This window comes from Acartia tonsa, chromosome 10 (assembly GCF_053477335.1).
Source record: "Acartia tonsa isolate MP-2025a chromosome 10, ASM5347733v1, whole genome shotgun sequence".
NCBI classification, from domain to species: domain Eukaryota; kingdom Metazoa; phylum Arthropoda; class Copepoda; order Calanoida; family Acartiidae; genus Acartia; species Acartia tonsa.
Genome location: NC_137269.1, coordinates 6,710,519 through 6,854,697, shown reverse-complemented (window position 1 = coordinate 6,854,697; position 144,179 = coordinate 6,710,519). Strand labels below are relative to the sequence as shown.

The 144,179-nt window shown below is 32.3% G+C and overlaps 2 protein-coding genes across 5 annotated transcripts; one reads left to right on the top strand and one right to left on the bottom strand.

The window, feature by feature from the left end:
• Positions 1 to 50,329: 50,329 nt before the first annotated feature.
• Positions 50,330 to 97,532, top strand: LOC145330283 (uncharacterized). 4 transcript variants are annotated; one of them, XM_080174919.1, is made up of 13 exons: positions 50,330 to 50,431; positions 51,693 to 51,860; positions 52,290 to 52,381; positions 52,856 to 52,905; positions 54,298 to 54,329; positions 54,424 to 54,464; positions 62,845 to 62,908; positions 63,836 to 63,936; positions 64,515 to 64,608; positions 93,123 to 93,196; positions 95,068 to 95,134; positions 95,858 to 95,917; positions 96,552 to 97,531. In XM_080174919.1, the coding sequence occupies exons 1-13, from the start codon at positions 50,386 to 50,388 to the stop codon at positions 96,587 to 96,589; spliced, it is 927 nt and encodes a 308-aa protein (XP_080031045.1). In that variant the 5' UTR covers positions 50,330 to 50,385; the 3' UTR covers positions 96,590 to 97,531. The 4 variants fall into 4 exon arrangements, with proteins under 4 accessions (XP_080031045.1, XP_080031046.1, XP_080031047.1 ...); XM_080174920.1 differs by lacking the exon at positions 54,298 to 54,329 and having other exon boundaries at positions 54,392 to 54,464; positions 96,552 to 97,532; XM_080174921.1 differs by lacking the exons at positions 63,836 to 63,936; positions 64,515 to 64,608.
• A 10,906-nt stretch (positions 97,533 to 108,438) lies between these two features.
• Positions 108,439 to 142,289, bottom strand: LOC145330282 (carbohydrate sulfotransferase 9-like). Its single transcript, XM_080174918.1, has 19 exons — positions 142,189 to 142,289; positions 137,979 to 138,027; positions 137,063 to 137,163; positions 136,482 to 136,572; positions 135,539 to 135,611; positions 135,031 to 135,094; positions 134,002 to 134,078; positions 132,955 to 133,021; positions 131,987 to 132,026; positions 131,348 to 131,384; positions 118,094 to 118,152; positions 116,606 to 116,679; positions 115,824 to 115,876; positions 115,221 to 115,258; positions 114,305 to 114,396; positions 113,430 to 113,542; positions 111,742 to 111,834; positions 108,864 to 108,915; positions 108,439 to 108,656 (listed from the first exon to the last, which is right to left on the bottom strand). The coding sequence occupies exons 1-19, from the start codon at positions 142,267 to 142,269 to the stop codon at positions 108,585 to 108,587; spliced, it is 1,326 nt and encodes a 441-aa protein (XP_080031044.1). The 5' UTR covers positions 142,270 to 142,289; the 3' UTR covers positions 108,439 to 108,584.
• Positions 142,290 to 144,179: the final 1,890 nt, after the last annotated feature.

The window sequence follows — 144,179 nt, the reverse complement described above, 5'->3', positions numbered from 1 at the left end:
AACATTCCTTTGCGAGAAGCAATCTCTAAAGAAAAACTTTTAGAATAAATTTGCTTTATCAATGAAATGCTAAAGTTGCTGTCTGCATCATCTTTAAAGGAAAATATATAAAAGTTTATTTATTTATTTAGGTGCACCTCAGCTCAGGACTATTCATTATGTTATTAAATATAGAAAATGTAAAAGTAATTTTTAGGAGGATTTATTTGTCCAATGTTGATTTCTCAGGGAGGTTGGTAGTAACATCCCCAGAAATAGTTATAAATCTTCTCTGGACCTATAAAAAGCTTCACTGTCAAAGGGAACCATACTGATCCAGAGGTTAGCTAGATCTTAAGCTACACACACAGACAGACATAAGTTTTACTTACAGTTAACTTTATGAAAGCCAATTTATTACAAATATAAAATGCGTTGAAAATGAAATGTATAAAATTGAATATTTGTACCTTGTTAAAAGCGAAGCTTTTCTATACTTAGGGTTCTGTCCGTACATCTGGAACGGATAGCTTTTTTAGTTAATTTAGGCATTTTAGAATTATTCCATCAATTTCAAACTTTGCATGGTAATTCTTGTAGTAGTAAGGTACAATTTAGAAAGTGTAGCAATTCTATAATCATTACCAGAATGTCTGTAAGTCCATTTTAATCATGTTGATTTATAACTTTTTTTAACAAGTAATTTTTATGTGATAAAATTATCTGATTGATCTGATTTTTGGAATACTGATTTGTAGGACAACAAATTACAATGTTATAAGCAAAGGATCTCTATAATCAATACCTAAAAACGTAAGTATGTCCTTAAACATTATCCTGTATTTAAGCAGTTTTTCAACAAATTTACTTACAATTTTGATTCAACATTTATACATTTATGTTCTGTTTTTTTAAGTTCTGAACAACCATAAATGTTAATTTTTGTTTGTCCTACTGTTTCAGAGCTTTGCTTTTATAGATGTTGTCATCCTTGTTTTAAATTAAACTATGATGACAAAGCAACAATGTATAAAGTACAAGCTTGCAGTAAAATAATTTAAAATTTCACATTTCATTCAATTTTAAATCAAATCTATGTTTAGAACATGTGTTTTAGTACACTTTTGGACATGTTGTTCAGAGGTTAAACTGTGAATTAAGATAGTAAGAGTTGGTAAAGCCCTCACCTAAAACCAGGCATCAAATACAATATAAAGATAATACTTCTGCACATAAAGTTCATACAATGAATGGACTGAAATGTCTTTTTGGAACCAATAAGTGTCCAAACTTAATTTTAAGTACACAGTTTTGCAATCTTTCAGAAAATCTAAAAAATGTAGATATTTGTCTGATATGATTATAATTACTTTAATGATGAAGCTTTTTATGAAAAAAAAACATAATATTTAAGTTTAGAATAACAACTTTAACAACAATAACAGTTTAAACCATTTAAATCTCAGGGATAAGACAATAGACAATTACGCTAAAAAATCTCTTCTGTTCATTCATAGTTTGTATGATCCCAAGAAGTAAAAGACACTAAAGTTTTTAAGCCAACGAATGAAATAACATGTTTATGCAACTTTGTGAACCAGTAAAATTTACAGTCCAGTGTGCCCTTCCTCCATGGTTAAATTATACTGAATGCAAAACCATACACCCAACTGTTTTATGACAGAATGCACAACACTTTCTATGAAGTCACAACTTTCCACCTTCATAAAATAATCTTAAGTACCTACCAACATAAAAGAAAATATATTGCTTGAGCGCAGAGAAAGTATCCTTTTCTGGGTAATTTTGTGTAAATTATGGATGATATAAAATGTATAAAATGCCCCCGGGGACACAATGTGACAAACTTGAAAGAAAGAGAATAGAACAATACGGCGGAAACTGTTCAAGTTCAATGGCCAGAAATTGGCACCAAGTGTGTGGGGGTGTGTTTGGTGTGTGTGTGTGTGTGTGTGTGTGTGTGTTTGACCGTGTTTATGTGTGGTTAGACTATTCTTAGCATATAATATGCAATAGTGTGACAGTTTAATCACTGGTTATATGTTATCGATCTCAAGACATAAAGATTGTACTTTGATAACATAACATTAAGTAAACCCACGACCATGGCAATGTGCTCGTGAAGGTTCGAATCTCGACTCAATATCGCACCATATGTAAAGACATTAAAAAGACGTTCCCTTTACTGATATGTTAGACGCACGACATTAATAAACAGAATATAGGGAATGCCTTGGTCCTAACCAAACGCAACTAATAACAATGCACAGTTAGGACTTCCACCAGACAAGGGTTGTGTAATCAAAGAGTTGGTTGTCTGATACCAACAGAATTGTTAGTTGTCTAATACCAACAAAAGGAGATATATGGCTCCCCTTCAAAGAAAAAACGTTATCTTTTTTGCTCCCCTTTTGTTATCCTTGGTTGTTGGACTCGACGTTAAAGTGTCATGCATAGCCTGCATGAGTTAATTTATTAGTTAAATCTAACATCAAGTGGTTTAACCCAGCTTATACCAATAACGAAATTAGTTCGGAAAAAAATCACAAAACCTATACATGTTTTTCAGCTGTCATTGGGGGGCAACACATTGTAAAATTGACGACCTCTCCATTTGCCCCCCTAAATATTATTTTAGATTTTTTGCGCTTGTTGGTTATACCTTATACCTGGGTTTAACCTGTAAATTGTCTACTCAAAATCAGAGCACAAGAGTCGCACCTGCGTCCAATTTTGTTATTGTGGCTGAATTTAAATTTGATGCCTGTATATGATAGGGGCTTAGTAGGGCTGAGAATTTTAGAACTTCTTCATCATCGCGCGGTTCGTCGCGGCCGCGACGTAAAATTGTGATTAAATCTTTCAATTAATTTATGCATGTTATAATTATCCTAACGATTTTAAACATAATTTTTGGTGTTTAGTCACAATATTTCATATAATATAATTGTCCAATTTACATGATTTTTGGATGATGTTAAAAGACCAACATCTTTATCATTATGTCCATTATAAAGTATGTCCATATATAGCATCCTGTATTCAAGTAACTTTAGGATAGATTATTACGAAATGTTTGTTTACACTAAAATATTGTTATATACTAAATGTGTGTGTTACTTTTTATTTGTCAATGTTAATTTGTCTGGCTTTCTGATTTGTTAAGCCTCGGTTTTATGGATTTGGTCATCCTTGTTTTTCATAACTTGCCCCAAACTTATGAACAAAGCCCCTTGTAGCTTGGGCCAAACGTTCTAGCTTTACTAGGGATAAGGAACCAGGGTTCTGCCAAATAATTCAAAGTAGAGGTTTTTTCTACCAATTTTCTTTCCCTTCTATTTCACGGTACCCCTTTAATTACCCTGGATTAATTTTACCCAAAGTTTACTCCGACAAAATATATAGATTTGCGTTTATTTCAAAAAGATGAATAATACTTCTAATTTTGGGTAATGTAAAAAAACTCGATAGGGTGGTGATTTAACTTGTTTAACAGAGGTGGAAGGGGGGGGGGGGGTAGGGATAAAGAGTAAAATAGTAAAAATTAGTTCCCTCCTTTTTTACTCTGGGCAGGGTAATTACCCCAACTAGATTAATTTTAAAATTTTCCTGATTTTAAAACCCAAGGGCTTCCTTAAAGCAACAAAATCTTTTGAGGGTTTCTGAGGTCTCCCACTCCCCTTTAAGTTAATTTATAGTTCTTTTATCCTTTTCTTTGTTATTCCAGTGTAAGAAATTATTATACATGTATTTATGGTATGAGGATATTGGGTTATAAAAAGTTTAGTATTATTTAATACCTTCAGGATATTTATATAATGTAAAAGAAGAAAAAAGGCTTTCACAGAAAAATGCAATTTGTAATATTATGTAACATTTCTTTTGCACATTAAAATTATAGAAAAATATATCTAACTGCTGAACCAATATGGTTCTCCTTTACAATGTGGCTTCTCAAAGCTTCTGGGAAAGTTTATAACTATTTTTGGGGTGGTTCAGCCACTCTCCTAAGAGAAATCGCTTAGAGAAAAATCCCTCCCCCCTAAAAAATATTGCTTTTTCTTTTTAAAATTAAAATGATTTATTATGATAAATTAAATAATTGTAAGATCATCTATATCAAGAGCTTCTACCATCTGCAATTTAAAACGAAAAAAAAAACATTCCATATATTCACTATATTCATAACATATTGTTGCTGCGCTTATTATATTGTGAACAAATTTGTTCTTGTGTAAAATATGTAATATGTGCATTATATGATGTAAATGCATGGTTTCTACATGCTATAATACTATTTCTTGGCAACCACTGTATTGAGAACAAGGATGACAACATCCATAAGTATCACAAATGGTTTCTACATGCTATAATACTGTTTCTTGGCAACCACTGTATCAACAACAAGGATGACAACATCCATAAGTATCACAAATGGTTTCTACATGCTATAATACTATTTCTTGGCAACCACTGTATTGAGAACAAGGATGACAACATCCATAAGTATCACAAATTGTTTCTACATCCTATAATACTATTTCTTGGCAACCACTGCACTGTATCAAGAAAAAGGATGACAACATCCATAAGTATCATATCACAAAAATCATGGAATGAACAAACGTACAAAATTAGTCATAGAGTAGATATTGAATTTTGATTATACACAAAAAAACTCAAAGATTTTCACTAAACCATTAAAAAATATTTTTTTTGTCTTCTTAAGCACATCCAAGGGTAATTTCTTCAGGAGAGTAAAGGTATTCTCCCCCAAAATAGTTATATACCCTCCCCCCCTTTAGAGTTAGACCTGTACATAGATTCACTGTAAAGGAAACCATGGCAGGCCAGCTGTTGGCGAGATTTTAAGGTACAGACACACAGAAGAGGTTACTTTCATCGGGTATATTCACTATTGTGGCAACGCCCCTTAAGGGGCATTTTTTCGTATTTTCACAGTAGCCTTTCACTTATGTCTAGCCCAAGCGGGGGCCAAACCTGCGGGCCAATCACCTAACCCAATATTTATAACCTAACCTAACCTAAAATTATCTATCAAAAGCCATTATGAAAATACGACGAATCGCCCATAAAGGAGCATTGCCACGAAGGGGCTACACCTCTTATCGAAGGATATTACCTTCATATTATTGGAATAATAAATGCACACTAATATTTGTCAGGGATAAGGGATGGGAAACGTAGGAAAATATTATTTCAGGCCTATTTCAAGCCTAGGCCTATTTCTAGCCTAATAAACCAGTTTTGGGATGACGCAGTAGTTCGTTATAAAAGCTAATGAAAAAGCTGTGTGTGTGTGTGTAGATAAAGTATAGAATCAAATTCAGGTAGCTAGTTTAAAGTAATAAACATAACTTTTTATAAACCTATATATTAATGGCTTTTGTTAAAATGAAGTTTTTTCTCTCCCAAAATTTTTTTATCTTTTACTTTGGTAATTTGAACTGTCAGAAAGCTATCGTTGGGTTTCCCTCAGACAGATTTTAGTTTGTATTATTTGCATTTTTATTAATGAGTAAAAATTTTATTTGAAAATTTCATTGCTAATTAAAATTCAAAATAAATAAATAAATATGCACTTGGGTAACATTCTATCAAGTTCTTTGGAAACTATAATGTAATGATATATCTGTACTGTGTTGTATTGTACAAATATTAGGATAAAGGTGTTGTATCAATTCCGTATTAAATTTTTAAAATTCAAAATACAACATCTAATTTATAAACTACCAAATGAAAATTCGTAGCTACCTTCTTTCCAAAAAAAATAATCCCGTTATTTTTGTTTTTTCTATATGGCCCTTTTTTAATGTTTAACTCTAAGCAGATTTAATAATTAAACTAATGTGATCTAACACCATTTATATTTATTTTATCGTAGCAGACGAAATCATTATTTTTTCTATAATTGTCTGCTTCTAAAATTTTCGCCAATTGGTGATTGGTTGATACAAAACAAGCCCAAATCACAGAACACTATTGGTTTAGAGCGGTAGCCAATATGAGCCGTCCGCCAGTAAGGTCATTAAATTAGGCAAATGGTAAAAGTTGCATGATCCCTTTCAAAACCAGGCCGAGACCTAATTTATTGCCAGGTTTCCTATCCCTTATCCCTGATATTTGTTTACAAAACTGGTCCCTTGTCTCTGACGTAAAGATGCACTGGTCTGCCAAATCCTAAACACTAATTGGGGCTGGCTATATTGGACAATATTCTCCAGGGAAAAAATCCACAAATAACATTTGTGCCTTTATTACAGCTTTATTAACCACTTTGACTTTGCATATATTTGTCAGGTTGTTACATGACAAAGGGAAAAGTAGGTTGCGGGTAAAATATGTAAGTATGTGTATTCCTTATCGAAAAAAAAAATTTAAGTTAAAAAAAAGCTTAAAAAAATATATAAAAACATCAAATGCTTCGCCAATGTCAAACTGACAATAATAACAAAATTGACAATTATAAAAAAAAATAGTGGAAAGAGTTTCAAAAATTACAAATAATGCCAATTATTTTAAAGATATCCATTTTTAAAAACATTATTTGATTGTCCATGGTAATTCTATGTATAATATGTTAAAAATTAATTTTTGTCAGCTTGATATTAGCAAAGCTTTCATTGAATTTTTCAAGTTTTATTAGCAATTTTCAGGTATCATTAACCTAAATTTTTTTTGTCTATTGTTCTTTTCAATAAGGAATACACATATTTAGTCAACATTATCGTTCTACAACTGTTTTAACTGTTTTTAAGCCCTAAAACAACACCTTTACAGATTTTACTTGCAACCTACTTTTCCCTTTATGTAGAAATTCTCAGAACCAATGAGCATCTACTATTAGGACGCTGCTTGTATGATATATGCTTCTTAAGACTTTTTGTGCATTTTTGGGAGGGAGAAATTCACCACAATAATCAATGATCATCCTCCCCTCACTCAATATATGTTGTATACTATCGGCTGCGCCCATAGCATAAATAACTTTTTTTTCAAAGGTTTGATAAGGGGACAGAAAATAGCCTAAAACCATCCTATGGCCTATATCTACAAATGGTACCTTTGTGATTGTAAGCTTAATCGGTTCTGTAGTTATTGCAATCTTAAGATTCTGACGAAGACAAAGAAAGTCGCTCAAGGAATCAGTATGTGATGTCATAAAAATGAGGGATTATCCATCTCTTTTTTAGGATTTTCTTTCCCACTCCTCCTCACCTCCTCCCTCATTTTTATGACGTCAGAATTTTTTTTGGGTGACTTTCTTCGTCTTCGATTCTGACTAAAAACTTACTATTTTATATAACAGGATTGTTTTTTGTTCTTTTTAAAATCAACTTAGAATAGTTATTTCTTTCATCGTATTATAAACGGCTTTCCGCGGATATAGAATGTACAATTATAAGATTAAAACCAGTTTTTTTAGCCCCTAGGTGCCGTAGGCACGGGCTGAAAAGCTGGAGATATAATACGATGCTAGACATAGTTTTTTCGTATGGATGAAAACCGGTTCCTATCCACCGGATTCGAATGAATACGAGAAAGAATATTTTCTGGCAAATAATAGAATGAACACAACATTTATTAGCATGCCATATATTTACTTGCAGCATTGAGTAGCAGCTGAGGGTGGCTGCGGCTTTTTAGGTGGCTACGTATGAGGGCAAATATGGCTGGTTGCGGCTGAGGTTGGCTAAACTAAAATTTTGATGGCTGCGGATGAGAGTGGCTGCGGCTATCGGCGGCTGATTCTTCCTCCAAGTTGCTATAAATAATGCTAATCTTCATAAGAGGTAGTTATGTTTATCATAATTGGGGAGGGTAGTTCAATTAATTTATCGTCCATTGTCTTATCCTTTAAAATTTCTGTAAAAGATAGAAATTGTTCAAGCAGTTATTAAGATTTCAAACTTTAGTTCAACATACAGACTGTTTATTATAATTGGGGGTGGGTAGATCAATTAATTTATCGTCCATTGTCTTATCACCCACAAACATTAAAACCCCTCATCTTACCCCCCTCAAAAAAGCTTGGGCGTCCTTGTTCAGTACAGATAATTCTTTGATAATGTTAGTTCCTCTCGCAGTGAATATATCGGTCATGGAAATATGCCAAAAAGTTGAAGGAATTATTTTTGTCATGGAATATAGTGATTGGTTAGTGAGAAGAATATAAAACAAGGATGACAACATCCATAAAAGCGAAGCACTGAAACGGTAGAACAAACGGACATTAACACTTTTATAATATCAGAACTGAATAATCAGAATATAAATGTATAAGAATCGAAGCAAAATTGTAAGTAAAATTTTTGAAAAACTGCTTGATACAAAATAATGTTTATGGACATACTTACAACTTTAGGATTTGATTATAGAGTTGCTTCGCTTATAAAATTGTACTTTGTTGTCCCAGGAATTAGTATACCAAAAATCAGATCAATCGGATTATTAGATCACATAAAAATTAGTTGTTAAAAAAGTAAAAAAAATCAACATGTTTAAAATGGACGTACGGACATTCTGGTAATGATTATAGAGTTGCTACCTAACTACTACAGGAATCACCGTGCAAAGTTTGAAATCAATAGGACAATTCTAACATGCCTAAATTAACGAAAAAGCTATCCGTTACGGACGGACGGACGGACGTACGGACGGACCGACCCTAATTATAGAAAAGCTTCGTTTTTAAATATGCATTATTAATGATAAAAATCTATTAAATTCATATTAGGTTACATGCTTTAAATTTTCTATTTTATTTTAGATATATTTTCTTTTCATTCTTTATGATTTGACAACACTTTGACATCAATAAAACGTTTGAGTATAAAAAGTCACAATGATAGGTAAATTAGTGTTGGGCCATATAAAGGATATCCAGCCGATTTCTAATGCCGGATATCCGGTATCCGGACGGATATTGAAAAAGGTCCGATATTCGGCAAATTACTGGTTATCCGGAAATCTGTATCCGGATATCTGGTATCCGGCTGGATATTGAAAATGGCCAAATATCCGAATATCCGGCGCAACCCTAAAACAAATAACTAAGAATTTCTCATTTCTTTCAAGTTGTAGGATGTAGGATATTCACCTTATTTCCGATTAGTTATTTTCCGATTTAGTTTTCGTTTTTAGGATCAAATTCCTAATTCGAGTTAATTTGTTTTAGACAGAACTTGGCAGTCGTGCATCAGTCGTCGGTAAGCCTCATGGAAATCAACCGGCCATGATTTAAAAATCAGATGGAAGTCTAAACCTGTCCCAAAAGTGACAACCCCTCTATTTTTTCAAGTCATTCTAACGCGCAGCTGCCGAGCTCTGATTTTAGGATTAGAAAAATCATCCCTTCCGTGTAGATTAAGTGAGTCATGTGAAGGAAACGAAGTTGCGGGTTTCGTCATATTTTCACAGTAGCTTTTCTCCTATTTCTAGCCCCTGCGTGAGAGGGGGGGGGGGGGCTCTAAGCCTGCGGAACCCGCAACTTCGTTTCTTTCACATAACATTAACTTCCTAGCTTAACTTAACCCGCAACCGTGGCTTAACACGTAGCGCATCCGCTCGTCGTCGGGAAGGTAATAGGTTCGAATCTGGGTCCGACACTGCGTCATAACTAAAGACGTTAAAAATGGTTCCCACTGCTACTATGTCAGATGCGCGACGTAAATAGGTAGAGTAGGGGGAATGCCTTGGCCCAAAACAGATAATGCACAGTTAGGACAAAGGTCGTGCATCACAGAGAGTTGGTGGTCTGATGGATGTTACTTCACATAATATCCTTGGGTGTTTGGACATAGAAGGGTGCGTATCAGTCACCCTTAGTCTTCCTGGATTGCTGGAACAGGACCTGGACCTGGACAGTATATCAAGTCGAAAAAGTCCTTGACTGCAATCCCGCCCGTACGAGGTAATCAAAGGTAAAAACTTCCTAGCTTTTAGTTTTTACAATATTCTGAAAATTGTTCTAAGGAAATAAAAAAGATTACCTTGTTGTCCTACTAATAATTATTACAAAAATTTAGATAAATAGGACAAATATATCATAAAAAGAATGTTTCAAATGAACGTACGGTCTTTCTGGTAACAATTATAGAGCTTAGGGAATCATCATACATAAATTAACGATAAGAATTTTTCGTTATGTTCGGACGAATGGACGTACAGCCGGACGGAAGGACCTAATTGTACAAAAGCTTCGCTTTGCAAAATCACCCAAAACGTCTTTGTAATGTATATAAGGTCAAGGGAAATATGAGACACGTTTAATTAAGGAAAACCAATGTACTATGTCAATTCTTTTTGTTACAGCCTAAACATTAACATACTAACTTTTATTATATTCTGTTCATTGTACTTTGCTTCAGTAGCGCAGCTACTTAAAAATATCTGGAACTACTGCAGTTCACGGTAAAATATTGCTGGTAACGAATACTGCCAAAAATCTATGAATTTTAATAGCTGCTAGCTGCCAAACGGCTGAACGTACATATCATGCACGCACACTGTTTTAAGCGGCATAAGAAGGCCTACAAATAATCTGGAATAGCCATAAATCAAAAATGCATAAATATCTCACAGTGCAGAGAAATGCACGAAAAAGGCCTATTTTACGCGTTTTTTCTCCAGTGAAGCTTTCCCTGTGCATCATTGAATCTTGGCTATTCCAGATTATTTGTAGGCCTTCTGGTAAAATGGTGTGCGGGTATGATCTGTAGTTCAGCCGTTTGGCAGCTAGCAGCCTATAAAATTCATAGATTTTTGGAAATATTTGTTACCAGCAATATTTTACCGTGAACTGCAGTAGATCCAAATATCTTTAAGAACGTACGTATGGGCGTACAGGCGATAATCTTTAAAAAGCTTCGCTTTAATGAATATAAAATATATAAACACACTTATTGTTTGAGCTGAAACTCCACATGTATTTTGTTTCTAATTGTTCTAGGAATCTTGATTTTAAGTTTCAAATAAATAGGAATATATAATGAATTATACTCAATACACATCTTAATCAACATTTTAACGTATCAATAATAACTATTGAGTTGCTACGCCTCATAAATTATATCTTATTGTTAATTTGAAACTGATTGGACAACTCTAACATGTTTAAATTCACACATAGGACTACTGGTGCTGCTAACCATAGAGAATTACCCTAAAAAATAAATCTTCAATGTTAAAAAGAAAGCAGAGTACAAATAAACTTGTATGGTATCTGAACTGAATAATCAGAATTTAAAAGTATTAGAGTCGAAGCAAAATTGTAAGTAAATTTGTTGAAAAAACTGCTTGAAGCAGGATAATGTTTATGGACATACTTACATTTTTGGACTTGATTATAGAGTTGCTTCGCTTATAATATTGTTAGTTGTTGTTCCAGGAATCAATATACCAAAACTCAGATCAAACGGATAATTAGAACACTTGAAAATTTGTTGTTAAAAAAGTAGAAAATCAACATTTTTAAAATGGACGTACGGACATTCTGGTAATGATTATTGAGTTTCTACGCCTTTTAAATCGTGCCCAACTACTACAGGAATCATCATGCAAAGTTTGAAATCGATAGGACAATTCTAACATGCCTAAATTAACGAATAAAAGCTATCAATCTCGGACGGACGGACGTACGAACGTACGTACGGACGGACCGACCCTAATTATAGAAAAGCTTCGCTTTTAAAAATGTACTTTTCATTGTTGTAAAAAGCACAAGTAATCAGTAATCAGCAAGTCTGCATGATTACAGGCTTCAAAGGACACTCCAAATTACTATTTTATTTCAAAATATTAATAATAATAATTAAAATATTAAAAAGATAGTTCAGAGGCAAAAATAGTTATAAACATGATATAGGAAAGCAAATGACCTAAACAATTTAAAAGCTGATGGTTTTAATAGATCATTAAGATTTTTTGCTACGCCTTTAGATGCCTCTAAAGGCACTTAAAGGGGAGGGGGGGTATAACCATCCTATCACAAAATATTAAAAACCTTCCCAAGACCTATTAGAAGCTACATTGTAAAGGAGAACAATATCAGTTAAAGGTTTAAAGAGTCACCAAATCTAGAGTCACCCTTTATACTATTGCAGGTGGTCTACTAGATATATTTGGTTTATGCTAGTCTTTTCAAAAGCGAAGATATTCTATAATTTGGGTTTATTCGACCCTACGTAACTGTTAGCTCTTTTCATTGATTAGTCATGTTAGAATTGTCCTTCCGTTTCAAACTTAGCATAATGATCTTATAACAGTTATGTACGACTCAGAAAGCATATCAACTTTATAAGTTTTACAATTCTATCTATAACTTCAAAGTAATAATATGATTATCAAGTTTTGACACTCTACAAGTTCTGCCGTTTGATTTTAGAGCTCCAATTTTATGGGTGTTTACATCCTTGTTTTCTTAAAGTGATTTTACTCTAAAGCTAACATATGCTAATCTGGCTTTTCAAGTATGAGATTGCTATAAAAATGTAGCAAGGATTGAATTTGTTTTTTATTTGCTACAAGCAACGTGACTGAATCCTTTGGTGTCATCAAAATATCAAGATATGGATATCATTGTATTTTGTATTTGTTGCAAACTGATTATAAGAGTTTAATTTTGGTTCAATCTTTGATATTTATCTTTGCAGTTTTCTCACTTACTGTTTCTTTTTTGGTTGAAATAACATATTCTTTTATCTATTACTAGCGCCTTCGCCTCTAGAGGCCTTTACTCGAATACCCCCCTCACAAATTTAATTTAATTTAATCTATTTCTTTTTTTTGGGGGGGGGGGGGGTAGGGGTTAGTTTTTTCTAGGAGTATTTCTCTTGGGTGATAAATTCTCCCAAATATTTGTAAACTTGTGAGATAGATAAAAATCCTGTTACTATTACATACAGATTTATGTACTATTTCAATTAAATTCTTCCTTTTTGCTGGCCACCCCTCTGAGATTAAGCTAAGCCAATTAGAAGAGGTCATAGGATTGAATTATAATTTGGCCTATCTGCAAACAAACACCATGAAACAAGTAGATATATATTTATATCCAAAACTTTGGGTGTTAGTGTAATAAACAATGCCCAATGCCCCCTCCCTCCCTGGTATAAAAAGGGAGAATTTGGAATTGAATTTGAAGAAATTACTAGAGACTAGCTTAACGAAAATATTTGGGTGAGAAATCAGCCACGTGACATCATAAAAATGAGGGATTATCCACCTCTTTTCCTACTCCTCCTCCCATCTCCCTCATTTTCATGACGTCACGTGTCTGAGTTTTCATTACGTGACGTCATAAAAATGAGAGATTATTTTTCTCTTGCCTACTTCTCCTCTCATCTCCCTCATTTTTATGACGTCATGTATCTGATTTTTGAGTGACTTTCTCCCCCTATGAAAATTTAAACAATAGGGTGGCTTGTGTTTGGTTCACTGGTTGATTAAAAGGACTCAACCCTCTGACTGCTAATGAGAGTAGGTGCACAATTCGAATTTTCTGCAGAAAAACAAAAAATCTGCAACGAGTATGTGGAGAGTTTGTTTGATAGTTAATTATGCCAATAATTCTACCTTACATTTTACTTCCAACCCTTACAAACGTTTATCATACTACTGTCATGTCTTTTTTCACAATTACAGTCGGCTGATAATGTTAATTAGCATTCAGGAGAATTATTTTTAGATAAATCGCATCATAATTTTTAAAAAACCCTAGTCTTTAAAAGCCAAGCCAAAAAGTTTCCTAAATATATTTGCAGCCTTGAAGAAAAATTCGCTCATGTTTTGTAAATGGATATATTATTACTTAAATCTTACCACAGATTTGCATCTAATGAAGTTAAACATGCAGCAGGCTAAATAACGATTCCACTCTTTTACCCCCTTTAACCTATCCCCTCCCTTCCTACTGGATCAGTGAACTGACCAATAAATGACAAGAGAAATAGCAACCTAAGTATACCTCAATTTTTCCCCTGTCATAATATCCACGTATATTCTACATCAATTGTTTAGCAAATAAATTGGGGCGTGAAGAATGAGGAGAGGAGGGAGGGGTATATACTATACATACGATAAAAATGTACTTGTTGAAAATTTTAAAAGTAACATTTATTATTCCTACAGCTCTGAGTATGTAAAAACAAGTAATAAATAACTTACATAAGCAATGCAAAATCTTAAATTCTTCTTAAATTGTTGCGAAGATATTTTTGTATAAAAATGTTTCTTCTGACTTATTTTTTGGTTTCCTACATTTTTGACTCAATATTTTTGGACGATTTTTTGTGATTTTGAAAGAATAATCAGATCAAAAGGAAATCCTAGTATATTTAATTCATAATTTAATTAATACTAGCGGCTGCGAACCTAGCATCTAATGGCTCAGTTTTTAAAATGGAAAGTTAGATGGGGACAGAAAAATTGGCATAAAACCATTCCAAGGATAAAATCTAAAGATAGAATAGTCTAAACCACTCTTAGACCTATGTGAAGCTCTTCTAAATGGTAAAACTCAATCATAGCAGTAGTTATTGAGATCTTAAGCAAAAAATCCTTACTATTTTATATGATGTGATCATATTTTCTCATTTCCATTAATTTAAAGGGGGTAAGTTTAAAGCCAAAGGACTGGTAAAATAATCAACAAAGAATACTATTTAGCTATTCAAAATTGTGTAAAGGCCTGATTCTAAAAAATATATACTGTCTGTACATCTGGATTCTGATTTTCTGGAAAAGTTTCTACAGGTTCTGGCAAAAAAAACAAACTACATTTTCAGGGATAAGACAAAATTATGTTTATACCAAATCACGCATTTGTATTGGTTTAAAAGTTTGGACCAAAGATTTTACCTAATAAATAAAACTCTCAAAACTTTGGGTACCAGTATAATTTACAGTCGCCAACCTAAATATATACGTTTAATGGAATTTTATGATTTTGTCATTATAAGAAGTAAAGTTATTATATGTTAGAGGCTAGGAATATTACTTAGTTATAATTGGAATAAAAAAATATATATTCATTCTAAACAATTATGTATATTTAGTAAGCTATATAAGTTGGAAAGAATTTTAATGTGTATAATAGATTTGAAATCTGCATAAAAATTTAAGGATTTTTTTATAAAATTCGTTTTTATATAATTCTTTATCTAAAAGCGCAAATACAATTGAGGTTAATTAATTTTGACATCCGTGATAGGTGGATTGAAAACTACCTGAGCTCTAATTGGTTGAATGATGTACAACACTTCTCCAATCAGAGCGCAGATTGTTTTCAATCCACCAATCACAGATGTCAAAAGTAATTAACTTAAATTATATTTGCGCTTTTAGATAAAAAATTATACAAAAAAAACGAATTTTATAAAAAATCCTTTAAGTTTTATGCAGATTTCAAATCTATTATTCACATTAAAAATTCTTTCCAACATATATAGCTTACCAATTAGGTTATAATATAGGATTACATGTATAATCATATTCATTATTTTATATATTTTCATTGTTATATTTATTAATTGGTTTCTATTTCAACATACAGATATTATTATTCTAGTTTTTGATCAGAAGCAAAGCTTTTCTGTAAGTAATGCATATACATTACAACGACAGTGTTAATGTTAAAGAAAACAGTAAAAGTGTCTGACTATGACGTCAGAAAAAATTAACAATTAACCAATGAGAAGCCAGTATTCACAATGGTACAATATATAGCGGCCTCTCATTGGTTAATTGTTAATTTTTTCTGACGTCATAGTCAGACACTTTTACTGTTTTCAATGTTAAAAAACGGATAAACGGACGTACCTACAATGACATAATTTAATGATTGATCAACCACAGATAATCATAATCTGTCTTTCTGTCTGTACGGAAGGATCTCGCTAACCGCGGAATCGATATGGTCCTCCAATGTAGCTTCTAAAAGGTTTATAACGTTTGTTCAATGGGGTACCACATCCGAAGATAAATCGCACCTAGAAAAAAATAATTCCAAACTCCCCCCCCCCCCAAAAAAAAAATTGCTATTTCTTTTAAAACTATAATTTAAATTGGGTGGGGGGGGGGAGCAGATTTCCCCCCCCCCTTCCTCTTGTAAAAAGCTCCTTGAAGCCTCGAAAGGCGTAGTTGCTCATACAAAATTATATTTTAGGCAGTTTGACTTTTAAAAAGTGTTTGATTTATAACAAATCCTAAAATTAACATTTTTTTTATTTATATTTTTTCTGAATATTTTTTAACACAATAAAGCTATTGTAAGTGTCAGTCTAACTGCCCCAGTTTTAGTCAGCTGCTGGTATCGGCGATCGGCGTATTTAGGAAATCCTCCCCAAGCCCGTTCAGGATATAAGTTGTTAAAACCCCTGCAGGGGGTACAATTTTTTAACACACATTTCTTACTTTTACTTATAATTTAGTCTATTAGGATTTAAAATGCAAAGACATATATTATTTTTAACTCTTATTTTATACAACTTAATTGGAACTGATGATCTATTTAATAGTGAAACAATTGTCTTCCATAAATAAAATGTTAAAAAACTAACCCGTGTTTATATATATAAATTTAATATTGGTTCCAGTACAAACGCAGGAGTGCTAAAATATTAATTTAATCACGTTTTTCTATTCAGGTTAGGTTAGGTTAAGATATGAATATACAAATAAGTCCCCCACAGGGGTTAGGAATTTAAGAAACCTAAAAAATGGTTTGAAATAGGTTAGGTTAGGGACGCTTGGGACTCCTGCGTTTGTCCTAGGACCTTAATATTTCATGTAAGATAAGCTTAAATTTAAAAATTAGAAGACATTTAAAGTTTGCTGGAGACCTGGAGGATCAGTACCTAAAGGATCACAACTGGAACTTGGAATTGCCTTGCATATCTGTATTTGAACTATTATAGTATATTTTAGAATTTTAGTTAAAAAATTTTTAAAAAAAATTCTTCTTTCACACAAGTAATAGTTAAAATCTTGTTTATTACAATTGAATTTTTGAAGCTTTATATTGATACTAGCGGCTCCGCCCTTAGAAGCCTCTAGGAACACTTAAGGTAGGAGGATGAAAAATCGACCTCATCTCATTTTAAATTTGAGTTTCAAAAGAGTAAAACAACATTTTTTTGGGGAGGGGGGAGGGGGGTGAATACACCCTCCCCAAAAATAGTTTAAAACCTTCCCAGGACCTTCATAAGAAGCTTCATTGTAAAGGAGAACAATGTCGGTTCAGCGGTTAGCGAGATCCTTCAGGACAGACAAAAAACGCTTACTAATTTATTAAATAGGGACACTTTAGGAGGAGGGAGTCGAATTTGATAACCCAATTTCTTATTTTAGATTTTTAAAAAAATTTTTTAAAATATTTAGGGGGTGGAATTTTTTTTTTTTGGGGGGGGGGTATTTTTTATTTTTGGGGAGTTGGGGGTGTCTAACCCCCCAAGAATATAGTTATAAACCTTCCTGGGACATATGAGAAGCTACCCTGTTAAGGAGAATCCGATCGGTTCAGCGGTTAGCGAGATCCTTCGGTACAGACACACAGACAGACAAACATCCTGTTACTTTAGTATAAGGATTTACAAGATTTTATCTGTAATTTATGATCTCCATAATGAAAGGAGCGCAGCCTCTTGTTTATTATAACGTTCAAAATTATAGAGTAGTTTTGAATCCAAAATAAAAATTTTGGTGACATGCTATTTCAAGGGCTAGAAAGTTATTTATAATGCAGCAATGATTTGCAATTTCTAAAATTATAGCAAAACACATTTTAAATTTAACATACGTATATAAAGTATTTTTTTTTGTCTGTAGCGAAGGATCTCGCTAACCGCTGAACCGAATGGTTCTTCTTTCAATTTTTAATTTCTTATCCGCGGAAGTGTTTTTACTAAGATGTTATACAAATAAATATAAATATTCCCAAAATTAATAAGATCATGTGTTTGCAAATAAAAAGACATAAACTATTTAAATTTTTTTCTTTCGGACAAACAAATATACTTCAATTGCAGAAAATAAAAAAAGATAGTCTGAAATTTCAACCATATGAACTATTGTCAATTACTAAAACTTTTTACAGACTCTATATAAACAAGGATGATAACATCAATTAAAGTATAATGTAATGAAAACGGTATTATCCTCTTAGAAATATTTTTTTTAATTTCGAAAATTTTTATACCCCCCCCCCCCCCCCCCACCGCTAACTAAACTATGAACTCTGGCCGCGACGTTTAACCCCCTTGCCTACCTAGCCGCAGCGCTTGGCTTCCTAGCCACCCTAACCGCAGCGCTCGGCCCACTAGCCATTAAAACTGTCAAGCTGAATTACAGACAAAGTGTGAAATAGTATATAATTCTTAGTTATGAACATCTTCACAAAAATGTGTGGACAGTCATCTTTAACAGCAGCCAAGAAATCCCCTATATCTTTTACAGATCCACATTATAATAGTCGGACGGATGGACAAAGTAAGTTTTATTGTAATTTTGAAAAAGATTTCAAACATCTATATTTAACAGCAGACTAGAAAATCATGTTTGTCCAGGACAAAGCATAAAGACACACGTACAACATATTTATAGATCAGCTTTGCAGCTGATTAGGTCTAGTAAATATACACACATATTGAGTTGACGATAGATAGATAGATATATAGATATATAGATAGACAGATAGAATGGGAACAAGATAATAACGTCATCATTACACCAAAACCGCGGAGCAAATAATGTTTCCACACTATAGCTAAATTTATTTATCTTTAAACAGCCATAATTTGATTTAGGCTAACACCTTGCATATCTGAAATTTAAGACCCGCTCTTTTAATCTATGAGTATAAATGTAGCTAAATTTTAATTATAATTTCTAATATGTGATATTGTCTATTTTGTATGAGCACCGATGAATGTCCTGGTGGATTCTGTCCAGCAGTGATCCATCCGTTTGCCAGCTTTCCAGCGACCGTTCACATGTTCTTCCAATCATTATGGAATTCACATATTACAGCCAAAAAGCGATTTAAAAAGAAGAGTAATAATTGCTAATTATTTATTGATCATACATTTTACTGTTACTTATTAATTGAGTGGTGTTTGGATAAAATATTTTACCTTTCTGTGTCATATCTAATCCACATTTATGTACCTACTGCTTCTACGTCACATTTGATATAGCGCTTTCCCCCTTTATTTTTACAATCTAATCCCCCCCCCCATAATTTAATTTATTTCAAAATAAGAGGGGAGGTTGGTTTCTATGGGAAACTGCCGATGACAAAGAATCATAATCTGTTTTGAGTGTACCAAAGGATCTCGCTAACCGGTGAACTGATATGGTTCTCCTTTAATATGTGGCTTCTCATAGATCCTGAGAAGGAACTATTTTTTGGGGAGGGTACCACCAGTTTTGAATAATTTAGCATGGCATTATAAGATAATAATTTTCAACAAAATCTTAGAGATGTAATTGTCCCAATTAAAATTTTAATTTGAAATTTACTGGAGTGCTAAAGTCCCCTTCTTTATACTTGATTTAGAAATTTATTTTGGTCAACATGGCACCCTCTTCAGTCTATTTCAGTTTTGCTGGGTGTAAAATATAAAATTTTAACTTTATTGCTTTTACTCCATATAAAATGAGAATATACGGGAGTATATATATGAAAAAGAGAAAAAAATTATGGAATAGAGAGTAAAAGCAAGAGAGAGAGAGAGAGAGAGAGAGAGAAAGATAGAGTTAGAGATAGAAAGAGAGAGAGAGAGAGAGAGAGAGAGAGAGAGAGAGAGAGAGAGAGAGAAAGAGAGAAAGAGAGAGTTAGAGATGGAAAGATATATACATAGAGAGAAAGAGACATATGAGAACGGAGTTTTGTCATAAATGTTAAAAATAATAATTTTATTTGCAATTTTGGTCAAATTATTTTGGTATTTTTACATCAGTATACAGCTAAAAATATTGATGGTTTTAATAAAAGTGGTCATGATGAAATGATATCAACATAAAGACAGTATATAACACTCTAACTGCTTACCCTTTTTAAACAGGGAAGTTAAAAAGTGGATTTTTATTAAAAAAGTCTGTTTCAACTAGCACAATAAAAAATCTATCCCACAAATACAAAAATCATTCATAGCGTAATGGACGGACAGGTGAACAAAGTGATTTAAAGAATAGACGTTCATTGTTAAAACTATAATAAAGTGACAGGATGTTTGTCTATCTGTCTGTTTGGTTGTACCAAAGCATCTCGCTAACTTCTGGACCTATAAGGTTCTCCTTTACAGAGATCTTCTCAAACGTTTATAACTATTTTAGGGGAGGGGTTCAGCACCCTCCCTAGAGAAAATTAACCCCCCACCAAAATTTTTTTATTTTATTTTTAAAAACTAAAACTGAAAATGGGGGAGGGGGCTATCGACTACAATTCCCCTCTCCTAAAGTGCCCATACAGGCCTCTAGGGGCGCAGCCGCTAGTTCTAAATGATTCTTTGATTTAATAAAATGTTTGTGGACTTATGGGAAAGTGTGAGAAAGAAAAAGGGAATCTTCACATAAAAATTAGCTGTTATCTTATCTCTTACCTAATTTTTTCTCACTACATGACAGTTGCTTGTAAGTTTGTCTGAGATAACAAAATTTTTTGTTGCATCATTGTTCTTGTTATTCTGCTTGATTGCAAGAACACTGGATGGAGACAGATATATGCCTACACATACATACATACATAGTACATACATACATGGTTATCTCTCTCTATATATATTACTCTTTTCTTCCCTTATCCCACCAACCCCCCTGACTTAAGAATATTACCCTTCTCTTTATATGTTGATTTAGGCCTGAGTTAACACTCCCCATAACTCAAACATTAACTCCATCCCTTTTTTTAATATGTTTAAGGCCCGAAAAGCCCAACTCTTTTCTCAAAATTCAAACTCTTATTTAGTTGCTTTTAGGCCTCTTGTAAAAAAACTTACTATTGGGATGCTGTGAGTATTGGTGCAAAAAATATGGCGTAACAAAAAAAATTAGCCAATGAGAGTCCACTATAAATTTTACCATTGGTCAATAACGGCCTCTCATTGGCTATTTTTTTTTGTTACGTCATATTTTTTGCACCAATACTCACAGCATCTACTATTGGATATAGAATTTTTGTGAACATTTTATCTTTTAGTATTAAACATAAAAAAATATTTTTATAGTAAGTATTTAAAATTATTTAAATTTCAAATAATTGAACTAAACCTTAGATAGCGTTTTAACTATCTTATGTTTTTATCTAATCTTGTCATATATCTTATTTGTAAGTGTTTCTCAAATAAAAAATACATAATATAACTATTCTTAGGGGTTTTAATCATAATAAAGTCTTAATGTTTTGATATTGTTACTGAGCGTTATATTAATGTACTGCGAATAAAACACTATAAATATAAGATTAGATTATTTTTATTTAATAAAATATCAATTGACTAAGATCAGATATACAGCTTATACTTATATACTTTCTTAGCTATGATATTGTAATGCACTGATAGACCCTAATTGTAGAGTACCCTTATTAGTATTAATACTTTACTTTTCATCATAGACATGATTTTTTTCTTTCTTGTTTCTAAAAGTATTTTAAGAAAATATAAATGGATTTATTTTACTTTTCTACTTTACCTTCAGGATAGAAATAGACAAAAAATATTTGAAAAAAGATCGGAAAAAAAATAATTAAAATCAAGAATCTTAGGTATAGAATTAGCAAAATTCTGATTTATTTGAATAGAAGCTCTTAAGATGAAATTTAATTTGATTTCTCGTATTCATTCGAATCCGGTGGATAGGAACCGGTTCTCATCCATACGAAAAATCTATGTCTAGCATCGTACTATATCCAGCTTTCTACGAATATAAAAATGTACAATCATAAGATTAAAACCAGTTTTTTTACATTCTTTATCCGCGGACAGACATTTATAATACGATGCGAGAAATAACTATTATTTTAAAATTCTATTGCCCTCTTGTAAGGGTGGTAGGGTATATAATACTTCAAATCATAACGGCACTAAAAAGTCACGATTGGTTGGGTGGTACAAACTAATTTATAGAAAAGGTATTGGTGGTGAATATCCTATTTTGTCTTATCCTTTAAATAGCATCTACCTACACCCTTATAAACCTTTAGGGGCATTTAAGGTAAAGGGAGGGGTTCAAAGCTCTTACCTCATTTTCAATTTAAGGTGTTTTATTGGGGGGGGGGGGGGGGGGGGAGGAATTCTTTTCTCTTGGGAGGGTTAAGATTCCTTCCCCGAAAATAGTTATAAACATTCCGTTGACCTTAAAGAAGCTTCAGTGGTTAGCGAGATCCTTTGCTGCAGACAAAAAAATCTTACTACTTTATATAATAGGATGTTAATGCTCTTTGCTTACTTAAATGTTTTAGGCTTCAAAAGGCAGAAACTAGTCTTTATTGATTTCGAGGGAAAGAATCATCATTTTATTGTCCATAACTTGCGATGCCAAAGCTTGAAGTAAATGTTGGTAAAATCTGAATAACTAGATTAAATCACATGATAGTGACGAGGCATTATTTCAACTTTGGAGTTCTTCGACAAGAATAATAATATCCAATATCACAAATTGATTCTGTTAAGCCAGTAAGCTTATAAACTACACTATAGAAGTTTAAGGGCGGTGTTATAGTTGTGTTCTTCAAACTTTGACTTCTAATTTAAACCTTCCCCCCCCCCCCCTTAAATTTTTTAAAACATTCATTAGATTATCCCTCTCAAACTTTTTAAACCCTAGTTTTACCCCCTCAATTTAAAAGCTTAGACATCCTTCCACAAACTACAGGGTCATTCAAGAGAAATGATTTTAAAAAAACTTAATTGTGCATAGAAAATAAAACAATTATGTAAAATCCTTTATATATTTGGAAAACCTATTCTGGGATATTTATGTTTTAAATATTTAAAAATGATTATTTCAACAAATTATGCCCTAAAAACCGGTTTTTTCAAAGGCCTTTATTTTCTAAGATTTATGGATTTAAAGGGTGTGCAAAAAATACACACAACTTAAAAATTCAAATTGCGCGGCTTGTGTTAATAGTAGAAAAATGTTATGCATATCGTTAGATTCGTCATAAGCTCTAGTTTTTGAATATATAAGTACCGTTTTTGTGCTATTTGTAGTTTAGGAGCTACGTTGAAAAATGTAAGAAAAAAATTAAAAGTTTTTAGTAATTGGAACATTTTATCACGTAGCTCCTATACCACACGTAAACCACAGGAATGATTTTTATATATTAAAAAACTAGAGCTTATGACGATTCTAACGATATGCATATCATTTTTCTATTATTAACACAAGCTGCACAATTTGAATTGCAAAAAGGTGCGCATTTTTTACAACCTTTAAATTAGTAAATCTTCAAAAAAAGACCTTTGGAAAAACAGGTTTTTGGGGCATAATTTGTTGAAATAATCATTTTTAAATATTTGAAACTTAAATGTCCCAGAATAGGCTTTCCAAATATATAAAGGATTTTACATAATTGTTTTATTTTCTATGCATAATTAAGTTTCTAAAAAACTCATTTCTCTTGAATGACCCTCTATAAAATTTATGAAGTTGAAGGGTAAATTTTGAGAGTATGTAAATGAAGAGGAGAAAATCAAATTGATATGAAAAATGGGGGGGGGGGGGGGGGTTGACATTGTTTAAGGAGGTTATATACACCATTCTTCACCCTTCTATAACACGAGTAAAACTTTGGTTATAGTACTTTTCGTGGCAACGCCTCTTAACGGGCGTTTCGTCCTATTTTTACAGTAGCCTCTCCCCTATTTCTAGCTCCTGCGGGGCGCTATAACCTTGTGGGGCAATCACCTAACCCAACATGACCTAACCTAACCAAAAAAAACTATCAAAAGCTACTGTGAATATACGACAAAGTGCCCCTTAAGAGGCTTTCTCACAAAAGGGACTATACCCAAATCTTTTTAATGATATCTAATCCAATTTTGAAATACCGTAAAACTTGTAGAGAAGCAACGCACCTAAATCTTGGATGTAAAGTAAGTCTAAAGGTTTACTGCTCAATATCAAACAAATTTGTCCCATATCTTTTACATAGATACAGACAGGTTTTCGGCTATTTTTTCTTCTATCTAAATCACTCAAAACTATTTGTAGACCAACGAACCAGTTATCTTTTTGAAGAATAAACTTTAAGCCCCTGTGGGGGTCTAAAATCCAGCAGGATAATATTCATATTGTCTACTTTCCAAGCGGGACCCTGTTAACTTTACTTAACATAACCAACAAAAAGCATTGAAAATAGATTTCTTTGCTTTTGGTTCAAATGCTCTATGAGAGATTACCCCATATATATATGCTATTTGTAAAAAAAAATTGTTTAAAAGATATAAAAATTCATCCCAATCCTGCTTATATACTGTATATTGTAATTGCAATAGGAAAAACTAAAATTGAATAATCATTCACATCCACCGTAATAGATGTCTAATATAGGTGGATATTATGACAGGAGAAAAATTGTCGTCAATTTAGGTTGCAATATTCCCTCGCGATTAGTGGTTTGGCCGTTTATCCAGTAGGAGCGGAGGGGATGTGGAAGATGATAATTTAGCCCGCTACAGAGTTTACATTATTATAGATTAGAACATGAAAATATAGTATACGATCCAAGTAATAAAAACTCCATTTCCACCTTAAATTGCTACACATTTCATGATTTGAATCACTGTCAGCGTATACCTTACCCTGTCTCATATATTTGGTTCTAAACATAAAGAAGTTGTCCGCGAGTTTTATTAAAAATAGTATGTAGAACAATATCCATAAGTAGAGAAGTTTATATGAAAACTTGCGGTTTCGCCCCTAGCCTCTAGGGGCTTTGCCCCATGAGGTAGTTAAAAAAGAAATAAAAAATAAAAAGAATATCTGGTGCTCCGAACCATACTCCCCCCCCCCCCCAATTTTTTATTTTTTTTAGGGGGGGGGGGCATTTCATTTTTTGGGGGGTTGGGGGTGTCCCACCCCCCAAAAATAGCTTAAAACCACCACAGGACCAATAGGTATAGAGTAAAATCCGATCGGTTCAGCGGTTACCCAGATCTTAAGGGACAGACGGACGGACGGACAGACATCAAGCTACTTTGTATTGTAGATATGAACAGAACGTTTAGTTAAACGATGGCAGGAATTAATATATCCTGTTTTATAAAGTAGTAAGGTTGTTTTTTGCCTGAAGCTTAAGAACTTAATTAAACTGATTGTGTTCTCTATTTTAGAAAAGCTTCACATAGGTTCAGTGAGGGTTTTAGGCTATTTCATTTTTAGATTTAAGTCTTTGGATGGTTTAAAGCTATTTTTCTAGCCCCTTTGTACCCCTTTGAATGCTAGAATTCTAAATGCTAGGGACGCAGCTACTAAAAATTCATAGCATTTTTAAAATTCTTTGTTTTGTATTTTCAGAGTAAATATAGTGTCAATTCCTACCTACTCTGACATTATGCCTTAGTTATATAGTAGCTACGCTTCAAATATAATATATAACATTTCTGATTATAAATATCTTTTCGATAAAATTACTTTTGACGTTTCTCTAATATCATAATAGAAAATATTCGCTCAGTAGCGCAGCTAACCTAAAACTGAAGTACATTTCTTTACTTGATATTAAAAAATATTTCTTATGTATATTTTAATAATCTGAAAACATTAATACCTTATTATTAACTACCGGCTACGCCCCCTAGAGGCCTCTAGTGGCACTTTAAATGTTTGGTTTAAAAAAAATAATGCTATACCTTGCAATGTTTCGAAGGAGCCTCTATCAATATTCTACGATTCTGCAATGTTACGTAGGAGTCTCTATACGAGAGAAATTTTTTTTTGATTTAATGTGATTTCTCTTTGGAGGGTGGTGGTACCCACCCCAAAATAGTTAAAAACCTTCCCGGGAACTATGAGAAGATACCCTGTTAAGGAGAACCCGATCGGTTCAGCGGTTAGCGAGATCCTTCGGTACAGACACACAGACACTCACAAAGACATCCTGTTACTTTAGTTTAAGGATTATTATTTTACTTTCCTGTTCCTTTTTCATGAGAATAAGCTATGCTTTCATTAACCTTTAAATGTAGCTAGGGATAAAACAGTAGCTCTTAAATTGATATACATCCCCAATGATGATACACAAAATTACCCCTTCTGCACATTTACAATTAGTGGTGGAAACGGTTGGACACTCAACTTAATGAACCAATTGATAAAATTTAATAAAAGCCCTAAAGTAGATCATCTAACAAATGAGAAAAGTATTATAAAACTTTGGGGACTAGTGTAGTAAATAGCCCATTGTCCCCTCCCTCCACGCATTTATCCCAAAAATTTGTCAATCAACATATAGGCGTATCATTCCTAGGATATCAACTGTTGTTCTGAAGTCTAGATGACATTAATTATAAAATCTAATAATCGATATAATATTACTTGGATGTTGCACCAAATTTCCATGTACTCTGATAAAGTGGTGCTTACAGCTGGCTAAAATAACAATAAACCCCACCCACCCACCTAACACATTACTTGGATGTTGCACCAGATTTCCATGTACTGTGATAAAGTGATGCTCACAGCTGGCTAAAATAACAATAAACCCCACCTACCCTCCTAACACATTCATCCACCCTCTCCTTACTGAATGAACTACTGACCAATAAATGAGGTCCATATTAGCAAAATAAATTGTTGACAAACTTGTCCTTGTCAATATATCCAAGAATATCCTATATCCATTATTTAGGCGTTTCCTTTTTAAGTTGTCAACTGTTATTCTGAAGTCTAAGTGACATTAATTATATAATCTAATTTGCGATGGTGGATTTTTTTTGCTCAGATAAGATCTTAAAAATTTGAATATTGGATAATAAAAACTATGGAAAACCTTAATTTAAGTGAATTTTATTTTTAGAAACGCTTTATAAGAAAGTTTTTCTGTACATTAGGCAAAATAAATTCTAAATGTACATAGATTCTCTAAACATTTAGGCATAATTTAATAATATGTCTCACTTCTCATTTTATCTATAATTAAGAATAATGTCTGTCTGTTTGATTGTTTGTTTGTAACGAAGGATCTCGCTAACCGCTGAATCGATCGGGTTCTCCTTAACATGGTAGCTTCTCATAGGTCCCGGGAAGGTTTATGACTATGGGGGTCGGTACCACCAACCTCCCCAGAGAAATCGACAAAAATAAAAAAAAACTACGGACATTTTTTTGCAATTAGCTAAAAACAAAACTAACATCATCTATCGGCGGAAAAAAATATTTTTGATAATTATCTGATTTTAAAATAGATTGAAAAGAAACAATTTCACGTGTCCCTAGAGGCCTCTAGGGGCCTAACCGCTAGTATACAATATTGTAGTTATTATAGATACATACAATAGTTTTGTTTGTAACTTATGTATAGTATCATCCTTGGTCGAATTGTCCTTAAACTATCGGAAAATGTAAATATTTGACATTTTCATATATACCAAAATGTTTATAAATAACTTTATTATCAACGAGTCTATTCTAAAAAGTATTTCTGCTCGTAATGTTACAATTAGCCTATCGATTTCAAACTCTGCATGGTAATTCCTGTATATTAGTAAGGTACGATTTAGAAAGCGTAGCAACCATAAAATGACAGCACTACTTAGTACTTATGGACATAGAGTTGTTATAAATAGTAGCTTGAAATAGTTTAGGATAGTACAATAACCAAAACATAGCATAAAACCTTCCCAGGACCAATGTAAAGCATTCTTAAGAATTGTAGACCGATTGCATTAGAGATGTAAGAATTATTTGATTATCATTTATATGTTATACTTAAAAATATACATTAACCAATTAAAATATCTATAATACAAAGTAGAACGATGTCTGTCTGTCCGTCTGAAGCTTGAGACCTCGGTAACCTCTGAACCGAATGGGCTCTACTCTTGAGGGATTATACCTACTGGTCCTGTGGTGATTTTAAGCTAATTTCTTGGAGGGGCGGGACACCCCCCCCCCCCAACAAAAAAATTATTAAAAGATTGAAAAGAAAGCGTTATAAATTTATGGTTCGTAGCACCAAAATATGTTTTTTTTTATAAATATGTTCGAAATAAGTGGTTGCATCTCCAATTTTCTATTAAATTACCCTTGGGGAAAAAGCCCCTAGAGGCTAGGGGCGAAGCCGCTAGTTTATATTCAAAGTACTGAAAACATTCTAAAAAGTGCGTACATTCTTTTTTTTCTCTTTTCCCATAAATGCTGACTTTACAACTTATAAAGAAATATATAAATAGCACATTTTCTTACACAATTTCTTAGTAGGGGGAGAAAGTCACTTAAAAATCATCCACGTGACGTCATAGAAATGAGGGATTATCCATCTCTTTCATCCCCACTTCTCCTTACATCACCCTTATTTTTATGACGTCACGTCGATGATTTTGGAGTGACTTTCTCCCCCTACAATTTCTCATATTCATATTAAGAGTGACAGTATCCATAAAAGCACAATTTTCGATAAAAAAAACGGAAAAAAAACCTTCTTTAAAAATTATATATGTAGAAGTAGAATTTATGATTTTTAAAACTGAATTTTAAGAAGCCTGTAACACATTTAAAATGTAAATAGATGCATTCATATTCAGATTCTACGCTTACGGCACCATGCCTAATCTTACAAAGAATCATATAAAAAAACATAATTACCTGTAAAAATGTTTATAGATATTTTAATATTGTACCTTGTTGTCACAAGAATATTAACAGAATCTTGAAGATCTAGAAGAATTTTCTAGTGTGTTCATTGTATAAAGCAATAATTTGCCACTATTTTTGGTGATTGTATTTTACCCAGCCTATTCCAACAATAAAAGCAATAGGAACCATGTTTAACGTCCTTTTACAGTTTTAACGTCATTATACTGGCCTACCATTGTTCAATTAAAATGTATACTAGCCTCTCATTGGTAATTTAGTCTGTGTATTTGCCTATCATTGGTCATTTGTATTGTATGACGTCCTTATTTAGGCACTATAAAGAGTTTCACGTCCTATATATCCCAGGCATAAAGCGGTTGTGCTATCCTTAACGCAGTACTCTTCTTAATAATATATGATAGTATCTCTAAAACGTTTTTTTTGAGGAAAAATTGTAAAATTTTCACAATAAGTGCAAAAGTAATAGTCATATAATTAAATTAATGTCCTTTTCCGGTTTGTAAAAACTACTCAAAATGCATTGCAATGTATCTTATTATTTTAATTATATCAAAGCTCGACAGCCGCGCGTCAGCCGCCTTAAGCCTCAGTGAAATTAACCTTTTATCATTTTGAAAATTAGCCGGAAGTATAAACCTTACCCAAATATGACAATCCCTAGTTTCAAGGCATCCAATCGGGTTTAAATTTGAGGCTTAGTTACGGCTGACGCGCGGCTGCTGTGTATAAATTGTTAAATCCGTTAAAGCACCACTAGCGTATAATTGAATCCGTCTGTCTGCTCAGATCATCAGAAAATTGTGGCTATTTTTTGTGATGATTCTTCTAATCAATTAATTTTGACTCCATAATTATCTGTTATTTGGGAGATATGAAAAGTGGCATGTGTGACTTCATAAAAATACGCCTTAAATGGGAGGATGAGAGAAGTAGTGGGAAAGGAAACACCCCCCCCCCCCCAAAAAAAAAAGAGATTTATTTAGACGTATTTTTTTACTTTACACATGGCAGTTTCTGTATCTCTGTTTATTTTTTTTTGCTTTTGTAGTACTTGTTAATTATGTATATTTTTATCCTTGTATTTATAACAGCTGACTTGACATAAAGTAAAAATACCTCTACTAGAAGCTGTTATTAGATTAATAATATTGCTTACTTTCTTTTATTTAACAAATAATTATAAAATATAAAAGGATGATAACATCCTTAAGTATCTCTTTTAACATTTAAAATATAAAGTTCTTTACATCTATCAATATCAGCCGAAAAATTCAACTTCAATCATAGGCAATGTGACTCCAATCTTTAATAGTAGGTGAGAAATTAAATAAATTAAAAATGAACCTATTAATAGTGTCTAACTTTTTATCTTTGTGACGTAACAAAAATCAAAGGATGAGAGGGGAGGTGGGAAAGGAAACCCCTAAAAAAGAGATGGATTTTTGTTACGTCACAAAGATAAAAAGTTAGACACTATTACTATTTTCTTAAAAATGCAGTAAGGTACTTAGAATAGCTAAAACATTGTGCTATATAGTTATGTAAATCACAAACGGTGACGCGCACAGGGTTTTTTCCAGAGGGGTGCGCACCCGATATTTTTTACACTTCCCTTTAAAAAACGATTGGGGGGGAGGGGGTGGGTAGAAGTTTGTAAAGGAGGGTTTTTATGAGTGTTGGGGTTAATGCCTGGGGGGAGAGGTTTATCCACTAACCCTATTCATTTTGCCAGTGAGGTAGTCAGCAAATGAAAATGCATAAAAGTTTTTAATCCTAATCATAATAATAGTCGGAAATACTTATAGAGTAGCACTAAAGCAAAATTAGAATAAAGCTTCGTCAAATTGCAGGATAAAGTTTGTCAGAACCAGGGAAAAGGGAGGGTGATTCTGACAAACAATTCTAAAGGAAAATTTCCCCCCTTCTCATTTTCCTCCCCTTCTTACCCACCCCTAGGGGAAAAAACAAGTTAAACTCCAATCTTACTACACAAAGTTTCGTGATTTATGTCCACATTTTAATAGAGTTGAATGTTAGAATCTTTATTGGAATTTAGACATTACAGGTATCATCATGCAAAGTCTAAAATAGATAGGACAATTCTAACATGCCTAATTTAACGAAAAGAGTAATCCGTTACTGACGGGCGGACGGACGTGTGGACCGACTCTTATTGTAGATCGGCATCACTGAAAATAATAAAAAACTTTCATAGAAAAGCTAATATAATTTGTCTTCTTGGTCCCCTCTTTATGTTTGGTTGTAATTCGAGGCCACCAGTCAACTCATATGTTTTTACAATAAAGTTAATTTTATAAATTTGCAATCTATAAAGTAGTTGTATGTACGTGTGTAAGTCCTTTAAGATCTTGAAAACGGCTGAGTTAATTGTTTCACTAGATTTGATATTTGATATCTCATATTGATTACATATAAACTCTTTTTGAACCAAAAAAACATATTTTATTTTCTATTGTAGATTAGGTTAGGTTAAGTACCTGTCAATAGAGACATTACCCTGTAGGAAATGTGCACCGCAGGGTTAGAACCACTTAGTATACAGGGTATAGACTCCCCCCCCCCAAAAAAAAAAAAATATAATTAATAGGATAGTCATACTGAAAAATCATGTGTAGACAATGGTCCACGAATATAAAAATCCTAAAAGAAAAAAAACAATATCCGCGGAAAGCTGTCTATAAAACGATGCGATAAATAACTATTCTTGGCTGTTTTGTGTGACGAAAAATCTTGCCTCATGATTTGGCTTGAAACTAGGTTATACAGTGTATATACAAACATATATACATACACTTTCATACTTCATATATGGACAAACATATCACCAGGGATATAAAGGGATAAGATAATGGCGAATAAATTGATGTACATCCCCAATAATGATACACAAAATTACCCCTTCCGTATATCAAAAAGATTGGACAATAAACATAATAAATCAACCAATCAAAATTCTATGGAAGTCCCCTAAAATTTTTAAGCCAACTATAAGAAAACGTTAATATGAAACTTTGGGGAATGGTGAAATAAACAGTTCATTGGCTCCTCCCTCCCTGTATAATTACATACATATCTTTTATTATTAGCAGCGCAGCATTGCTATTCTAAAGCATGTCTGTCTGTATTTACGTTAATATCAAAGTAAGTAATACAAGTTGTATTAACAATAACATTAAAAAAAGACCAAAATTTTTTTTCTTCTAGCTTTATCTTAAGCATGTGTATGGGGGATCACCCCCCTTGAAATCGAAATTAGTAATGCCTCCCTTTTTACTTCTTTTGTCCCCTAAGAAATACACCCTCCTGGCAAAAGCCTATGTACGCTACAAAATACGATTGGGTTTAAAATATTGCCACGGTCGGAGCGGTCATGCGTCTTGCGTCATATTGGCAGGGTGACGCAAATTACAGATCTCGTTTTTCGCTGATTTTTCTTCATAAGATAAAAGCGATGCATGCAAGATTATTTAATTCGCTATAATATGAAGATAATTTTTATTCAAATCGGGAAATCTGGGATCGGAAATTTGCGTGACCCTTCTTAACGGCACTTTGGGGCTAAAAAAAACTAGTTTTAATCTTATAATTGTACATTCTATATCCGCAAAAAGCCGTTTATAATACGATGCGAGAAAAAACTATTTTGTTTATCCCAGTGCAGTGTAAGTGTAGAAGCTGAAAGGGGGTTGATTGATTGTAGACACAAACCATCCTACCACTGCAAGTTTAGCTGCTTTAATATGTGGTTGTGTATGTAATTGTCCGTCTGTATTTCTGTCTTTTATGATAGCCTGGCCCCATTTTTCTAAGAAATTTAACTTTTTTCACTTATTCCAATAAGTCTCTATTTAGAAATTATCCCGTAAAAGAAAAAGAAAAGGATATAGAATATACGTGGATATTATAACAGGGGAAAAAAAATTGGCATCAATTTAGGTTGCTAACATGGACCTCATTTATTGGTCAGTTCGTGTATTCATTAGGAGGTGAGGTGTCTGGGTTAAAGAGGGTAGTGGGTATCGTTTTATTAAGCCAGCTACAAGTTTTTACATGATTAGGGTATATGATTATCTCTAGCTGGAGTAAGCTCCAAGTTATAATAAATACATTGAAATGGGGTATTCCTGTCCAGTTTTTTGTTTAGGAATGAATATTTCTTACCCGAGGGAATAAATGATGGACCGATATTCTCATTCTCATTTAAACAAAAACTCATTTTTATGCTAGTAAAATGTAGTTTAATTTTGGTTTTTAAATTTCATTTATTTCCCTGGTATAATTTTTCTTTCTTTTAGTAATTAATAAAAATTCTAAAATATTCCAAAAAAAATTTAAAAATCTTCTAAAAATGATACCAGAGCTGGATCTTTAAATCATTTCAATGGTGATCTAAACCACCCCGCGCGAAATTTCAGCCAATCACAGCGGCGTATTTTAAAAATGCGCCGCTGTGATTGGCTGAAATTTCGCGCGGGGTGGTTTAAATCACCATTGAAATGATTTAAAGATCCAGCTCCGGGAAATAAATGAATATTCACATCCACTATTTAAGGGGTCGTTTATATGGGAATGTACATGTATATTTTTACCTAACAGATAAGATATAGATACAATGTACTTTGTTGTTTGTTATTCAATATTTGTTATAGTCATATTTCATGTGTGATGCCATTTGGTGCATTGCATGTTTGCTTGTATGTTGCTGTGTGTATGCTATTTGTGTTTGACTGTGTTTTGGGAGTAAAATGGTGCAGTAGATAAGATTTCAAATTTACTAGAATTTATCAGTTTATCAGAATGTAAAATAACCTCACATCAAAATATTTCATTATTTTTTCCCAACATTTAACAAAGCTACTATGACCAAAAAATAATCAAGTTCTTGATGATAAAAAGAACCGACTACCTTTTTTTTATTAAATATAAATATTAAATAATTATATTCATGTAATATTTAAAGTTAAAAGTATACTCTTACTGTCTCCCTTATCTAAAAAATATGGTAGTTAAATTCTTAATTTTGGGACAGATTTTATTATTGGTTAGAGGCTAATGTTTAAATTAGTCAAATTTATGATTGTTTGTATGCAGTGGAGTGGAGGCTGTAAATGTTAAGACAAAAAAAATCAGAAAAACAATTGGAAAAAAATATATATATATTACATACATATATGTATATAAAGGGTTGAATCCCGTGTGGGATGAATTCCGTGGTTTGAGTTCCAGGTGGGCTGGATACCATGGGTTGAATCCAATGGGGGCTGAATTGTGTGGGCTGAGTCTTGTATGGACTGAATTCTATGGGTTGAATCCATTGTGGTTTGAATTCTGTTGGGTTGAATCCCGCTGGGCTGAATTCCATGGGTTGAATCCCACGTGGGCTGAATTCCAATGGAACAGATAATGACATAACAACTAATTAAAATTACTCCCAATATGATAACCCATATGTGACTAAATATAAACAAAAATATTTTAACAGCTAGAAACTTATTTTTTATTTTGACAAATTATTGTATCTGACTGATCATCTATGGTAAAAAATCTATTAGATATTCTAATTATCAGCTGGAAGTCTTTTCCTGAATGATTACTTTCTATTTGTACTTCCAAATAAAAATTAGATCAATGTCATCTTTTGTTGTCTGATATCCAATAAGAAATAATCATATAGTTAATTAACAAATAAGAATAAAATTATTACTATTTTTCTAATTTATTTTTATGATATTGAATTTTTTGAAAGAAATAATAACCAAATGATATTAATCATTGATAGTTCAGGTTTTTAAGCATTTATTTTCATTGCTAAATTATTTTTAATTTTTAAAATTATAGAACGAAAGAAACTAATATGCTGTATTTCATACATTATTGTAACTTTTACCTCAACAAGTATTTCCTAACATGTAAATGTATTATCCTCTTCTCTGATTAGATAATTTCTTGTTGTTTTATGGCTTATTGTGGTAGACAACTTAATATGTGGTTCCCTGCCAAATTTTGAGACTCAGCACATAACACCAGGGAGTAAGGGAGGGGACAATGGGCAATTAATTCAATTTAAGAGTTTTTGCTGAAAAGCAATAAAAACCAGGTTTATCCAGAAAATTTGATCAAAATTGTAAAGGAATCATGGTAATATAATATAAATTAGTTCTAAGAAAAAAATTATTTACTTGAAAAATCGTGTTTAGAACTTTGTCAACCCTTCTCGTATATTTTTAACTGACACCTAAATTCAAGGGGTTCTTAGATTGTTTAATACATAAATATCACAGTAGAGTTTCTATTCATGAAATGACATTTTCTTGGGAAAAATATTTGTTAAACCAGCCATCTAATACAAATTTTTCTGTCTGCTATATTCAAAACTAACTCAGTTAGTTAGCGGGGCATTGTTGTGCTAGTACCCAAAGTCAGTCAGAAACTGCTGAATTCTTGCACATTCCCTTTAAGCCAGTACCCAAAGTCTGAGACTCTTAAAAATTGAATATTCGATCCATTGTCCCCTCCCTTACTCCCTGACATAACACACATTGGATGCTGGGGTAAGATTTGGAAATATTAAAAATATCTATGTAATCTGACATTCTATTTTTAAGAATTTTACACATGTTCTATCTAGAAATTAGTATGATTCTACATATTTTATTTTATCGAATGGAATGTATGTAGAAACTTTTTGGTACGCTTACAAACTTTTTTATTAGAAGAGTGGAAATGTATAAGAGTTAAAAAGTATTTGTTAAAATTTGTCTTTTGTACCTTTTTTTGGGGTAATATTTAGGCTTTTTTATGTTTTAATAAATATGCACCATTCAATAATCCCTTTAAGTTGGGTAGTAGGCAAGGAAGCTTTTTTTTTGGGGGGGGGGAGGGGGGGGGGGTAAAAATTTTAATAGTTTGGGATAAAAGGGATACATAAACAACAAATTTCAGGAGTTTCAAAGTTTTTTTGGGGGGGAGTGAGGTAATCACACCTTTACCCTACCCCCTTTATGTACCTGGAAGTAGGTGGTTGGGTCTCTAGAATCAATTTCTCTTGTTATTGTTTAAACACTCTTTCCAAAATTGGAGAAAAAACATTCAATAGGATCACATAAAGCTTCTGTGCTTTTGAGAACTGAATTGGTTAGCACTAAGCAAGAATGTTTTTGTTACTAACAGAGATTTATACTGCCTATTTCATATGAGGGTATAAGTTAGTTGAGAAGATACATGGGACATGATGAGATAAAAAAAATAAGGCCAGCCAAAACAAATTAACAATAAAATTACACGTGTAAAGAATCATTTTCTCTATATAGCATTTTTTAGGATAAGATAACAATACAAATTTTTTTATTAAGGACTGGCCAATTATCTAACCTACATAGATTAAGTGAAAATGCTAAAAATAAAAATGTTCATTTATTTGCTCTTTAGACAATACTTGTAATCAATTGTTTTGTTAAAGTCAAACATACAATTATTTATCATTTGATGAAACATTGAGCAGTAAAAGCTCAAATTTTATATTCTTAAAATAATATTATAACAGGACTTATATATTTGTTTGAAAACCATATGTATTAAAAAATTCTAGTTTCTGTTGTTTATTTTGAAAAAAAACAAAATAATATGAAATTGTTGTATAATGATTTAGGTAGCAATGATATAAATCATTTATTTAGATGATTCTATTACACTTCATGGTGAAATGTTCCTGGGATTAATTACCTACAAAAATCGATAAATTATAAAGGCTGCTAGCTACTATTTTGATAACAAGGATGACAACATCCATAAAAGCGAAGCACTGAAACGGTAGGACAAACGGACATTAACACTTGTATAGTGTCAGAACTAAATAATCAGAATATAAATGTATAAGAATCGGAGAAAAATTGTAAGTAAATTTGTTGAAAAACTGCTTGATAGAGGATAATGTTTATGGACATACTTACATTTTTAGGACTTGATTATAGAGTTGCTTTGCTTATAACATTATACTTTGTTGTTCCACGAATCAACATACCAAAAATCAGATCAATCGGATGATTGATCACATAAAAATGTTTAAAATGAATGTATGGACATTCTTGTTATGATTATAGAGTTGCTACGCTTTCTAAATCGTACCTAACTACTAAAGGAATCACCATGCAAAGTTTGAAATTGATAAGACAATTCTAACATGCCTAAATTAATGAAAAAAGCTTTCCGTTTGTGACGGACGGACGGACGGACCGACCCTAATTATAGAAAAGCTTCGCTTTTAAAATCATGAGGTCACACAGAATATAACTAAAGAGTGTCCTTTGAAGTATGGGAACGCGAGTATAGATTTTTACAAGATACTTTACATACCCACTCACAACACACACAAAAAAATGTATAAATAACAAGAACAAAGTTTTCCTTGGTAGTGTCTCTGATAAAGTAAGCTCATTTTATTTAGATTATGTCATATTAAAAATAAACATTTGGGTATAGTCCCTTTTCACAGTAGATTTTTTCCTATTTCTGGCCCCCTATCTAACCCTGCGGGGCCAATTGCTTAACCCTGTGGGGCAATCACCTAACCTAATCTAACCTAACCTAACCTAAATAAACCTATAAAAAGGCATTTTAAAAATACAACAAATCGCCCCTTAAGGGGCGTTGCCACGAAAGGGATTATTCCCAAATATTTTAGGAAAAAAGGAAAATAAGAGAGTTCAGAAATGAATTTAAGGAGGTATTTGAATGAATTACTGAATGCCACATAAAATCTTTTAAAACCCATACATTTTAAGGAAAATTGGTTACTTTCCGATGACTTTCGGAATATTCTACTTGTAAAGTAGTCGTAATATCTACAAAAAAATATATATAAACACACAAATACACACAGACAAATTTGTGGGCAACCGCGCCCGCCTACCAAATTAGAAAAGTAAGTCTGCGGTAGATAGGCACACTATGATTATATATATGATAAGTTGAAAGTATGTTTCGTAGATTCTTGGGAATATTTTTTTTTAAAATGATACGATATCTTTTGTCTTGCTTTAGAAATAAATTTACACATTGTATAAATTCCAAAATTGTTTCTACTTTTTTTTCATCTACACTTTTTCTATTAATTTTCAATAAAACATACTGGGTTATTAAAAATATGTAACATATATTGAGCAATTTTAGAGTAATTAAAACAAAATAAAGAAATGAAGTAAGAAAATCATTTTTATGTAAAAAAAACTCGGTGCTTTAACTCAGACCTTTCTTTATTCCCCCTTATCATAAAAAAAATTTTCTTTTTTTTCTTTTTCTGGCATTAATACTGCCTTAAACTTTATATACTTGCAGTACAGTGTGATAGGATGAGTAAAAAAGTTGGAGAAACATTATTTTTCTTGCTACCACATTTCTATGTGTACACTTAGGATACTTATAATGTATACGTTTTTATGTTAGCAGAATTTTTATACTAAAAATGCATCTAATATTAAACTTTTCTAGAAAAAAATCAATTGAAAACTCAGATAATCTTATTGTGTTTAAAGTAGTAAGGTTTTTATTGTCTGAAGCATAAAAGTTCAATAACTACTGAATTGATTAAGCTCTCCTTAATAGGGAAGCTGAACATAGGTCTCGTGATAGTTTTAGGCTATTTTTCTCTGTCCTAGATGATTAGGGCGCAGCTTCTAGTTACACACAGGGTGATTTAAAAAAAAATGAGTTTTCCGATTTTCTGATACAACCAATAGGAATATGGAAAAAAGAAACAATTATAGGTTCTTGTTCTCTATAAAAAGATACATTAAACTTAGAAAAGGTGTTTTCATTCTCTAAAAAATAACGGCGCATTTTAGATGGGGATAGTTTTTAACTTTAAAATAAACCAATGTACCTAATTGTCCTGATTTCATGAAGGAATAAGAATAGTTATTTCTTTCATCGTATTATAAACAGCTTATATATAATGAATAGAATGTACAATTATTATATTAAAACCAGTTTTTTAGCCCTGAGGTGCCGGAGGCACCGGCTAAAAAAACTGGTTTTAATCTTATGATTGTACATTTCTATATTCGTAGAAAACTGGATATAATACGATGCTAGACATAGTTTTTTCGTATGGATGAGAACCGGTTCCTATCCACCGGATTCGAATGAAAACGAGAAAATATTTGAAAATGTGAAAAATTTTGTATATTGGAATATTTGAAGTTGTTGAATTCAAACTGTCGCTTACATTCTGGAATCAGGAATAGAAGACAGGGAGATAATAGTTATTTATCGCATCGTATTATAGACAGCTATCCGCCCATAGTAAAATAAAAAAAATATAAGATTAAGTATAGTTTACCCAGAGGTGCCGAATGGCTGGGCTAACAAAACGAGGAACTATATTATGATTTTTATATCATTATTCGTAGAAAATTTACTGTGTGTAAATTGGAAGTAAGTTATTTTAAGAAAAGCCGGTATCTTTGCAAAGTAACTCAAAATCAGTCATGTGACGTCATAAAAATGGGGGATTACCTCCCTTTTTTAGGGGATTTCTTTCCCACTTCATCTTCCTCATTTTTATGATGTCACATGGCTGATTTTGAGACACTTTGAAAAGTTAAGAAAAGCCGTTTTAGAGATTCTACTTTACTCCTGCTCGAAGCAGCAATCTTTTATTGAAATCTTTTTTACAAATTAACATAAAATCATTAAAAGAAATATAAAAAAATATACTTATAAATAAAGTCTGCTTTGCAATACTTTCATTTGCAAAATAATTTGCAAACTAATTTGCATTTTCACCACTTTAGCGGAAGTTATGCCACACCTAGAAAATAATTTAGATAAAGATTATTTTTCAAAGCACACACATTTTCCTTAATGGTTTTCCTCTTATTAATTAATGTATATGGTTTATTATCATTGGCTAGTATACATATTAAGATATGGTCATTAATATTAGCTTATTAACGACGGGTTCTTTTGTTTAGGATAGGTTATGTATTTGTTAAAAGAGCTCCAAATTAAAGCCCCCTCAGGTGTTTTTTTATTTCTCAAATTAGATATTTGAAATAAAAATACAAACATTTAAAGTGCCACTAGAGGCCTCTAGTATATATAAGCCGCTAGTATATATATATGTATATATATCCTTATAATAAAGTAACAGGATGTTTGTCTGTGTGTTTGTCTGTGTATTTGTCTGTGTATTTGTATATTTGTACCGAAGGATCTCACTAACCAATTAACAGGGTAGCTTCTCATAGGTCTCGGGAAGGTTTATAACTATTTTGGGGTTGGGTACCACCACCCTCCCATGAGAAATCACAAATAAATTCGATTTTTTTTGCGTAGAGACTTGAACGCAACATAGACAATTTTTTCTCAAATTAGATTTTTGAAATAAAAATACAAACATTTAAAGTGCCACTAGAGGCCTCTAGGGGCAAAGCCGCTAGTATATATATAAACTAGCGACTACTCCCCTAGAAGCATCTAGGGGCACTTAAGGTAGGAGGGGGACCTCATCCCATTTAAAATTTGAAATTTAAAAAGTAAAAATATTTTTTTGGGGGGGGGAAGGGGGTAAAGACACCCTCCCCAAAATAGTTTAAAACCTTCCCAGGACATATAAGAAACTTCACTGTAAAGGAGAACAATATAGGTTCAGCGGTTAGCGAGATCCTTCGGGACAGACAAAAAAGCTTACTACTTTATATAATAGGATATTGCAAAATATTTTGTTGAGATATCTATGTCTAGCTATCTCATAGATATAATAAATCTTGCTGAAAATAATCAGGGACTCAAAGGGATAAGACAATGGCCGATAAATTGATGTACGTCCCAAATAATGTTACACAAATTACTTATTTTGCAGGTTACAATTAGTAATTGATCTAAAGAATCAACCAATCAAAATTCAATAAAAGTCCTCAAAGTTGATAGGCCAGCGAATAAGATGACATTGTTAACTTTTGGGACTAGTGTAATAAACAGCCCAATGTTCCCTTCCTCTCTGGAAAATAATAGGTTGTATCCCCGGGCTCGGCAGTATCAGCCGTGTAATCAGGCTCGGTATGAAGCAGCCTTGTATCTGGGCTCGGCAGGGGCAGCCGCAGAGGTTTGCAGCCAACATTCTAATTTCAGTAGGTTCGCTCATGGAGTAAAGGGAAACTAGTCCCAAAAGTTTTATGTTAATGATTTCTTAATTGTAGGCTAAACTACTTTAGGGTGGGGTCTTTCATTGAATTTTGATTGGTTGGTTCATTAAGTTGAGTGTTGAAACGTTTCAACCTGTATATATAACCTACAGAAGGGGTAATTTTGTGTATCATCATTAGGGATGGACACCAATTTATCGTCATTTCGTTTGGTTGGTTCATTAAGTTGAATGTCGAAAGTTTTAACATGTATATATAATCTACAGAAGTGGTAATTTTGTGTATCATCATTGGGGATGTGTACACCAATTTATCGTCTATCAAACCAAGTTGCATACCAAAACGGATAGACAACCATCCTATCATTTTATTTTTCTAAATAAGTTATTATTGTCTGTATTGTAAGAATATAAAAGTTTAAAGTATCCAGGATATAAACCAATCAATTTCTTATAATCTATAATATATTAGCAGCAGTGGGATGCATATGGTTTTGTCTGGGGGTACTTCTGTTGTCAAGTCAATTAATACTCTTCTCCTTTCCCCCTCCTCCCTCTATTAAACCCGTTTGCCCTTTTCCAGAGTGTAAATTATCGCTTAATTATGATAGAGATATGTTTTTGGTGATTTGGCTTTTCCCTAAATCTTTGTAAAACAGCTAGAATAGCTATTTTCAGATGTGCTGAATTTTAATTTCCAAATGTGTACGCAGTTTAAACGGTGTTTCCTCATCCTATCTCAATATTTCCTACTAGCCAAAAAAAGCTTCAAACTTCCAAAATAAATAAAACTTTAAAAACTTTAAATTTTGAATGTATAAATCGTTTATACGTTCAAAATTTTGAAACTTTGAAGCTTTTTTAGCTAGTAGTAAATTTTGAGATAGGATGAGGAAACACCACGACTGCGTACACATTTAGAAATTAAAATTCAGCACATCTATTTTCAAATACTTTATACATTGTTTTTATATAAAAGTAAAAGGATTTATGTCTGCTTGTTTGCCTGTCTGTACCGAATGATCTTGCTAACCTTTGAACCGATATTTTATTGTGTATATTCCTAGAAAGGTTCATTACTATTTTGGGGAGGGAACCACCATCCTCCATAATGAAATAGCCCCTAAAAATTATTCCTTATTTTTTAAAACTAAAAATGAAAGTAGGGGGTTTGACTTTTACACCTCAGTATGTGCTCCTAGAGGCCTCAAGGGGGCGTAGCCGCTTGTATAGAATAGAATAATTGATTGACTTTATCAACATGCAATAAACTATAAATATGTAATATTCTGAACATATCAATAATCATTTTTACATAATATTTATAACAAGGATGACAACACCAATGCGTAGCTAAGTACTAAATTAAAAGCAACTTTATTTTAATTTTCAAGACGGACATTTCAGAATGTCTAGAACAGGCTGACGCGGTCCCTTTCGATTGGGACCCCCACGGTGAAATTTGGTATGGGACCGCGTGAAGCAAGCGTCAGCAAATTGTAAAAATATATGAGTATAGAAAGCATTAACAAATTATTATTATAATTAAGATAATAATTTTATTATACCATAATAATAATATTAAATATAATATGATAATGATTATTTCAATCTAATAATAATAAGGTAATTGATAAAATAATTAAAATAATAAATATAATATTATTTTAATAAATATGTTATTGTTTAATAATTATTATAATATTAAAGTTATTGAGTACTAATTATATTACAAAACAATTATAATAATATGTTTGCTAATTCTAATATTGAATATAATAAGGTAATTATAATATTGTATGATATTTATATTATTAAATAATCATTATAATAATATGATTGCAAATCATAATATTGTATAATATTTATATTATAAAATAATTAATGTAACATTATAATTGCTAATTATATTATTAATATAATCATAAAATAAATGAAACAACATTATAAATAATTATAATAATATTAAAATTGCTATTTATAATATTGAAAGTAAAAAGATAATTATTTTTGTAATCTCATATTAATATTGTAAATGATATGGTAATTCAAAAAATTAATAATATTATTTTTATGAATATTAAAATAGAAAATAATTAAAATAACATTATTAATAATTTTAATAATATTATAATTGCTAATTAAAGTTAAATATAATAACAGGTATATCAGAGGAAAATAGTTTAAAAAGAACCTACCTTTAATTGAATTAAATGTAATTACAATTATAATATTATTATGAAAATTATGTTATTGTATGATAATTATATTACAAACATTACTATTAACATAATAATTGCTAATTATGATATTGAAAGTAATAAGATAACTATTTTTGTAATCTAATATTGTAAATGATATTTATAATATAAATATTATTATTTATATGAATATTAAGTTATAAAATAATTGGAGTAATTGAAATACCATTATAAATATTTATTATAATATTGTATGATAATTAGATTATAGAATAATTATAATAATATTATTAGTGCTAATTATATAATTAATGTAATCTTTAAAATATAAAATTATTAAAATATCATATTAAAATAATTATTATTATTTATTATATATTATAATTGTAAATTATAGTATAGTATCATAATTATGATATAAAATTGCTAAATATATTAATAATATAATTATTAAATAATAAAATAATCAAAATAATATCATAGATAACTATAATAATATTATAATTGCTAATTATAGAAACTTTTAAGATAATCGATTGATTTGTAAAGGGTAATATAATGTGATTGTTGATTATAGCATTATGATTGAAATGTATCATTGATATCTATTGTATTGCAAAAAAATAAGATAATTATAATCAAACTATAAAAGTTAGGTATTATAATAATAATTAAAATGTAATAATATTTAGTAATTGATTTGTAACAGGTAAGATAAAATGATGGATAATTATAATATTGTAAATTACAAATGATAGTGATGACTATATAATGATAATAAGGTAATAATAAGTATTTGGTTATTTAATTAAATTAATAAACAGATAATGGTAATAATTAGCAATTGATTTTGAGTTGTAGTTGGTGGATTACTAATTGGTTAGATAATATAATTGATAACTGTAGTTATTATACCTGTTACCAGAGATGGAAAGGTAGAGAGTGTACTAAAACTGAAGTTACCTCTGATCCTAAATACCCCCCTGCAAGAAACAAGTTTGGATGAAATAATTTTTTTGGAGCCTGCGGCTTAAAAAATTATTTCATCCAAACTTGTTTCTTGCGGGGGGTAAATACATTTCGGGGGGTGGTGTAATAATAGTAGTTGTTATATTTACAGAGAGAGTGTACTAAAACTGAAGTTACCTCTGATCCTAAATACCCCCCTGCAAGAAACAAGTTTGGATGAAATAATTTTTTTGGAGCCTTCGGCTTAAAAAATTAGTAGTTATTATACCTGTTACCAGAGATGGAAAGGTAGAGAGTGTACTAAAACTGAAGTTACCTCTGATCCTAAATACCCCCTGCAAGAAACAAGTTTGGATGAAATAATTTTTTAAGCCGTAGGCTCCAAAAAAAACTTGTTTCTTGCGTGGGGTAAATACATTTCAGGGGGTGGTGTAATAATAGTAGTTGTTATAATTTACAGAAAAAATTTATAATTTCTTAGAACCCCACCCCACTTTAAGGGGCTGTTGCCGAAAAAAATCACATCAGAGGGGAGCAATTTTTTTACGTCCCCAAAACCGGCATTGCCCGCCAGTTTCAGAGATATCCCGGTCAGGCCTTTCGGCCAGCTGGTTCGGCCGTGGTCGGCCGCCAAAAGTACGGCAAAATTGGTGTTTTTTGACGGTTTTTTGCCGATTTTGACCCAGGCCGCTTTGGACGGCCGTCCCGGCCAGGGTAATTGGGGGAAAAAAATTGTGCAAAATAGCAATAAAGGCCAATAACCCATAAAATCCAGGGGTATGTGTCCCAAGCCGGTCGGCCGCACGGTCTGGCCGCACCAGCCCGCCGAAAATCCGCAAAAACAGCGATTTTTGACGATTTTCGCGACCTTTGACGGCCGCTGCCGGCCAAACGGCTGGGCTGACCGCCTCCAGCCGCACATCTGCTGAACCGGCTAGGGATGGACTACAAAAAACTTGGAATACACGTGGCTGCGCCACAAACACACGCTGCGCTACGCGCGAAAAACCTGTCAAAAAATGACCATTTTTAGGATGCGCCAACTTTGCCGCCTATTTAGGGCCGGAAGGCGGCCGGCAATTGCCTCCGGCAACACTAAATGATAGTTAGAGCTGGCCATTGTGGTTCTATAGGTACCTTTAGATTTTTTCCACAGAGGCAATACGCCGAGCCTCCTAAAAAAATTTTGGAAGTGCTCTAACTTTTCCGCCACTTGGGGGAAAATGTTGGGGCATGATTTTTCGTCTGGCCATCCCGGCCATATTTTAAGGGTTTTAAAGGAAATTAACGTAACTAGAAAAACATGCGCGTTATTAACGATCAAAAAACGAGAGGATAATTTGGACGAAACGTGAAATGGAGACTTTTTTTCCGCAATTTTCAACTTTGCGCGCGCGCTGCGCGCGCGTTTTTGCTCCGATTTTGGAAATTCCAATTGTCCTAGGTCCTCCCGGCATTCAAGAATCCATAGCAATTTTCCTTTTCAAAATCGGCCTCCGGCCGCCCCCCTGCGGGGGGTGGTGAGACTGCGGACCCCCCATTTTTGACCCCCCTTACAAAAATTTAGTTTTTCCTTGAACTTCATGCGGCTAACTTGGTAAAATATTACATATTTCGTTACACTCATATTCAAATTTCACCCCGTTTAAAATTTTAATCTGATTTCAATCGATCATAGAAATCCTTTTTCAGTATGGCTTTGAAACCGATCAATATCCACTGTATTAGAACCGGTTAGAAGCCATCGTATTATAACAAGTGTTCTCCTTCGGCACCTCGGGGCTAAAAAAAACTGGTTTTAATCTTTCGTGTACATTCAGGAATAGTCCCTTTCGTAACATCGCCCCATAAGGGGTGATTCGTCGTATTTTTAAAATTGCTTTTTATAGGTTGTTAATGTTAGGTTAGGTTATTGCCCCACAGGGTTAGGTAATTTGCCCCGCAAGGTTAGAGCCCCCCGCAGGGGCTAGAAATAGGAGAAAAGCTACTGTGAAAAATACGAAGGTGCGATGTTACGAAAGAGACTATACCCGTACATTCTATATCCGCGGAAAACTGGATATAATATAATATAATAATTTTTCGTATTTAATTCTAGTTTCCAAATAGCAATACGAACACAAACTACATATATGGAGTAGCTATGCCACTATAATTGTATTCACAATAAGAATAAGTAGGCTAAATATCTTTCAGTAGTGTTTTTATGGCTGACATACGAAGATGACGTCATACGATAAAATAACCAATGAGAGGCCAGCATAAATTTTACCATTGGTCAATTACAGTGAATACTGGCCTCTTTTGCCTATTCTATCGTATGACGTCATAATCTGTTGAGGGAATTTAATCATCCTCCTGATATACATAATTTAAGTCAGTCATAAACAATTCTTCAAGGGCAAAAGAGTGATTAATAAGTTGAATTTATACTATAAAAGAAATCTTTTTATTGAACTAAATTTATACTTGTGATATTAAATATAGCTAGTTGCTGCACCCCTAGCATATGGGGACTCTGTAATCAAACATTGAAAAAATCATCCAAACACTTAAATCTTGAAATAAAAACCACCCTCGGACATATGTGAAGCTTCCCTAAATTAGAGAACTCAATGAAAAAACTAAATACCTATTGAATCGGTTGCAGTTCAAATAAAGAAACAGCCATGTTATAGTTTACAATTTTTACCTCAATGTTACCTCAAACGGCGTGGCTGCTAATGTCAGATCCAACAACCCAGAATAACTAAGGGGAGCAAAATCTTTCCTTTTCTCTCCAACACCCGTGGATTCAGGTTAAGTAACACCCAACAGACAACCAACTCTTTGATTGCACGACCTTTTTCTGTAGTCTAACAGGCCACTGCTTATTCCAGTCAGAATATTTATATTGATTGATAAAACTGGTAGTTAATAACCTTTCTCCCTAATATTCTAATTTACAACAGAAGGTGTAGTAATGTTGTTTATCTGAATGAAGGTTGTACATCAATTTATCATCATGCATTGTCATATCCCTGATAATCCATGTTATTATACATGTATACTACTGCATAATTACATGACATGCAAATATTAATAAACATTAATAAATGCATGTAATTAGGATTATGCACGCTTCTTTGTGTGTATAATGCATAAATTCTTTTTAGTAGCATAGCTACTCTATAATTTGAAATGTATGTATGTCTAAAACGTTTTGGGGAAACGTGATTTACTCGGCTCCTATTCAAGATAGACAGCTGAAATTTTTAGTGAAGATTCCTTTGAGATATGCCCATCTAATCTATACATTGTTTTGTCCGTCTGTCTGTTATTTGGGGTGCTATATCGATTGATGTATTTTCAAGTTTTTGTGATTTTCTCAATTCCTATTCAAGACAGAAGGCTGAAACTTTCAGAGATTAATCTATTTTACATTCATAATATTTTTATCGAGTTTTATTAAGATTTGTTTATCAATTGGGGTGCTAGATCGATTCTTAGATTTTTAGGTTTTCGTGATTTTCTCTATTCCTATTCAGGATTGACGGCTGAATTTATCAGGAATTGACTATGCTTTTATCCTACAAATTTCCATCAAGTTTCATTAAGATTTCTCTATTAATTGCGATGCTAGATCGATTCCTATATTTTTAAGTTTTCGTGATTCAAAGGTTTGCATGATTTTATAAAGGCTTCGTGATTTCCATATTTTATCAAGTTTAATGATTATTGTATGAAACTGCTCTATAGTAAATTTTTTCTCGATATCCATTTATATTTTTTAAGCTTCGCTAATTCTGGATGTTGTCATCCTTGTTTGTTAATTTTTTTTTTAGAATCGTGGCATCTCTAATTCGCCTCTCAGTTTTTAAATCCCCTTCCCTCAATGGCACACTGACTGATTCCTGTGACTTCATAAAAATGAGGGAGATGAGAGGAGAAGTGGAAAAGAAAACCCCTAAAAAAGAGATGGATAATCCCTCATTTTTATGACGTCACAGGAATAAAAAGTAGGACAGATTGGGCTTCGTCATTTCTTTAGCTTAGTAGATATGTTTAAATCTAGGTTTCTATGGAAATATTCTTCAAATATTAAAGCGTTACAGACAAACCTACAAACAAAATAAGTGACACTGTGCCCTAAAAACACAAATCATTTGTTTAAATTAAGATAATACTTAATTTCCATATTAAAAGAAGTCTTCGATTAAACGACGTTTCTCCACAACTACAGCTCTGATATAAAAAGAAAACGACTAAATAATGGTTCTTATTTAAAAATGGAAGAAATGCAGCCATCTACTATAATAAGATACTACCGGGTTTGCAACTAGCCTCTAGGGGCTTCGCCCTATGAAGTAATGGGAAGTCAACCCTCCTAAATAGAAATATTCAAAAAAGTTATTCTTTGTTTAATTACTCTGTGGTAAAATTAAACCCAGGTTGTGCGCTGTTTGTACAAAAATTTCAATTCGTAAAAATTAAACCTAGGTTGTTTGCCGTATACACAAAAATTTCAGTTCGTAAAAATTAAACCCAGGTTGTTCGCATGCACAAAAATTAAAATTTGTAAAAAAAGAAGGGTAGAGTTCAATTCGTTTAGGAGTTACGGAGATTTTAGAAAAAAATGTAAATAAATTATTTGGGGGGGGGGGTGATTTTTTTTAGTTCTTGGGGTGGTTTGCGGTGTCCCACCCCCCCCCCCCAGGAAAATAGCTTAAAACCATCACAGGAACAGTAGATATATTCACTGAAGAGTAGAGTCCAATCGGTTCAGCTGTTACTGAGATCTTAAGCTTCAGATAGACAGACAGACGGACAGACATCAAGCTACTTTGTATTATAGATGAACTCTAAGTAACTCTAGTACATATATTTTACTTTTAACGCCCCTACTCCTTACTATTGGTATGATTATGCTAGTTATGATATTGTACATTGCTTACACAAATGTATACATTACTGCATTTGTAATGCACAAAATACAAGGACATTAAGATTCATAGCCTACCAACATTGAACCCAAACATAATAAAAATCAAATAAAAACTTGAATCAATAAATTAAAAATTCTTATGCCTTGAGTTTATTTGATCTGAGAGTGTTAGTATAAAGAATTTAAGTCCCACTAAAAAGTCAGATGTACCCATTGCAAAGTAGCTTTGCTCCTTAAAAAAATAGAAATTAGGGAGGGAGGAGACACTAAGCTGTTAATTACAATAGTTCCCAAAGTTTTATAATTTTTTTTCTTATTTGCTGACTTAACAACTTTTGGGACTTTATTAAGTTTTGCTTGGTTGGTTCAATAAGTTTCAACCATTAATTTTAATCTACAGAAGTCGTACTTTTGTGTACCATCATGAGGGATGTACATTAATTTATCTGCCGTTGTCTTATCCCTTGAGATCCCTGACTAGAAATTAGGGTTGGGCCGGATACTTTTTTGGCCTGATACCAGATATCCGGTATCCGGATATTTTCAATATCCAGCTGAACATCTGGCAAACGCTCGATATCCGGCAAATTACCGGATATCCGACCGGATAACCGGATATCCGGCAGTAAAAATCAGCCGGATATCCGTTATCTGGATAGTTTCAATATCCGGTAACCGGCCGGATATCCGGCCCAACCCTACTAGAAATAGTTGCATCTGAAAACAATGCAATGTTTATTTATCCACTCAATTCTTAAAACATTTTTTACTCTTTCCATAATCTAATAGAACCTCTTTTGTGGTTATTTTATGGTAACGAATTCTTTTTCTTATTCTCATAATTATAAGTTTTTTGTATTTATTGTCTTTATAAAATCTTTTAGATTTTACACAAAAAATGTTTATTTTTTTCAAAACACGTTTTTTTAATTAAATTGTCTCAATATTATTTAAATTCTAAGTAGAATAAACTTGATAAAAAAAAATTAAATTCAATTTTCATTATGGCTTCGAAACCGATTGATATCCCCTTTTTCTGAACCATACTGAAAAATCTTGTATCGTATCGTAATGTAGATAGTTTTCCACGAAAAAAAAAATTAAAATTAAAAATCATACTACTAAAATGGAAAAAAATCATTTTTTTTGTTTTACTCACCGCGGAAAGCTGTTTAAAATACTATGCAATAAAAAAATTTATTTTTTTCTTTACAATAATCTATGCATTTCAGAAATCTATGCCGTGAATTTTGTGTTACAAAAAAACAAATCAGTTTGGCATAACAATGCCAAACGTTATTATGTCATATCATGAATACAAAATGAAGAAAGGTAAGCGATTTGGCCGGATATCCAGCCATTTTAAATATCCGGCCGGATACCAGATATTGAAACTATCCGAATACCGGATATCCGGTAATTTGCATGATATCGAACGTTGGCCAAATATCCGGCCGGTTGCCGGATATCCGGCATAATTAATCAGCCGGACATCCGGTATCCGGCTAAAAAGGTATCCGGCCCAACCCTAGTTAGTACATTAACTTTATACTATCAGCTGCGCCCCTAATATTTAGTAGCTTTGTATTAGCAAGTTTAGGAGGGGGAAGAAAATAGCCTGAAAGCATCTTAGGTTGTGTATCTTAAACGGTCTAAAACCAAGGGGCCAGTATAAAAAGAAAACTCAATCGGTTCAAAAGCTGTTTATTCTATAATTATATCTGTCCGTCCGTCAGTCCATAACTCTATGATTTTCTCGGCTGCAATTAAAGACAGACAGCTAAAATTTTTAGTGAAGATTCTTATGGCCTATGCGCATTTAATCTATACATTGTTTAGTCCGTCTGTCTGTCGGTCATGCTTCAAAAGATGTTAACATTATTTTTTAAGAGCTTAAATTATAAGTCTTTTTATGCTTTGCTATTTATGGTTGCTGTCATCCTGTTAATAATTAATCCTTTTAATATCTATACTTTTACTTCTTGTTAAATTATGAGATGATTTTGCAACTTTTTCTAGCATTTATTTATATGCAAAGCTTTACTACCTCGAAAAATTATCTACCTTATTAAAAGCGAAGCTTTTCTATAATTAGGGTCGGTCCGTCCGTCCGAGATAGATAGCTTTTATTCGTTAATTTAGGCATGTTAGAATTGTCCTATCGATTTCAAACTTTGCATGGTGATTCCTGTAGTAGTTAGGTACGATTTAGATAGCGTAGCAACTCTATAATAATTACCAGAATGTCCGTACGTCCATTTTAAACATGTTGATTTTTTTACTATTTTAATAACAATATTTTATGTGATAAAATCATCCGATTTATCTGATTTTTTAATTACTGATTCCTATTACAATAAGGTACAATATTATGAGCGAAGCATCTCTATAATCAAGTATTAAAATGTCAGTATGTCCTTAAACAGAATTCTGCACTTAAGAAGTTTTGCAACAAATTTACGTATAATTTTGTCAAACCTTATATTTTCATATTTTGTATATTCAGTTCTGACACTCTACAAAAGTTAATGTTCGTCTGTATATCGTTTCAGAGCTTCGCTTTTGTGGATGTTGTCATTCTTGTTTTGTTTAGAGCAAGATAAATTTGACACAAAACATGGAAAGAAGTTGAAAGAGCCCATCTGTGAAAGTACCGCCGCCGCCGGCGGTAAGAAAAACAACCGAGCCTGTGAAAACGGCGGGAAAAAGATGTTGAACAAATCCGCCACCGCCAAACGAAGTGAAAAGTCTGAGGCTAAAGGTAAAAAATCGCTCTGTCTGCCAATCTATCTATCTATCTTTTTATCTATCTTTTTATCTATCTATCTATCTATCTATCTATCTATCTATCTATCTATCTATCTATCTATCTATCTATCTATCTATCTATCTATCTATCTATCTATCTATCTATCTATCTATCTATCTATCTATCTATCTATCTATCTATCTATCTATCTATCTATCTATCTATCTATCTATCTATCTATCTATCTATCTATCTATCTATCTATCTATCTATCTATCTATCTATCTATCTATCTATCTATCTATCTATCTATCTATCTATCTATCTATCTATCTATCTATCTATCTATCTATCTATCTATCTATCTATCTATCTATCTATCTATCTATCTATCTATCTATCTATCTATCTATCTATCTATCTATCTATCTATCTATCTAGAAACTGTAGAGAAGAAGATAACAATAATGCCCAACCCTGCAGCCAAGAGGGGTAGTCTCGCAAGTTTTGCTTTTCCAGAACTTCATCCAAAGGTTTTTGTTTCCTAGCCCAGCTACTCTATAGTCTTGTTTGTCCTTATGTCTGTTTTCCCTACAAAATATCAAATACTTTACATTCAGACAATTATTTTTAGCACATAAAGCCAGAATATTACAATATATTGGTTTGGGCAATGTAAATTTAACTTCCATTATTCTAGCCCTGTATATGAAGTATATTAATATTTCTTAGTTTGTTAATACAAATGGGCTTTTAATGTCTAAGTACCTCAGTTTTTCTGTCTAGCTAAAGATAACCAAAAAAAAAGGATCAAAGCATTTGTAAATATTTGCATCAAAATCCAGTGGATGTAAGATAAAATTTTGGGTTTGATTTGTACAGGCCAATTTTGTAAGAATATAGTCCCTTTTTGTATGTTCGGCAATAATTATTTAATCTACCTAAGATACTGACATAGTTTCTTTACAAGCCCAAGTATACAGTTATGAATTATCTATCTATTTCAGACCAAAAAGAATAACGAGCCAGAAAATTTATTGGTGTTAACAACAACAAGGTAAGAATTAAATGGACTGTCCGCAAATTTGAAAAATCAAAATATTTTTTTGTTGCGGACAGTCCTTTAAAGTTGTTCATAGAAAATGAAATATGTGTATATGAAAAGTGTAGATGTTTGTCCTCTAACTCTTGCAAACTAGAGATCCTTTAAGGGGAGCATTATTTTGGGCCTGTGTGGAAATGTGCAGCTATATAGTTTAGGTAAGGTAGTTTAAACCTCCATAAAATGAATTTGACCCTCATTTCAAAAAAAGATTTTGTTCACCAATGGCACTTTGGACGGATGTGATAGTGAAAATCGACATTCCACTTTTAGTTTTAGTTTAAAACAAAAGTAAACATTTTTTTTGTTTGTGATGGGATTTTTCCTATCTATATCTATCTGTCCATTTATCTATATATCTATCTATCTAGTACTGATGAAAGTGGAAGACGACAATCTGTGGGTGTTCCCCTTATTCCTTCACTTGATCTATCTATCTATCCATTTATCTATATATCCATCTGTCTAGGACTGATAAAAAAGGAAGACATCTTTCTGTGGCAGTTCTCCTTATTCCTCCACTTGATTTATCTATCTATATCTATATATATCTACCTATCTAGGACTGATGAAAGAGGAAGACGACATTCTGTGGCAGTTTCCCTTATTCCTCCACTTGATCTATATATCTATCCATTTATCTATCTATATATCTATCTAGGACTGATGAAAGAGGAAGGCGACATTTTGTGGCAGTTTCCCTTATTCCTCTACTTGATCTATATATCTATCCATTTATCTATATATCTATCTATATAGGACTGATGAAAGAGGAAGACGACATTCTGTGTGTGTTCCCCTTATTCCTCCACTAAATCGGTCTATCTATCCATTTATCTATATATCTATCTATCTAGGACTGATGAAAGAGGAAGACGACATTCTGTGGCAGTTCCCCTTATTCCTCCACTTGATCTATCTATATATCCATTTATCTATATATCTATCTATCTAGGACTGATGAAAGAGGAAGAGAACTTTCTGTGGCAGTTCCCCTCATTCCTACACTTGATCTATATATCTATCCATTTATCTATATATCTATCTATATAGGACTGATGAAAGAGGAAGACGACATTCTGTGGCAGTTCCCCTTATTCCTCCACTTGATCTATCTATATATCCATTTATCTATATATCTATCTATCTAGGACTGATGAAAGAGGAAGAGAACTTTCTGTGGCAGTTCCCCTCATTCCTACACTTGATCTATATATCTATCCATTTATCTATATATCTATCTGTCTAGGACTGATAAAAGAGGAAGACGACATTCTGTGTGTGTTCCCCTTATTCCTTCACATGATCTGTCTATCTATCCATTTATCTATCTAAATATATATCTAGGACTGATGAAAGAGGAAGACGACATTCTGTGGGTGTTCCCCTTATTCCTTCACTTAATCTGTCTATCTATCCATTTATCTATCTATCTATCTAGGACTGATGAAAGAGGAAGACGTCATTCTGTAGCAGTTCCCCTTATTCCTCCACCCGATGGAGAAAAATTTGAGGTAATTTTTATTGTTTTTTACCATTTAGTTTTCAATATATTTAAACTTTCAATGTTTTTCAGGTATTATTTTTTATCTAAAATACGTCGAGATACCATTGCAAATCTAGAAGTTTTTAAAAGTTTAACTTCTACAGTAAAAAAAATTACGTTTTCCTTAATATTTATGCCCAGACTTCAAACATTCGACTTTTTTTTTGCCTAACCATGTAGCCTCAAGTACATGATTTTGCAAGGGGTTGCGCAAAGCACACCAAAAATTTGTACATTGCTGGATGATTTTGAAACCTTTAAAAGATTTGTGGGGTGGAAAATGAATGAATTGGGGCCTTTGTTGGCCTAAAAACTTTGAGTACTTTTCTTAAATTTAGCTTGAAGGGGTAACTTTGTATATCATTAATGGGGATACAAGTTATCGTCCATTGCCTCATATCTCATGATATCTGGAATACGTCCCAGGCCATTTCAGCCACCTTTAGCACACCCTTGCAGATTGTATAGATGAACTTAATCTGTATATCTATCTATCTACACTCCACATAATCCCAAATCCAATTAGAAATGATAACATAAAGAAAATTTCTTTTCCTTTGTGTTCAAAATTTCTAAAGAAAATAAGAAATCTGAGAATCATTATTTTTATTATGCAGTTTCTGTATAAATCATATTGAACCCCTTCTTAATTTTAGTAGTGAAGCTATTAACCCTTTACAGTCGGGCCCCTTGCCGCCCCTCAATCGGTCGGGGGGGGGGGGTTCATTGCCCCTCCCTATTATCTCAGTTCTTGTTAGAGCTAGAGGGCTAATTTTTTTTGTGCAAGTCCCCTGTTTGATAATGAATATCCGACCTTTTATAAGTCTAAGTCAATTTTCGCTTCCTTCACCCTTTTATTTAACAACCTTTGTTTTTAGGTCTTATTTTACTTAAAAATTTCAAACGGCTGTAATTTTTTGAATTTTTGAAGCTAGAAGAACATTTTTTTTCCAGAAAATGTTTATCTTAATGTAAATTTTACATTAGAAAAATCGAAATATAAATTTCAACGGCCGCAGCTGTACTTGGCAGCTGCCAGCCGCCGCAGTCGTTCAACGCCCCCCCAAATGGGGTGATGATTTTCTGACCAATGAGCATCCAGTATATTAGTTACTCGCTCAGTCTGTCTGTCGGTTATGCTTTAGAAGACAAAGATTAAAATTTTTAAAAAGGTTTCATGAATGTATTTATATAAGATAGATCGCATATTCTTACTCTTCCCATGCATCAACTCTATACCTCACTTTGTCTGTTAGTCCATACATTCTCTACTTATGGATGTTGTACTCCTTGCTACCATATTTCTAGATGCAAAGCTACTTAATAAGTCTTCTACCCAGTAACATTTTCTCCATTCTGTAACAAAATGATCTATCTATTTCATCACCCTTTCCTTTTATTCTTTCTATTATTCCTTTACTAACAGGTACGCCTCTATAGGCCTGAAGGGTCTCTTGAATAAAGGGGAGAGTCGACGACGGCCCCATTACTTAAATTTTGGTTTTAAAAAGAAAAAGTAAAAAAATGAGGTGGGGTAAGTTTTTATCTAGAGGCGATTTTTCTTTCCCTGAAATAGTTACAAACCTTCCTAGGATCTATGAAAAGCTACACTGTAAAAAGGAACTATAACGGTTCAGTGGTTAACGAAAGCAATCGGTACAGACACACATCCTATTACTTTTCTCATAAGGATTTACGTTGTAGACTAGATTACATTATTTACTTTACAATTCCAGAAGATTTGTGTAAGCTTTGGATAGAAATGGTACATATGCAACGTTTAAGAAATTGTTTATTTTTCTATCTTATTATATTAAATCTTCTCCCACTTTACTTTTTATTATTATCTCAACAAGAATGATTTCTTTTGATACAGAAAAGCAATGGATTAATAAAATAAGGAGAATAATTTAGAGTAGAGACAAAGTGACTCAAAAATCAGCCATGTGACGTCATAAAAATGAGGGAGATGAGAGGAGAACTGGGAAAGAAAACCACCCCTAAAAAAAGATGGATAATCCCTTATTTTTCTGACGTCACATGGCAGATTTTTGAGTCACTTTGTCCCTGTACTAGTTTAGAGCGCAAAATCATTAATCGTGTTACCCAATTTATTCGTTTTATGTATATTTTTTTACCTATGCGGTAAAGGAAACTCTGTAAACGTCACCAGAAATCCTGATTTTTAACTAATTTGACAACATTTTTGTATGATATATTTGTATTATCCCCTTAGAATTTTTTTCAGTTTTGAAAATTTTTATACAGAACTATGAACTCTGTCCGCGGCGCTCGGCATCGTTGCCTGCCTAGCCGCAGTTCTCGTCACCCTATCTGATATCTAATAATACGATATTAAATACTTCCTATCCAACCATTAAATCTTCCTACTTATTAACCACCAACATATATTGTATTGTTGCGTCGCATTTAAAGTCCAAGTGATAAATGATGTTAAAAACACTGACCCAAATAAGGGGCCCATTTTAAAAGATTAAATTTGATGTAAAAAAATGTAATGAAGTCATCAATCTGGACCCAGGGGTTTTCTTTCAATTCTTTCAAATGAAAATGTTAAATTCTAGGAAAGGTGTTTCCACAAAATATCTAATTTCTCTAATGTTTGTAGCTAAAGTAGGTAAACTAGATAGCAACTGAGTGATATGAAACTAAGGATGCTGTAAGTATTGGTGCAAAAATTGGGACGAATTTCAAATTGATTTGACGGGGCTTTTTTTTAAGTCACAAGTGAAGGGAAAATCCATCTCTTTTCTAGGGGGTTTCTTTCCCCCTTCCCTTTTCTTTCCCTTCACTTGTGACGTAAAAAAATCAGCCCCGTCAAATCAATTTGAAATTTGTCCCCATTTTTTGCACCAATACTTACAGCATCAAACAAAGGATTAACTGACCTATTTACAAAATGATTGCACATTAGTCATTGGTAGGGAAAGTCTAAACAAAATAATGAAACCCTGCGTTTTAACTGCTGAAAGACTGCTACAAGTTGACCTTATACCCCAAATATGAAGCCTCATTCTTAAATAACAAAAAAAGTTATATTATATATATCTTGAAATCCCAATTTAAGGGAATTGAGAACATCTTTAAAAATTTCAAAGTTAAAATTCCAGTAACTGATTTTTTATAAAATAAATCATAGTTAAAGTTATTTTTCTTATTTTGCCGCTATGACTTTATGTTTAGTAACAAGTCTTTGAGCAGTTAGAGCGGTGTATTTGCTTTACGCTTCTTTTCAAGAAAAGTTCGTTTCCCTTAGCTGTACTGATTTGATGGAACACTATAAAATTATTCTATTGAAAAGAAAATGACTCTCTCTGCAGCATACAACATCTCAACCAAAGGTGTTTATATAAAATATATACTATACTATCTAAATTGCTTAAAAATCATTTGCCTCTCAGAAACCGGTCCGAATTTGAAAGAAAAGGAAAAAGCTTATCTGAAATTGAAAAAAATTATGTGGTTTTTAATTTTAATAGACACACAACAGCTATTGTAGTACTGCAAACCAAAGCCAAAAGGTGCCTAACAATAATAATTTTAGTAAAGATTATATTGTTTGCAGTTTTTTTGTCCCCAAAAAAAAAGAATTGGGGGAATTTTAGAAACCGACATATATAATATGCTTAAATCTTTTAATTTTGTTGTAATGTATGAGCACGAAATATCCCATGAAGACAAAAGAGAGAGAAGAGACTGAAGCAGAGATTTGACCTCATTTGTCGTACATGCAAAATAAACAGTTTGAAAAATATATCAAATTATTTTTCTTGCCAAAAAATCTAGTTACGATAAGCTGCCCCACTTTTCCTTCACCCTTAATATATATTAACAAGCGGCTAGATGCACTTAACGGGTAGGGGGGAAGAGGGAGTCGATCCCGATCCTCACTTTCAATTTTAGTTTCAATAAAAAGAAGAAAAAAAATATTTCTATTGGTAGGGTGGTGGTACCCTGCCTCAAAATACGATTTACCAGGCCCTATGAAAAGCTACATGGCAAAGGAAGATTATAGTGATTCAGCGGTTAGTGAGATCCTTTACAACATACAGACAGACAGACACTGTTGTCTTAATTGTGAGATTTTGCCTAAGGTATTATGTATTTTTTTTTTAAGAGGGGGAAATGGCTCATTCTAACAAAATTTTATATATCATAGATGATTTTCCATTTGCTTTTTATACTCCATAGTTCTTTCCACCAGTGAAAATAAGTATGGCAACTAATTTCAATTAAAAAATGTTTATGTAGGTATTGTTCCTGATAAAAAGTAATTAATCTACAATTGTCCCATCTCTGTCTGAAAAATTAGCAATCTCGGTCAATTTCACTTTGAGGTCTGAACAAATACTGCATATCAAAGTACTTAATTCATCTATGCAATAGGGTTGGGCCGGATATCAGGCAATACAATCTTGCATAGTATACAACAAAAATCCCTACTTTTTAAATTTTTAATGGCTGTAATTTTCTTATTTTTGAAGCTAGAAGAACAATTTTTTCAGACAATGTTTATATAGATGAAAATTTGATATTAGAAATCTCAAAACATAATTTTTGGCGGCGAAATATGTACTTGGCAGCTGCCAATCGCCGCAGCCGGCAGTCGTCAGCTAAACAGCGGTGGATTTGTTTGAAGAAACTTTTTTTCAATATTTGGATATCCGGCATTATAAATCTGCCGGATATCCGGTATCCAAGTAATTATCTGGCTCAATTATGCAGACAATAATATTGAATGTATGGCTAGCCCTCTTGTTTTATGTATAAAGCAGCGATAGTGCTAAGTCCCATATTTAAAAAGTTCAAAATAGTGGTCTTTGAAATAAAAAAGACACTTTATTATTCGCTTTTCATAGAAAATGAATAGACAGCAAAAATATTTTAAAACTGGTTTGAAGTACTACAACATACACTATATATGTTAACATACTTACACACACACACACACACACACACACACATTCCATGTCCTAAATTCCAAAGTTGTAAAATTGAGCTAGAAACAAAGATTTGCCAAGATTTTCTGGATATATCGGTTTTTTTGCAACCAATAGGAATATTCACATTTCATATGACTTCTATAATGACTTCTATACTTAACCTAAAAGTGTATGAGTTTTTAATGATGTAACAAAAAGTATAGAATGAATTAAAAGAAAAGAGGAAATAACAGTAAAATATAAAATGTAAAGATTGGCAAAGTAGTAAAAATAAACTGCCTACCTACATATATCAACTATAAAGTTGGTATGCTCTTAAAAACTTGGCCAATTTATTCAATTTGCAAATCAATCATTTGCAAAAGTATGATGTGAGCAATTCGTGAAATCAACATGTTCATATAGACTTGTAAAACTTCTGACAATAATTACAGAGTTGTTATACTTCCTAACTTATTCTTAAGTTATAATAGTCATATCAAATTTGAAATAAGGATTTTAACGAAAAAAGCTACACTTCAAAAAAAGAAAGAAATGGAATATTGCACTAAAATTGTTCTTGATCTAAATTTGGTAAATTCCCATTTTCTCAATTTTGTTCTATGTAAATTGAATCATCTTTTGTCCTAGATCTTTTAAGAATAAAGAATTTAATTCACATATGGAAAAAATCAGAAGCATAACTTATATAGCAGCTGAATTAAAATCTTTGGTCCTCTATATTATATTATTATATTTATCTATCTAATATACATATAGACGTAAAAACTGACTTAGGAATTCAAAAGATTATTTTTGTCCAGGAAATCTTCACACAAAAAAAACCAGCATAATCAGCTGACTGACAGACAAACAATTGTGACCTACGGTGCTCTAACCATGCAGGTGTACCATGTACCCAATATAACCTAAACTAACCTCACCTGAAAACAAAGATATATACACATCAAAGGCTCGGCGGCAGCGTAGCTGCGACAGCCGCAGCCACTGGCCGTTATTTGCTTAGCCGAATCAAAGCCGGAATTATTCTAAATATTATATGCAGAGAAAAGATTTATGCTGAAATAATTTAGTAGAAGCTAGAGAAAAATAATAAAGTCGGGACAATCCCAGTTTAGCATAAAAAGAAATTCCCTGTTTTAAAGGTGTGGAAAAAGATTCAAATTTTCATCTCCAACTCTTCTGCCATTCAAAACAGAAATTTAATTTGAAATTCAATACTCTAATTGATTAATTATAAGATGCAGTAGTTCATAGTGTAAAATATTAGTTGTAGAATAGATGTGCTACTAACTTTTTTCCTAACATAATAATTGGTGATATAAAGAATATTATAGCTGGGAAGGTTAGTGGGTGAGTGGTTAGGGCGGTAACACTTGCAGGGGTAATCAGTTCGAGTCTTATATTGTATTAAAGTAGGACACCTGTCATGCTTAGGTTATGTTTACTAGTTTAGGTAATAATGAGTAAGCTCCAGTTTAGGAATTCATGTGTTTAATATATCTAATGGTAGATTAGAATCATAGATAAAAATTGAATATAAAGTTGTAACCAATAAATATTTTAGAGGGACAAAGTGACTCAAAAATCAGTCATGTGACGTCATAAAAATGAGTGAAATGAAATAAGAAGTGGGGAAGAAGGCCCACATTAAAAAGAGATGGATAATCGCACATTTTTATGACGTCATATGGCTGATTTTTGAGTAACTCTGTCCCTTTATATAAGTATTGCTTGACATCTTATACATGAGAACACTATAGCCAACCAGAGCTAGGAAGGGGACAATTTGCTGTTTATTACACTAGTCCCCAAAGTTTTATAATAACGTTTTCTTATTTTTTGGATTAACAACTTTAGGAACTTTAATTAAATTTTGATAGTTGGTTCCTTTTAGTTGAGTGTCCAAATATTACAACCACTTATTGTAATCTACAGATGAGGGAATTTTGTGCATAATCATTGGGGATGTACCTCAATTTATCGGCCATTTTGCGAAATATCTAAACTTTCAGAATATCCCTTTACAGAAAATTTCCATTTCTTATAGATATGGCTGAGTAGAGAAGGAAGAGAAAATTTCTTGGCAAAGTTTATTAAAGTACATTTTATATATTATACATTCTTTTTACATAATAATATAGTTAGTTTTTGTTTGATTTTTATAAAAAAAAACACAAGGATGACAACATCCATAAAAATAAGCTCTGAAACGGTAGGACGAACGAACATTAACACTTGTAGAGTGTAAGATCTGAATAATGAGAATATAAATTATCTAGGTCGAAAAGAATTGTAAGTAAATCTGTTGAAGAACTGTCTAAATACAGGATAATGTTTAAGGACATAGTTACATTTTTTGGATTTGATTATAGAGATGATTCGCTTTTAACATTGCACTTTGATGTCCTAGGAATTGGTAATACAAAATCAGATCAATCGGAGTATTATATCACATAAAAATTTGTTGTTAAAAAGTTAAAAATCAACTCAGACATTCTGGTAACTATTATAGTGTTGCTACGCTTTCTTAATCACACCTAACTACTACAGGATTCATCATGCAAAGTTTGATATCGATAGGACAATTATAATATGCCTAAATGAACGAAAAAAGCTATCCGTTACAGACGGATGTACGGACCGACCCTAATTATAGAAAAGCTTCACTTTTAAATAATAGCCAAGAATGTAAGTCTTTTGCTATTTAAAAATGTTAAACACTTTAAATTTTATTCTTTAATGCCTCGTAATGACTGAGATACATTTTTTCTATATTTTTATTTTTTTGGTGCTGGGTATTTTAATGAAATGTATTATAATTATAATCAAAAATAATGAAAATGTAAATTAGTATTTTAGAAATAATGATTATCAAATATTATTACAAATCTTTAATTGAAAATTAAGATATAGTTTATAAAAAAAAACATTTACCCTTTTTCCATGCTGTTCAATAAAGAAGATTAGCTTAAGGCCATTAAAACCTTATCTAAGAATGGCGTACACATGATTTTAGCTGAGGGAGATGGTTAACAAGTTTAAAATTAGAATATTTATCTAAAATTGCTAAATAACACCATGTCTTAAAGATTTCATTGTTGAACATATTACATACAAAATTGTTTTAGAAAATTTTTTAAATTTTTTTTTCTAAGATGTTTTGTGGGTATTAAAAATTTAATGGGTAAATTACTTGCACTCTTTTGATTTCTCAAATATCTGGTAAGTTGGTTTTCTTTAATCTTACCATTACCTTCTTTTTGTATTCAAGCATAATGTGCCTTAAATTATATTTTAAATGCATTTCTGGAAATAAAATCCCTGAAATATTATAAGAAAAACAAGTTTTATATTATTTTCATATCATTTTTTTTTGTTTAGGGTGGTTACTACATAGAGAGGAACCCCATAACTGGAGGGGCTAGGCTGGTACCCCCCGCCTCAGGTAACTATGAAAATCCCCTCCCCCCCAGTGTCAAAATGACAGACATTTGTATACAAGAAAAATCCTTTTAAAGAATAGATTTTTCGGGTCCCTTTCGTGGCAACGCCCCTTAAGGGGCGTTTCTTCGTATTTTCACAGTAGCTTTTCTCCTATTTCTAGCCCTTGCGGGGGGGCTCTAATCCTGCGAGGCCATTTGCCCAACCCTGAAGGGCAATCACCTAAAGCATTATAATATGACCTATCAAAGGCCGTTTTGAAAATACGACGAATCACCCCTTAAGGGGCGTTGCCACGAAAGGGACTAAAGCGGATTTTTCTTTTACACTTGAAAAATTTATTTATGAATTGATATTGCAAAAGCATTTTTTATATTGGTTAGGAATCAAAGATTTTGTCTAAACAGTTTCAGTATAAAGGTAGAATTTAGAGAGACGTTGCATTTGATAAGGTCATTAAAAACAGACATGTCAAACACTTTGCCAAATTCAAGCTGTAATTAAATAGAAACACCCTTATATCCACTCATATATTTATACTTTTTGTGGTTATTGGTTTTCTTAGTTTTTTCGTTATTTGGAATTTCAATTAATAGAAAAAAACAAGGAAGAAAAAATTAAAATTTAAGTTTTCTTGGTGTGATATAGGCTTAATTATAGTATTATTATTATAGAATTATTCTATTTGGCACTATTAATGTTTTAAGACAAAAGTGGAAGGATTGCCACACCTATTTATCTAGATTTGATATTTTTCTAAATTGATAATATAAAATGTATATTTTTTAAGATACATGATATGCTAAAAATCATTATTTTAAGTAAAAACATTAATTCCCTTGATGAACTAATTAGTAGTATTTTTAATTGTGCATGTGTAATGTTAGTAGCTCTGCTACACATGTGTAAACAAATGTTTGTAATCTACTAGAAAAAAGTTCTGGGAGGCGGAGTCGAAGCTTTGTAAAGCGAACAAATTCATATATGAGCAAAGATCTGTCCACTATCTCGGAATCCTCAATGCTTTCAGGAATTTTAACGATGGAATTTTATCATTTTTCTTATTTGAAAAGTCTTAAGTTGTTCTAAACCCAGGTTTTTAAAAGGAAATATTTTTAATAATTGTGCTGCTTTTAAAAAAAGGAAATATAACTCTCCCAAAAAATGGCATGAAACCTGCCAAAGACTTTAACTGCCAATTTGAAGAGTATCATATTGTTTTACTGCAATAATCCAATTATATAAAGTAATGAGCTTTTTTTCTGTCTGTAGCAAAGGATCTCGCTAACCACTAGATCGATATGGTTCTCCTTTACAGTGAAGCTTCTTATAGGTTCAGTGAATGTTGTTAAGTATTTTGAGGGAGGGTATTTCCACCATTCAATTAAAAAATCACCCCCACCACCCAAAAATTTTTTTCTAAAACTTTTTTTCAATTAAAAGTAAAAATGAAGGGTTGGTCGATTTTTCACCCTCCCCTAGAGGATTCTAGGGGCGTAGCCGCTAGTGATAAATAAAACAACATGTTTTGTCTTTTAATGCAAAAACCAAAATGACTGGGCTACAAATATGATAAAAATTCCTGTTCACCAACCTGTTAACAAAAAGGACGAACAGTAAAACGGAAATTGAAAGATACTCAGAACGGAGAATCTCCTCCAAACAGCCGAGATCAGCCATCACCTTCAAATAATTACCGCGACGGTACTTACCAAATACAGGGTGACCAACTTAAAGTTTTCTTTAAGTCCGTTTTCTTAAACAGAAAGGAAATGGGAGGTAATAACAAAGCAGACTATTAAACGTTTGTTCAACTAACAAGGTCATAAATTAGTTAATTACTACTCTAAAGCTAAATCATTCCAATAAACAGCATTTATTGAGAAAGAAAAGATAAAATTAACAATCATGTTTAAAGAACAATTAGTTGGTCACCCTGTAAAAGAAATAGAATACATACATATAAATACATACATGTATGCATATAAATACATTACCCTGGTTTAATAGTAAATTAAGCAGAGATTACTTTAAGTTTATTCAAGATTCTAACAATTTTTATATTATGTTACTGTGTCATTTTAAAAAGGAATAACTTTAGAAATAATAAAATCTTAGAAAAAGATTGAGATATGCTTAGTGTAATCTCTTTATGTAGATAGATATACCTCATTTGTTTGTTAACCTATAGTAGATTTGTTTATATGCATAGTAATTATTGAGGTTTTGTACAAATTTTTTTTTTCTTAATTTTTATCAAAAGATTTTAAACTAGTTGGAGAAGGCCTGGAAATCTCCATCCATGATTGAGTATGAAATAAATAATTCATTTTTTTTATTTTAAAAAATTAGGCCAGAAATATTATTTCTATCAATTTAATTCTTGTGTAATTTTGTGTGAAACTTCATAAAATTCAGATCATTGAAATGTATCTAGAAGCCTAGTAGGAGATTGCGGTATTATCCTCTTAGAAATTTTTTTTTCAATATTGAAAATTTGAGTACCCCCCCCGGGCCCCCCCCCCCCAAACAGCGAACTTTGAACTCTGGCCGCAGCGCTCGGCTCCCTAGCCGCAGCGCTCGGCTCCCTAGCCTAAAACCTAACCAAACCTAAAATAGTTGTTCGTCGGTAGTCGGGGGGGGGGGGGGGGGGGGGGGGGGTACAAAATTGAAAAAAAATTTTCTAAGAGGATAACGCCGAGATTGCTTTTGTAGTCCAAATGCTTTATACACTAAATTATGCTCATTATATATAATGTACCAATGCTGGGATCGCCATAAATTGTAAATCGATTGTTTGATTATCGACCACATTTATGGCACACGGAAAAATTATGAGGAAATAAGTTACTTAAAGGTATGGGGGACCGAAAAGAAATTGTAAGTAATCGTTTATAAGAATTGACAGCCTGTTGCAGAGCAAAATGTGAGTGAAAGGATACAAAAAGTTGAATTCATATTTACAAAGTAATAATTGCTAGGGATTAATAATTAGTATTCAGATTTACAAAGTAATGATTATTATGATATTAATTTTAATTATATTTACAAAGTAATAATTGCTAGGGATAGTAATAATCAGTATTCACATTTACAAAGTAATAATAGTTAATTAGAATTTATATTTAAAAAGTAATAGTCATTAGAGATCAATTAGATAATAAAAAGATAATTATAAATTAAAATTACGATTACAAAATAATTTACAATTAATGTTATTTAATATAAATTATAATAATAAAATGATAATTAGTAAGTAATAATAATAAGTAATATGAGTAATTATTGATTGATTTGTAATAGGTTAGGTATAATAATTATTAATTATAATACTAAAACTGATGAATAATAATGATGAGATAATTATTATTATGTGTAATTATTGATGGTTTTTAATGGGTAAGATATTATAATTGTGAATTATAGTATTATAATAAATAATTGACAACAAGATGATAATAATTAATATGAGTAATTATTGATTGATTTGTAAAGGGTAAGACAATATAATTGATAATTATAGTATTAGTAATAAAATAATTATAATTATTATGTGTAATCATTAATTGATAATGATAATTGGTAAGAAAATATAATAGTGAATTATAGTATTTAATCAATAAGTAATTATAAGATAATTAAAGTTATTATGTGTGATAATTGATTGGTTTGTTATTTTTAAATAGGTTAGATAATATATTTGATATTTATAATATTATAATTAATAATAAATAATTATAATCAAAATGTGTTACTATTAATTGATATGAAATAGGTTAGAAAGCATAATTGATAATTATAAGTAATATGTGTAATTATTGATTGATTTGTTTGGTATTGGATAGATGATTTTATTGATAATTATGAGTAATATTTGTAATTATTGATTGATTTGTAATAATTATTGATACTTTTAATCAACATGTGCAATTATTGATTGATTGAAATAGGTAAGATAATAATATTGATAATTGTAATTACTATGTGTAATTATTGAATGATTGTGAGAGGTTAAATAATATAACTGATAATTATTATATTATAATTCATAAGTAATAGTAAGATAATTGAAATTAATATGAGTAAAAACTGATTTATAGTAGGATGTATAACATAATTAATAAGTAATAATAAGATAATGATAATTAGCATGAGTAATTATGAATTTATTTGCAGTAGGTTAGATGATATAATTGTTGTAGTGTTTATAATAAGATAATTATAAGATAAGTACAATAATAAGATAAAGATAATTGATATGAATAAAATAGTAAAGATAATTATAATTATTATGTGAAATTATTGAATTAATTGTTATAGGGAAGATAATATAATTATAAAATTATGATTAATAATAAGATAACAATATTCACTTTAAATAATTATTGATTGATATGTAATCGGTTAGATGCTATAATTCATAATTATTATGGTATAATTAGTAGGAGGTTAAATAATTATAAGTGTGTAGTTTATAGATTTGTTTGAGATTTAATGTAATAAGATTATTTGATTCATAAGTAATAGGTTAGATATTATAATAGATAATCATAATTTTGTTAATACATATAATAATAATTATTTAATGTAATTAATTATTATTACATGATAATTTAGAAGATAATGGTAATAATAAGTGTTTATTTTAGAGTTTTAGGTGGTGGTAGATTACTTATTGGTTAGATAATTCAATTAATAACTGTAGTAATAATACCTAGTCATTGAAAGATAGAGATAGAATGTATCAAAATTGAAGTTACCGCTGATCCTAGATACCCCCCTGCAAGAAACAAGTTTGGATGAAATAATTTTTTTGGAGCCTTTGGCTTAAAAAATTATTTCATCCAAACTTGTTTCTTGCGGGGGGTAAATACATTTCGGGTGTGGTGTTATAATAGTAGTTGTTATATTTAGAGAGGGAATGCACTAAAAACTGAAGTCACCTCTGATCCTAAATACCCCCCTGCAAGAAACAAGTTTGGATGAAATAATTTTTTTGGAGCCTTCGGCTTAAAAAATTATTTCATCCAAACTTGTTTCTTGCGGGGGGTAAATACATTTCGGGGGGTGGTGTAATAATAACAGTAGTTGTTATTTTTTTAAAATTTCAACTGGAACAAAACCGGTTAGATGTACAAAAAAATTTACTTCACATGAAATGTTGCAAATTAAATTTGCAAAAGAAAAGTTTTTCAGAGTCATTTTGATTAAAGGACTCCTTTGCCTCCTAAATGGCCGTTAAAACCTCGCGAACAGCAAAATCGCCGAAAATCGCGATTTCGGCGGCAAATAACGGCCAAACGGTCCGCCGGAGGTGAATGATGCAAAAGTAAAGAAATGTCCGCCTTAAAAAGTTCTACAATATTGAAGAAAAGGTCAATGTCGCTAAAACGACTCCGTCACCCTCTTAAGGGGCAAAAACCGAGATTTTTCGAAAAATCGTCAAAAATCGCGCCTTCGGCGGCGCGTAACGGCCAAACGGTCCGCCTGAGGCGGATGTTGCATAAGTAAAGAAATGTCTGCCCCAAAAAGTTAAATAAACTTGCTTTTGTATGTCAATCCCGAAAAACGACTCTTTGGGCAAGTTTTGGCCGAAAAACCGAAAATCGCTACGTTTAACGGTTGATAACGGTCAAAACGGTCATTGGCGGGTCCAAATTTTTTTTCAGTTTCTAAGACATCTCAATGGACTTGTTTTATAGGCCTGATGTTCAGACCCCTCTAAAATGACTCTTTCCTGTCCAAAATGGACCCAACAGGTTTTTGTGAAAAACACCAAATTGCAAAACTTTGGGGGCCCATATCCCCCCCTTCGGGGGGGATGGGGGTCTTTGAAACAAAAGTTTCCGAATTCCACGACGGTGATCTGGTGACCAGCGAAAACCATTTGTCTCTATCTGTCACGGTCTTGGCGGTATTAACGTTTGAAAATCGAAGGTTTTGAAAAATGGCTTTTTTTTCACATGAGTATGAATTTGATGGAAATACACATTGCTAACTTTTTAGGTGTTTTTTGGGCGCTTACGCGCCCGCCACGCGCGGACCGTTGGTCCGATCGGGCCAAACTTTTTTTTGCCATCTGCGTATGGTAAATACGCATCTTTTGACACTGGTCTCATCCCCCTGGCCCACCCCCTTCCCCCTCAAAACTGACGGGCAATGTCGCCAACCCCCCCCCGATTTCCGGTACTAGAACTTTTCCTCATGATCAGGGTATTGGAAAAATTGAAAATTTTTACATATAATTAAAATTATATGTAAATTTCCTTAATTTTTCCTGGGTGTACCAATGCTGGGATCGCCATAAATTGTAAATCGATTTTTCTGTTATCGACCACATTTATGGCACACGGAAAAATTATGAGGAAATAAGTTACTAGGGTATATGGGACCCGGTAAAAGAAGTGTCTGCATATAAAAGAAATGACAATATTTCACTGAAGGCGTCAGCCTGTTGCAGAGAGAAATGTGCGTGAATGGTTACAAAAAAAGTTAGATTCATATTTACAAAGTAATAATCATTGGAATATATTTATTTACAAAGTAATAATCATTTGAATTTAAAATTACAAAGTAATAATCATTAGAATTTACAAAGTAATAATCATTAGAATTTACAAAGTAATAATCATTAGAATTTACAAAGTAATAATCATTAGAATTTACAAAGTAATAATCCTTATAATTTATAATTACAAAGTAATAATCATTAGAATTTACAAAGTAATAATAATTAGAATTTACAAAGTAATAATCATTGGAATTTACAAAGTAATAGTCATTAGAATTTACAAAGTAATAATCATTAGAATTTATAAATACATTTTGGGGGGTGATGTAATAATAACAGTAGATGTTATCTTTTTTTAAAAATTTCAAATAGAACAAAACGGGTTAGATGTACAAAAAAACTCACTTCACATGAAATGTTGCAAATTAAATTTGCAAAAGAAAAGTATTTCAGAGTCGTTTTGATTGGAGTACCCCTTTGCCTCCAAAATGGCCGTTAAAATCTCGCGAACGGCAAAATCGCCGAAAATCGCAATTTCGGCGGCGAAGAACGGCCAAACGGTCCGCCGCAGGTGAATGATGCATAAGTAAAGAAATGTCCGCCTTAAAAAGTTCTACAAAAGTGAAGAAAAGGTCATTGTCGCTAAAACGACTCCGTCACCCTCTTAAGGGGCAAAAACCGAGATTTTTCAAAAAATCATCAAAAATCGCGCCTTCGGCGGCGCGTAACGGCCAAACGGCGCGCCTGAGGCGGATAACGCATAAGTAATGAAATGTCCGCCTCAAAAAGTTGGACAAACTTGCTTTTGTGTGTCAATCCCAAAAAACGACTCCTTGAGCAAGTTTTGGCCGAAAAACCGAAAATCGCTATGTTTAACGGTCAATAACGGTCAAAACGGTCATTGGCGGGTCCAAATTTTTTTTCAGTTTCTAACACATCTCAATGGACTTGTTTTATGGGCCTGATGTTCAGACCCCGCTAAAATGACTCTTTCCTGTCCAAAATGGACCCAGAAGGATTTTGTGAAAAACACCAAATTGGAAAACTTTGGGGGCCCATATCCCCCCCTTCGGGGGGGATGGGGGTCACCAAAACAAAAGTTTCCGAATTCCACGACGGTGATCTGATGACCCGCGAAAACCATTCGTCTCTATCTGTCACCGTTTTGGCGGTATTAACATTTGAAAATCGAAGGTTTTGAAAAATGGCTTTTTTTTCACATAAGTCACTATTTGACGGAAAATTGCCGCGGTCACTTTTGAGGCGTTTTTTCGGCGCTTGCGCGCCCGCCACGCGCGGACCGTTGGTCCGATCGGCCCAAACTTTTTTTTGCTATCTGCGTATGGTAAATACGCAACTTTTGACACCTTTCCCATTTTCCTAGGTCATCCCCTTACCCCCTAAATATTTGAGGCATTACCTCCAACCCCCCCCGTAAACCGGTATATAAAATTTTTCTCATGATCAGGGTATATGGAAAAATTGAAAATTTTTCGACAATTGTAATAAATTACAATTGTCTCCAATTTCCTTAATTTTTCCTGAGTGTACCAATGCTGGGATCGCCATAAATTGTAAATCGATTGTTTGGTTATCGACCACATTTATGGCACACGGAAAAATTATGAGGAAATAAGTTACTTGAGGTATGGGGACCAAAAAGAAATTGTAAGTAATCATATATACCCAAGGCATCAGCCTGTTGCAAAGCAAAATGTGTGTAAGAGGTTATTAAAACTTGAATACATATATTTACAAAGTAATAATTGCTTAGGATTAATAATTAGTATTCAGATTTACAAAGTAATAATTGCAAGAGATAATAATAATTAGTATTCAAATTTACAAGGTAATAATAGTTAATTGCAATTTATATTTACAAAGTAATAATCATTAGAGATATATTAGAAAATATAAGGATAATTACAAATTACAATTACCATCACAAAGTATTCAATTTCAGTGATTGATTAATTTATAATTACAAAAAAAGATAATTATAATTATAAAGTAATAATAATTAGTATTAGATTTGTAATGGGATATGTATGTTAATTTATAATTTAAAAGATGTAATTTAGAAATGGCTTTAATTATAATATGATTATTATAATACTATAATAAAAGATAAAAGACAAATATAATAAATATTATTGATTGATTTGTATAAGATAATAGTTTAATAAAATAAATAATAAGATAATTAAGATAATTAATATTAGTAATAATTGATATATTTTTAATGATAAATACTATGAGTAAATAATAGTTTATTTGTAATAGGTTAGATAAAATTATTGATAATTATAATTAATATGTGTAGAGTTATTGATTGATTGGTAATAGATTAGATTATATTATTGATAATTATAATTAATTGTGTAAATATTGATTGATTGAAGTAGGTTAGATAATATAATTGATAATTAAAATATGATAATTGATAAGTAATAGTAAGATAATTGTAATCAATAAGAGTAAAAACTGATTTTTAATAGGTTAGATAATATAATTAATAAGTAATAATAAGCAAGAGTAATCATGAATTTAGTTGCTTATTATTATAGTGTTTATAATAGGATAATTATTAGATAAGTACAATAATAAGATAAATATTATTATAATTATTATATCATATTATTGATTGAGTTGTTATAGGTAGGATAATATAATTTACAAGTTACTTGCAAGGGTAAATATATTTTGGGGGGTGGTGTTATAATAATAGTAGTTGTTATATTTAGAGAGGGAATGTACTAAAAACTGAAGTTACCTCTGATCCTAAATACCCCCCTGCAAGAAACAAGTTTGGAGCCTTCGGCTTAAAAAATTATTTCATCCAAACTTGTTTCTTGCAGGGGGGTAAATACATTTCGAGGGGTGGTGTAATAATAACAGTAGTTGTTATCTTTTTTTAAAATTTCAACTGGAACAAAACTGGTTAAACGTACAAAAAAATTTACTTTACATGAAATGTAGCAAATTTAATTTGCAAAAGAAAAGTATTTCAGAGTGATCTTGATTGGAGGACTCCTTTGCCTCCTAAATGGCCGTTAAAACCTCGTGAACATCAAAATCGCCGAAAATCGCGATTTCGGCGGAGAATAACGGCCAAACGGTCCGCCAGAGGTGAATGATGCATAAGTAAAGAAATGTCCGCCTTAAAAAGTTCTACAAAAGTGAAGAAAAGGTCATTGTCGCTAAAACGACTCCGTCACCCCCTAAAGGGGCAAAAACCGAGATTTTTCGAAAAAACGTCAAAAATCGCGCCTTCGGCGGCGCCTAACGGCCAAATGGTTCGCCCGAGGCGGATAATGCATAAGTAATGAAATGTCCGCCTCAAAAAGTTGGACAAACTTGCTTTTGTATGTCAATCCCGAAAAACGACTCCTTGCACCAGTTTTGGCCGAAAAACCGAAAATCGCTACGTTTAACGGTCAATAACGGTCAAAACGGTCATCGGCGGGTCCAAATTTTTTTTCACATTCTAACACGTCTCAATGGACTTGTTTTATGGGCCTGATGTTCAGACCCCGCCAAAATGACTCTTTCCTGTCCAAAATTGACCCAGAAGGATTTTGTGAAAAACACCAAATTGCAAGAGTTTGGGGGCCCATATCCCCCCCTTCGGGGGGGATGGGGGTCACCAAAATAAAACTTTCGGGATGCCATGACGGAGATTTAGTGCCCTGAAAAAACCATTCGTCTCTATCTATCACGGTCTTGGCGGTATTAATGTTGCCCCATCGAAGGTTTTGCATTTTCACTTTTTTTTCACATAAGTCACTATTTGACGATTTTGCAGTTTGCTAACTTTTTAGGCGTTTTTTTGGCGCTTTCGCGCCCGCCACGCGCAGACCATTGGTCCGATCGGTCCAAACTTTTTTTTGCTATTTGCGTATGGTAAATACGCATCTTTTGGCACCTTTCCCATTTTCCTAGGTCATCCCCTTCCCCCTCAAAAATGACAGGCAATACCTCCAACCCCCCCCGTAAACCGGTATATAAAATTTTTCTCATGATCAGGGTATATGGAAAAATTGAAAATTTTTCGACAATTGTAATAAATTACAATTGTCTCCAATTTCCTTAATTTTTCCTGAGTGTACCAATGCTGGGATTGCCATAAATTGTAAATCGATTGTTTGATTATCGACCACATTTATGGCACACGGAAAAATTATGAGGAAATAAGTTACTTAACTTTAGTGGGACCGCGTAAAAAGAGTAGTGATATCAAAAGCAATATAGTAAGGGGTCTAAGGCATTAGCCTGTAGCAGAGCAGAATGTGGGGTAATTGTTGCAAAAAAAGTACTAAATAATAATTATAAGAATTTATAATTACAAAGTAATAATCATTAAAATTTACAAAGTAATAATCATTAGAATAAAAAAATTTACAAAGTAATAATCTTTATAATTTATATTTACAAAGTAATAATCATTAGAATCTACAAAGTAATAATCATTAGAATTTATATTTACTAAGAAATAATTTCTTGAGTTTAATTGGAATATGCAATATGCATTATATAATTATAATTATAAAATAATAATTAACAACATTGAAACTAGTTATAATTGGGATAGTATAAGAACTGATGATTATAGTATTGTAGAAAAAGATAATTATAATTACAATGTAATAATAAATAGTATTATGTGTATAATAGGTTAGGTAATTTGATTGATAATTGAAATTTGAAATGAATAAGAATTAGTGATTGATAATTAAAATAATAAATGAGATAATTATTAATGATATGAATAGTTGTTGATTGATTAGTAAAAAGTTAGATAATAATATAATTAATAAGCAATAATAATACAATTAAATTCAATATGAGTAATTATTGAATTGATTTAAATTGGTTAGATATTATAATTGATAATTATAATATTATGAAATAGAATTGATGTTAATAAGATGTTGATGATTATTATGAGTAATTATTGATTGATTTGGAATAGGTTAGATAATAAAAATTGATAATTATAATTATTACTTATAAGTAATAATGAGATAATTGTAATAAAATGAGTAATGATTAAATTATTTTTAATAGGTAGTTATAAGATAATGATATATAAGTTGAGTAATTATTTATTGAAATAGTAAAGATAATTATAATTATTAAGAGTAATTTTTTATTTAGGTGTTATAGGTAATATAATATAATTGATAATTATAGAATTATAATTAACAATTATATTCAATATGAGTAATTATTGATTGATTTGTAATAGGTTAGATAATAAAATTGATAATTATAACCAATATTAGTAATTATTTATTGATTTGTTTGGTATTGGATAGATAATATTATTGATAATTATGAGTAATATGTGTAATTATTGATTGTGTTGTAATAGGTTAGATAATATTATTGATAATTATAAATACAATGTGTAATTATTGATTGATTAAAATAGGTAAGATTGTAATATTGATAATTATAATTACTATGTGTAATTATTGAATGATTGTAAGAGGTTAGATATTATAATTGATAATTATTTTATTATAATTGATAAATAATAGTAAGATAATTGTAATTAATATGAATAAAAACTGATTTATAGTAGGTTATATAATACAATTAATAAGTAATAATAAGATAATGATAATTAGCATGAGTAATTATGAATTTATTTGCAGTAGGTTAGATGATATGATTGTTGTAGTGTTTATAATAAGATAATTATAAGGTAAGTACAATAATAAGATAAAGATAATTGATATGAATAAAATAGTAAAGATAATTATAATTATTATGTGAAATTATTGAATTAGTTGTTATAGGGAAGATAATATAATTATAAAATTATGATTAATAATTCGATAACAATATTCAGTTTGAATAATTATTGATTGATATGTAATAGGTTAGATGTTATAATTCATAATTATAATAGTATAATTAGTGGGAGGTTAAATAATTTTAAGTGTGTAGTTTATAAGATTGTTAGAGATTTAATGTAATAAGAGTATTTGATTCATTAGTAATAGGTTAGATATTATAATAGATAATCATAATTTTGTTAAGACATATAATAATAATTATTTAATATAATAATTAAGAAGATAATGGTAATAAAAAGTGTTTGATTCGAAGTTTTAGGTGGTGGTGGATTACTGATTGGTAAGATAATATAATTAATAACTGTAGTAATTATACCTAGTCAATGAGAGATAGAGAGAGAATGTACTAAAAACTGAAGTCACCTCTGATCCTAAATACCCCCCTGCAAGAAACAAGTTTGGATGAAATAATTTTTTTGGAGCCTTCGGCTTAAAAAATTATTTCATCCAAACTTGTTTCTTGCGGGGGGTAAATACATTTCGGGGGGTGGTGTTATAATAATAGTAGTTGTTATATTTAGAGAGGGAATGTACTAAAAACTGAAGTCACCTCTGATCCTAAATACCCCCCTGCAAGAAACAAGTTTGGATGAAATAATTTTTTTGGAGCCTTCGGCTTAAAAAATTATTTCATCCAAACTTGTTTCTTGCAAGGGGGTAAATACATTTCGGGGGGTGGTGTAATAATAACAGTAGTTGTTATCTTTTGTTAAAATTTCAACTGGAACCAAACCGGTTGGACGTACAAAAAAATTTACTTTACATGAAATGTTGCAAATTCAATTTGCAAAAGAAAAGTATTTCAGAGTCGTTTTGATTGGAGGACTCCTTGGCCTCCTAAATGGCCGTTAAAATCTCGCAAACAGCAAAATCGCCGAAAATCGCGATTTCGGCGGCAAATAACGGCCAAACGGTCCGCCGGAGGTGAATGATGCATAAGTAAAGAAATGTTCGCCTTGAAAAGTTCTACAAAAGTGAAGAAAAGGTCATTGTCGCTAAAACGACTCTGTCACCTCCTAAAGGGACAAAAACCGAGATTTTTCGAAAAAACGTCAAAAATCGCGACTTTGGCGGCGAGTAACGGCCAAACGGTCCGCCTGAGGCGGATGATGCATAAGTAATGAAATGTCCGCCTCAAAAAGTTGAACAAACTTGCCTTTGTATGTTAATCCCGAAAAACGACTCCTTGCGCCAGTTTTGGCCGAAAAACCGAAAATCGCTACGTTTAACGGTCAATAACGGTTAAAACGGTCATTGGCGGGTCCAAATTTTTTTTCAGTTTCTAGCACGTCTCAATGGACTTGTTTTATGGGCCTGATGTTCAGACCCCGCCAAAATGACTCTTTCCAGTCCTAAATTGACCCAACAGGTTTTTGTGAAAAACACCAAATTGCAAAACTTTGGGGGCCCCTATCCCCCCCTTCGGGGGGGATGGGGGTCACCAAAATAAAAGTTTCAGAATGCTCTGACGGAGATTTAGTGCCATGAAAAAACCATTCGTCTCTATCTATCACGGTCTTGGCGGTATTAACGTTGCCCCATCGAAGGTTTTGAAAAATGGCTTTTTTTTCACATGAGTCAGGATTTATGGAAATTTGCCGCGGTCACTTTTTCGACGTTTTTTCGGCGCTCAAATGACCGCCACGGACAAACGGTTCAACTTTTTCTTGCAAACTTTTTTTTGCTAGCTGCGTATGGTAAATACGCAACTTTTGGCACCTTTTACATTTTCCTACCCCACCCCCTTCCCCCCTAAATATTCAAGGCATTACCTCCAACCCCCCCCGTAAACCGGTATATAAAATTTTTCTCATGATCAGGGTATATGGAAAAATTGAAAATTTTTCGACAATTGTAATAAATTACAATTGTCTCCAATTTCCTTAATTTTTCCTGAGTGTACCAATGCTGGGATCGCCATAAATTGTAAATCGATTGTTTGATTATCGACCACATTTATGGCACACGGAAAAATTATGAGGAAATAAGTTACTTTAAGGTATGGAGACCGAAAAGAAATTGTAATTAAAAAATAAGTACCCAAAGCATCAGCCAATAGCAGAGCAGAATATGGGTTGAAGGTTAAAAAAAACTTCAATAAATGTTTTTACATAGTAATAATTGCTAGAGATAAATAATTAGTTATAACATTTACAAAGTAATAATTATTAAGAAATTAATAAAACAAAGATTTACAAAGTAATAAGCGCTAGAGATAATAATTAGTATTCAGATTTATAAAGTAATAACAGTTGATTATAATTACAAAACATTAACTTTAAGTGTTTGGTTATTTTTCAATTGAAATATAATTAATGATTATTTTATTGTATAAGAAAGATAAATATAATTACAATTTATAATAATTAGTATTAGATTCGTAAGTGGTTAGGTAATTTAATGGATAATTAACAAAAAAGAGTTTAAAAATGTTTAAAGTTATAGTGTGATAATATGATATTATAATAAAGAGATAATTATAACAATATAAATAATTATTGATTGATTTGTAATAGGTTAGATGTAATAATTGATAATTATAATACTATAACTGAATGATAATAATAAGATAATTATAATTATTATGTGTAATTATTGATTGATTTCTAAAGTGCAAGATTATCTAATTGATAATTAAAATAGTATAATTACTAAGTAATATTCAGATAACAAGAAATAATATGAATAATTAAATTCATTATGTGTAATTATTAATAGATTGTAAAGGGTAAGATAATATAATTAATAATTATGATAGTATAATTACTAAGTAATAATAAGATAACAAGAAATAATATAAATAATTATAATTATAATTATTATGTGTAATTATTAATAGATTGTAAAGGGTAGGATTATATAATTAATAATTATGATAGTATAATTACTAAGTCATAATAAGATAACAAGAAATAATATGAATAATTATAATTATTAATAGATTATAAAGGGTAGAATAATATAATTAATAATTATGATAGTATAATTACTAGGTAATAATAAGATAACAATAAATAATATAAATAATTATAATCATAATTATTATGTGTAATTATTAATAGATTGTAAAGGGTATGATAATATAATTAATAATAATGATAGTATAATTACTAAGTAATAATAAGATAACAAGAAATAATATGAATAATTATAATTATAATTAATATGTGTAATTATTGGTTACTTGTATCATTTTAGATAATTTTATTGTTATAAGTAAAGTTGTAAAGGGTAAAGATTATGGAAAGAGTAAGATAATATAATTAATAATTATGATAGTATAATTACTAAGTAATAATAAGATAACAAGAAATAATATGAATAAATACAATTATAATTATTATGTGTAATTATTAATAGATTGTAAAGGGTAGGATTATATAATTAATAATTATGATAGTATGATTACTAAGTCAAAATAAGATAACAAGATATAATATGAAGTATTATTATTATGTGTAATTATTAATAGATTGTAAAGGGTAGAATAATATAATTAATAATTATGATAGTATAATTACTGAGTAATAATATGATAACAAGAAATAATATGAATAATTAAAATTATAATTATTATGTGTAATTATTGATAGATTGTAAAGGGTAGGATTATATAATTAATAATTATGATAGTATAATTTCTAAGTCATAATAAGATAACAAGATATAATATGAAGTATTATTATTATGTGTAATTATTAATAGATTGTAAAGGGTATGATAATATAATTAATAGTAATGCTAGTATAATTACTGAGTAATAATATGATAACAAGAAAAAATATTAATAATTAAAATTATAATTATTATGTCTAATTATTGATATATTGGAAAGGGTATGATAATATAATTATTAATAATGATAGTATAATTACTAAGAAATAATATGAATAATTATAATTATAATTAATATGTGTAATTATTGATTGATTGTATTATTTTAGATAATGTTATTGTTATAAGTAAAATTATTGATTGATTGTAATAGGTTTGATATTATAATTGATAATTGAAATTAATAAGTAAAAATAAGATAATTGTAATTAATATGAGTAATAATTGATTGAATGTAATAGGTTAGATATTATAATTGATAGTTCTTTTATTGTAATCAATAAGTAATAATAAGTTAATGATAATTGACTAATAATATTTATTTGATATACTTAATAACTGTAATATAATAATTAAGCAGATAATGGTAATAATTTGATTTAGAGTTTTAGGAGGCGTATTAGTATTTGATTAGAAAATATTATTGTTAAATGTAGTAATTATACCTAGTCAGAGAGAGAGAGTGAGAATGTATCAAAATTGAAGTTACCGCTGATCCTAAATACCCCCCTGCAAGAAACAAGTTTGGATGAAATAATTTTTTAAGCCGAAGGGGTAAATACATTTCGTGGGGTGGTGTTATAATAATAGTAGTTGTTATATTTAGAGAGGGAATGTACTAAAAACTGAAGTCACCTCTGATCCTAAATACCCCCCTGCAAGAAACAAGTTTGGATGAAATAATTTTTTAAGCCGAAGGGGGGTAAATACATTTCAGGGGGTGGTGTAATAATAACAGTAGTTGTTAGCTTTTTTTAAAATTTCAACTGGAACAAAACTGGTTAGATGTACAAAAAAACTCAATTCACATGAAATGTAGCAAATTTAATTTGCAAAAGAAAAGTATTTCAGAGTCATTTTGATTGGAGGACTCCTTGGCCTCCAAAATGGCCGTTAAAACCTCGCGAACAGCAAAATCGCCGAAAATCGCGATTTCGGCGGCGAATAACGGCCAAACGGTCCGCCGGAGGTGAATGATGCATAAGTAAAGAAATGTCCGCCTTAAAAAGTTCTACAAAAGTGAAGAAAAGGTCAATGTCGCTAAAACGACTCCGTCACCCTCTTAAGGGGCAAAAACCGAGATTTTTCGAAAAATCGTTAAAAATCGCGCCTTCGGCGGCGCGTAACGGCCAAACGGCGCGCCTGAGGCGGATAACGCATAAGTAATGAAATGTCCGCCTCAAAAAGTTAGACAAACTTGCTTTTGTATGTCAATCCCGAAAATCGACTCCTTGCACCAGTTTTGGCCGAAAAACCGAAAATCGCTACGTTTAACGGTCAATAACGGTCAAAACGGTCATTGGCGGGTCCAAATTTTTTTTCAGTTTCTAACACCTCTCAATGGACTTGTTTTATGGGCCTGATGTTCAGACCCCGCTAAAATGACTCTTTCCTGTCCAAAATGGACCCAGAAGGTTTTTGTGAAAAACACCAAATTGCAAAACTTTGGGGGCCCCTATCCCCCCCTTCGGGGGGGATGGGGGTAACCAAAATAAAAGTTTCGGAATGCTCTGACGGAGATTTAGTGCCATGAAAAAACCATTCGTCTCTATCTATCACGGTCTTGGCGGTATTAACGTTGCCCCATCGAAGGTTTTGCATTTTCACTTTTTTTTCACATGAGTCAGGATTTATGGAAACTCAGTTTCGCAACTTTTTAGGCGTTTTTTGGGCGCTTGCGCGCCCACCACGCGCGGACCGTTGGTCCGATCGGCCAAAACTTTTTTTTGCTATCTGCGTATGGTAAATACGCAACTTTTGGCACCTTTCCCATTTTCCTAGGTCATCCCCTTACCCCCTAAATATTTGAGGCATTACCTCCAACCCCCCCCGTAAACCGGTATATAAAATTTTTCTCATGATCAGGGTATATGGAAAAATTGAAAATTTTTCGACAATTGTAATAAATTACAATTGTCTCCAATTTCCTTAATTTTTCCTGAGTGTACCAATGCTGGGATCGCCATAAATTGTAAATCGATTGTTTGGTTATCGACCACATTTATGGCACACGGAAAAATTATGAGGAAATAAGTTACTTTACCTAAGTGGGACCGCGTAAAAAAGGTAGTGATATCAAAAGCAATATAGTAAGGGGCCCAAGGCATCAGCCTGTAGCAGAGCAGAATGTGGGGTAATTGTTGCAAAAAAGTACTAAATAATAATTATAAGAATTTATAATTACAAAGTAATAATCATTAGAATTTACAAAGTAATAATCATTAGAATAAAAAAATTTACAAAGTAATAATCTTTATAATTTATATTTACAAAGTAATAATTATTAGAATTTACAAAGTAATAATCATTAGAATTTATAATTACTAAAAAATAATTGGTTGAGTTTAATTGGAATATGCATTATATAATTATAAAATAATAATTAACAAGATTGAAACTAGTTATGATTGGGATAGTATCAGAACTGATGATTATAGTATTGTAGAAAAAGATAATTATAATAACAATGTAATAATAAATAGTATTATATATGTTATAGGTTAGGTAACTTGACTGATAATTGAAATTTGTAATGTATAAGAATTAGTGATTGATAATTAAAATAATGAATGAGATAATTATTAATGATATGAATAGTTGTTGATTGATTAGTAAAAAGTTATAGATAATAATATAATTAATAAGCAATAATAAGACAATTATATTATTATGAGTAATTATTGAATTAGTACTAATTGGTTAGATATTACAATTGATAATTATAATATTATGAAATAGAATTGATGTTAATAAGATGTTAATTATTATTATGAGTAATTATTGATTGATTTGGAATAGGTTAGATAATAAAATTGATAATTATAATTATTATTAATAAGTAATAATGAGATAATTGTAATTAAAATAAGTAATGATTAAATTATTTTTAATAGGTTAGATAATATAATTGTATATATGTGTAATTATTAATTGTTTTGTAATAGGTGAGATAATATTATTGATAATTATAAATACTATGTATAATTATTGATTGATTGAAATAGTTAAGATAATAATATTGATAATTATAATTACTATGTGTAATTATTAAATGATTGTGAGAGGTTAGATAATATATTTGATAATTATTATATTATAATAACATAATATAATTGTAAATAATATGAGTAAAAACTGATTTATAGTAGGTTATATAATACAATTAATAAGTAATAATAAGATAATGATAATTAGCATGAGTAATTATGAATTTATTTGCAGTAGGTTAGATGATATAATTGTTGTAGTGTTTATAATAAGATAATTATAAGATATGTACAATAATAAGATAAAGATAATTGATATGAATAAAATAGTAAAGATGATTATAATTATTATGTGAAATTATTGAATTAGTTGTTAAAGGTAAGATAATATAATTATAAAACTATGATTAATAATAAGATAACAATATTCAGTTTGAATAATTATTGATTGATATGTAATAGGTTAGATGTTATAATTCATAATTATAATAGTATAATTAGTAGAAGGTTAAATAATTATAAGTGTGTAGTTTATAAGATTGTTAGAGATTTAATGTAATAAGATTATTTGATTTATAAGTAATATGTTAGATATTATAATAGATAATCATAATTTTGTTAAGACATATAATAATAATTATTTAATATAATAATTAAGAAGATAATGGTAATAATAAGTGTTCGATTCAGAGATTTAGGTTATGGTAGATTTGGTAAGATAATATAATTAATAACTGTAGTAATTATACCTAGTCAACAGAGAGAGAGAGAGAGAGAGAATGTATTAAAACTGAAGTCACCTCTGATCCTAAATACCCCCCTGCAAGAAACAAGTTTGGATGAAATAATTTTTTTGGAGCCTTCGGCTTAAAAAATTATTTCATCCAAACTTGTTTCTTGCGTGGGGTAAATACATTTCGGGGGGTGGTGTAATAATAACAGTAGTTGTTATTTTTTTTAAAATTTCAACTGGAACAAAACTGGTTGGAGATACAAAAAAATGAATTCACATGAACTGTTGCAAATTAAATTTGCAAAAGAAAAGTATTTCAGAGTCATTTTGATTGGAGGACCTCTTGGCCTCCAAAATGGCCGTTAAAACCTCGCGAACAGCAAAATCGCCGAAAATCGCGATTTCGGCGGCAAATAACGGCCAAACGGTCCGCCGGAGGTGAATGATGCAAAATTAAAGAAATGTCCGCCATGAAAAGTTCTACAAAAAAGAAGAAAAGGTCAACGTCGCTAAAACGACTCCGTCACCCTCTTAAGGGGCAAAAACCGAGATTTTTTTTAAAAACGTCAAAAATCGCGCCTTCGGCGGCGCGTAACGGCCAAACGGTCCGCCTGAGGCGGATAATGCATAAGTAAAGAAATGTCCGCCTCAAAAAGTTACGCAAACTTGCTTTTGTATGTCAATCCCGAAAAACGACTCCTTGCACCAGTTTTAGCCGAAAAACCGAAAATCGCTACGTTTAACGGTCAATAACGGTCAAAACGGTCATTGGCGGGTCCAAATTTTTTTTCAGTTTCTTATACGTCTCAATGGACTTGTTTTATGGGCCTGATGTTCAGACCCCGCCAAAATGACTCTTTCCTGTCCAAAATTGACCCAGAAGGATTTTGTGAAAAACACCAAATTACAAAACTTTGGGGGCCCATATCTCCCCCTTCGGGGGGGATGGGGGTCACCAAAATAAAAGTTTCGGGATGCTATGACGGAGATTTAGTGCCATGAAAAAACCATTCGTCTCTATCTATAACGGTCTTGGCGGTATTAACGTTGCCCCATCGAAGGTTTTGCATTTTCACTTTTTTTTCACATGAGTCACTATTTGACGGAAAATTGCCGCGGTCACTTTTAAGGTGTTTTTTCGGCGCTTGCGCGCCCGCCACTCGCGGACCGTTGGTCCAATCGGACCAAACTTTTTTTTGCTATCTGCGTATGGTAAATACGCATCTTTTGACACCTTTCCCATTTTCCTAGGTCACCCCCTTCCCCCTCAAAAATGACAGGCAATACCTCCAACCCCCCCCGAAAACCGGTATATAAATTTTTTCTCATGATCAGGGTTTATGGAAAAATTGAAAATTTTTACTCTTAATTTTTCTTCGAAAAATTAAATCGTAAATTTCCTTAATTTTTCCTGAGTGTACCAATGCTGGGATCGCCATAAATTGTAAATCGATTTTTCTGTTATCGACCACATTTATGGCACACGGAAAAATTATGAGGAAATAAGTTACTTGAGGTATGGGGCCCGAAAAGAAATTGTAAGTAATTGTATGAAAGAAATTGTAAGTAATCATATGAAAGAAATTGTAAGTAATCATATATACCCAAGGTATCAGCCTGTTGCAGAGCAAAATGTGTGTAAGAGGTTATTAAAACTTGAATACATATATTTACAAAGTAATAATTGCTTAGGATTAATAATTAGTAGTTAGATTTTCAAAGTAATAATTGCAAGAGATAATAATAATTAGTATTCAAATTTACAAGGTAATAATAGTTAATTGCAATTTATATTTACAAAGTAATAATCATTAGAGATATATTAGAAAATATAAGGATAATTACAAATTACAATTACCATCACAAAGTAATCAATTTCAGTGATTGATTAGATTTATAATTACAAAAAAAGATAATTATATTATAAAGTAATAATAATTAGTATTAGATTTGTAATGGGATATGTATGTTAATTTATAATTTAAAAGATGTAATTTAGAAATGGCTTTAATTATAATATGATTATTATAATACTAAAATAAAAGATAAAAGACAAATATAATAAATATTATTGATTGATTTGTAATAAGTTGGATAATAGTTTAATTAAATAAATAATAAGATAATTAAGATAATTAATATTAGTAATAATTGATATATTTTTAATGATAAATACTATGAGTAAATAATAATTTATTTGTAATAGGTTAGATAAAATTATTGATAATTATAATTAATATGTGTAGAGTTATTGATTGATTGGTGATAGATTAGATTATATTATTGATAATTATAATTAATTGTGTAAATATTGATTGATTGAAGTAGGTTAGATAATATAATTGATAATTTAAATATGATAATTGATAAGTAATAGTAAGATAATTGTAATCAATAAGAGTAAAAAATTTTTAATAGGTTAGATAATATAATTAATTAGTAATAATAAGATAGTGATAATAAGCAAGAGTAATCATGAATTTAGTTGCTTATTATTATAGTGTTTATAATAGGATAATTATTAGATAAGTACAATAATAAGATAAATATTATTATAATTATTATATGAAATTATTGATTGAGTTGTTATAGGTAGGATAATATAATTTACAAGTTACTTGCAAGGGTAAATATATTTTGGGGGGTGGTGTTATAATAATAGTAGTTGTTATATTTAGAGAGAGAATGTACTAAAAACTGAAGTCACCTCTGATCCTAAATACCCCCCTGCAAGAAACAAGTTTGGATGAAATAATTTTTTTGGAGCCTTCGGCTTAAAAAATTATTTCATCCAAACTTGTTTCTTGCAGGGGGGTAAATACATTTCAGGGGGTGGTGTAATAATAACAGTAGTTGTTAGCTTTTTTTAAAATTTCAACTGGAACAAAACCGGTTAGATGTACAAAAAAACTCAATTCACATGAAATGTTGCAAATTAAATTTGCAAAAGAAAAGTATTTCAGAGTCGTTTTGATTGGAGGACTCCTTTGCCTCCAAAATGGCCTTTAAAACCTCGCGAACGGCGAAAACGCCGAAAATCGCAATTTCGGCGGCGAATAACGGCCAAACGGACCGCCGGAGGTGAATGATGCATGAGTAAAGAAATGTCCGCCTTGAAAAGTTCTACAAAAGTGAAGAAAAGGCCAACGTCGCTAAAACGACTCCGTCACCCTCTTAAGGGGCAAAAACCGAGATTTTTCGAAAAAACGTCAAAAATCGCGCCTTTGGCGGCGCGTAACGGCCAAACGGTCCGCCCGAGGCGGATCATGCATAAGTAATGAAATGTCCGCCTCAAAAAGTTGGACAAACTTGATTTTGTATGTCAATCCCGAAAAACGACTACTTGCACCAGTTTTGGTCGAAAAACCGAAAATCGCTACGTTTAACGGTCAATAACGGTCAAAACGGTCATTGGCGGGTCCAAATTTTTTTTTAGTTTCTAACACGTCTCAATGGGCTAGTTTTATGGGCCTGATGTTCAGACCCCGCTAAAATGACTCTTTCCTGTCCAAAATGGTCCCAACAGGTTTTTGTGAAAAACACCAAATTGCAAAACTTTGGGTACCCATATCCCCCCCTTCGGGGGGGATGGGGGTGTCCAAAATAAAAGTTTCGGAATGCTCTGACGGAGATTTAGTGCCATGAAAAAACCATTCGTCTCTATCTATCACGGTCTTGGCGGTATTAACGTTGCCCCATCGAAGGTTTTGAAAAATGGTTGAAATTTCACATAAGTCACTATTTGCCGGAAAATTGCCGCGGTCACTTTTGAGGTGTTTTTTCGGCGCTTACGCGCCCGCCACGCGCGGACCGTTGGTCCGATCACCCCAAACTTTTTTTTGCTATCTGCGTATGGTAAATACGCAACTTTTGACACCTTTCCCATTTTCCTAGGTCATCCCCTTACCCCCTAAATATTTGAGGCATTACCTCCAACCCCCCCCGTAAACCGGTATATAAAATTTTTCTCATGATCAGGGTATATGGAAAAATTGAAAATTTTTCGACAATTGTAATAAATTACAATTGTCTCCAATTTCCTTAATTTTTCCTGAGTTTATATTTATATTTCCCCATTAGTCCTTGTTCTTTATATCAAGTTTATTATATACAGTATTTATATTTATTTAAATTCATACATGTAAATAAGATTAACAGAGAAACAACAAAACATTACATGTTCTGTCTGTTGGTCTAAATTTATACAACTATTATTATAACACAATATATTAGAACCAATGAATAGTAGTTTTGAAAAATAATGAAAGGAAGATTGTTTACAATATTCAATCACATACAAAAAAAGAACAAATTATTCCTCATTATATAAAAAATCTCACATTAATAAATTTGATACTGTCCCTCACATTAAAAAATAGAACATTGAAAAAAATTGGAAATAAAAAAGTGTTGGCTACCTTAATATTTAATTTAGTTCATGAATAAGTATTACATCTGGATGAAACAATCACATCTAAAGAAAAGAAGTAATTTAGAAAATTAGTATATTCAATTACATCTACTGTAGTAACTATAGATACCATGCCAAAATTCTATCTGTCCTAATTTGTATAAAAGGCCACTGTTAATGTTCAGTAACAGAAAGAAAGTTTCTCTAAAACTTACACTTTTATTTTTGTGATAGCAAACTTAATAGTATGATAAAGGGTGAGCAAAAAAAATGCGTACCTTTTTAAAATTCAAATTGCATGGCTTGTGTTAATGGTAGAAAAATGTTATGCATACCGTTAGAACTGCTAAGAAGTATAGGAAATATAGAAAATATTCCTATGCTATGTATAGTTTAGGAGCTACGTGTTAAAATGTCCCAACTGACTTAAAACTTGACTTGCGAGTAAATTTTGAGACATTTTGCCATCTGGCTCCTAGATTATTTGTAGCACAGGAACCGTTCTTATATTTCCAAAAAATACAGTTCATAGCGGTTCTAACGGTATGCGTATTATTTTCCTACTATTAACACAAGCCGCGCAATTTGAAATTTAAAAATGTAGGCATCTCTATTTGCAAAATATCTTCTCTAATTTTTAGTTATATTTTAAAATTTACTCGCAAGTCAAGTTTTACATCGAATACAGTAATAGTGTCTGACTGATTATGACGTAACAAAAAAAATTAGCCAATGAGAGGCCACTATAAATTTTACCATTGGTCAATAACGGCCTCTCATTGGCTAATTTTTTTTGTTATGTCATAATCAGTCAGACACTATTACTGTGTTCTTTACATCAGTTTGGACATTTTAACACGTAGCTCCTAAACTATGCGTAACACAGGAATCGTTTTTATATTTCCTGAAAATAGATTTCTTAGTGGTTCTAATGGCATGCATGCCTTTTTTCTACCATTAACACAAGCCGCGCAATTTGAATTTTAAAAAGGTACGCATTTTTTTGCTCACCCTTTAGGTCTTAGGTTAATATAAAAATTAAAGGTAAAGTCATAGTTTTGAAAAATAATATTTAAATAATATGGGATTAACCTGTCAACTAGAACTTTGATATTAATTGAAAAAAAAAGTTGATTACTCTTCATAGAAAACAATCAAATTATTCCAAATTTTAAAATGTATCTACTTCAATACACCCACTCTAACTATTATCAGGTACAATATTGAATTATGCATATTGCATGGACCATGATGTCAATGTCAAATCTATATACATATATTGTGTGTGTATATCACATACATGTTTGTTTACTAAAGCATCTTTGCTTACGTAATACACAAACCAATAAAGATTTATTTATATTCATATAACAGAGTTTCTTATAATAAATTATTTAGGATTTTAAGTTATGTGACACATCAATATCTTCAATCTCAAAAGTGTCTTTTCTACTAAAAAAGCAAACAGGAATTTTTGTTTCTACAAATCTGTGCAGTATTAAATGTTTATTATATTAAAAAATTTGGGGTTGAGGGATAACCCAAACTTTTCTTATTAAAGGCTAAGATAATTTTTTTTAAAATTCAAATTAATACTTAAGAAAAATTCAATAAATTTAAAGTTTGTAATAAACCTTGACCAAGAAAAACATTTAATTAAATCTTCATTCTAATTACATAAAATCCAATTAAGTTCTTTTGAATTAAATTAAACTGAATAGAGCTGCAGATTTTGAACCAAGTTGATTAAAATCTTGCCATAACAGCAAAATAGTTTTGCAGTTTCTTGATTAAGGAAAAAGAAACTTTTTTTTATCATCATGAGTCACAAGTCATTTAGATTATAAAGATTTTAAAGATTAACCTTAAACCTGTAGATAAGGGAAGGGAAAATTAAATTTATCTATTAATCTTATTAAGTGTTAAATTGATATTTGATTAATCCTTTAATCATTTGACACCTTTTAAATAGTTTAATGGTTGAGTAAGGAGATTATAATGTCTGGTTTGACTTAATATATTGTTATATCTGCTTTAAGTTTAATTTAGAAGTTGAACTAGTATTATGAATATCAAATTTAGGATTTATGGTTTTAAGTAAATTACTTTTCAAGGTCATTAAAGTATTTTTAAATATCATTATATTAACCAAATAATATAATATGATATCTGTTTTCTGTATAGCTGTAAGGGTAAAGTTTATAGATCAATAAAGCATCTAATTGGTTTCATATTTCATGGCTCAGCCAGTACTCATTTCCCATATTTTTTTATTATCAAATATTTTCTCTAAACAATATTATTGATATCAACGAAATAAATAATAATCAGACTTAAACCAGTTGGGAAGATAAAATATTTGTGTAATATTAAAATAGAATTTTAGAAAAATGGATTCTTGCTTCTAAAAATTCACAGATAATCTCTGTATGCAAGGACATATTCTAGATAAAAATATATAATTGCACTGTCTCATTTGTTAAATATTCTATAGAAGTTAAAGATTTCGGAGTCATTTCTTTTCTTTAACTATTCAAGCAATTACTTTAATAAGCTAAACTCATTAAGCTGCTCAGCTGCTTCCGCGCTAATTCTTAAACCTAAATGTTAGCTCAGTAATTTAAGATTTAAAAAGAACAAAATAGAGGCACTGGAGTTTTCAATATTCCAAAAATTATTACAATACAAAAGAGGAATGAGAAACTGTCCCAATTTTGTATAACTTTAGCGGAACAAGTTCCAATTACGTCATATTTTTCTTTCCCGAAAAAGAGAAGGGGGAAAGAAAAAAAAGGGAAGGGGGGAAGAAAAAAGAGATGGGAGAAAAGGGGGTTTTCCCCATCTCTTTTGAAGAGATTTTCTTCCCCCCCTCCCTTTTTCGGGAAAGAAAAATATGACGTAATTGGAACTTGTTCCGCTAAATTTATACAAAATTGGGACAGTTTCTCATTCCTCAATACAAAAGCATTAAAAAATACAACAAATATAATAAATTAATAGGCACAATAATAAAAGCTAAATAAATATTGTTCTAATTCATTTATACAATTGTACAAATAAAAAGCATCAAACAATAAATGATATTGTTATTTATTATTATCCAATAATGCTAATAAAAAATACATATCTAGACTGCTTATCTGTCTAAATGTGTTTGTTTGGTAAAATTGGAAATAATAAGAGGCTTTATCTAGAGCATTAATAAGTATCTTTTTTTACATATTGCCTAATCAATATTTTATTGCAGGGTAACTAAACACCAAGGGACTTGTTCTCATTAATTTTTAATTAAATAAGTCTTTGTCTCATTCGGCCTTCTTTTCTCATAAATTAATCTTGTTATTCAAGGTTAGTTATTAATGAAAATATTTGGTCAAATTGAATATGACAGACAATGGCACATAATGTAATTGTGCTTGTATATATATTGTGTACATATTAGTTAATGATTATGTTGATGAATAAACATAACTAATATATACAGCCAGCTATATGTGGGTCTCTGCCCCCCGATGCAGTGCACTTTAGATATAGGCATCAGATTTCTACTGCACCAATAGATAGATAATTGTATGGATGTAGTATGCTATGAATGTAGGCTTGTAAACATGATTTTTACATCATGTTATTTAAGTATTTATATGTAAGAAAGCCATCCAAGTTTTCTATTCAGTAATGATAATATAATGTTCTTGAAAATATTTTCAATCTCATCTTAGAAAAGTAAGTTTTTCATACCAGCAAAAAGGTTTGGAAACAGATCATTTTGTTTTGAAACTTGCAGATATTCAAAAAAAATAGTAAACATTTTTATCTCTACTTTTTGGCAGGAGTTGTTTAAAATGTTTTTTTTTATTTATATATAAGAGAGATATAGAGAGAAATATCTTATGCGAATAATATTCAATAAATGTACAAGAAATTTGTGTGCAAGTAAATCTTTTTACTTAAATTTTCCAAAAAAAAATTCCCATTGTTTGTATATTATTTTTGTTTACATATGTACATATACAAGAATAATGTATTAAAAAGTTGATAAAAATTATAAAAAAGGAAAAGATACCTAATTTTCATAGTACTTTTATTGCATACTATAAATCCTTAATGCTTCAAGTTTTATTATTAGTTAGTAGTTTACATTGTGAATGTTATTAATATGCATCAATTTATTAAATTCTATATCAACCTGTTTTTTGAAATTTTACTCCTTATTTAGGCTTTAAAAGAAAATTAATGATTTTTTTTTCTTGGACAAAAAAGAAACAAAAAATGTATCATTGTACTTTTGGAAAATCTTTCCATGACCTTGCTTGTAGTCTAGTAAACAATACTTCTATCCTGTTGTAAAATATGCACTTTTGACCAAGAACTATGCACTTTTTGGCAATTCGAAACCATTTTACAAACTGTTTCATAAAAACTTTGGATTTCTAAACTGAAAGTTATATAACTTAAATGCAGTATGATTTCACAGATTTGGTAAAAAGAACATATATTTTTTATGAGACATTTTGTAAAAAAAAATGTAGATAAATATAAGAAAACGAATATACTGTTATGGAAGGGTGCGCAAAATAAATCTAAAAAAATCTTATTTTCTAAAATAATTAACATTAAATTATAAGGTCAATTTTAATGATTTTAAATTGCAAAATTTAATTACAACTTTAAGGTTTGGGTTAAAGGTTTATTTCAATGATACTTGTTTGGTTTACAAAATCTAAAATGTCTGGATGGTTCCAGGACAAACGCAGAAGTCCCAAACCTCGAAATGGACAAACGCAGGAGTGTTAAAATATTATTTTAATTATGTATTTCTATGCAGATTAGGTTGGGTTAAGATATGAATGTACAAACAAGCCCCCCGCAAGGGTTAGGCATTTAAAAAACCTATAAGATTGTCTAAAATAGGTTAGCTTAGGTAAAGTGTCCACTTCTGCGTTTGTCCACTCCGACGTTTGGGACACCTGTGTTTGTCATAGGACCGTCTGAATTTATTTAGCACACCCTGTAGTTTACATAAACATATTACATGTATATCTAATAAAGAATGATTATATTAAAAATATTACAGCACAATCTTTTACACTCCATAATGTTCTATTTATAGTTTATTATATATATTAAAGCAATATTTTTTATCTCAATGTTATGTTTTTTTCCAAAAATCAAATCTATTAAGAATATCTTCTTTTTATTTAATATTGCTAGGAAATAAAACCTTTATCTTTCTTTCTTTCTACACATTTAATGTGACCTATATTGTTTATGTTTCTTTTGTAAAGATACATTAATACATCAATAATACAATTATTGTTTTAGGAAATGGTAACATTCTATTATTGATCTGATTAGTAAAATGCTTTTTGTATAAATCTTTATTAAATCATATATTACATGATTCCAGTTGTGTTTCAAACTTCAAAAACATTTTGTAAACATTACCTTTGATAATTTACCCTTAGATATATTATAACAACTTAGATAACTTTTGAAAGAAGATTGAGAAACAATTATGAACAAAATTTTCATTGGAGTTAATTCAAAAGTTACTTTTTTACAAACATAATATTTTTATTTCAGATTTTTTAGTTATTGCTTGTAGAGACACCTTTAATATTTATTGTTTTGTCCATATAACATGATTTATTTGAATTTTAATAGCATTTAAATTTTTTAGTATTTTGATCACTTTAAGAATTTTAAAAATCAACAGTGTTTAAAGCAACCAGAATACTTGCAAATGCTAATCTAAAGAAATCATCAAAATTTCACTGTTTAATGATTTATGCATGAGAATTATTCTACTTTTTAGGGATCCTTTTAGTAAACTGTGAATTAAAAGTTATTTATTATAAATCAATTTTAACTTTTTCAGGTTCTAGGAGTCCTGGTCAGTCCCAGTCACTGTTGGCCCCTCCAGTTTCAAGATCTAGACGTCACAGTTTACAGGTAGCTAGTTAGATATCCAGTTTAAATGTTGGTAGCTATAAAGACATCCTGTTTACAGGTAGCTAGTTAGATATCTAGACATTCAATTTACAGATAGCTAGTTAGTTAGATATCCAGTTGCTAGTTGATATCAAGACATCATGATTACAGTTAGTTAGTTAGATTTATAGACATGCAGTTTACAGGTAACTAGTTAGATATGTAAACATGAAGATTACAGGTACCTAGTTAGATATAAAGACATCAAGATTACAGATTTCTAGTTAGAAACCTATATATCCAGTTTACAGGTAGCTAGTTAGATATTTAGACAAGACATCCAGTTCACAGGTACCTAGTTAGATATCTAGACATCAAGTTTCCGGGTACCTATTTAGATATTTAGACATCAAGTTTACAGGTACCTATTTAGATATTTAGACATCAAGTTTACAGGAAAATAGTTAAATATATAGAAAATATTTAGTAGGCTTTTTAAATATCCATTTTACAGATGACTAATTAAATATCAAGTTTACAGGTAGCTAGTAAGATATCTAGAAATTCAATTTTTAGGTAGCTAGTAAGATATCTAGAAATTCAATTTTTAGGTAGCTAATTAGATATCTAGGCATTCTTTTTACAGGTAGCTAGTTAAATTGGTGTGAATAAACAACTACAATTGATGTAATTGATAATTAGCTAATTTTTTAATTAGGGATAAGATAAATTGATAATGAATGAATTGATATCCATATCTATTGAGAATAATCAAAATCTGTAGACAAAATTATTTGTTGAAATGTTTGAACACCGAGGAGTTTGCAATAAAAGTACTAAAAGATTTGAGCCAACCAATAATACTACGTGATTTTGAAACTGTGAGCACCAGTTTAGTTTACACTCCCTGGTAAGACCCAAGTTATAAAGTAGTTTCCTTGGAAAGAACTCGTAAAACACATTCTTTCTAAAGTCCTATGTACTCTTGATATGTAACCTGAACCTGGATTGATAGAAAAATGCCAAAGGATATTAAATCTAATTCCATCCTGTCAAACTTTAATATTTCTTTCGAGCTGGGGATTATACAAACCTTTAACTTTTATTTGCAGGCTATTTGATTTTTATATTTGTGATTTTTGTTAAATTTAGATAAGTTTTATCTTAAAACTAAAATAAAAATTTAATAGACAAAAAATGTAAAGCTTGTTATGTCTGTCCGTTGTATGGGGACAAAGTAACTCAAAAATCAGCCACGTGACGTAATAAAAATAAGGGATTATCCATCTATTTTTTAGGTTTTTTTTCCATTTCTTCTCTCATCTCCCTCATTTTTATAACGTCACTTGGCTGATTTTTGAGACACTTTGTCCCCCTTACCTGTCCGTTAGGATCATATTTACTATTGAACTTTTGAGTTTTCCGATTCAGAAAATCTTTGCATCATTTCTTGGATTGCTTAAGGCTATTCTAGATATAGAATTAAGTCATGGGAAGGTTTTGTGCTATATTCTGCCCCTTCCCTCTCCCTTCTAATACAACTTGGTGCACCCCATACAATTATTCTAAATCATACCATTGACCAATACTAAGCCTTTCTAAAAATAAGTTCTACCTTAGTTTGAGGATAAGAATAAGGATAAATCTTTCTTTTTAGAAAAGATTTAGGTAATGGGACGTCAAAAAAAAACTTACGTGACGTCATAAAAATGAGGCATTATCTATCTCTTTTTTTAGGGGTTTTCTTTCCCACTTCTTCTCTCATCTCCCTCATTTTTATGACGTCACATGGCTTATTTTTGAGACACTTTGGAGGGGAACACTCCTTTTTCGTTCAAGATAGTGCCACCATAGTATTTGAAATTAAATGACATCATGATATTTAATTTTAGCCAAGTATGTCACCGCTGAGCAAAGACATGGAACGTTTAAAGCTGGCAGAAAAATCTTCAAAATCAGGTAGAACATTGTTTCAAGTTGCATTTATGCTCCACAAAAGATTAGATTTATGAAATTTGTCGTTAGAATTAGTTTTAAAAAGAAATCTGAAATCTACCTTTAGTATAAATATTTGATAAAGGAAAAGCCGTAGAATATGGCGTTGCTACAAAAGACCAACTCTACAAAAGACCAACGCCTACAAAAGACCAACGCCTACAAAAGACCAACTCTACAAAAGACCAACGCCTACAAAAGACCAACACCTATATATTGTTATATAAACATCAAATTTATTAATAATGTATTACATAATCAATACATGGCCGCAGCGCTCGGCCCCCTTGCCTATAACCTAACCTAACCTTACCTAAATATTGTAAAAATTTGAAAAAAAATCTACCAACCACTTTTTGTAAAATCCACGATATTCTAAACTATAAATAAATTAATGTACATTAAACATTCATACATTATAGGTTAGGTTAGGTTAGGTTATAGGCAAGGGGGCCAAGCGCCCGAAGCTAGGCAGGCTAGGGGGCCGAGCTCTGCTGCTATGAACTTCTAGCATTACGATTTTTTGAATGTTGGTCTTTTGTAGAGTTGGTCTTTTGTAGGCGTTGGTCTTTTGTAGAGTTGGTCTTTTGTAGGTGATGGTCTTTTGTAGAGTTGGTCTTTTGTAGCAACGCCGTAGAATATATTTAATTCTATGATAATAAAATGTATGTTTTTTTTATTATTTAGCCAAGGACAGAAAATCAGTGGAGCGCCGGTCAACTTCAAAACGACGGTCAAGCAAACAAGGTAAACACTTTTCAGTTTTCTCGTCCTTGGCTTTTGAGACTTTTAGATTAACTAGCGGCTACGGCCCTAAAGTCGATTCCCCCCCCCCCCCACTGTAAATTCCAGTTTTAAAAAGATAAGTAAAAAAATAATTGGGGGGGTCATTTTTTTCTTGGAGCTATTTCTATTGGGATGATGGTTCTAACCTCCCCTAAAAATAGTTAACAAACCTTCAGATAACCTATAAAGGAGAATCATATCGGTCCTGCGGTTACTGACATTCTCTTACTTTTATATCCTTATACTAAAGTAACAGTTTGTTTGTTTGTCTGTGTGTCTGTACCGAAGGATTTTAACTGCTGAACCAATCAGGTTCTCCTTAACAGGGTAGATTTGCATGGGTTCTGGGAAGGTTTATAACTATTTTGGGGGAGGGTATAACCACCCTCCCAAAAGAAATGACAAAAAAATCGAAAAAATTTTAAATATACGGGAGACTTCAACGTAACATAAAGAGAATCGTAACATAAAGAAGTAACGTAGAGACTTAAACAAAAACATCTAAAGTGCCACTAGAGGCCTCTAGGGGCGTAGCCGCTAGTGATCTCATAAAGAAACAGACAAACAAAAACAAACTTAATTATTTTTTTTTCAGGATTTCTGCACTTTCTTGATCTCGCCATCGCAAACTGAAAACAACTCAAAATTTATAAAATGTAAAAAATCATAAATATTCTGTACATAAACAATATTAAATAGTATTTAATTATTTTATGGGCTTTCTAACTTATAATTGGTTGAGTGAGAATTATTAAGTTACTGTTTAAATAGATTAAATTTTATTTAGATATTTTAATTTTAATTATTTTTTTTCAATTATCAAAGTAATCTTTACATATTTTACAATATTTTTTCTCAAAAGAGGTCAACAATTTGAAATTGAGCGAGAGATTAAATTTAAAAGATATATCAAAGAATTATGAGAGGATGTTATTTGTGATCAACTACGGATTTTAACCAAAATAACTTTTTTTGTTAATTTAAATAATTGCTTTTGATTATATATTTTTTTAAATCATCAAATCGAAATTTGGTGTTGATTGCTGATAACATGAAGTTATCAAACATATAATTTGCTTCATAAAATCATATTTTCTATTTTTTATCAAATATGTACACTGTACATAAATGGAACTTTTTATGAACATGGTGTGATGAAATTTGCACTTTAGAATCTAATTCTTACGCGTTTGTTTATAACATTAATTAGTGAAAGAAAAATATTTCTTTTTCTTTTTATTAAGAATGAATAAAACAAATTTTTTTTTAATTAGTATATCAAATGCTTTACTTAGTTCAAAGTGCAAAATTTACCTAATTAATTGTAGGTTATATCTTGACACAATATTATGTATAAAATGTAATTAAAAAATTATAAAATAAAAAAGTTTGTAATTTAGGGATCTACATGGCAAAATTTCTAACTTGATGTTCATAAACTTTTCCTTTAAACTAATATAAAAGTTTTTTTTGCATAGATTAATACATAAACATTTCATAATTGTGCCAACTAATAATGTATTTTTGTGAATTTTATAATTGATTTATAATTTTTAGCAATGGTTTTTTGTTTCAAGGTAGAAAAAAAAGAAGCATTGTAATTTAAAAGATTAAAGTTATTCTAAAATACCTTATTTCGCCATAAATCTCATCTATACATAAAACTATTTATTTTAAAAAAATTTTTTAAAGATTATTTTGATCAAATTAAAAGTTTATTTATCTATTATAAAATCTAAGTTGCAGTTAAAACGAATTATTTTACTTTATTTACTAAAATCATAAATAAAAGTGAATTAGTAGCTGTACATAAAATAAAACATATAAAACTCATATATTATTATTATTATTAACCATGTAATCATTATTTTTAAATATAATAACATTGCTTAGCTGTCTTTTATAAAATAAATATTGGAATCTAATTGTCATTTAATCTTTCTTTTAATCCAGGTGTAGCTATTCTAACCAAAAGTTCTACAAAAATCACGAAACCTTTTCCCTGATTTAATGCAAGTTTGTATACAATATCGAAAAACAAGTATGACAAAACCCATAAAAGCGGAGCTCAAAAAAATCCTGGATGGTAAACCGGACAAAGGGATCTATAGAGCAGACGTTCAGTGGCCATAAATCAAGAATAAATTTAGGGTATAGTTCCTTTCGTGGCAACGCACCATATGGAGCGATTCCTCGTATTTTTCACAGTGGCTATCTCCTATTTCTAGCCCCTGCGGGGGGCTCTAACCCTGCGGAGCCAAATGCCTAACCCTTTGGGGCAATCACCTAACTCAATATAACCTAACCTAACCTAAAATAACCTACGACGAATCGCCCCTTAAGGTGCGTTGCCACGAAAGGGACTATTCCCTAAATTTATGTAAAAACTATGGAACCTTATACAATTTTTGTGTTATAATATTTACATTGAATAAATTACCGATAAAATAAATAAATTTCATACCGAGTGCTCAATGGCATAGTAAAAAAGTTCTTTAAAAAAAATCACCAGTCTATATTGAATTTAGAAGTTGAGAAAATTATAATAAGCCTTTTAATAGCAAATAATGGCCATGAGCCTATATGTGTGCCTGTCTGTACTGAAGGACATGTGTAACTGCTGTTTCGATATGGTACTCCTTTACAGATCAGATTCTTATAGGTCCAGAGAAGGTTTATAATCATTTTAAGGATGGACACCACCACCAACCGAGTCCCAATCGCAGCTATCTATAATACAAAGTAGAACCATGTCTGTCTGTCTGTCCATCCGTCCGTCCATCTGTCTGTCCCTTAAGATCTCGGTAACCGATCGGATTCCATTTTCAGGGTATATACCTATTGGTCCTGTGGTGGTTTCAAGCTATTTTCTTGGGGGGGTATCAAACCCCCCAACCCTCCCGAAAATAAAAATCCCCCCCCCCCAAAAAAAAAAATTATGGCGCAGCACCAGAATTTTTGTTTTATAATTTATAAAAAAATTATCTCATGGGGCAAAGCCCCTAGAGGCTAGGGGCGAAGCCGCTAGTATAAATAAAAACTAGTACAATTATGTTTTTAAGTAGACTGGCATAAAAAAAAACGAATTGACTTGTAGGGTGGAAACTCTACTAAAACAAAGTAAAAATGGAAAATCCAAGGAAAAGGATATAATAATAATATTTGTAGGTTATACGTGACCATAATACTAACTTTTAATTTATACAGAAAAAAGTAGTTTAAAAACAGATCTATAGTATAGATGTATATATAGACAACTACCTCAAAGACCTCTTTCGTCTGCTTCTGAATTATTTTCTGCTACTTGCCTGTGATAATATAAGCGACACCATTGGTTGATTTTCAATGACCCAATAGAAAAGTTGCACAAGGTGGTTGCGATGGGGAGATACAGTTATTTAACCCTTTCTCCCTCTAGTGTTTTACTCTAATGATGTACATATATACAGATAACTACCTCCCTTCCTTTTTCACTTACCTTATTCGTCTGCTACCAAATTGTTTTCTGCTACTTAGCTGTGTTAATACACACCACACAATTGGTTGATTTTCAATGACCCAATTGAGTGAAGGCACAAGAACAGTGCAATGGCGAGATACAGCTATTTAACCCTTTCCCCCTCTAGTGTTTTACTCTAATGTTTAAAGGGACGATCTTCTTTAACCTTTAACAGTCGGGCCCTCTTCTGTACCTTTATCACCCAGAAAAGCCCCGCCCCCCCCCCCACCCCAGAGAGTAAGGGAGGGGACAATGGGCAATTAATTTAATTTAAGAGTTTTCGCTGAAAGGCAATGAAAACTAGATTTATCCAGATTTTATTTTTGTCTGCTTGGATTATAACAAAATTCAGCGGCAAATGCGCACTTGTACCCAAAGTCCCCAAAATCTTACTAAATCCTTCACGAATACTTTGGACAGGTACCCAATGTTTGAGACTCCTAATAATTGAATATTCGATATTCATTGGCCTATACTCTTTGGGGACTTTTTATTAAATCAAGATGATATTGGTTCAATCTAGCAGTGTCCAAATTTTCAAACTGTAATCTTATTCTACGTAAGGGGTAATTTTGTTTATAATGATTGTGTTGTACAGCAATTTTTCATTCTTTGTCTTATCCCTTCAGATTCCTTAAACAAATGACGAATCTAAAGTCATTTTTACTTAAGTAATTAGACGGCAAATAAGTCATGTAATATCTTAGCTATAACTAATCCAAGGCTGGTAATGTTAGATAAAAATTATTCAATTAATACATTAGGTTATTATTTAGGGATTATATTTGTTTCATAACGATATAACATAATTATATAACTGTAATGTTGTTTAATGTTTACTTTTTGGCTTTTCAGGGGATAATTAAAACCTATAATAGCAGTATATATTAGCCCTGTCTTTAGACAGACAAGATTCAAATAGTTGTCAATCAATTTTATATAAAATCTTATTTGAGTTTATTTGAGTTTTAGATTTTATTATATCATTATATTTTAAAATCTCAACCAATATATAGATTAGGATCTAAGATAAGATAAGATAAGATTTATTTTCCTCAAAGGTACAACATATTTTATTAGATATATATTATAAATTATGTTACTATGCTTGATTTGTTTGATTCATCTGGTTTGTTGTGTTTGGTGCAGGTTAGATAATAATATACATAATAACAATTATTAAGTACCTAGCATGGAATTGGCCGAACTTCATCTCCACCTAGTTACCAGGCCAGTTTAAATTGAATGGAGACAATATTTTACAATAAAAATTCCATGCAACATTGTACCAGATAGTTGGCATAACCCTTTAAGGGTTGTGGAGCCACTGGTGTACTTTGACGCTTGCCAAGCCGATACAATGTTATATGTGCAAATAAATAATAATCTTAACAATGAAACAATATCTTGCTGTGTATTTCAGACATCCTCCTACTATCAGTTGCAACTTCTCCAAGCGTGAATTCGGAACAATTAAGGAACCAAAACCTCCATAAGGAGTCGCTATTCCCGTTGAGATCCCTTTTCAGCTCCAAATAGACAGTTTCCTTTATATCAAATTATTTTCATTATAGAGTGGAGTTTTGTCCGGGTTTTAAGGACATCTCCACACCAATAATTACAGGATAACGGCAAATTTCGCGATAACACTTGGTCCAATCCAAAAAATCCAAAAAAAAACCAAAGAAAAGTCCAAAAAAGGACAAGAATACCCTAATAATAATCATATCGTGTACTTAAGTGAACAAGGTGTAATGGTTGGTTTCGATTCCTACGGAATCTGATTTTTATTTTTGAGAATGGATATAAAAAATCCTAAGAATAGGTCATATGCGATTCCTACGGAATCTGATTTTGGTATTTTGATAATGGGAGTGTGTCCCTAAATATGTATGGTTCGATTCCTCCGGAATCTGATTTTTGTGTTTTGAGAACTGGTCACAGCATGGCTGTGAATGGGGCAACAAAATGGGAGAGGAAGAGGGGGGGGGGGAGGGGGTTTTAAGGGAAGGCGAAAACGTATCATTAATCCATTGATTCCACCCCTTTTTGAAGGTAAAAGGGTGAAAGTGGGTCATGTTAAAAAAGACTGTGGCGTGCTATTGCGCGCGTAATTTGGTTATAGCTTTGCTTTAGTGAGGTTTAAATCTTACTATTGTTTAGACACGAAATGTTCGGAGAGGAAGAATACCAACAAATGTGGCAGCCGCTACGCAATAGATTGACAATAACATATGAACGACTTCTCAATATAGTTAATGGTGACAATGTCAGTGACGAAGTACGTCGTGAGGTAGCCCGTCTTCTATACCAACAGGGTTATTTAGAAACCGAGTTGGCCCTCACACTATACAACCCAAACAAGGACATGGAGTTTCATGAAGCTAAATTGGGTGAAATTGCTGAGCGGATAACTGCTCAAGAGGGGGCCTGTCTCCAGCTATAGTTCCAGAAGTTGGCCATTTCCGGTTTGAACCAGTTACGGTCAAGTTCTCTACGACTTTATATACAAGATATCCGCAAAAATATCCGCAAAAACACCCGCGGAAATGTCCACATGATGTTCACAAAAATCAACAAAAATCAACAATGAATCAACAGAAAAAAACTGCAAAAAGTTACTGATATGGCTATTGAAATATAAAATTGTTTTTGAAGAATAATACAGTTTAGTTTTATCCAAAAAAGTAAAAGTATTAAAATATCATAAATTATCATAAATTCATTGATTTGTTTAATAAATCCTAGATATCTTGCTATGAACTTTTATTTTTTATGAAGGATGTATAGAGTAATAGGATGTCTGTTAATATTTCGCTATGGATTAATTTTCATTAGCATAAAAAAAAGTGAAGTGAGAAACTGGTTAAAATAAGGGAGATGGGTCAGGGAATTCAACAGGTTAGGGGGAGGAGGGGGGGAAAAAACTAGAAGGGGAGTGGTGGGTGGTTTGTGCGCGGCCGTGACTTCCAGCTAGACAGACGGAGCGGCGCCTATCGTTTGGTATATACTGGGGGGGAGAAAAATAGGGGGAGGGGGGAAGAGTGGTTTTCCGGTAAAGCACGGCAGAATAAAGCAAAAGAATAAAGCAAAAGAGGGGGCGGGGGGGAGACAATTGGTTGTAAAGCATAGGGGGAATACGCGGGAAATCGGAAGTAGGGAAAGTTATTTATTAATTAATAAGTTAAATTAAGATTGAATAATGTATGGTATTAAGACACAAGGGGGGTATAAATATGGGGGTGGGTAGGGTCAAAGTTCAATTGTCTCAGAAATGTCAGATCAAGAAGAGGAAGTTGGACAAGGCCAAGGTGCTTTACCGGATGGGGCGCCGGAAGTTCCGGAGGAGGCTGGAGGAGAAGAAGATGTTCCCCTCCAAGACCAGGTGCAGGAGCTCATCGCCATGTTGAACTCAAGCGATGAAATCGATGATCCTGCACCCGTGCACGGCGTCCAGCAGCTGCTGAACCTCGCGGCAGTGCCTGATCTACTCCCATTTCCGGGGGTAGACAGGCGCTGTCTGGACCTCTGGTTTATGGTCAAGAGGAGGTTAATGGGCGTCGTGTACGAGGGCGACAGACTTATGTGGAGGAGATTCCGCCAAGATGCCATCGATGAGGAGATCCTCCGCATGATGTACTCCAACTATGGGTTAGTCGTGAGGCTAATTTCAGTAATGCCCACGTACGCCCGCTCCTTCCAGGCCAACATGGATTCCATCGCCACCATGGACCGCTTGGTCACCGTCCAGCAGGACCTTGTGGAGGAGCTCCTCCAACAGGAACCCGACGACGTCGATGACTCCAGCGACTACGACGAGTAGATGGCTATGCCCACTACATGAGCTTAACCAGTCCAGTCAGCGATAGTCATATATTAAACAAAATTTTCGATATCTAAATTTGAATAAATAAATATATTTTTGGTCAAAATTATGAAAAAACTTTGTTATTTTTTTATTAGATAAAATAGAGGTAGAGGTTGCGCGATTCGTTAGTTGCTTGATAAAAAATATATAATATAATAGAAGAAGTCAAAGTCAAAATATAAAATGTAAAATGAATAAAGTGGATAAGAAACAAACTATGCTAAAGCTACTCTATACATAGGTATGTATGTCGGTTCCTACGGAACCTACTCGTTGAGATTTGAGGTTAAAGAAATGCTGTTTTATTATTTTTTTGGTATAGAAATTAAGTGCTTACAAAAAGTCGAGGGCTAAAGATACGAATAGAAACTTAGTTAGAACAAAAAATTGTTAAATAGAGGAAGAGAAAAAATAAAGTATTTGCTTTTTTTTTAAGAAAGTAAGTAATAAGTAAGTAAAATATCTTTCTTGAGAATAATTTTATTATCAATCAGTTTAATTTCAAAAATAAAATATTTGCTTTTTTAAAATATTTGCTTTTTTAAAACTCAATCTTGTTTAGGTAATAAGTAAAACATTTTTTCTTAAAAATATTTTTATTATCAATTAGTTTAATTTCAAGTGGAAGGTTGTTGAATATAGTTGGGAAAGAGTTAAGAGGGGCGTGCAGGAGAAAGTTTCTATTGGTGCCCGGTTCGTAAGCAAAGTTGTTCCTGTTCCTAGTGCCATACGTATGTCTGCAGTTCACGGTAAAATATTGCTGGTAACGAATATTTCCAAAAATCTATGGATTTTAAAGGCTGCTAGCTGCCAAACGGCTGAACGTACATATCATGCCTGCACTTTGTTATAAGCGGCATAAGAAGGCCTACAAATAATCTGGAATAGCCATAAATCAAAAATGCATAATTATCTCGCAGTGCAGAGAAATGCGCGAAAAAGACCTATATTACGCGTTTTTTCTTCAGTGAAGCTTTCCCTGTTAATCATTGGATCTTTGCTATTCTAGATTATTTGTAGGCCTTCTTATGCCGCTTAAAATGGTGTGCGGGTATGATCTGTACATTCAGCCGTTTGGCATCTAGCAGCCTTTAAAATTCATAGATTTTTGGAAATATTTGTTACCAGCAATATTTTACTGTGAACTGCAGTAGATTCTAATCTATATATTGGTTGAGATTTTATCAGTGCCAATTGGATACGATGGCTTTAGTGATTTACAGTAAAGATTAGTAATAAGTAAGTACAATGGAATGCACTCATTTGACAGAATACCCATTAGTTAGGATATGTTAGGTGTGGTTAAGCTGGATGATTTTAAGTGTATTAACTTATTATTAGTTTAAGTCGATTCCATGCAGGGTTAAGCAACAAAGTAAAACGCTTATAGTCATGTGTTTAGTGGGTGTTTTCCTATGTTTTATGGAACAGGATGTCTGGGGTATAGTCCCTTTCATAACATCGCACCTTATGGTTCGATATTACGTATTTTTTACAGTAGCTTTTCTCCTATTTCTAGCCGCTGCGGGGGGCTCTAACCCTGCAAGGCCAATAACCTAACCCTGTGGGGCAATCACCTAACCCAATATAACCTAACCTAACCTAAAATAACCTATAAAAAGCCATTTTAAAAATACGACGAATCGCCCCTCATGGGGCGATGTTACGTAAGGGACTATTCCCGATGTCTGTCTATTCCTGAAGCTTAAGATTTCAATAATTACCGAACCGATTGAGATCACCATTTTAAAGAAGCTTTACATATGTCTCGGGAATGGGATTGTTCAAGGCTATCTTATTTTTTCCTGCTCCTTTGAATCCCTAAATGCTAGATGCGAAGCCGCTGGTTATATATAAAACTATGAAAAGTGTAAAAGTTATAGTCTTTTAGCGGTTACGCCCCTAGAAGACTATAGAGGCACTTAAAAAGTCGACCCCTCCACGTTTCATTTCTAGATAAAAAAAGGAAAATTTTGGGGGGGTCATTTTTATTGGGCGGTTGGAGATACCCTCCCCAAAATAGTTAAAAACCTTACCTGGACCATTAAGAATCTTCACTGCAAAGAAGGATCAATTTAGTTCAGTAGTTAGTGAGATCCCTCGCTACGGACGAAAAAAGCTTACTACTTCATATACTTCATATAATAGGATAGGTAAAAGAAAAGATGAATATATAATTATCATTTGTAAACATAGTCATATCTTATTACAATATTTACCCTGGTGTTTTAATAAAATTGTTTAAAATTATATTCAACGAAAGCCAATTGGGGTTGGATAAGGATAGCGGAGAGTAGATAATTATTTATTCTCGTATTCATTCGAATCAGGTGGATAGGAACCGGTTCTCATCCATACGAAAAAACTATGTCTAGCATCGTATTATATCCAGCTTTCCGCAGATATAGAATGTACAATCATAAGATTAAAACCAGTTTTTTAGCCGGTGCCTTCAGCACCTCGGGGCTAAAAAAACTAGTTTTAATCTTATAATTATACATTCTATATCCGCGGAAAGCGGTTTATGATATTACGATGCGAGAAATAACTATTAATGTTATTATTAATATAACTTTTAAAATTTCACTTTTACTGAAAATGATCGTTTGGTAAAAAAAACATATTTTAATAGTTACTTTAGACTCAGAGTAAGGATATTTGAGGATAGGGGAAGCAATTACTTGGATGCTGTGAGTATTGGTGCAAAAAATATGACGTAACAAAAAAAATTAGCCAATGAGAGGCTGTTATTGACCAATGGTAAAATTTATAGTGGACCCTCATTGGCTATTTTTTTTTTGTTACGTCATATTTTTTGCACCAATCCTCACAGCATCAATTACTTGTATAATTATGTCATTTTAGATGTAAAATTAGAAATGTTAACAAGGCCAGGGTGACAGCATTCACATAAGCAGTGAAGCATATAAATTATGGATGGACAAACGGGAAGTGTAAGTTATAGAGCAGAAGTTATGTGATCATAAATAAAGAACGAATATGTTATTTTCAAAAAAATCAAGAAACCTTTTTTAAACAAAGTATCTATATCTTTGTAGCATGACTGTCAGACCGACGGACCCAATAAGTTACATGATGAATGCTCTTTAATATCTTTTTTTAAAATAGCACATTAAATAGCAACTAAAAATCATCCATTTTTAGAAAAACACTTTTATTTACAAAGGATAATTTGAAAATTATCTATAATACAAAGTAGAACGATGTCTGTCTGTCTCAAGGATCTCGCTAACCGCTGAACCGATCGGGTTCTCCTTTACAGGTTAGCTTCTAAAAGGTCCCGGGAAGGTTTATAACTATTTTAGGGGAGGGTACCACCACCCTCCCAAGAGAAATAACAATATAATCGAAAAAAAATTGAAATATTTTCGCCGCATAGTGTCGCTAGCGTAGTCGCGCTGCGTAGAGACATGAATTTAACAGCTGATAACATAGACAAATTATTTCTCAAATTAGATATTTTTATTAAAAAAAGATTTATATGCCACTAGAGGCCTTTAGGGGCGTAGCCGCTAGTGTTTAACTAAATCAATTGGAAAGAGAACCATTATGTCTTTAGGTGGGTTCCAGGACAAACGCAGGAGTCCCAAACGTCGGAGTGGACAAACACAGGAATGTTAAAATATTAATTTAAGTAAGTATTTCTATACAGGTTAGGTTAGGTTAAGATATGAATTTACAAATAAGCTCCCCGCAGGGGCTATGCATTAAAAAAACCTAAAATATGGTTTAAAATAGGCTAGGTTATTTTAAATGTCCACTCCTGCGTTTGTCCACTCCGACGTTTGGGACTTCTTCGTTTGTCCTAGGACCTTTAGGTGGTGTAGTTTTCAATATGGCTCAAAATCGGTTCTAATTCAGCAGATAATAAATCGGTTTCGAAGTAGTACTGGAATTGTTTTTCAAAACAATTGATAGCCGTTAGATTAGAACCGGTTTTCAACCATACTGAAAAATCATGCATAGCACCGTATAGTCCTCAGGGCTAACAATGTTTTAATCTATCATTTTACTGTCCGCGAAAAGCTGTCTATCCGGATATTAATCGGTTTCAAGACCATACAGCTTATTTTTGTTATCGGATCGTTATTATTCCGCTACTTATAGATAAAACTATGTTTTTTTTTCAGAAAATGTACGGAAAAAAATACAATAGTTAACATGGGACCAGCCCACTTCAAAATTTTATTTAAAAACTCATAATTACTATATACAAACTTAAACATATAAATACATATGGCAAATAGGTACTTATAATAGAGATTTTATTATAAAAATAATATATATTTTTATGTATCACAAACAGTCACAGAATGAATTACGAAGCAAGATTTTTTAAGGAGGGTAAAATGAGGGGTTTAATGTGAATTTAAATGGGGGTAATCACCCCTTTACTACACCTCTTGGAGGTCTTTGTCACGGAGATCAAAATTCAGGGCTTGGCAACCGTAGCCGCTTCGTATATGTATTTTTATTTACTTTTATGAATTTGCTGCCGGTTTAGAGAAATCAGCAGCCGGTTGAAAAAACACATAGCTGCCAAATCCTGATAAAATTTTCATAAAAATAAATATAATGTACATTGACTTAATCAGCTAAAATAGTTGAAATTTTAAAATATAAAATCTAAGAAAAAAAAGATATCCAAAAAGTAATGCCTTTTAATCATCTAAAAAAAAGTATGTACATATCTCATAACAATATGATGAGATTTATAATGATTTAAACAAAAAAAAATATTTTTTTAACAAAAATTAAAATGAATACTTATTTCTCTCATCGTATTATTCACACCTTCCCGTGGATGTAAAATGTACAAGATATATAAGATTAAAACCAGTTTTTTTGAGATGCCAAAGGCATGGCCTTTATATTCGTAGAAAACTGGATAAAATACGATGCTAGACATAATTTTTTCGTATGTATGAAAACCGGTTCTAATCCAACGGATATTAATCGGTTTCGAATGAATACGAGAGTAGTTATTTCTCGTCTCGTATTATAAACGGCTTTCCGCGGATATAACATGTACAATTATAAAATTAAAACTAGTTTTTTTTAGCCCCGAGGTGCCGGAGGCACCAGCTTAAAAAAACTTGTTTTAATCTTATGATTGTACATTTTTATATTCGTAGAAAACTGGATATAATACGATGATAGACATATTTTTTTCGTATGTATGAAAACCGGTTCTAATCCAACGGATATTAATCGGTTTCGAATAAATACGAGAAATAATATTAACATTTGAAATTCAATCCATCTGGTGTTGGTGGCTCATACCCCAGCAGTCTATAATCTTTTTCATATATCTGAAAAAAAAACAATTTATCATTCAATTATTTTGTCAAATGAGCTAATTAATGAGCTAAAAAGGTTCAATTAAACTAATTAAGTTTCATATGACATTCTTATTATTAACCTTATTTATATACATTTTAAAAAAATATCAGCATTAATAAAAATATCAAAATGCATATTCAATTTATGATTTTGTTTGTGATTTTTGTATGCCTTACCTTTGTGATTCGACACAGTTCATATTCATTTAAAACTGATAGGTACATCTCTCTAAAAACATTGATAGAGGTCAATTTATTAGTTACAAGCAGTTACGCCCAGTGGCGTGCGAACCGAAGGGGGCATTTGGGGCAATCGCCCCCCCCCCCTAGCGACCAAAACGCCCCCCCTCCCCCCCCTAGCCACCGCCCCCCCTGCCCCCCCCCCTAAATGTTGAAAAATGCCCCGTTTTGCCCCCCCCTGGTAAACAAAAATGCCCCTTTTTGCCCCCTACCCTATAAAAAGCAAAACTATCCAAGTTTCAAAAAAAAAATACTCAAAAAAAAATTTTTGGCGCTTCGCGCCAATCTGACAGTAACTAGTAAACTACTCATTTAACCTTACCAAATTTTTTTTATTAGTGTAGCAATTAGGTTATAATCTCTTTTCACTGAACATAACAAACCAGGTAATAGAGAGTATTTTATTTTGTATAATATAAACTTTTTACCAAAGAAATTTTGTACATCCCCAATATAATTGTATAATATACACAAAATTACCCCTTACATAGATTACAATTAGTGGATGAAACGTATGGAAACTAACTTAATTAACCAACCCATCAAAATTCCATTAAAGTCCCCAAAGTTGTTGAGCCAACGAATAAGAAAATGTTTATATGAAATATTGGGGACTAGTGTAATAAATAGCCCAAAAACCCCTCCCTTCCTGCATATTTGAAGAGAAAAATTTACGCTTCGCGCCCGTCCAAATGGTTTCTGCTTTTTATCACATTGTATATTTGTTGTTATTTCTAAAAAAAAACATTTGTAAACATCAAACATTTAATTTAAAAAGTTATCTTATATAAAAAAGAAACAGCATTGATATTTATCTAAGCCTTTTTATCAACACTGTATGTCTGTCAAAATGAATAACTAGATATGATGTCATATGATGTTCAGGAAAAGTTTATAATTTTTTGTGTACATACCCTTACAAAAAAATTTTTTTTTTTTTATGGCAATTTTCATTAAAAACCCTTAAAACTAACTACACTCTATATTCCTAACTTGATAAAATATGTTACTCTTGTTGTCTTTAATTGATTTTAGTTCAAAGTGGGAGTATTTATTTTTAGGTGCACTTCGAGCACTACCCTTATAAATCCTTGGAAAAACCACTTTATTAAAAATTGACAGATTTTTAAAATGCCATTTAAAGAGGGTAGGATATGTTGTTATAAATTTTTAGCTTCTCTATAATTCACTATGGCTGTCAGTTCGTAATGCTAAGGGGGAAATGAGATTTTCTCAAATACAATTAAATATAGAAGGCTAAAACTTAATGTTAACATTCCCATCATTATGGAGTATAATTAACTATTAAATATTCATGGAGGACGGACTGCTTTTCAGGAAGTTCTGGCTATTTTTGTATCTTTCACAATTCTCCTATTGTTTGGTCCAATTTACAAATTAGATAAGGGTATCAAACCCAAATTTCAGGTATAGTCCCTTTCGTTTCGTATTTTCACAGTAGCTTTTTGCCTATTTATAGCCCCTGCAGGGACAATTGCCTAACCCTGCAAGGAAATCACTTATAATAACCTATTAAAAGCTACTGTGAAAATACGACAAAAAGCCTCTTAAGAGGCGTTGCCCCGAAAGAGACTATACCCTAAAGTTTTCCATATTTCTAAGAGATTTTTATATCTGTAGATGAAAGGATAAGTATTTTTTTTATTTTTAACATAGTTCTTTATATCTTTGGTTTTTATGGTATGATAAATTTTTTAGTGGATTATAATATAAAAAAAAATAAAATTTCTCGTTGTTCCAAGCATCCAGTAGGTAATTTACTTTGACTGTCATCACACAACATACATGAAAAAGGATTTGTGATTTTTTACCTAAAATATATATTTATTTCAACAGATGCTCTTTAAATCTACTTTTCTGTATTCTTATTAATGATTTTTTGTGCTTTGCTACTTAAAGATGTTGTCATCCTTGTTGTCATACAATAAAGAAATATTTAAAATCAGTTTTACATATTAGGTTATGAGTGTTTTTATCTCCCCCCCCCCCCAAATTTTTTTTATTGGGGTTATTAATCCTTCCTGCTGAGATTTCATAACATCCCCTTCCACCCATAAAAAATGTTTTGTGGTGGGGAGGAGGGTGGGGGGTAGGGGAAGGTTAAATTATCTTCTGTTCTTTTTTTTTGAAGATGCTTTCTAGCTCCCTTCCCTTCGGTCATTGCAGGGTGGGGAGAAGGGATGGGGGAGAAGAGATGGGGGGGGGGGGGAGAGCTGGGGGATATAAATAAGAAATAGGGATGGGGGAAGGGATGGGAAAGAAGGGATAAGGACTAGAAGGCCCATAATCAAATAATCCCACCCCTTAAAACGCCCTTATTTAAAATTAGTATATATAATCAAAATGCCCCCCCCTAAAGTTAAGTGCCCCCCCGGGGCACTTTGATTTAGGGGGGGGCAAAATTTTACAAAATCTTCAAAATGCCCCCCCCCCTAGACAAAGTGCTTCGCACGCCACTGGTTACGCCCCTAGAGACCTCTAAGGGCACTTGAGGTATTGAACCTCCTTTTTTATTTTAGTTTTAAAAGTTAAAAGTAAACAAAAAATTAATAACATAAAGACAGAAATTTGTAAAATAGCCAGGGCTCGGCAGACGCGCGTCCGTCGCGACTAAGACTCAAATTATAACCTATATGAAAACTTTGATTTCAAAATTCCATTGGTCTGTTCAAAACAGGTTGATTTCACTAAGGCTTACAGGCGGCTGACGCGTGTCTGCCGATCCCTGAAAATAACTTATATACTTGACCTTTTAAATCTAAATGATTCATAGGATATTAGGAGAAAACTTTACCTTTGTTCTTGATGTGTGGTTTTCAAATCTTTAGTTGGATTTATCCATCTTTTTGGTATAAATGTATCAAGACCAAGTCTTCTCACAAAATAACTAAATTATATTAATTCAAGATAGTTTTATGCTTAATAATTCGAAATAGGCTTGACTACAACCCAAGAAATAGTCTTGACTACAACCCAAGAAATAGGCTTGACTACAACCCAAGAAATAAGCTTGACTACAACCCAAGAAATAGGCTTGACTACAACCCAAGAAATAGGCTTGACTACAACCCAAGAAATAGGCTTGACTACAACCCAAGAAATAGGCTTGACTACAACCCACGAAATTGGCTTGACTACAACCCAAGAAATAGGCTTGACTACAACCCAAGAAATAGGCTTGACTACAACCCAAGAAATAAATAGGCTTGACTACAACCCAAGAAATAGTATTGACTACAACCCAAGAAATAGGCTTGACTACAACCCAAGAAACAGGCTTGACTACAACCCAAGACCTATTTAATTTTGATACTTATTCAGGTATAGTCCCTTTCGTGACAACGCCTCTAAAGGGGCAAATCATCGTATTTTCACAGTAGCTTTTGTTAGGTTATTTTAGGTTAGGTTAGGTTAAGTTAAGTTAGGTGATTGCCCAGCAGGGTTAGAAACCGCCGCAGGGGCTAGAAAAAGGAGAAAAACTACTGTGGAAATGCGACGGAACGCCCCTTAAGAGGCATTGTCATGAAAGAGACTAAACCCACTTATTTTTCTATCCTTCTAACTTATAAACATTAATTGATTAGAAAAAAATGACAGTTTCCTCAAAATGCCTAGTCGAGCAAAGAATCCAATCTTTTGAAAAATTAAATCGAAGATAAGGTAGCCTAAGGCGAGAATACAAGGTACCCCCGCAGGGCTAATGGTCCTCATTGGAGTTAAGAATAAAGAAAAAAATAACCTTTCTTTTAAAATTAATTTTAAACAAAGAGGGGGAGAGGGGTTCTGTGCAAAGAAGACAAAGCCCAAATTGTGTTAAAATTGTGACAAAAATGATTAATGTGACGTAATAAAAATACAATTTTCTAACACTTCTTTCTTATTATTTAGTCTATTAAAAGGATTCAAAATGCAAGGACATATATTTTTTTTAACTTTTATTTGATACATCTTAATTGGAACTGATGATCTATTTTAATAGTGAAACAATTGTATTTCATCAATAAAAATGTTAAAGAAATAAACTGTGTTTATATATGTAATAAGTAATAAAAATTAGGGATTATCCATTACTTTTTTGGGTTTTCTTTCCTTCTTCTCCTCATTTTATAACGTCACGGGGATCATTTTTGACACGATTTTAATACAATTTTGGCTTTGTCTGTAAGGAAATATCTACTGATACTGGATAAAAGTATAATAATCATTGCTACGTGTCTTATTGACATTATTGTCCTTGTTTTAAGTATGGATAATATTTTAGCAGGTATCTATGGCCGATAAATTAATGTACATCTCCAATTATAATATACAAAAATTATCCCATTCTTTAGATTACAATTAGTGTTTATAACGTTTGAGCACTCAACTAATGAATCAACCCTAAGTTGTTAAGCCAAGGAATGATAAATTTTTACTATAAAACTTTTGGGACTAGTGTAATAAACACCTCATTGTCCCCTACCTCCCTATTTTTTTGGTTACCTTTCTTCCTGTTCTAAATTTTCAAACTTGATAATGATATCAAAATCCACAAGCTTGGAGCACAGGCTACAAAGTTGGTTGGTTGGTCTCCAATGCTCATTTCTAGTTCCTCCCTGTATAAAATATTTATGCGTTTTTTTTCCTTAAACTATTTTAGTAAATTAGAATACTGAATGACCTAATAATGAATTTTGCTAAAACTTTTAGAGAGAGCCTAAGTTACATAACTTTTGTGTCACTTTGAGGAAGACGATTCATATGACGTCATATAAAGGGAAAAGAAGAGGGATTGGGGGAAGAAAATCTCTTCGAAAGAGATGGGAGAAAAGGGAATCGTCTTCCTCAAAAGTGACACAAAAGTTATGTAGTTTAGTCTTTCTCAAACTTTTAAAGCTTCATAAATAAGAAAAAAGGTGGAAGATAAAAAAAATTTGGACACTCCTTTAAATGATTATAACGTAAAAGCAATGTCGCTAAAAATTGATAAAAAAAAGGGGGGAAAATGATAAAAAGCCTTACAGGTTTGAATAGAAACCTTACTATAAAGAAGAACCGTATCGGTTCAGTGGGCGGCAAGATCCAAAAGACAGACATTTTGTCAATTTCAATTAAAAATAGCCACAATTTACCCTTAAGTAATTACAGTGTAATACAAAGACATAATCATAATAAAAGCGGCTAAAAAGCTGCCTTAAAGCATTCTGACCGCAACGGTTATATCAAACTTAATTAAGCTCCACAGTGATGGGAATGTCGACAAGAAATTTCAGTTATCTTTCTTTTATAAGAGCCGAGAAAATAAAGTTTTCGCCCAAATATAGATAGATACGTCGAATTATATAGTAGCTTATCCACTAAAAACTAAACATACTTACATCCATAACATATCTAACAAACTCCCAGAAGGTTGGTTCATTGCCTCCCCTATTTGGAGGAGGGTTCAGGTATCCAGATGATCGATTGGCCTGTTTAATATTTCACAAAGATTATGATACAACATGTAAATCATTTACTATATATAACTGCGGAATGGGGTTGCTAACACACCCCTAAAATTAATTTTTGTCAGGCCTTCCTTACTTTCTTCAACCCCCTCCACCCCCCCCCCCCCCCATGGAAAAAAAACACATGCACACACGGTTACACAGTCCCGTGGCAATATCATAAGCACGCCACTGATTGAATTGAAATTATGAGAAGCTACCCTGTTAAGGAGAACCCGATCGGTTCAGCGGTTAGCGAGATTGTTCGGTACAAACACACAAACACACAGACACACAAACATCCTGTTACCTTATTATAAGGATAGATAAATCAGACAATAATGATATTGAAAGAAATTAGTAAATGCCTAGTCTGATAAATGATCTTTATTAAACAAATGCTTTATTGAAGAACTAGCGGTTACGCCCCTAGAGGCCTCTAGGGGCACTTGTGGAGGGGGAAGTCGAATTTGATAACCTAATTTCTTATTTTAGATTCTAAAATAAAAAGTAAAATGTAAATTTTTTTTTTTGGGGGGGGGCCCCCTTCATTTTTAATTTTAGTTGAAAAAAATAACAATTTTTTTTTTTTGGGGGGGTTATTTTTCATTTTTTGGGGAGTTGGGGGTGTCCCACCCCCCAATAAATTAGTTATAAACCTTTCCGGGACCTATGAGAAGCTACCCTGTTAAGGAGAACCCGATCGGTTCAGCGGTTAGCGAGATCCTTCGGTATAAACACACAGAAAAACGTCCTGTTACTTTAGTATAAGGATAAGAAAATATTTATTTTTTTTGTGAAATTTCCTTGTAATAAGCCTCACCAAACCTCTTTAGTCCCTCTTTTCTGAAAGCAAATACAATAATAGTTATTTCTCACATCGTATTATAAACAGCTTTCCGCGGATATAGAATGTACAATTATAAGATTAAAACCAGTTTTTTAGCCCCGTGGTGCTGAAGGCACGGGCTAAAAAAACTGGTTTTAATCTTATGATTGTACATTTCTATATTCGTAGAAAGCTGGATATAATTCGATGCTAGACTTAGTTTTTTCGTATGGATGACAACCGGTTCCTATCCACCGGATTCGAATGAATATAGAAATAGCCTAAAACCAATACTAACACAAAGCAAGCCTGAATAGGTTGACCTATCAAGCTAGACATATACATATACAAGTAAAAAAAATTTTATTCGATGGGTCGGCAACCGTCAGCGGCGATTAAGCCTCAAATTAAACCGTTTGGGCGCTTCAAATTTTTTTTGGGGGGGAAAGCGGGATTGCCATATTTGGGTCAGGTTAAGACTTCCAGCTGATTTTGAAAGTTGTAAAGTTTGATTTCTCTGAGGCTTACAGGATGCTTACGAGCAGCTGCCGAGCCCTGACTTTTACCAAATAATTTACAAACCTGTATTTAGTTACAATCTTGGAACCATAAGTTTTGTAATAATAGGGCATATGCTGAAATAACAAATACAATTTAAAACATATTAGAAGGTTTATTTCATAATGTTTTTTTGTTTTTTTTGTAAATTTAGGCCTAATGAAGAATATTATATTCTTTACTAGTATAAGAAGCACTGTTTGTAACAGATTAACTTGAGCTTAGTTTTTATTGAAGTTGTCATTCTTGTTAATTGAAAAAAATAGCTGTTTAGATATTATACAACAAGGATGACAACATCCATAAAAGCGAAGCACTGAAACGGTAGGGCAAACGGACATTAACACTTGTAGAGTGTCAGAACTAAATAATCAGAATAAGAGTCATAGCAAAATTGTAAGTAAATTTGTTGAAAAACTTCTTGATTCAGGATAAGTAAATGGACATACTTACATTTTAGGACTTGATTATAGAGTTACTTTGCTTAAAATACTGTACTTTGTTGTCCCAGGAATCATTATACCAAAAATCAGAACAATCGGATAATTAGATCACATAAAAATTTGTTGTTAAAAAGTAATAAATCAATGTCTAAATGGACGTGCGGACATTCCGGTAATGATTATAGAGTTGCTATGCTTTCTAAATCGTACCTTTCTACTTTAGGAATCACCATGCAAAGTTTGAAATCGATAGGACAATTATAACATGCCTAAAACAAAGAAAAAAAGCTATCCGTCTCGGACGGACGTACGGACCGACCCTAATTATAGAAAAAAATCTGCTTTAAAAACTAGAATTGTTACCTTTTCTAATTTATCTCTGTATGCCGAAATTAATCTGTCAATTGGATCTCTGACTATTATGAAGGTTACTGGCTACATTCAATGAAATATTTTAGAATATTTTAGGAAGACAAAGAAAGTCTCTCAAAAAATCATTATGTTACGTCATAAAAACGAGGGATTATCCATCTCTTTTTTTAATGGTTTTCTTTCCCACTCTTCCTCTCCTCATTCCTCATTTTTATGACGTCAGATTTTTTTGAGGGACTTTCTTCGTCTTCTTTTTTTAGTTTTAATCTTAGTTACCTAATGTGACCTGAGGTATCTTTCATTTTAACTAAACATGTTGTTCTATCACCCTTAGATATTATGATCAGAAATACCCAGCTGACAACTTACCCATGGATTGTACGACCTTTGTCTGGAAGTCCTAATTATGTAGGGTAGGGACTCTCTCCATAGGACATAGCAGTAGCAGGTACCTACTAGCATCCCTTTCAAATTTGTCGTCCGTCTGTTCATAATTCTTTGAGCATGCAAATATGTACTTTTTTTTAACATAAGTCTTATATTACATAAAATAAAGGTAGGGGTCTTACTTGACTGGTTTTGTGATTTAATAATACTGCGCTACCTATCATTACAGTTATTCAAACCGATAACTTTCACAATTAAACAAGGATGACAACATCCATAAGTAGCGAAGCTAAAAAAATTATGGATGGATATCTGGAAAAAATTAACTTTATTGCAGTTTTATAAAAAAACATTAAACTAAAAAATCACGAAACCTTGTATGATTTATAACGTGAAAATCTAGGAATCGATCTAGCACAAGCAAATTAGCAAATCTTAATGAAACTTTGTGAGTAAATTGTGAACTTATTTAATCCCTAAAAATATCAGCCGTCTATCTCAGTTAGGAGTAAAGAAAATCATGAAAAATCTAAAACTCTAGGAATAGAACTAGCACCCCAACCAATAAGCTAATCTGGATAAAACTTAATAAAGGTATGCAGAATATGAAAGTATTTAATCCCTAAAAATTTCAGCTGTCTATGTTGAATATGAGTTGAGAAAACCATGAAGACTTAAAAATGTAGGAATCGATCTAGCACCCCAACCAACTGACGAATCTTAATAAAACTTTGTGAAAATATAAGGACTATTCTAAACATATTTAATCCCTAAATATTTCAGCTCTCTATCTTGTATAGGAGACGAGAAAATCACGTTTTCCCCTTTCTGTCTCAGAAGGACAGACGGACGGACGGACGGACATTTCGAATTATAGAGTGGCTTCGCTACTAAAAAAATATATTCTTGGCAAGAAATTATATTATTGTCAAACGTTTTTCTTATGTCAAAAATACACACATAGTCAAGCTTTTCCAGTGTGGCTTCGAAATCAATTAATGTACACTGAATTAGAATCAGTTTACAAAACTGAAAGTAGTTATCAGTTTAGTAATACGGTGCGAAAGATAAATATTTTAAGATTTCATTCCTTTGGTTGATTTTTGATAAAAGTATTATATCTTGATTCTCCTAACAAAGGTGCTATTTTCCTAAAATAAAATGAAGAAATAATTAAAATATTAAAGTACCAGAATGTCTATCTGCCATGTGTCTGTGTGCAAATAGGTAACTTGTGATATGGTTCAACTTTACATTGAGGATTCTTTAAGGTCCAAAAGGGTTTATAATTCTTTTCGGGGAGGGTACCTGCAATTTACCAAGCGATATCGCCCTTACCCTATTTCTTTTGAAAAAGGAAAATTGAAAGTGGAGGTCAACCTATCTCAATCTCCCCCACCCTCCCTTAATTGCCCCCAAAGGCATTTGGGTGTGTATTTGACATTGAGAAAGGAATAGGATTGTATAGATTAAAAATTCTGCAGAATGAGCTCATTGACGTGTAGTAATAGCAAGAATAAACAGCTAAATATTCTAATAAAGTGTATTAATTCAAGACAAGTTAAACATACAATAATAATATTAAATATAATAGCAAGTATTCACTTTTAGGTTCGTGCCGAGTTGCAGAGCAAAGTCTTGCTCCGAAACGGTTGACACAAGAACTAAAAGCTAATATACAAAATACATATAATGCTCTTAAGTCAGGAAGAAAGGGACTATACATCACATTTCTCCCTGGTTTTAACATGAACATAGATTTCGAAACTGTAACATTACAGATTGAATATAACAATATGTTTATTACATGTTAATTATCATATATATTATAAGTAGCATTGAATGCTTATTAAATAGATAATAATTGATCTGGTATGACACCTGCCATATTTTTTTTTATTTTTTTTTTATTTTATTTCCAGATCTTTAAACACTTCATATACATTTTTTTTTATTATTTTGGTTCCTTAGAACTCTTTTGTGTTTTTTTTTTTTTAATATTTTTTTAAAAAAAAAAAACATTGATTAACATATAATCATTGAAAATGCATTGATTAACATATAATGCATTGATTAACATAGTTATTATAAATGCATGATATAAAAAACACTGATTAACATATAACCATCAGATTTAAAAACATGGCATTATAGATGCATAGTTATAAAAGCATTAATATTGAACATTTTCGAGACTACTACTGCCTCAACAAATACTTAATACATAAAATAAAATAAAATATGAATTAATACACAGTAAACTATAATTATGACTTTCTTTTTCCAGCTGCTCTTCCTTTCTTGCCAGATTCTTCAATGTCCATAGGCATGATAGTTTCATCATCATTCACTCCAAGTTTTGCGGTCTCATCACACAAGCCGTCTTGAGGCATCCTTGCCTCAGTATCACCAAGCATATGTAAACATCTTTCAAATCCGCTATTAACCGCAACTGAAATCGAGGTTGCAACGCTATCAACCTCCTCCTGATTATCCAAAATCTTTTGATGCTTACGACTAACCTCCTCCCCAAATTTATCAAGCATCATCAATATTCCAGGCGTGTGCTCCATCCTCATTTCCTCCATCGCTTGTTCATCAACACGCCATTGCTGACCTGACAATTCAAGGTCCAGACAAACAGGAATGTTCTGATCCAAAGGCTGATCCTGCTGAACACAAACAGGACCCCCAAACCGAGTAACCAACTTGAAATCACCCTCAAACCACTCATTTACTTTGTGTTCAGGATTAAACTTCCACTCGAGATTGGTTGTCAACAAACTTGTATGAACTTTTCCATCCAACTCCAATCTAAGTTCCTTTACTACATTCTCTAAAGTAGTATCTGGGTCACATAACAATGTCTGCTTGGCTAGAGTCGGACGGAGACGTTTGCAGCGCATCTGCATTTCCCAGGTCAAAACTCTTCCGTCTACTTTATCGTTCACCAAACTACCTGTATATGTAGCACTCACGAGATTTTCAATTATTTCTCTCTGTCCATCTAATCTAACATAACGTATCTCAGCTGGCATCTCTCCACTGGTAATTAAGCTCACCGAATTCACGTTAAAGATGCGGGGAATGAAAACCGATAAGTCCATGTATTCATTCACATGAATAGCGTCAATAAACACTTTAGCACTCAAATCCTGTTCAGACTTTCCTTCAAGCCAATCTTTTTGTAACTCGAACAAAGTTGTGGATGGCATCTGTTTCAGAATAAAGGAGACTTTATTCACAACGTCTTTCCAATGTGCCAGGAGCCGGATAGCTGATACAACCTGCGTCTTCAACCGCGCATCAATGCTATTACCCACCGTTCTCAGCACCGTCTGAAGACTCATTCGACCATCTGCAGGTATGACGTCAATTTTGGAAAGTTGATGCCAATCTTCTAGTTCCCCCATATGCTTGATTATGGGTAACAATTCTCCCAACGTTTGGCAGCTTTTTCTCTCATCTCCATCCAGGTATTCAATCTTGGCAAGCAACACCAAACTTGGTAACATTTCACAAACAAGCTTGGAGAGAAATATAGTTGCACTCAATTTATTCAAATTAGTTGTCTCGTTCCAGGACAACTTTCTGTTTATAGCTTTAGAATACTCACCAGCCGCCATCAGGTTTAAGTGTCTTGAGTTCTGGCTGGTAAAGATAGGGATCCTGTCCACAGCCCAGTCTATTGAGTTGATACATCTCCCCATCTCTAACTGCAACGAAAGCATGTTTATTAAGTTCAATTTAAACCTTGGTTCATTATCAATAAGACGAGCTAAATCTGCAAGTGGCATATCCTCACTGTTCAAAAACACATTCCTCGTCGATCTGCCCACACTCAACGTCGGCAGCTCGACGCGCGACATTACCAACACCAGCCGAGATGCAGAGTTGCTGACCAACGCAGACACCGGTAGACCAGGTTTGACTTGATTTCCTTCATTCGCAGATTGTTTGTGGCGACCATTTTCTTCGTTGCTCAATAACTTTTGATTCATTGTTGCCGCCGTAACCAACCTGCAAAAATACAATATAATTAAATTTCAGCATAAGAATTTAAAATCTAGCATTAAATTCTTCCTCAGTAAATCTTTTTTTATAACACCATGAGCAACAACAATACAAAACTACCAACATGGGAATTATACCCAACAACAACATTAAAACAATCAATACAAACTTAGCAAACAATGGTAGTATATCTTTAAACAAATGTTCTAAACCAAACCAAGAACCTGTAACCTGTTCGAAAAATGACAACTTATGATCAACAAAATCCAACTTAGAAGCTTGTCCATTAAAATCCTCAAAATCCTCTAAGCCCTGATATCTAATAGTCTTATTAAAATCAGCAATAAACACCTTTTCATCATTCAGAAAATTTTTTTGTCCCACATGTTCAGATTTCTCATTGGCAATGTGAAGAATTTCGAGTCCCTGCCCCTGATTCCCAATGAACAAATTAGCTGTCAACTTCAAAAATACCGGACTTTGCGAGCAATTCAACAATTTTATGTCCTCTACTGTAACAATCATTCTACTATATTCTTGTATCCCAACTGTCTCACCTTTATATTCCACCAACAAATGTCCTACTGCACATCCATAATCCACACCTAACTTTACTGGAATTTCAACCGCTGTACATTTTTCATACTTAGCAATCTCTCCCAGGTATATAATTCTGAACCCATGATGCAACTGTACATTTGATCTAACTTCTGTTTGAGCACATCTAGAAATACTAAAAAGTTCCATCATCCTCTCATTCCTTTCTCTACTAGCTAAAAACATAGCATTCAAATCAAACCTGGCTTCCTGTTTTAACAAATCCCCAAAATAACTTCTAACAGCCGCCTTCGGTTCCTCTAAAAACTTGATACCCTCCAATTCTGTTACAAAAATATTAAAATCCAGATGCTGCAAAGTAAGTTTCTCTGTTCCCATAACTTTAACTAAAATATTCCTTTCCGAGTTAGAAACAAAAAGTTGATCATTCCACGTAGTTAAATTGAATGTATCTTGAAAAACTACCTTAAAATTACTGGCCGGTTTTCGTACTACATACGGAAAATAAGGTGAAGTTGATGTTGCCCACAAATGATTTTCTTCAAAGTTCGCCACAATCGTCTTTTTATCACAATCCATAACAACATTTCCCTTGATCAAAACTGGAGTATTTTTTACTAAAATATGCAAAGTCCCAATAGCAAAACCTAAGTTGAACCACATGTTGTGCGCGTATACTCCCAGTGTCTTGCATTGGATGTTTTCACCACCAACATCCCAGAAAGGTGACAATGTTCCATTAACCGTAAAGCTGTGAACAGTTGGCAAATCTATGTTCACTTTAAAACTAATACCATCATGCTGATACTTGCCAGAATGGAAAACCCTTCTACATTCATCCATACTCAACTCTACCTGTTTTTCATGTGGCACGTCTAATACGTGCACATGACTCGCAGTGCCGCAAAACCAGCGCTCCAACTTTAGCCTAACCTCACAACTAATAGCCTCCGACAGTATAAAATCGGTTTCTGCTAACCCCAGTAATTCCACAGATCTGACCGGTTCCATCCTATCATGCAAACAGGCAGCTGATCTAAGTTCAACATCACTTATTTGAGAACAATCATAAGCCGCTAACCGTGGATCCTGTGACGTATACATACCACCAACAATAATACAACAATAGGTCTGCATCACAACAACAAATAACAAAATATCCAAATACCTGACTCCTCTATCATCCTTGGATTTCTTCACAGGTATTGGTCCAGAACGTCCACTTTTTGAACTACAGGCGTCAGGTGACCTCTTTCGCATACCACGATCTCCATCTCGTCTATTCCGGTCATGTCTGTCACCACCGCCGCCTCCTCGCTTGTCGTCACGCTCCCGACGGTTATCATGGTAATCTCTTCTCCTGCAAATATTATACAAATTATTACAAATATTATTTTTTAATCAATTTTGCGAGGTTCCGAGTTACTACATCTGCTACAGAATAACGTTCTAATCTATCTTTATCTCTATTCTGTCTATCCTCATCCAATTTTTGTAATTGTACTTCATTTGTAGAACCTTTAGGACGACCTTTCACAGGAATAGTTTCAGACATTTTTTGCGATTTTGCATTATCTAACGATCTATCTAATTCATCCTCCTCAACATCCCTACCTCGTTTAACACTTCCCCTTCTTTGTTCCAAGTTTACAATTTTACTCTGAAGTTTTGGAAAAGTGTCCTCTAAAATACTCATTCGAGACTCTAATTCTCTAGCAGATTCCATGTTAATATCCTCTACACCCAAACTGTTGTCTATTAAACTATTATCAGACGCATAATCTCCATGAAAAACACTATCTTTACTAATAGTAGAATATGTAGAGTCTAACTCAGTTTTGTCAGTCGTATCGTTCATATCTACACTGTCAGAAATATGAGTACTTTCCAAAGTATCACTAAGATCCTCAACTAAATCATCTAAATTTTCATTATCCTGAGATACATTTGACCTTTGCTGTGACAACCCAACACCCAAAAAAGATTTCTCCAAAAAATCTGGTGTTACCTGTCCATCCTTCCGCCTTCCAACCACCTCTGGACTAGCGCCACAACTATTCTCCTCTGCAGAAACGCCTGAACAAGATAAATTTCTTAAAGTATTGGGAAAGTCATAGTTTATTTTCAAGTTATTGTCCACAGAGAAAAACTCATCTGTAATCACTAAGTCAATCTTTTCATCTGGAGTCAAGTCTAGAGTACTCTCAATAACATATATTTTATCCCTTGGCACAATTCTTACCCCTTTGTCTTTCAATTTACACTTTTCTAGGGGTTGAACCTCAAACAAACTGTCAGAAATTACTTTTGTCACTAGACACGGACCCACCCATAACGAACAGAGTTTACGAGCTACACCAATCGTTGTGACGTCATAATAAATATAACAATAGGAATTTATAGCTATCGGCCGACCTATCCTTTCTGTATTTTCTACCTGTAAATACTTCTCAGTCCTCTCTTGTCCAGTTCTCCAATTTCTGTCAAGACACTCCAATAACTCTGAAAAATTCATATGTTTAATTTTCGTGCGTGTTAAAGGATCAAATGCGTCAAGCGGAAGTTTAGGGTTTCGTAGGAAAAACTTGAAAAACGGGGAACATCCTAACCTCCGATTAAAAGAAGTGTTCATACAAAATTGTGTAGCTTTAAGTTTATGAGCCCAATCTCCATCTTGAAAACGTAAATCAGTCTTAAGAAACGAATACACCGATTGGTTGTATCTTTCACTAAAATTCGAATTAGCTGATCTGGGAGTGATAAAAATTTGTTCAATTCCCAACCTTAAACAAACTTCCCTAAAAACTTTCGATTTGAAACTTTGTGCATTGTCAGTCCTGATTCTCTCGCACAATCCCCAAACAGAAAATAAGTTAAACTTCAAACATTCAATAATTGTTTCAGCTTTAACATCTTCAATAGCAAACAACCACACATATCTAGTACAACTGTCAACTACTATTAAAATATGCTTACAAATGACTCCATTATATTCACACTCATTCAAAGGACCTATAGCATCTATGGCCAACTCTGCCATAGCCTCCCCAGCCAAAGGTGAAAATTCTATATTATGATTATGTTTTGGTTTTTTACGTCTATTCAAACAAATGACACAATTTGCAACTGCCGCCGCTACATATTTAGACACATAGGGAAAAATGAAGTGACGGTTAATCCTGCTCAAAGTCTCCAGATAACCCCTATGTCCCGCTGTAACATCTGCATGAGCCAACAAAAAAACTTTATTGTACATTCCAATAGGTACCACTACCCGTTCTATAAATTGAAATTCCTTCTGGAGCCGCATAGGTGAAGTCAAAATAAGCAAACCATCTTTAAAACTCAAATGTTCAAAAAACCTTAATATTTGTTTACCACGATAAGGCATTTGAGACAATTCTCTGGACGTGGGTTTGACATTATTTACAATAAATTTCCTCACCTCAACTAGAACAGGATCCTTCTCCAGACTACGACTGAATTCTCTCGCCTTCAATCTGGACGCTATTTGACTGGCCGTCTCTGCTCCAATTCCTGCAATAAGACATAATTTAGGATCTTCTAATTGATATACAGTATCCAATATTAACTCTCCTTGTTCGTCCGTCGATAATTTAGATATCCTATCTTTACTATCCTCTAATGCAGTACGTGACAATATATCAACATTAGTATGCATCTTGCCCTGCCTGTGTACAACCTCATAATTGAAGGTGGATAAAAAATTTATCCACCTTATGGTGAGGCCAACAAAATATCCGTTTTGTCTCCAAGTAGATAGATGTTTCAGTGCAGCTGAATCAGTTCTCACGATAAATTTCTTGTGTCTCAAATAACATTCAAATCTTTCAACAGCATTTACTAATGCACATAATTCTCCTTTATAATTGGCTTCATGAGTTGAACAAACACGTGACCAACACGATATCATTTTCTCTTGACCATTTTGTTTTTGACTTAACACTGCAGACATAGCTGTAGATGACCAATCTGTATCCAACACAAATGGTTCAGCCTCCATCCTCCAATCTGGAAATGATTTACTTATTTCTTCACAGAACAATTCTCTAGTCTTTGTAAAAGCTTCCATACTTTTTTCATCCCATTCTATTTTACTACTGTTTCTGAATTTGTTCAATGGTGCCGTAATATCAGAAAAATTCTTGAAATATGAACCATAATAATTTATGAAACCAGTAAATCTTTGAATATCTTTACCTGTTTCAGGTACTGGCCAATTCTTAATTTTTTCAATATATGCTTTGTCCATGAATATGCCTTCTGCATTTATAATATGACCCAGAAATTTCACTTCCTCTGCAAACAATGTACATTTTCCAAGATTAATCTTGAGGCCTGCTTCACAGAATGTTCGTAGTAGTGTATTCAGATGCTCCAGATGTTCCTCCACATTCATGCTATACACAAGAACATCGTCCAAATAAACTAAACAAAATGCTCTTAATTCAGGACTCAAATCCATTACTCTATCCATCAATTTTACAAACGCACTTGGAGCATTGGTCAATCCGAACGGTATCCTCTTGAAGCAATACTGCCGTCCATTAGAACAAAATGCTGTATATTTCCTGACAGATTCCTTCAAATGCATTGAATTATACGCCGAAGTAAGGTCAATAGACGTAAAAATCTTCTTTCCTCCAAGTTTATCAAATAGCTCACCAATGTTAGGCAAAGGATAACATATCTTCTCAGTTATCTCATTTAACGAGCGATAGTCCAGGACAAACCTGACTTTCACCTCGTTAGTGTTTCCCACTTTCTTCTTAACAGCAAAGATTCCAGAATTAAACGGTGAATTACATTCTTCTATCACATCTGTCTCCAACCATAAATCAATCTGTTCTTTTAGTTTCTCTGCATGATGAGGATTAAGTCTAATCATTCTATTTTTGAAAGGTTGAGCTCCAGGAACTAACTGAATGTCATACTCCTCCAAAGTACAAGATCCAATATCCGTAGGGTCAATCGATAACGCCTTAAAATTCTTTAAAAACAAACCAACTATTCTACCTTTCAAAGAGACGTTATCTTTTAAAAACGGAACTTTGTCCAACTTCATATTATCTTTAATAAAACGAATCTTCTTTAATGTTGTTGACACATCTTCTTTAACTCTATTCTCTTGCAACATCGCTATCTTCTCCGCTAAAAACAAATTTCCAACCAAAGTACCAGCAGGAACAGATTTCTTAACAGTTTCAAAATTCGTAATTTTAGTCATAATTTTACCGTTTTTTCCCACCTCCGTAATTCCTTCATTTATCAACAAGTTATTCCGGCTACAGTAACCTTGTCTAGGAGCTATATAACACAACTGTCCTTCAGGCATATTTCCCTTAGTTGAAACTTCTACCACAACTGTTCTATCCATTTTTGGTCTTGTAACTCAGCTACATTAATCTCAGGTTTCCTAGTTCTTGCCTTCTCCAGTTTCTCCAGAACCGTATGAACCAAATTCTTCACTACAATCTTTCGTTTAGCTACCAAATTCACACTGATTCCATGCATCTCAATCCTGTTACCATCTTTGGCAAATATCGTCTTCACGTGATTTTTGTTAAGCCAATGACTGCCTAGATTCATAGGTACAGTCATGCCAGAAATCACAAAGCAATCTTCTTGAAAACTGTGGCCTCCAATCTGAAATTCAACATTCCGAACAACACCATCAATCTTGATGCTGGAACCCTGCACGCCTGTTGCTTTCGAATCCGTCTCTTCAATTGTACAATCAAGTTTTCTAGCCAACACTTGAGATATCAGGCAGCCTCGTGCATTGCCACTGTCTACTAAGGCCAGGATTTCCATGCCACCAATCTTCGTTGGAACGTAAACTTCAGCCGCTCCAGCCGCCATCTCAGAATCTTCATGAAACTTAGAAAACAGCTATCTAACCAACACCAGCAGTTATGAGGTTGTAACTATCCAATTTTCTATCAAATAACTATCTATCTGTTTGCAACAAATAACAGAATAACGGAATAAAACAAATCACTCACCGACAAAATTTCCTCCACCAACAGAAACGTCCAAAATATCTCTTAATCCACAATTAACAAAACTTCTCTCCGGCCAATCTAAAATATTACAAACATTTTAGATGCCAATTAATAGATAAATCACTTTAAATAAGAATTAATATCGGTATTAATATATTTAACTAATTGTGTACAAGACTGATTTTCGAACAGCAATATATATAATAGTAATCAAATATTAACAGCATAAAACAAAATCTTAACAACTCACCATCAAATAAATAATGATAACAGTATCTCTCAACCACCACAAATACTCTTCTCGGCCAATCTAAAATAAAATACAATTATTTTAGATGCCATATTTAAATGTTTTCAAATAAACGTGTAACACATTCAAGAAAAGAGACTGTATGAGGAAATATAACATGAATCAAATATTATCAATCACCAAGCAACTAAATTAACTTTCTAAATACCATAAATTCAATTCTTTTGTAATTCAATAAAATATTACCTAATAATACTATTATTATCAAATTAATAACTGATCTTCTGCACACTACTTTGGTGTATGAAAGTTTTGAAAATTGAAACTCAACTAACTATATATCTCCATACCTGAGAGCACCTTCTTGCGCAGCTCAGCTTCTGTGCGCAGCTCAACTTTCTGCGCATGGAACGCCCCACTCCTGTTAATCATTGCAGCTACCTCTCTACACCACCCCATTTTGCGCATACCAGCTCTGAGAGATAGTGCAAACTTCTTTGCAAATATGTTCACTCCCCCTTTCTCCTCAAACAAGAGAGACAGCTCCACCATTTTTGCGCATACCAACTCCGAGAGACAACCCCTCCCTCCTTTCATAGAGAGAGACCACTCCACGATTATATCTAATGCATTATAACAATTTTGCTTCATGAAATTCTAAGCTTCATAAAAAATTTTGCTGAATCAACATTACTAAATCGCAATATAATTGTTTTAAAATTAAATACTTAAAACCACAATAACTGACTCAACTTTTAAAACAATTTTCCACATTTCATCAAAATTCAATACTTTTCAAATATCTAATTTCACATTTTTCTCAAATTTAATTCAATTTTAAATTCAAGTTAATATTCTTTCAATAGCAATTTTACAAAATTGTATTCCTATTTCGTTATTCCATTTTCACTTCTTTATTATTCTTATCTCTGTTAGACCCCACAACAGTCTGAAACACAAATGAATCTTTCTAATTTCAACAAAACATAATCCAAAATAAATTAATTATTTTGATTTCTATTATAACATAATCTCATAATTTCATATACGGTCATAAACAATATGTTATCTTTTCATAATTCAAAATAAACCATCAAAATAAACTATCACAATATTAGAGTTGCTTCGTTCACTCTTTATCATTAATTTTGTTTTGTTGTTGTTTATTTACAATGCGCATAAATCAAAACAATGCCGCGTAACAAGTAGAAAATGGAATAAGATTTTAGTGGTCATAATTACATACAAAACATTAATACCATAAAATGTCATCTATAATAGCACTATTCCATGCCTCAACTTCCGCTACAAGATCATCTTCATAATTGCGTGCCCCTAAACCATCGACATACGCCACTTCCTTCGTATCTTCCTCTTCTTTCACCTCTCCTTCAATTTCACCAACCAATTTCTTTTTATCAATACCATTTTCATTCTTTTTAAAACTCTTTTGCCCCGTCTTATAAGGAACAAAAGGCTTGTTTCCCCACCGCAAAAAGTATTTTCCTTTAGGATTAGGCAACTTTTTATCTCTAATATCAAAGCAATCCCTCATCATGTGACCTTTTCTATTGCAATAATAACAAATAAAACCACCTTGAATTGCGCCAATTAAAGGAATAAGTTCAGCTGGTCCGCCAAATTCATCAGCTAAATCAATTTCACATTGATTTATTTCGTATGACAAATTATCTTCATCACTAACCTGATCAATAGTTACAGGATTTGACTTGGAACCAACGCCACCAACCATCGTTTTAGCCAAAGCCATCTGGTTTGTTGTACATCCTCTAGCCATTGACCCTGAAATTTGGTTAAATTGTAGCCCTTTAACAATCAGTTGTGCTTTAACTATTAACTCTGTCCGAAACTTCGTTATCATTCGCACTTGTCCGTCACGCTCCAAATCCAACGAAAATTGACGCATCTGATTAGCCAAAAGTGGAGATAAGATCACATTACACACTTGAGAATAGAAATCCATAAACATATCATCAGTTGGTTTCGGATACGCACGTTTCCAGAATGATAATATCTTATCAAAAAATGCATCAATCTTATCATTCTCATGTTGCTTAACACACAAATACGCATCTTTACACACATTTTTCATGTCGGGTGGTAAAAATGTCTCTCGCATCTTACACAAGTACCCCTTTAATGTTAATCGTCTATTCTCCATATCAGCAGGTTTTAGCGTATAACCACAAGCGGTTCTTACACCCACACACTTATCAAACAGAATTTCCTTACACACTTGATGATTAGTCATATGATACCGTCTAGTAGTCATCCAAAACCTCTCCAAATAATCATCAAAGAAAATCACATCATCGTCTACCAAAAATTCAGGCGCATTTTTTCTGAACTGATCATCAAGCTTAGCACACGTTTCATTGTACCTATGAACATTCTCCTCCCCCTGCGAAACATACAAAGATCTATCCGGTACATAAACAAGAGATTTACACCAACTAACCTGTGATTCACTCAGTCCAGCCTCAAAGAAATTGAGCGTATTAAAATCCTCCGCTTTAACCTCAGAAAGGGCTGGCCACCACATGAGAACTCCATTGTAGATATTATCCACAGCATCAACCTTAGACAACTCCCAAAGTTTTATGATCTTATCTTCATGATCTTGCATTCCACCAAAAATAGTTCGAGAACCACTAGCAAACAATTTAGGCATAAACTCATCCACAACCGTCACATTCTCGGTTTTGATATCATTATCAACACTAGGCACCACCACCTTATTAAGACGATCTTCTAAATCGTCCATCCGAGTAGCCAGTCCAGTAACCGCAGCACTATTAGTATTAACATTATCCGTCAACTCCTGAACTTTTGTCTCCAGCGGCGCCATTCGTCCAGTCAGATTATCCAGCTTATCCCCATTGGAATGAATATCACCCTGCAGCGAGGCCATCAATTCGAGCATATACTCCTCCTTCTCCACCGGGGACAACTTCCTGTAATAAGCAATGTCCACCTTCATGGCGTCCAAAAATTCCTGAACAAAACTAAAGCAAAGAAATAATACAATTAAAAGAAAATCTGAGCCGTAGGTTCGTACTACACTACTGCGCCAAAATGACGTGTAGTAATAGCAAGAATAAACAGATAAATATTCTAATAAAGTGTATTAATTCAAGACAAGTTAAACATACAATAATAATATTAAATATAATAGCAAGTATTCACTTTTAGGTTCATGCCGAGTTGCAGAGCAAAGTCTTGCTCCGAAACGGTTGACACAAGAACTAAAAGCTAATATACAAAATACATATAATGCTCTTAAGTCAGGAAGAAAGGGACTATACATCACATCATTATCATTTTGTGTTTTATTGTCAACTTTAATTCTTTCCTTTTAATTTATCATAGAAATGAACTAGTTCAGATAGTTTGAAGTAAAGAGTTGATCATTTTAAGATGTTATAACTCAATTTAACATTAAGGATTTATTAATAATGTGTTGCAAGAAATAGATACCTTGCCAATGTATTTGGTTGATCATATCTTTTCTCCTGTTTTAAAAATATTCATGAATTGATATTTTTTAGAATTTTAAGAAATAATGTAGAAAATTTGAAATAAGCTAAAAATTCGCTCATTAGATGATTCTAAAAAATTATCCCTTTCAATGTACAATATTCGATTTCAAGTGATCATCTAGAGAACCCAGAGCACCATTCGCTTGTAGTGCTCTGCGACACTCAAACGCCTACCATAGAAAATTAGGTTAGGTAACATCCAACAGACAACCAACCGTTTGATGATACGACCTTTTGGTGGAAGTCCTAACTTTGTATGGTAAATACTAATCAGTTTGCACTTGTTTATGGGCCAAGGCATTCTTCCTACTCTAACCATTAATGCCACGAGCCAGACATAGCAGCAGAAGGTACAATTTTTAACGTCTCTAGTATGACGCGGTGTGGTCAAGACTTGAACCTGACATCTCCCCAACTGCAAGCAGAAATGCTACTATTTATGCTTATTCCACAGGTAACAATATTAGATTCTTGGATCATGTGAAGCAAATAAAGTCATTCCTAAAAAGGGCAGAAATTGCCTTCCTTGGGTATAGGAAGTTTATGTCCTTTCCAAATTAATTATGAATATTTTCCTTTCTGTACATCTCAATTTTGTATCTCGGCTCTGCTGACATCTAGAATTAGAGTAAGGCTTGTTGTGGGACAAAGTGTCTAATAAATCAGCCATGTGACGTCAAAAATGGATAATCACTTATTTTTTACGTCACATGGCTGATTTTTGAGACACTTTGTCCCGCTACTTAGGTTTTAGTTGTGTTGACAAGGACAATTCTTAATAAGTAGCGCAGCAGCCACGGTGTTTTACCTCAAAGTGACTTGTTGAGCCTAGAACCCCCTCGTTATTTTGAAACAAAATTGTAAATAAGGTTGGAGGGAGGGGTAGTTTATTGGTTGTTCATTATTTTACATTATTTACATTTACATTTATTTAAAAAATAAATTAAAATTATATCACTATCATAAGAAGAATAAAATAAAAGGGAACAAAAAAAAGTACACGAAAAACTAACTTTAAAACAATAAGGGTGTTTATCTCATGTGGACACTAATATACTCTAATAGATTTGACTCTAAAGGCAGTCTAGTTGTCTATACTCTAATACAACAATTCTGTTGGAATGAATCAGTTAGTAAATCAGTCTTTGAGGGAAGAGAATACTCTTGCTACCCGTCCCATATAAAACAATTAGCGGCTACGCCCCTAGAGGCCTAGGGACACGTATTTTTTTCTTTTTAATCTATTTTAAAATCAGCCATTTACCAAATATATTTTTTTCGCCGATGGATGGAGTTAGTTATGTTTTTAGCTAATTGCAAAATGTCCGCAGGGCGACGTTTTTATTATTTTTATTAATTTTTGTTTAATTTTCCTGGGGATGTGGTGGTACCCTCCCCCAAAATAGTTATAAACATTCCCGGGACCTATGAGAAGCTATCCTGTTAAGGAGAACCCGATCGGTTCAGCGGTTAGCGAGATCCTTTATTACAAACATACAAACACACAGACAAACAAGAATCCTGTTACTTCATCATAAGGATTACCATAACAATATTTTCCATCCAATTTGAAGAAGCAGCTTTAAACACAGGACACCAAACTAATTTTCGCCTAAAATCATTTATTGTTAGATATTATTTTGTCGTGCATAGAATAACAGACGGGCGTACATCGTGTTTATTGGCCAGGGGAATTATTTCAGTCACATAGCACCAGAAAATAAAAAATCTAATATATTGATATTTAGCCATCTATCCTTAACAACAACTGAGATATCCTTATGATAGCCTCGGATAGCCACATCACAAAAACTTGCTGATGTTCATGATTAAATAGCCTAACTCTTTGATTGCACGACCTTTGTCTGAAAGTTCTAACTGTACATGGTAATCAGTTGCGCCTGTTTTGAGCCAATGCATTCCCCGTACTCTCACACATCATGCCGCTCACCTGACATAGCAGCAACAAGAAAAATATTTTAACGTATATAGTCATGCCGTCGTTTTGGACGCGGGTTTCATTAAATGTTACTCATGTCACTATTATTAAAAGCGAAGCTTTTCTATAATTAGGGTTGGTCCGTACTTCCGTCCGTCCGTCACAGGTGGATAGCTTTTTCGTTAATTTAGGCATGTTAGAATTGTCCTATCGATTTCAAACTTTGCATGGGGATTCCGTTAGTAGTTAGGTACGATTTAGAAAGCGTATCAACTCTATAATCATTACCAGAATGTCCGCACGTCCATTTTAAACATGTTGATTTTTTTACTTTTTAAGCAACAAATTTTTTGTGATCTAATTATCCGATTGATCTGATTTTTTGGTATATTGATTCCTGGGACAACAGAGAATAATGTTTTAAGCGAAACAATTTTATAATCAAGTCCTAAAAATGTAAGGATGTCCATAACTTTATCCTGTATCAAGCAGTTTTTCAACAAATTTACTTACAATTTTGCTTCGACTCTTATACATTTATATTCTGATTATTGAGTTCTGACACTATAGAAGTGTTAATGTTCATTTTTCCTACCGTTTCAGAGCTTTGCTTTTATGGATGTTGTCATCCTTGTTAGTTTAAAGTTACTTACGCTTGTAGAACATAGTAGTCAAAATAACTGTATCTTGGTAGCTTTGTGTTGTTATATAATATGGAACAAGATTCTCTACAAATATTTTTATTGAATATCAGTAGTTTTAAATAACATGTAAAGTTATGTTCCCGTAAGGTTTATAACTATTTTAGGGGAGGGCACCACCACCTTTAAAATAAAAAGCATCCATAGGAAAAAATTACTACCCTAAAAAATGTTATATTGCTTTTTGAATTGAAAGCTATAAATTAAAATGTGAGGCACCTTCCTTCCCCATTCCCCCTAACTTCAAGTGTCCCTAGAGGCCTCTAGAAACGTTGCCACTTGTGGTGAAAAAAGAAGAAATAGTTATCATATGAAAGATCTGCCTTTATGTTATAGGAATGTCTAATAAGATCTTGGAAAATGGTGGAATGTTTTAGAATTTTAAGATATAATCTTGGTAGCAAAGTTCCTTGAGGCTGGGGAAGAAACCACTGGTTTTACATAAAAACTAACCCCTTCGGTTAAATATGGATTAAACTTTAGATAAATTTTTACGACAATCGTTTATTTTCTTTAATCAGGGCTCGGCAGCAGAGACTAAGCCTCATTTTAAAACGGATGCTTTGAGATTTTTTTTAAAGAGGGATTAACATTTTAGAATCAGTGTGGTGGATTCTTGGCAAACTTTTTGGCTCACTGCCTCACTAAAATTGGTGACCCTCGCTTTTTTGTGAAAAATCATCGAAATCGCATAAAAATCAACAAAAATTAAATAAAATCATAAAAGGGTTATTAACATTAGATTTTGTTTAATTTTTGTAGATTTTTAATGCGATTTTGAAGGATTTTTCACAACAATTTTAAGCGAGCCTCACTAATTTTAGTGAAGCAGTGAGCCAAAAAGTTTTTTAAGAATCCACCTCAAGCTTCCAGCTGATTTTAAAATCGTGTAAGGTTAATTTCTCTAAAGCTTATAGGCGGCTGCCGAGCGCTGAAAAAATTTTATTTGCATGAAGAAAAATCAAATTATTTTCAATTCCTTAATATTCTTTGTCTTCTTTGCATTGTATAATCCAAAACACAATCATTTTTATCCTCAGGATCTAATTTTAATGTTTATCTTTTTATCAGAATTAAAGTTTTAATTAAATTATATTTTTGGCTCAATTTTGTGAATTTATTAGAAATGTGGGGTATAGGAACTTTCGTGGCAACGCCTCTTAAGGTACGCTTCGTCGTGTTTTCACATTAGTGTTATTAGGTTAATTTATTTTAGGTTAGGTTAGGTTAAGTTGGGATACGTGATTGCCCCGCATGATTAGGCAATTGGCCCCGCAGGGTTAGAGCCCCCCGCAAGTGCTAGTAATATGGAAAAAGCTATTGTGAAAATACTACGAAAAGTTTAGACTTAGTTCTACTTATTTATTTTTGACACTCTACAAGAGTTATTGTTCATTTGTCATGATTTTAGAGATTTACTTTTATGGATGTTGTCATCCTTGTTTCTCTAGTTATTGGGAAATTATAAAAAAGATTAAACATGATTCCTGTAAAATGTTGGTCGCATGCTTCACTCACCAAAGATTCAAACTCTGTTATATTGCTTAATAACAACTGGGCATCTTAAATAAAATTGCGGTTCTTTTTGGTTGAACATCGCCTCCTTCCCCCCCCCCCTTATTTTAGAAAATAAAGGGGGTGGGGGAGTTTTTATCTATTTAGCTATATATGTATGTCTAAATAAACGAAAATTTGTATGCCCCCCTAATTTTCAATTTATCCTTATAATAAAGCAACAGGATGTATGTTTGTTTGTCTGTCTGTTTGCCTGTGACGAAGTATCTCGCTAACCGCTAAACCTATCGGGTTCTCCTTAACAGGGTAATTTTTCTTAGGTCCCGGAAAGGTTTATAACTATTTTGGGGGAGGGTACCACCACCCTCCCAGGAGAAATCCAAAAAAATCGAACACAACAAAGACAATTATTTCTCAAATTAGTTATTTAAAATAAAAAACAAACATTTAAAGTGTCACTAGAGGCCACTAGGGGCGTATCCGCTAAATAAGGGGGGGGGGAGGGGATGTTATCAGTGCCCACTAGGCAAGGACGTCCAATGGGATGAGGGGGTAAAAGGGTGATTACCCCCCCCCCCTATCTTTTTTTAAGTTTGAATTTTTAACCCCCCCCCCCAAAAAAAATTCAAAAGATTGAATGTCCTTGCTTACATGATATAAAGATACCCCCCTCCCCCCAAATGAAAAAGCTTGGACGCCCTTGCCACCAGGATAGCACTAAAATAACTTCAGGAGAGGTTGCGTGAATATATTTTGGTCAATATTTAACCCTTAACGGTCGGGTGGTGAAGGGGGCGTGGAAGGGCCCGACTGTTAAGGGTTAAGGAATTTAATTTGAATCTCCAAAAAAAGTCTAATAAATCTTGAGATGATAATATTGATATAATTCATTATTTGAAAATAAAGAAAAAAATTACCTGTAAGGGAAGTTTTATGAAAATTTTGTTGATAATTTGTGGCAACTTCTTCAAAAGTTAGGTTCCAAAAAGGCAACGTCATCTTATCAAACTAAAAAAAATGTAACATACAATGAAAACTAATAGCATAAGTAATGTTTTAAACTCTTTTCCTGCTATTTTACGCATTATAGTTATTTATTGCATCGTATTATAGACAGGTTTCCGATTTCCTATGAACTTGTATTAATTTTATAATTTTTATTTTGATATTCGTGGAAAAATTATCTGTATACGACGCTATACATGATTTTTCAGTATGGTTGAGAACCGATTCTAATCCAGCGGATATTAATCGTTTTCGATGCCATACTGGAAATGATTTAAGAATATTAATATTTCCCCAATTTTATATACCTTCCTAAAGTCAGAAATACAACCATCTAACCATAGGATGTAAATAATGAGAAGAGATTTATTTGATAGTCTTTTTTTTAAATTTCTTGAGTTTTACGAAGCATATTTGAATCCTTACTATTTTTTAAACTGACAAATAGACTCATAGACGTAGTACTTAAGGATAAATGATTCAAGGACAATACCTTTTTAGTTTTAGTTGTCCTTCTTTTAGTGGTTGGTTTCATAGTTTTGGTTGCTATGACTTGAGTTGTACTTGTTATTAAGTCTTCATTGTTTTCACTATCTAAACAAATAAAAAATGATCACGTCTATAGTTTCCAATTATGATAATAATATTAAAAGAACGTGTTGTAGCTTTTGTGATTTTTTAAACCATTCGTGACGAGCTCCCAAAGTTCAAAGTTTTGATTCACCAGAATTCAAAAAGTAAGGTGTCAAATTAAAGATCTTACTATTTTTGTTCATAATGGCAATTATCTTCTTTTTTGTTGCGTTTTAGTACCCTAAAACCAATTTATTTTTTGAATACTTAAATTACTTCAAAAATAAGAGGTATCGATTGCATATCTATATTCTATGAAGCATTTTAAATCTACTTCCTATTAAAAACACGGACTAGCTATATTTTAAAAAATAAAAAAAAAGTTAGGACACGTTCTTTGAAATATTATTTTACTATAAAGTGAAATTAAATAAGGATTTTAATTTTTTATGGGATTTCTTAAGGTCAGGAAGCTGAGGACATGGAATCTAATCAAAGATTGTTTTGGGCAAAAGAGATCATTACAATGTTTTATTAGTATGTTTAGGGGCCATTGAAAATGTAACTAGACTTGCCTAGGTTTTAGTTGGTTCCTGGGGCCGCCTGAATCAATGAATCCATTTTTGGTGTTGGTGTTGGCGTATTAGAACTCTAAGTATAGCCCCCCCCCCCCAAAAAAAAAAAAGAACTTATGGGAGCCTCCCCCTCCCCAATTTGTTTTCTAATGGCATTTTGTCTTGGTAGGATGGTAGAACTAAAATAGTTATAAACCTAGACCTAAACATAGACATACATCCTGCTACTTAAATATAAGGTTATTTATGCATTATTTTTACCTGATATAAATGGTGAGTTAATTGATCGTTCATATTTGTTTGGTACATCCTAGTAAAAAGAATAGTTATTTATTGCATTGCAATTAAAGCCAGCCTTTGCAATTAATTTTATGATTTTTATTTTAATATTCGTGACATTATTGTAATACGATGCTATATAAGATTTTTCCATCTCTTTTTTAGGGGTTTTCTTTCGGTTGAATTTGTTCCACTGGCAAGAAATTTTGGTTTTTTGATAACCCGTTTTACCCCATCCCTTATCTTCTACCCCACTTTCGCTTTCATTACAAAATTCTTCCATCCTAACTTAACAACGCTACTCAAAAATGTAGCTCACCAAATTTACACATAAGGTGACGTTAACATGGGAAATACATATAATTAATTATGAAAATAATATATCCAAGTGCGTCTGTCGATAAAAAGAGAAAGACGCAATTCCTCATTTAGCTGTTTATTTTTAATTTTTTTAGTTTAAAACTATTGTACTCAGCTAATCCTTGGCTGATTTAGGCTTTTAATTATATCCTGGCTGAGATAAATTTAGATCCGTTGACTAATCAAAAATCGGTTCAGTTAGAGGGATACCCAACGTCTCATTTTATTGCTACCCAAGTCTTATAACTACGTTGTAATAATATGTAACCCCCTAAATTAAGTTTAGATAAATTGTGTACTATATATATTTAAATCACGCCCCTACCGCGTGGGTTAGTTTGGCACTCCTTTGTCAACAACCTTTCTTTCCCACTTCTCCTCTCATTTCCCTCATTTTTATTGAACCCGGTATTAGTGTCGGACTGATTATGACGTAACAAAAAAAGTTAGCCAATGAGAAGCCACTATGAATTTTACCATTGGTCAATAATGTCCTCTCATTGGCTAATTTTTTTTGTTACGTCATAATCAGTCCGACACTAATACCGGGTTCATTTTTATGACGTCACATGGCTAATTTTTGAGACACTTTGTCCAGTTACTTTCCGATATTATCATGCAAAGTTTAGAATAGATAGGACAGTTCCATCGGCCTAAATTAATGATAAAAGATATAATTACGGACGGAGTGATCAGTTTCATTGTAAGAAAGCTTCGTGCTAATAATTTACATGAAAACAATGAAAATTAAGGTCATGTGTTGAAGCATGTAATTTATTCCTAGGCCTAGTAGCATACTGCAAACATATCACTTTTGAACAGGGAGAGGACATTGGACTTAGTTATTTAAGCAAACAAAATTTAGAATGAATGGATATTTAATACCTTAATTCTATTGCAACAAAAAGGTGATGTTAGCAAATAATTACTTGAATAAAATCATAAAATATTTTTTCATTTAATTGTCATTTTTTTCACTGTTGTGTTTTTGTTTGACATCAAAATTAAAAAAAAATCTTCCAAATCAAATAGAAAAAATCTTTGAATTATTGGTCAATTTAAGTTCAAAGATTTTTTTCATTCATTCATTTTTTTTTAAATTTAGAAAAAAATCTTCTAACAAAACAAAATTATCATAATCCAAGATGGCGTCAATACATGTAAAATAATATTTTAAGAACAAAAAATTAAAACTTGAATATCTTTTTTCACAGATTGAATTTCAAAAAACGGTCTGACAGTTTTTCCAAAGTCGGTATGATCTATCGAATGGAAAAGGTTTGAAACCGATAGAACATTTAAATGATATCATTTAAATTACAATGTTTGAAAAAACCTGAATAAAAGAATATTTACTTAAACCAAATATCGCGTTTTTTTGCAATGGAATGTTAATTTAACCAGTACCCAAAGTTTTAAACCAATGTTATCTTATCCAAAGACTCAAAAACTTTGGGCATTATTATTGAATTTTGTTAGATCCAACTGGTAGTGTCCAAACTTTTCAACTAATAATTGTATTTTAAAGAAGGTGTAGTCTTGTTTATCATAATTGGGGAGTTATCAAATTATCAACCAGTGTCCTATGTCTTAAGATCCCTTCTTGTTTAATTTTTATTTTTGTCGATTTCTCAGGGGAGGGTGGTTGTACTCTTCCCCAAAATAGTTAAAAACCTTCTCGGGACCTATGAAAAGCTACCATGTTAAGGAGAACCCGATCGGTTCAGCGGTTAGCGAGAACCTTCGGTACAGACAAACAAACAAACACACATCCTGTTACTTTATTATAAGGATGGGTATATTTATAAGTTTCACAACATTAAATTGAAAAACTGATTTTGACATACATAATTATACAACAATTTAAGCTCTAGTTAAATGTTAAAAATGCCTTTTTAAAATCGATATATTATTACTTGGATGTTGCACCAGATCTACATGTAATCTTATAAAGTAAGAATCGCAGCTGGCTAAATATCCTTTAAATAATCCTTTTATATAAAGTAATAAGCCTTTTTTGTATGTAACGAAGGATCTCGCTAACTGCTGTACTGATATGGTTCTTCTTTACAGTAAAGCTTCTTATACGTCCAGGGAAGGTTTTCAATTGTTTTGGGGGAGGGTATCCCCTTAAAAAATGACCCTCCGGCAAAGCCGCTATTATTAAATAATATATGAGTTTCACAAGCTAAATTGACGACAAATTTTCCCTGTCGATATATCCACGTATATCCTAAATCCATTCTTATCTGAAAAGAATCTAAAACTCTAGTAATATTCAATTTCATATATGCTAATTGTAATTACATTATACTCAAATCTAAGTTTTTAAAAGCGAAGCTTTTTTATAATTAGGGTCGGTCCGTCAGTCTGGTACGGATAGCTTTTTTTTGTTAATTTAGGCATGTTTGAATTGTCCTATCGATTTCAAAATATGCATTGTGAATTCTATAGTAATTATGTACGCTTTAAAAAGCGTAGCAGTTCTATAATCATTACCAGAATGTTCGTGCGTCCATTTTAAACATGACGATTTTTAACTTTTTTTAACAACAAGTTTTCATATGATATAATTTTCCGATTGATCTGATTTTTGGAATACTGATTCATAGGACAACAAATTGCAATGTTATAAGCGAAGCATCTCTATAATCAAGTTCTAAAAATGTAAGTATGTTCTTAAACATTATCCTGTATTTATTCAGTTTTTCAACAAATTTACTTACAATTTATTTCAATTTTTATAAATTTATGTTCTGATTATCTACAAGTGTTAATGTTCGTTTGTCCTACCGTTTCAGAGTTTTGTTTTTATGAATGTTGTCATCCTTGTTAAAAAATAAAGAACGAAGCATTTATTTTGAATTGAATAAAAAACAAGTTCGCTTCTCGTCGTCGGGAAGGTGAGGGGTTCGAATCTCAACTTAACACTGCGTCATAACTAAAGACATTAAAAAATTGTTCTAAGATAAATGCGCTAAATTAATATGGCTAATGCATTGGCCCAAAAAAAGCGCAACACAATAAGATACAAAGTTAAAACAATGGCACGGGCTAAAAAAAACATTTTTATATTCTTAGAAAATTGGATATAATACGATGCTAGACATAGTTTTTTCGTATGGATGAGAACCGGTTCTAGTCCAGCGGATATTAATCGGTTTCGAAGACGTACTGGAAAGTATTTTATAAATCATAAACAAACATACAAGTTGGTAATTGTAAACATATTAATGTTTATGTTTTTATCGACCCTGAAATGGTTCAAAGTTTTGATTCTTTTCATATTGTATACTGTTTTATACTACGACGTAGATTAAAAATTAATGCTAATAATAAAAATAAAAAGAATGACAATATCTATGAGTAGCGAAGCACAAACATTCATATTTTGTAGAATTACTGACAGACCGACGTTCAAAGTAAATTACATACTGGATGACCAAGACCATTGCTAAAGTAAATAAAATCAGCATTGAATAACATTTTCCCCATGGCGTTACAGACTGCCTGACTGAAGGGCTGGCGTACAGACTGGCGAAATGAATTAAAGAGTAGCTTCGCTTATAAAAAGTTAATTTTGTATTAATTTGATATCGACATTAACTATGGAAATGAAGGAATTAAGACAATTATAGAAAATATAAATACCAGGGGCCGGGATTCAGCTTAGTAATTTATTTGAAACTGCTGAAAATTTGGATATTTCATTGGCGTAATGCTGGCGTAAAACTTGTTTTGTGCTGTAACTAAAATGAAGTGGGTAAAAAGGTTGTGGAAAGGAAGTGGGTTGTTGGGGAAATAATCCCTTTGATTTATGATAAAAATTTACCTGAGTTAATAATTGAATAGAAAAAAGCAGAACTAGTATTGTAATTACAAGTCCATAGAAATATCGAAACATTCTAAACATCTGAAACGTAAAACTGAGCTGGATCTTTAAATCATTTTAAAGATCCAGCTCTGGATAAGTAATTATAATAAAAATCATTTAATTACTTCAACGGTTTTCAAATCTATTGTGTTATTGGTTTTAATATTACTTGGATCTTACACTAGATTATCATGTACTTTAATAAAGTGAAACATGTAGCGGGCTAAAATCACGACACCCCCATCCATCCACTTTACCCTATCACCTTCCTTCCTACTTGAATAATGAACGGACCAATCAATGATATGGGAAATAGCAACCCAAATTGACGACAATTTTCCCTTGTCATAATATCCATGTATATTCTAAACCCATTATTGTGTTTAACTTAATTAGCACCAGAATACTAGAAAGGTGTACATTAGTCCAGAATACAAACAACCATAAATCATAAATAATAAAACTGAAGACCATTAACCCAGCAAACAAAGACCATAAATTTAAACAGTTAAAACTCTTTCTAATAGGGTCTTTTAATATATAAACATAGCCAAGTCACTACAAATGAACAGAAAGCAATTTGCTGGCAGATGAAAAAGGTCCCCACCACTTGGGCCAGGTAGTTGTCTGGGTTTTAGATCTATAGTTATTAATTTATTTATAAACTGGCGGTTACGCCTCTAGAGGCCTCTAGGGGAACTTGAGGAGGGGAGAGTCGAATTTGATAACCCAATCTATTATTTTAGATTTTAAAAAAAGTAACAAACAAACAAAATTTTGTTTTAAATATTGAAGAAATATTTTTTTTTGGGGGGGAGGTAATTTTTTTCTTGGGCGATTTTTCTTGGGATGGTGGTAGTACCCTCCCTCAAAATAGTTATAAACCTACCCAGGACCTATGAGAAGCTACCATGTTAAGGAGAACCCGATCGATTCAGCAGTTAGCGAGATCATTCAGTACAAACAAACACACATCCTGTTACTTTTTTAAACCCTGAACTAACATATTATGCAAATCTGAATTTTCAAAATAGCAGCCTTATTATTCATTTAGGATGATTTAAAATAAATATGAAATGTAGATGCCTCCTTTGGTTACAAAATTCCACTGTTATTTTTTTATTAATCAGCACCAAAAAAGCACAAGATCTCAAAAACAGCATTTGGGGGAAATACTGGTGAAGAAAGATAAGATGCAAATCCAAAACAAAGCAATAAAAAAAAGGTTATTTGGCACTTTTCTCCACTTTTAAAAATTGATTCTGATAAATTAATATTTTTTTAAGGGATTTATGCATTAATTATTATGAAATAAAGTATAAGGTAGAAATTAATGATTTTTCTAAATAAGAAATGTTTGAAAAAAATAAATTCGATCCCTATCACTTTAGAGGACAGCTGCTGACCCCCAGTTTTATGGATGAACCTAAATACATGTTGAAGATAAAAATTACCCTGAAAAGTATACAAAAATGTTTTTTTATGTGTTAAAAAAATACATTTTAAAATCTTGATTTTGAGGATGATGACCTTTAAAAGGACTCTCCACAGAAAAATCAACTTTGGATTTTTGAAAATCTAACCTGAAACTATTATTCTCTGTTCAATTTTAGGCATTTTTTGTTTTTGTGGCATCGCGATCGAAGCCCTTTGAAAATTTTGTCCGCCGCCTATTTGTACTGCCGCTATAACAATATATACTTTCCTCCACTCAATATGTTTTCGCCGCTAAAGAACATTTGCTCCATTGCAACCAGCCGCTCTACGATTTATCATCTTCCTTGACTGGACAATCCTGCCGCCTCCATTTTGTGTTCGCCTCCGCCAAATATAACCATCTTTTGCCGCAGTTGCCGCATTCATCGCCCTTCTCCGCTATACATTGCGTACGTAGCTATACACAACACCCCCAGCCTCCATTTAATTTCTGAACAAGGGAGAGGGGAGCA

What these genes read in the sequence shown, in the direction of transcription:
- LOC145330282 (XM_080174918.1), bottom strand. Translation starts at nt 142,269, where the DNA reads ATGTTTAGAATGTTTCGATATTTCTATGGACTTGTAATTACAATACTA. An exon ending in CTATTCAATTATTAACTCAG is followed by an intron (nt 138,028 to 142,188) that starts GTAAATTTTTAT and finishes TCTTTTTACTAG; the next exon opens with GATGTACCAAACAAATATGA. An exon ending in ACAGAGATAAATTAGAAAAG is followed by an intron (nt 115,877 to 116,605) that starts GTAACAATTCTA and finishes TTGTTATTTCAG; the next exon opens with CATATGCCCTATTATTACAA.
- LOC145330283 (XM_080174920.1), top strand. Translation starts at nt 50,386, where the DNA reads ATGCCAAACGTTATTATGTCATATCATGAATACAAAATGAAGAAAG. An exon ending in GCTGGTACCCCCCGCCTCAG is followed by an intron (nt 62,909 to 63,835) that starts GTAACTATGAAA and finishes GTAATCTACTAG; the next exon opens with AAAAAAGTTCTGGGAGGCGG. An exon ending in AGAAAAATCTTCAAAATCAG is followed by an intron (nt 95,135 to 95,857) that starts GTAGAACATTGT and finishes TTTATTATTTAG; the next exon opens with CCAAGGACAGAAAATCAGTG.